This window comes from Vicugna pacos, chromosome 10 (genome assembly GCF_048564905.1).
Source record: "Vicugna pacos chromosome 10, VicPac4, whole genome shotgun sequence".
Classification (NCBI taxonomy): Eukaryota; Metazoa; Chordata; class Mammalia; order Artiodactyla; family Camelidae; genus Vicugna; species Vicugna pacos.
This window is the reverse complement of record NC_132996.1, coordinates 74,685,403-74,802,783: the sequence shown is the minus strand read 5'-3', so window position 1 is coordinate 74,802,783 and position 117,381 is coordinate 74,685,403. Positions and strand designations below refer to the sequence as shown.

The 117,381-nt window shown below is 59.9% G+C and overlaps 3 protein-coding genes across 9 annotated transcripts; 1 reads left to right on the top strand and 2 right to left on the bottom strand.

Moving 5' to 3' along the window:
• Positions 1–1,084: 1,084 nt before the first annotated feature.
• On the bottom strand, positions 1,085–21,063 carry CHID1 (chitinase domain containing 1). Of its 4 annotated transcripts, none has more exons than XM_072970615.1 (14): positions 20,930–21,023; positions 17,362–17,397; positions 16,752–16,905; positions 16,039–16,188; positions 15,656–15,788; positions 14,942–14,986; positions 14,182–14,288; positions 13,871–13,932; positions 12,522–12,614; positions 8,748–8,849; positions 8,013–8,168; positions 1,716–1,796; positions 1,452–1,494; positions 1,085–1,258 (listed from the first exon to the last, which is right to left on the bottom strand). In XM_072970615.1, exons 3-14 carry the CDS (start codon positions 16,860–16,862, stop codon positions 1,160–1,162), a joined length of 1,182 nt encoding a protein of 393 aa, XP_072826716.1. In that variant the 5' UTR covers positions 16,863–16,905; positions 17,362–17,397; positions 20,930–21,023; the 3' UTR covers positions 1,085–1,159. The 4 variants fall into 4 exon arrangements, with proteins under 4 accessions (XP_072826716.1, XP_072826712.1, XP_072826714.1 ...); XM_072970611.1 differs by having other exon boundaries at positions 20,910–20,950; XM_072970613.1 differs by lacking the exon at positions 17,362–17,397 and having other exon boundaries at positions 20,930–21,063.
• A 7,129-nt stretch (positions 21,064–28,192) lies between these two features.
• Positions 28,193–89,363, top strand: AP2A2 (adaptor related protein complex 2 subunit alpha 2). 4 transcript variants are annotated; one of them, XM_072970609.1, is made up of 22 exons: positions 28,193–28,409; positions 54,878–54,946; positions 61,802–61,944; positions 63,282–63,475; positions 65,783–65,912; positions 68,870–68,971; positions 72,118–72,226; positions 73,346–73,493; positions 74,480–74,648; positions 75,859–75,996; positions 78,182–78,364; positions 78,887–78,984; positions 79,402–79,633; positions 79,724–79,897; positions 81,140–81,300; positions 83,780–83,862; positions 85,431–85,520; positions 86,255–86,378; positions 87,360–87,476; positions 87,569–87,638; positions 87,757–87,891; positions 88,683–89,363. In XM_072970609.1, the coding sequence occupies exons 1-22, from the start codon at positions 28,343–28,345 to the stop codon at positions 88,758–88,760; spliced, it is 2,814 nt and encodes a 937-aa protein (XP_072826710.1). In that variant the 5' UTR covers positions 28,193–28,342; the 3' UTR covers positions 88,761–89,363. The 4 variants fall into 4 exon arrangements, 3 of the variants coding, with proteins under 3 accessions (XP_072826710.1, XP_072826709.1, XP_072826711.1); XM_072970608.1 differs by having other exon boundaries at positions 73,343–73,493; XM_072970610.1 differs by lacking the exon at positions 28,193–28,409 and adding an exon at positions 32,701–32,719 and having other exon boundaries at positions 73,343–73,493.
• A 1,496-nt stretch (positions 89,364–90,859) lies between these two features.
• Positions 90,860–95,606, bottom strand: LOC102525616 (uncharacterized). The gene is made up of 5 exons (XM_072970743.1): positions 94,383–95,606; positions 93,992–94,134; positions 93,533–93,918; positions 91,372–91,474; positions 90,860–91,037 (listed from the first exon to the last, which is right to left on the bottom strand). The coding sequence occupies exons 1-5, from the start codon at positions 95,604–95,606 to the stop codon at positions 90,860–90,862; spliced, it is 2,034 nt and encodes a 677-aa protein (XP_072826844.1).
• Positions 95,607–117,381: the final 21,775 nt, after the last annotated feature.

Below are 117,381 nucleotides of genomic sequence, written 5' to 3'. Positions count from 1 at the left end.
CTGAGAGCCCCACTTCACCCCTCCTTCCATTCAAGCCCAACCCCACCTCACACGCCAGATCTGGGGGGCCAGGCCTGTCTCCCAGAACCAACAGGCCACCCTACCAACCCCAGCAGCAGGCCTAGGTGGGGACAGCCCTGGGGGGCCGCTGTGTGGGTCGGGAGAGGGCCCCATCGGACGTACCAGCCCGTGTACTCATCTGAAGCCCACACCGGCAGAAGCTTGGTGCCCAGGTGGGCTGCCTTCCCAGACAGACTGGTTTCTGCTGTGGAGCTGCGAGGTCAGACTTCCCGTCCACACCACGCGAGCAGCTCCTCGGGGCAACTCCTGAGGGCCCGGCCAGTCCTCGACCCCAGGGACAGCTGTGTGTCCCCTAAAGCCCTCCCCAAATTACGCCCCGTAGCAGTAGTGACTGTGGCCCCACGTGCTTCAGCTGTGCCCGAGCTCACGCCCGGCATCTGAGCAGCGAGCCCACAGGCGCAGTCAGCACGACCACAGGGGTTCATCTGCTGGGAACCAGTGGGCTCACTGAGGTTCCTCACTGGGGAGGGGTGAGGGCAGGCTCAGCTGCCCTTTGGCTCCAGGCAATCCCAGATTTTTTCCCAGGGTGTCCCCCTGGGAGCATGGCTGCACCTGTGGGCAGCGGGCCTGCAGCAAGCTGTCACTCCACAGCGACCACACAGCTCATGGGCACCAATGGGCTCCCAGAGGGCCCGGGTCCCCTGGGGCAGAGCCGGCCCCCACGCACTCTACTTGTGGGGCCTGTCAGGCTCCTCTGCAGGCAGGCCAAGCCAGAGCCTGCAATGGGAGGCGGGCCCCTCTGCACTGCCCTGAGGAGATGCCCAAAGTCGGAGAGATGTGAACAGAGGCCTGGAGTCCTGGTGTGGGGGACCCTGGGATTGTCCTGGAGTCTCCAAACTCACAGCAAACCGCAGGCCAGTGGGACCCCCGGCCACCCTATGTGGTGGGGGCTCTGCTTCCTGCCCTCACCTGGCCGGGACTGCCCGCTCCACGTCACTGAAGGGGAGGCTGGGTCCCAGGACCTCTGTCCCCACCCGACGCCCACAGCATACAGAGCATGGAGAATGGAGAAGAGTCTGTATTTTGCACACCAGTCCTTCTGTCTCTTGGGAAAGCGCAGGTCGGCTCCAGACTGGGCCTACAGCAGGTCGTAGAAGTAGTCCAGGCCCTGGCCCAGCTCCCAGATGGACACCCCAACACCCAGCTCCCTGGCCAGCTCCAGCCGCACCTGCAAGGACTGAGGCAGAGGAAGCTCAGTCCCACCCCTTGTCCCTAGGCTGCCCCGGCCCCACCCGGCCCCGAAATGTGCCCAGGTCCGAGCCCACGCTGACCCCTGCTGCCCACCCCAGCCTGGCTGAGGCCAAGGCTGTCAGGGGAGGGGTGGTGCCGGCTGCCCGCACCCCCAACGTGAAGGCCGGGCCCACACCCACCTTTAGTGTAGGGTAGAAGACGACGTGCCTCCCACCACGGCTTCTGCAAGAGAGCAGGACCCTTTGTCTGGCCGGCCTGATTCCCACCTGCCTCCCCTTCTCCCAGGCCCTCCTCCCCATCCAGCCAAGGTCGCAGGTCTGGCTAGAAAAGGCCCTCCCTGGTGCTACTCCTCAGGCCAGGCTGGCCCTGGGGGCAGAGGGGCTTGCGGCCTGGGACTCCCGGCTGGCCCACGCCTCACCCGGGCCCTCCTCCGGGACACTCACTTCTTGTACTCGAAGAAGTGCTCAGCGGCCTGGCTGTCCCACACGATCCGGGGCCTGTGCTCCTTCAGCAGCTGGATGTACCTGGGGGGGGGGGCGTGTGGGTGCTGGAGCCCTTCCTGCCCGCCCCAACACCCAGACAGGGAGGAGGTGGCCTCTCCCGTCGCCAGCGGGGTGAGGCCGCCCAAGGGCAGCGGCACGTGGGGTGCTGGACGTCGATGGCCTATGGAGTGCCAGCAGCCGGTGGGAGGGCCACGTGTGCGGCCTGGACACGAGGAAATGCCAAGGAGCAGGGCCACGTGGGTCCTCGCTGGGGTAGGGGGAAGACAAAGACCCTGACAGATGGCCCCTGAGACACAAGCAGAGGCCGAGGCTGCGTTTCCAGGCTCACTGCCGTCCTGTGACTTGGCTGCACTAGAGCACCACGTGTGACGTGAGTCTCACCGCAGCACCTCCGCCCCACGCGGGCAGAGCGCGGGTGCCCGTGCTGCGGGCGCGGTGCCTGCTGGAGGGAGGGGGCTGCTTGCTGCTGCAGGAGAAGCAGCAACTTCTGAAACTGGTGGGGGGGTTGGGGGCAGGTGCAGGCCTCGAGGGTGAACGAGGCCTGGGGGCAGCTTCCTGAGGCCCCTTGGCACCCCGCACCCTAGCCCGTCTGGGGACAGCTGTCCAGGGCAGTGGTTTCCGGGCCCTTCCAGAGGCCAGGCTGCCCTGGGCCGGCCTTCCCTACTGGGGACACAGCTGCCCCAAGCCTGCAGTAGGCCTGGTCTTACTGCCAGGAGCCAAGGGTTCAAGAACACCCTGCCCTCAAACACACAGAGGGCTGGCTGGCTCCCAAGGTGCCCCACCGCCAGACAGCCAAGGTCCCTAGCGACGAGCTTCACTGAGCTCACCCAGGACCCCGAGCCCTGCTTTGCTGATGGGTGGTTGAGATTCCTGCCTCCACCAGGCTGTGCTGGGTGGAGGGGGGACACACAGCCCACTGGGCAGCTCCACTGGGCGAGTGGGTGGCTGGGCGGCTGTCCTGAGAGCCCACCCAGGCTCCTCTCAGAGCCCCTGCAGTTTGCAGCCAGGCCCAGGCACCAGGCCCAGCACAGGCCTCCCCTGGGCTTCAGTTTCTGTGGCGAGGGCTCTGACTCCCACCTTGCTGGGCCAGGGTGTGGCCCGCCCTCCCTGTGGCCGGCAGAGGGGGGACAGACGGGCCAGCCCTGCCAGGGGCATGGGAGGAAGTGGGTTTGGGAGGAGCAGCTGCAGCAGGCCGGGGGCCTTCCAGGAGGGGACATTCTCCTCTGCTGCTGCCCGCAGGGTCTCTGCGGCCTGCACTGGGGAGACCCAGGCGCCCCACCCGCTGCCCGTGGCCCCAGCATCCCCTAAACACCCTACTGCCTCGAACCTGCAGCCCAAGAGGCCTGGGAGACGTCAGCCGTCCTCAGCAGGGCCGGCTGGGCAGAGGCCGCGGAGGGTTCTGGAGGGAGCCCCAGAGAGCCCACAAGGCCCAGACCGGCCAGACCCTGGCCTGTGATGAGGGCCTGAGGGTGAGGGGGCAGCCCCTTCAACCACGGTACGGGACAGCCGCACCTTTGATGAAAAAGGACACCGGCTGGGCCACACCGTAGCTGGAGGAGAGGGGAGACACTGACCCCGGGACAGAGCGTGGGGATGGGGACCAGAAGTCAGTGAGGGGCCGACGGAAAGCGTGGGGGTGCAGCCAATGACCAGGTGGGCTCACCTGCACCCCAGTCCAAAACCCCTGACCTCCCACTGGCCAGCGGAGCAGACTGGCCAGGCCTGACACTGTGTGGGACCCACGCAGCCAGTGGCCTCTCCTTCCTGTTTTTGCTGCAACCCGAGCCCCCTCACACCAAGCCCCAATCCAAGGCCCCTCCGGCAGGCGGTGGGCCCTGCCTGCAGCACCCCTGCAGCCTGTGTCCAGGGCTCCGTGTCCCCTTGGTGCTGGCCTTCCCAGATTGGGCCCGCAAAGGGCATGTGGAGGGGGCAGGGCCTTAGGCCCACACGGGGAGTCCAGTGGGCACCTCTGGGTGACGTGAGGAGGTGGCCCTCTTGGTGACCCTGGCTCACAAGTCCCCACCTGCTGGCAGCGGGACTCATCCTGAGCTGCACCTCAAGGAAAGCCTCCAACACAGGAGCAAGCAGACACCGCAGCAGAGGGTGTGCCAGGAAACCGTGCAGGGGCAGAGGACACCTGGAAGCCAACCCGGCACATGGGGACCCTGGGCCTGAGAAACCGGGGCAGGATGCTGGGAGAAGGCCCAGGGAAGGCTCAGGGATCAGACAGCAGAGCCCATACCCAGTAGAAGGAATGGAAGGCCACAGAGGAGGCCCAGAGGCATAGGAGCAGTCAGGCCGCAGTCCTGGGGCCAGTGCCTGCTTCAGCCGCTTCAAGGCAGAGAGACCACGGTGCAGGACGGCGGTGCTGGTAGAGCTTCCCCATGCCCGTGTGCCCTTGACCCCTGGAGTCCTGGCCCACCAAGAGGCTTCCGGGGGGTGGGGATGGTCTGCCAGGTACCGCCCACCCTTGGGGACCCATCTGGCTGAGTTCTGCTGGGCCTGGCTCTCACCGAGATCCCCAGGGAGGCCCCCTGGACTGGGGCAGGAGAGGCCAGGCGAGGTGGGGAGTGTGGACCCCAAAGGTGCAGGAGAGCAAGTGCCCACCTGGATTGAGGGCCCTCTTGGGGCTGGGCAGAGCATCCTGGCAGCCTCTCCGAAGAGGGGGCTTTGCAGCCACAGAACCCATGGATCAGCACCCAGACTTGCTCCACAGGGAACATGAGCCTGCAGGCTGCGGCGCCCCGGCCCCTCCTGGGGTGTTTCACAGTTGCCCAGACTCCTCAAAGTCAGAGAGCGACCAGGCCATGCACGCAGGAGCCTGGCTGTGGTCATGATGGGGTCTGCACGTCACCCAGGGTGGGTGAGCAGAGGCCGGTGGGAAGGGGGGACCTAGAACGTGTACAAACGACCTCTGAAGACCGACCCCACCGAGGCAGGCACAGACGGCCGGCCTCCTGCCCCCGCCTTCAGGCCCTGGCTCTGTGTGCTGGGGAGCAGACGGCGTGGTGGCTGAGGGGCTGGGACACCTGCCACAGAAGGCCCAGGTCTCCGCGCTGGAGAAGCTGAGAGAGAGGGCAGGTAAGCCTGGGCCAGGCTGGGCGGAGCCTCTGTCAGTGGCGAGCCCAAGCGGCCATGCAGTCATCGGCCCAGTCCCCTGCCCAGGGGACAGAGGCCATGCAGGGGGCTCCGTCCAGAAGTGGGGGAGCTGGACCTGGGTGACTGCGCCCACACCCTGTAGAGGCAGCCTGCCCCTCCCCTGGCAAACAGGTACCATCTGCAGGCAGCCTTGCTAAAGTCTTCCATTCGGTCCACCAGATCAAAAGAACCTGGCCCTGAGAGGGGAGGTTCTGCTGCCCAGCCATGCGAGAAGGCCCCTAACCATGACGCCCAGGGTCCCTGAGCCCCAACACCCTGAGCACGTGTGTCAACTCCCCTGTGCGCCAGGGGGATGGTCTAGAAGTCAGGCTGCAGGCAAAGGAGGTCAAATGCAACCCAAAGGGGCCAGCCGTGGGCCCTGCCTGCGGGGTTGCTCCAGTCCCCTGCCTGAGGCACACGCAAGGGGCTGGTAGCAGGCGACAGATGGCAGACCAGGGCCCTGGAAGGAAGCGGCAGGGGTGGGGGCACTCGGGACAATGAAGCCTCAGAGTGAGCTCACGCTGGCGCCCTCCACCCCACTCTGTGTCCCCTCTGTGTGACAGATAACTGTCGATCAATGAGGCCTCTTCTCTGCCTGCAGCCCTTGCCCAGGGACAGTCCTGGGGGGATGTGACCCCTCCCTGGGCTCACGTCCCCACTTGCAGGGGACCGTTATCTCTGATCCCCCATGAGAGTGGGGTGGGGGCACCTCGGCCATGTGCGCCCCTGCAGGTGTGTCGGCGCTTCTACTGTCACACACCCGGGGAGGCACAGCGGGGGAGTCTGTGCTCTGCCTGCCCTCTCTTTAGCAGAGACCCTAAATGTGAATCAGGTCTTGTGGGGACCATGGGGGTGACCACACTGAGGGCCACGTGTGTGCCCCACACCTCCTCTGGTGCTCAAGCTTGACCCTCCTAGTAGGAGCAGCAGCCCTGCCTGCAGAGCCAGGACTTGGATGCCAGCCCCTGAGGCACCCCACCCCACACTGCGGGCACCCAGATGCCCCTGCGCCCTGGAGGACGACCTCCTCCTGCCCACTGAGGTTAGGGAGCTGAGGAGTCCTGGGGGAGATCAAACCAGGCAGGAGGAGGGCCCTCAGAGGCACCTGCTCCTCCCCTGCACCTCTCTGCCCCCTCCTCAAAAGCCCCTGCGGAGCGGCGGGGCCTCTGACAGGACCACACAAGCTGGGTTAGGGGCTGCAACAACTCCACTTCATGAGCTACTGCTGGACCCACGTTTAGTGAGTGAATTACAGCTCTTCACTTCTCAGATACTGTTGGAGATGAATTCTGTCCCCTGATACCATACATTGGGGTCGTAACCCCAGGAACCTCAAAATGTGACTCTATTTGAAGCTGAGCCTTTAAAGAAGTGATTAGTGTAAAATGACTGAGGTGCCCTGGGGTGGGTCCTAATCCCACAGGACTGGTGTCCTTACAAGAAGAGATCAGGACACAGACACACGCAGGCGGACGACCACGTGAGGACGCGGGAGAAGACGGCCGTCTCCACGCCGAGCAGAGAGGCCCCGGGTGGAGCCGGCCCTGCCCACCCCTGGACCTGGGACTCCGGCCTCTGGGACTGGGGACAACACGCTTCTGCGGCTCGAGCCCGGCTACGGCCCTGGTGGGGCAGCCTGAGCTGAACAGGTGGTACCCAGGCCAACCCTCCTGCTCTCTCCGCAGGGCTCCCAGGCCTGCTTAGACCCAGACCCAGACCCAGACCAGCTGGTGCACAGGGGGCACGACTGGCCCTGAGGTCCCACCTCTGAGGCCCTGTCCAGCAGTGGTCACAGCTCCCTGGGGGCATCCCACCTTGTTTTGGAGGCCCTGCCCTTAGAGCCCTTAGAGCAGGAGGGAGCCAGAGGAAACAGGGGAGCCCCCTCTGCACTCAATGGTGAGTGGGTCTGGGAACAGCTCCCCAGAACCCATGAGTCCAGCCAAGGGCCATCCTCTGTGCCTGCCCCAGGGCAGACCTGAGGGGGTCACGGGACCATTGGTGGGCAGCAGACATTCAGCCAGGGTGGACGCCCAACCCCCTGCCTGGGCAGATGCGCTGTGCCCCTGCGGTGAGCAGGCCTGCAGGCTCAGCTCACGGCTCCCGGACCGTCCCTAGCGACAGGACCAGGGACTTGAGAGAAACGGCTGACTCTGTTTCCAGGGGAAGGGACGGCACCAAGAACAAGAGTGGAGGCTCAGGATCACTGAAGTGCCCAGCGCCTGGCCAGGCGAAACGCACAGCGCCTGGAGTCCCGCCCAGAGCAGAGGCCCGCGGAGAGCCGGCTGGACAGGACCGCGGTGGGAGAGACCGCGCCGACCGCCCCCAGCATGATCTGGACGGAGCAGCAGGCGGGGTGCCAGGCAGCCACCCTCAACCTGCGCAGGGGACGTGCAGTGGCGAAGCCCCAGGACAAACTGCCGGACGAGAGAACTAGGCCGCGGCAGAAGCAGCACAGACAGACAAACGGAGGACTCGACGCGCAGAGAAACAGCCTGTGAGCCACAAGACAGCAGCAGAACCAAACAAAGGGAAACACAGGGACGAAGGCCAAAAAGACAAGACGAGTGCCAGTGGGGGGCGGAGTCGCCCGAGGGCCCGGAAGGGGAGGGAGAAAGGGAAGGACGGGAGAGTACCTAAAGAGAGCGGCTGCAGCCTCCCCAGAGGCGGTGAGAAGCGTAAAGCCAGACCTAAGCGGCTCAGCGAGAACCAGGCGCCGAAACGAACTACGCGAACGCACCCGGGACCAGCACAGCAGGAGGGACGCGGCCGGCGAGGGTCTCGTGGCCGGAGCGCAGCGGACGGGGGGCGAAGCAGCACCTTTAAGGTTCTGGGAATGGTGGGCAACCGAGACCCCACACCAAAACGTCCTCCAAAAACCGAAACCACGCAGCGCGGAGGGGAATGCACACAGCCCGGCACAGAGCCCCCAGCAGCGCCCGCACAGGCACTCTACAGGCTGAAGGGAAGGATGTTGCCAGGCAGCTCCCGCTTCTGCTGGGAAGCAGGCCCGCATGCCCGGCCCCCGACAGAGGGGAAGGCGGCGCTGGGATGGGCTACCAGGGTCCGCGTGCGGGTCAGTCCTGCACAGTGGGTGCTTACCTCGTCCCGATGACGGGCTCGCGGGCGTCCCTGGAGGCCGAGTGGTCCATGCCATAGAGGTTGAGCCCCAGGAGGATCTTGCTCCGCCACCTGGACTTGGGGTCCAGGACCTGGACACAGGCTCGCACCCAGGACAGTGGCGCATTGGGGCCGGGCCTGTGGGGCCAGGGAGGAGTGGGTTTCAGCGGCAGGCAGAGGCTTAGTTCGTCCCCAGTGGGTGCCCCAGTCCGGGGCTGGGGTCAGTGCACACAGTGGGAAGAACAGTGTGATTCCCCCAGTGCCTTCTGGCCAGACTTGGGACCTAATCTGTGCCTGCATCTGCTCACCCAGACCCCCTGCAGAGACCAGAGCGGCCCCAGTGAAGGCCGAGGTGGACTGAGACACTGTCCCCGCCCCAGGATCCCCTGGGGCAGCCACCCTGCCCACAGGAGTCCTTCTCCTCAGCAACAGGGCAGGCCTAGCACCACAGCCACCATGTGGTGGCCAGGGTCGGGGAGGCGTGGACAGACACCCCAGGATGGCATTCCCATGGGGGTCGCTGCTGCCCTATGACCCGTGACCCGAGTGAGCAGGCTGCCCATTGCAGGGCCGACTGTGGGCTCCGGGGAAAAGACCCGGCCCTTCGTGCTCCTGGAGCCACATCCCCTAGGCAGGCCGGCGGGATGTGTTCCAAGTGCCCAGCGTCCAGGCAGAGGGCCAGGCTGGGGCCCCGGGCCCTGCGGCGCCCACACTCACTGCTGCGCTGCGGGGTAGTCGTAGGTCATCAGACTGAAGCCGTCCAGCACGGGGGCCAGCTGCTCAAACTCCTTCTGCGTGAACAGGCCCAGCTGGTCGGTCCTGCGGTGAGGCGGCAAGGTCAGCGCGGCCATCCCGCCTGCCCTGCCAGCTGTCGCCTGGGCTCAGCCCAGCGCACGCCCTGCTCTGGGAGACACCTCCAGGCACATTCCCGGGAAAGTCACTTGGCACTCAGTGATAGCAGATGGCCCCTGGCTGGGTCAGGGACACTCCAGAGCCAGGGCGGGGCTGTGAGGGCCAGCAGAGACACAGCCCCCCCCCACATCAGAGCACGTGGTCAGTCCAGCTCCGGGCAGCCTACCCCTGCGGTGGGCTCCCCTCATCTCAGCCCCGAGAACGGTGTTGCAGGCAGAGTGCCCTTCATTCCAGGGCCTCAGGCCTGAGGCCGGCAGGAGCCCAGGCGGCCCGTCTGCTGGACACACCTGGTCTGCTAGCCCACCGGCTCGGCCATGTCCCGAGCCAGGGAGGGGCTCTCTGCTTCCCCCACAACATGAACAGAGACAGGACCCCTCCTCTCAGCTGACGCCCCCATCCCTGGGCAGGAGTGGCCCACTGCACGGACCCCAGACATGGTCACTGATTCCACGGGGTCTTGGCCACCCTGCGATACCCCATCTCAAGCCTGCCCAACTCTAGCCGAACAAAGCTGCCCAGGGGAGTCGCCTTCGCTGGGACCAGCCAGGAGGCCAGGCCCAGACCCCTGGGGACATCAGGCACCTGTGGGACCTGAGGACAAGCAGCACCAACAGTGACCCCACAAGCGGGACAAGGCAGGACTCAGCAATGGGTGCCGGCCACTGCCGGAGCTCGGGAACGCACCTGGGGAGCAGTGACTGACACAATGCCTGTGGCCACACCCCAGACGGGCCCCCTAAAGTCAGCTAGAGACACCAGACCCTGGCCACCACAAAACGGCAGATGCCATCAGCTCCAGGAAGACGTTTCCACGTTTCGCAAGCCCACCCAACCCCAGGTGGACATTCGCTCAGGAACCCATGAACGTCCAGACCCCACTGTTTCTGGGTTTGATGGCTCACAAGGGAAGACAGGGCTGCGAGCTGAACAGTGCAGAGGGACCCCAGCAGAGGGGTGTGCTCCCAAGTCTTATGCTCTGGTCACTGCAGCAGCCGAGGCCTTCCAGGAGGGATATGGGGCCTGGCACTGTCCCCAGTCAGCTGGGAGGAGGAGCCCACCCCCAGGGTCCTGGAAGTGCTGGGACCAGGTGTGAAAGGGAGGGCTCAGGCAGGCAGAAGGGAGGGGGAAGTGAACCGGGGTGGGGGGGGGACCAGGAGGCCTGCTACCCTGAGGGCCTCACTCACCCCATAAACAGAAACCCTTCTGCTCAAACCCACGCAGCACGGCCAACGGCCTTGCTGTCACTGGCTGATCAGCCTTCAGAACAGATGCTCGAAACAAAGGCCACAGGGGTCAGGCAGACGGAGTTTCCCAGGGCTCTGCCATCCGGGAGGGGCGCGCCACACGCATGTCACAACTCCTGAGACCCCTCCTCTGCTGGTTTCTGCGCAGCCTCGTCGGAGGCAGACTGCGCTCTGTAACAGCTGCCTGCAGGGCCGGTCCTGGGAGGGAAGCCGGTCCTCCTGCGTCTGAGGTCAGCCCCCAGAGCCCTTTCCTCAGGCGAAGGGGGTCCACATGTTCTGCCCCTGACAGCAGGCCAAGCAGATGACCAGGACCAAACCGTGCCCGCAGGAGCAGGGCTCAAGGTCAGGACAGCACCTGTGCCAGCAGCCCCCGCGGGCGGGCCCCAGACACCGGGTGGCAAAGGCGCCCCTGCCCCGGGCCACACAGACTCCCTCTCGGAGCTGCTGTTCCCACGGGCGGTGGCACAGCCTTCGTGAGATGACTGATGTTGCAGAAAAAGCCAGAAAAACCATTAAGAGTTTATCGTCTTCTCCGTGGGGGCCGCCAGCAAGTATGAGAAGAGAAGGGGGATCAAAGCCAACGATGATGAGACAAACTCCTGGGGCCACCAGAGCCTCTGCTGTAAGCGGGGTCTGCTCGCCAGCTTCAGGGCGCCATCCAGATCCGTGCCCATGAAACCCACCCCCGGCTGCCAGGCTGGGCCCCCCCACCCGTGCTCGGCAGTGCCCAGGACCCCTGCCCTCAGCCTCCGCCACGCTGGCCATGGTCCCTTCCCTCCCGTCATCTGCTTGGATCCACGCGGAGAGAGTCTCTTGCCCTGGTCGTTGCGGGGTGAGGGCCTAGCTCACGCCGCCCGCTCCCTCCCAGGGGCCAGGAGCTCAGGGCGGACCTCTTGGCCGAGAGAGCACCAGCTGGACAGCTGCCCCCTCCTGCCCTCCTCCCCACCGGGCCCAGAGACCAGGCCTGCAGGGGTGTCCGCCCCCACTCCCGCCCTCCCAGTCAGGCCCAGAGACCAAGTCTGCAGGGCCGTCCGCCCACCCACTCCCCAACCTCTGAGGCCGCCCCCGTACCTGTCCCAAGCTGTGAAGCTCTGTGGGACTGATGACTGCACGCAGCAGGGAGGGGCTACAGTGGTCCCGGCTCCAGCTGCATGACCAGGCATCCCCCTTCACCCCTACACAACCCTGAGGAGCTCGCCACCACCATAGCCCCCCTGCATTCATCCCACAGATGGCCTTTGACCTCAAAGGGCAACTGGGGTTCCACTGGCCACAGCTGACCCCAAAGCAGACCAGAAACCAGGAGGCCCTGGAAATGGGAGCCGCACCTGCGGCCAAGCCCACAGGCTGCTTGAGTGTCTTGTCTCCCCTGGCCCTTCCAGAAGGCCAGCTCCTTCCTTACCACCCCTGGAAGCCACAGGCCCCCATCCTGGGAGCCCCCGCTGTTGCCGGTCCTGCACATGTGTGTACTGTACATGAGCACGTGTGTGGCTGAGGGCCCAGGAGGGTGGGGGAGGAGCACAGGACAGGAGGCTGCCACCCAGGGCCCAAGCCCCCGTGTGCTGGGCCTGGAAGACCACAGCCCCGAGTGACGCGCTCAGCCTCGGCCTCTGGTGACATGTGGGGGGCTCTGCGGGGCAAGTGAGCGCCAAGCACAGAAGAGCAGCTGGCCAGGAAGCGAAGCCAGCATACCTGCCGCAGCAGCGTGGCCCACGGGCTCTTTCGTGTGAGGCCACTGGCCTGTAAGCGTCCAGCCACCAGACACTGTTCAACCTGATCCCATTAACTGGCCCTGCTCGAGTGAGCCGATGGCCATGGGGTGACAAGACAGTGTCTCCCCCCAGAGCAGGGGGCTGCGGGTGCAGGCAGCACCCTAGGGCCTCTGTGTGCCCCCCGCCTGCCAGTGCCCCACCCTGGGCCCCCCGTCTGCCCTCAGTCCTCACGCCGTGGTCCAGCCTCCTATGCCCAACACAGGGTGGACAGGGGAGTCAGAATGCGCGGCTCCAACAACCGGTGCCAGGTGCCCCACCCCCACCCCAGGGGGTCTGGAGGAGCCGCCTCACATGGCTGGGGAAGGCGAGCAGCCAGGCCAAGTGGTGGGAGCCATGACCACACAGCTCTGACCCCCCAAGGCCTCAAGCGTCCTGGTGGAGGGACTCAGCCTTGACCTGCTGAGCCGTGAGGACCTGCCAAGTCCACTCAGGTGTCCCGAGTGCACCGGCTCGGGTCCCAAGACCCTCCCTGGGCCAACACGTGCAGTGGCCCCGGGGGAATCTGGACGGGGCTGGGTGGTGACCAGGAAGAGCCTCTCTGCCCGAGCCTGCAGGGCACTCACCCGGGGCTGACGGCAGGCGGGATGACCAGGATGGCCAGAAGCCTGGCCTGGTGCAGCGCCTCGGCCACATGGGTCAGCATGTGAATGAGGCCCCTGCAAAGAACGAAGAAAAGGTCAGGAGTGGCTTGGCCGAGACGCACTTGGGCAGGCGCCCCTTCACAGCCCTTCCTGCCCGGGAGGCGCAGGCTCTGGGTTGGCCCCACTCGAGCACCAGGGCAGCCCTGGACCTTGGGGGCCGCCCTCTACCCTAGCCAGCCTGCCCCGGCCCCGCCCCTCCTCACACTCAGGGTCCCTCTAAGAGCAGCAGGGGTCCGTGCAGCGCCCCATCACCTCTGGACCCTCCCAGAGCAGAGCCAGGCAGGGATGAGGAGGGATCCCTGTGGACCAAGTGCACTGGCCTGCCGGGGGCTGAGTCAGCCAGGCGGTGTGACACTGGAGGTGCCTCGGTATGAGGGGGGCATGGGGGCTGCTCCACCAAGGTGGCCTTGTGCTGACGGGACCCTAACCTCACCCCCAGGACGACTGCCTCACCTGTCCAGCCCCCCAGCTCAGATGCCAGGACACGGAGCTCTGCCTGCTTGACCCCAGGCAGGGGCGTGAGGAGGGAGCCCTGGCACATCGTGTGCCCAGACATAGGGGAGGAGCGTCCCTGTGGGCAGTGGGCCACCAGTGAGGGGACAGGGAGGGAGACGGCATCAGACTCCTCTGGCCCCTTGGCCTGTGGGAGGTGGCGGCAGGCCCAGTAGGAGCCCCTGTCAGGACACCACTGGCAGTACGTGGGCTGTGGAGGGGCTGGTGCTGATGAGCCTCAGCCCTGCAGGTCCCAGGCTGGCTCTGAGCTGTGTGTGTCCACTCTAGCCTGGCCCCTCCATCACTGCTGGGAGGCCCTGGGCCCAGTGGCTGACCCTCAGGAGCCACCTCCCTCTGGAGAAGAGGCGGCCAGTCCCACCCCCTCATGCGCAGGTGGGTCAGAGCGGCTGAGGGGCCGAACGTACGTGCAGCACCTCCCAGGTGGGCTGACGCAGAGCCCGTGGGCCTGGGCACGAGTCTTGTCCCAGAGGACTCCGCTGCTGTCTGCCGTGGCCCTGCAAGGCCACCTCTTCTCAAAGTCCCCAGGAAGGCTCCGTCATGCCACCCACCCAGCTAGACACCCCCCACAGCTGCTCCAGGGGTTCACGGAGCCACTCGCTGACTTTCTTGGAGTTCTCTCCCCACCCATGGGTGCAGACGTGGGAATAAGGCCCTCCTCTCAAACGGGCCACCGAACCCTCCTCTAGCCTCTTCCTGCCACCTGGGAGCCAGGAAGGGCGGAGGGCAGCCCGCCCGTCAGCCACCCAGAGCCCACTCACATGTGCTTCTGGCTCAGCAGCTGGCTCCAGACCTCCACCACGAAGCCGTCGAAGTGCTGGCTCTGAAAGGAGAGGGCACAGGTAAGAAGAGTCCCGGCAGCGCAGAGGGGCTGGGCTCCCACACACCCCATCCGCTAGCATGTCCCAGGGGGCACTCTCCTCCCTGCAGCCCAGCACCAGCGAGCTAGGGTGGGCACCCTCCCAGGAGGGTGGCAGACGGCTCACCCAGGGAAGGCCCTGCCCTAGAGACTCCCGTGGTCACAAAGGAGCCTGGAGCAGCCTGTGCCGGACCTGCCAGCGCCGGGCGTCACCTTGGCCACCTGCACGATGCTCCTGCCAAGCTCTTCTATCTCATCCTCGCTGTCCAGGGTGTCCCGGAAGTCCTCGGGAGTCCAGTCCTCAAACAGCAGCCGAGGCACTGGGAACAGAGCGGCCCAGAGGTAACCCTCCTGGGCTCGGCCCTGCCCACAGCGTGGCCCTGCGCCTCCAGGGCACAGTGACCACAGCTGAGCACCCAGTGTGGTCCTCCCAGTGCCACGTGGCCTGGCAAGGGAGAGCACTGGGGGGCGCTGGGAGAGGACAGACACTGACCCTTTGTTTCCTGCACATGCCAGGCCTCCGAGTGCCCAGACCCTGCTCCTCCAGCTCCCCCTCAACGCTCCCTGCGGGCCCCCTCCCAGCTCCTCCTGCTCAACGGTTACATGCTCCCCAGAGCCCCTCTCCCCTCTCCGCAGTCACACATTCAACAGCCCTGTGCGACGGGCCCCTCTCTCACCAGCCATTGGCTCCAGGAAGGGGCTGGGCAGGGTGAACGTCAGCCCCAGTAAGTGCTCGTGGGTGAGTGAGGAGATGGGAGGGCAAAGGCCACGGGGAGAGGCCCCCAGGGCTCCAGCTGGCCTGAGGGCCATGGATGCTGGCTCGGGCTGGCCACGTTTCTGAGCGGTTGGAAGTGACCCCCGTGAGAGGCAGCACAGCCTGGGTCACAGGCCCATGGGGAGGCCCAGGCCCCCTAGCCCGTAGTGCACGGCCTAGAGGCCGAGGACCCCGACCACCCGGGCCCACCGGACTCACCGATGTGTAAGCCCCTGCTCTGCTTCCTGACGGCCCGCAGCCACCCTGCGGGACGTGGAGAGGACAGTCAACATGGGGACACAGCCCCTCGCCTGTGTGATGACCCAGCCTGCTCCCGAGGAGAAAATGCGGCCCCTCCGCCTCTGCTACGGGAGCACAGCAGGGGGGCGGCAGGAGAGAACATGCGCCCCCCTCCCCACAGAGCAGCTGGGACCAGTGGACCAGCGGCCGCCCCAGGTGCCATGACTCCGCAGGGCCTGAGACTGTTCTGAGCTGAGGGCGTCGGAGGCCGGGCCCTGCGACGCCCAGCCGTGTCCTCTGACACATGGCCCATCAGCATCAGAACCCACTCCAGATCCGGGAACTCGACAACCAACTAACACACTCTCTCTCTGAACCCCCAAGGGGGCACATCTGTGTCAACTCGGGTGCATGCCCCCAAACATGGCTGTCAGGACACCCAGGCCTCACCTTCTCCTGGACACTCTGTCCCAGAACCTCCCCCCAGACGCCTCTGCCCTGGACACCCAGCCCTGACACCACCTCCTTGGACACCGTGTACAAACCACCAAGGGAAACGGGTGCGGGTCAAAGTGGGCAGTGACCACACTCACACACACTCAGACACGCTCACACACCTTCCCCCCCACCCCACGTCCACTCACACCCCCCTGGGCCCTCGGGACGAGTGCGAGCAAGCAGCAGGGTGAGAACCTTGGTCCACGCCGTCAAGGCCCGTGACCTCGAACATTTCGCGGCCGCGCCTCCGCAGCTGCAGCCACACAGGGGAGATCTGGGTGAATTTGCCCCCGAAGATCTTGGCGACATCGTAGCCATGGCTGTTCCACTGGCAGAGGGCAGAGAGTGGTCAGCCCGTCTGCAGCTGGGGCCAGAGGGCCTGAGAGCCGCCCCTGGGCTGGGGCACCATGGGGTCGCCCTGCCATGTAGACCGAGACCCTGGGGCAATTCTGGCTACTCCTCTGGGCAGCATCGCTCCCACTGCACCCCTCCCCCGGATGGCCTGGGGAGGTGAGGACACAGACCCAGTGGCCACCTTGCCCTTGGTACCACCCTGCCCACCTCAGGGCCCAGCTTACTGGAGTGACGTAGCCCAGGACCTCCCCAGCAAAGTGCCTCCTCCGGGCTTTGGCCGAACAGTAGCTGCGATGCTCAAGAACCACGTCCTCAGCTCTGAGGTCGGTCACCACCAGCCCCCGCTCCTGGACCGGCTTATCTGAAAACTGAGTCTAAAGCACGAGGAACAGGGAGAAAACTGTCGGCATCCAGCCCCAGGCAGAGGCCCAGGGACGGCAGCCGGCCCCTCAGTCAGCAGGGACTGTGTCCTGGGATCAACACGGAGCTGCTGACTGCGAGCCCACAGGGAGAGGCCCACATGTGAGGAGCTGACAGTCCCCGAAGACCCACTCTGCCTCCCTGGGGCCGTCCCCGGAAAACAGCACAAAGACACAGCCTAGCCTGGCGTGGCTCCTGTCCGATTTGCTCGACTGCCTCGAACACTACAGCTCAATGAAGCAGGAAAGGGCGCAGGTGGGGAGAGACACAGAAGGCAGGGTAGGAGCGGAAATGTGGACACAGCCATAGGAGACAGCCCGGTGGGGCAGGCGCACCCTTAGGCCCCAGCCCCAGGAGCTGCTGCCCCTAAGGCCCCTGCAGAGCCCCGGGCGGCACAGAGCTGGCTGCCCACAGTGGCCAAGCGCCCAGCTCTCAGCTCCCAGGCCACATCACAGGCCCTGGTGGGCAAGAAGGCACAATGGGGCAGCCCTTCGGCCAGCCCCCGGACCATCCCTACCTTCTCCAGCAGTGTCTTCGAGGCAGCCTTTTTGGCATCTGACTTTGACAGGGTGGTGTGCACAGAGCCACAGGCCAGGGCCAGCCAGAGTGTGCTGAGCAGCGCCCACATGCTGGGGGTGTCAGAGCAGGCTCCAATGTCGGAGTCCTGGGGGCTGCAGAGAGAGCAGAGGATATGAAGTTCACCAGCAGACGGGGTGTCCCCTCTGCCTTCTGGAGCACGTGTCCTAATGGAGCCTGGGTCCTCCCAGACACCCAGAAAGAGCCCGCTGTGCGGCAGGCCAGAGGGCCCTCCCCCACTGCCTCAGGGCCACCCGAACTTTGGCCCCCAATTAGCAAAACATAGGCTCCCCACCTCCTCAAACCCAAGAAATGTGGCTACCAGCTACCAGCTTCAGTGCAAAATAACAGAGCCACGGAAAGGACTTGAAGAGAACATGGTTACCGGTGCGTTTAAATGTGGGGGTGGGGGCGGGTTTTTCACCTGTGTCGGCCACAGTGTAGCTTACAAAGCAAAGCGTTAGAAGAGTTTACTACTTAAAACTGAGAGACTTTCCCTTAGGAAGCAAGACGTTGATTGGAACAAATAAACAAAACAGGAAAACACTTACAACGTACTTGACAGTAAGGTTCTATCTGCCTTGTACCTGTAACACGCAAAGGACTCTTAAAAACTGATTACAAAAGACACTCCAGTAAGAAACACCCCACTGCAGAAATAAGGAAGAGTCGTGAAGAGGTGTAGGACAGAAACCCCGTGACTCGCCCATGCCTCATCACAGACACCCCGAGCCCCAGAGAGAGCACCTGGCTTCCAGCGATCACAGGAACGGACACTGACGGGAGACGGTGTGTCCGCCCAGCACTGGCGAGGACGCTGCCTCGAGGACCCAGGGCAGCAATAACTCTCACAGCTGTCCCTGGGAATTCAAGCTGATGACACTTTTGCCAGTGACAACCTGATAGTGAATATTACACTCTCCGATGCGTGTTTCCACTTGTTTGCAAATTCCACTATGGGGGCTGTCACGCCTATTAGACCCCGCACGAGGCCCCCACAGAGAGAGGGACGGATGGACAGACGGACGGGGGAAGTAAACAAGCAGGCCCTCTGGACCGCTGGCTGCTCTGTCTTCCCTTTGGCTTTGTCTGCTTCCTGGCATTCCCGTGCGGGACGTTCTTTGGCTGGCAGGGCATTTCACGGTCCGGGGCCCCACCTCTCCCCCGTGATCCTGCCTCCTTGTCTTTCTCTCTTGGGGCAGCTGAGCAAAGAGTCGGCTCAGGCGGGCCGTGGTCCCTGATGAGGCTTGAAGACACGCAGATAAGGCTTGGACTTTTATTTTCAGTTTATAAGACAAGCCTGTCGGTCAATGATCTCATTGTCCCAGCAGCATGCTCCCCCTCAGCCCAGCCAAGGGGTCGCTGGTCCAGAGGAGACCCTGGACCCCTACGCTACTAGGAGTTGGAGGCTGACCCAGCCCCCTGCCCAGGGGCGGGCACCCTGGGGACCCTCCTGGGCACCTGTCCCTCCACCACAACCACTTCCTGGCCAGAAGCTTGTTTTCTCAGCCTGCCTCTCTGCGCAGAGCAGCACATGCCCCTGCTTGGAGCTGTCGCCCCCACCCTCCCCACCCCTGTGAGATGGGCGCTCCTGGTGCAGACTGCCCCGGGCAGCAAGTTTCCACACTGGGGCACCTGATACACCCACTGCATACCTGCGTGGGGCCTTGGGAGAATGGGGCCCTGGGGCTCCCTCCCCAAAAACAAGGAGGCACAATGGCAGGACCAGATACCTCCGAAGGGGTGTGGGGGATACGAGGACGCAGGCCAAGTGTGCCCTCCCTGCCAGCCCCTCTCCCTGGTAACACTGCCCAGCATCAGATTCACCCAGAACAGCAGCCTCTGCCACCCCAGGCCAACCCTGGCATCTCACCACCACAGCTGTGGGACCTGAGCTCCTTGGCCACAGCCCAGGGCTCGGAAGGGCCCTGTGGGAGAGGGACACTGGACACGGCAGGGATGGGCGGCCCAGAATCACCCAGCACTCCCTCGGCCAGTCTGAGACTGTGGCTACTAAGCTGTGAGGACCAACCCCAAGCAGCCTGGCCACCACAAGGCCGGAAAAACACCTAGGCAAACATGCTTCTGGAGTGAGGGCTCACATGAGTGGCTGCAGAGCTGACACGCCGGGCACCAGAGGGACACCTGCCCCTGCCAGGGGTGGGGCCTACTCTGCCAGGACCCCATCTTCAACCCCGGCCCCCTCGGGCCTCTCTGTGGTTGCTGGCTCCGCTCCGGCTCCAGGGTGGAGGTCTGGGTCACTGAGGATGGAAAGGGATGAGAAATCAAGCAGGAGCTGGCCCTCTTGAAGCCGTCCAGCAGGGATTTGGGGGTGCTCCCAGAGAGCCCTCTGCCTGACCCCTGACCTGTGATTTCACAGCACAGGAAAGAACAAAGAGGAAAGGGTGGTGATGGGACTGCTCTGGAGGAAGGGAGGCAGGCCTCCCGCTGGCTCCCCTGCCCTGTGGAAGGGCAACGGGAGAAGCGGACCAAGTGCGAGGCCTGGGCTGGCACTGCCCTGAGTGCCCAAAAACAGTGGGCCAGCCCTAGGGCGCAGCTCGGCAGCATCAGGGGGAGTGCTGGGCTGCTCCTGGAACGGCCATGGAACTTTCTAGACCTACTGTCTGCACCTCAGTGGCAGGGACATGTCAGCTGTGCTGTGCGGGTGCTTAGGCCATGACAAGGCCCCACCCGGGTGGCTCCCAGGACCCCCCACTGTGCATTTTGGTGAGGTGTCTGCTGGCCCCTCCAACCTGAGGCCTGAGGGCAAACTCTCCATCAAGCTCTTCAAAGAGCCGACTTCTGGGCTCACACACTGTTTCTGCCCAAAACGTGTTCCTTCCCTGCACACTAGTAACTCTTTGGGCAGAGCGGCCTCTGCAGTGTGGTGTGCAGTGGCTGGTTCACACTCATGGTCACACGGGGGGGTCATCACAAACACAGACCAGAGGGCCCTTGGAGGTGGGGTCTCAGACCTGCTGCCTGACTCGCTAGTGACCAAAAGCCCCGCTTCCCCAGGGCTCCAAGGTTTTGGGAGGATGCTTCAGCAGTGTCGGCTGAAGCACGGCAAAACGCCTTTCATCAAGACCCACGGTAAGAAAAAGTTTGTGGTAACCAGGTATGCACACGCATGTTGTGGGTGTGCACGTGTGTCATATGTATGCATAGACTGAGAGGAGATGATCAGAGCTAACCCTGCTGAGACGTACTCTGACATTTTCTACTTCATCTTTAATAAGCTGGTTTTTATCCATCGTATCTGTTTCACTCCTCAGTGACATGCAATTTAAGAGACGCTGCTGGACACGCCTGGGTGTGCGTCACCCACACCTGGTGGGACCCCTGAGCCAAGTGCCTCATGAACAGAATGCTCCCGTTCCCACAGCACGTGCTATTCTCACCTGTGAGCACAAATTTTGGAGCCCACTGTGCTCCCGCCGGGAGAGGCGAGGTGGGAAGAGAAGAGAGTGAAAGAGGTGGGACGACCACAGCCTGGCTGACTTTATCAGCCCCGTGCTGCGTTAACCGCGGGTCTGTTCAGACCCCGGGAGCAGGCACTGCGTCGTTCCCTCCACAAATGAGGCCGAGGAAGCCGCCCCGAGGCAGCCCTGGTGGGCGGTGAGCGGCCGCCGGGCGACCCCAGCTCCACAGGCGGCGGAAGCGAGATGGGATGGAGGTCGGGGTCGGCCGCCCAACCGCGGTCCCCCGACTGCTGCGGGCTCATGCCTAGGAGCCCCTCCCCAGTGTGGAAGATCTGCAGCCTTCAGCGTCTGGGACTGAGGCGAAGAGGGAGTCAGCCTAGCGCGCCCCAAAGCGCATCGGGGTCACCCGCCCCCGCGCTGGCCCGCCCTGCCCGCAGCCACGCTCGCTGCCGCCCACACAGGCTCGCGCCTCCCGCTCCTCCCGCTGCCCACGCCTCGTCCTCTCGTGCGCACCCGCTGTCACACCGCCTCCCGTCCACGCCCGCCGCCCCTCCTGCCCGCACACGCAACCCCGCGCGCCCACTCCGCGGAGGGGAACTGAGGCCCTGGGAGGCGGGGAAGCAGGCGCCGGAACTCGGGGCGCGAACGCCACCCCGGCGGGCCGCCGCGGGGCTCACCTGCATGTCGCAGGGCTCACCTGCATGTCCCGGAGGGCCACCGGACCCCCCTCGCGCGTGGCCGGAAGACGCTCGCTAACGCCGCCGGAAGTCCCGCCCCAGGATGCCCGCGCGCCGCCGCCGCGCACAGCACGCTGGGGGGGGGTCCCGGCTACGGGCCGAGGGGCGGGGCCTGGAGGACAGAACCCGGGGGAGGATCGATCTCGGGGCGGAGCGAGGCCGAGGGGCGAGACCGGGCCGGGGGCGGAGCGCTGGGCGGGGCGGGGCTGACGCTGGGGGCGGGGCGAATCCGAGGGGCTGGGCCAGGGGCGGAGCCGACCCAGAGGAGGAGCCCGGCGGGGACTCGGCGGGGTCCAGACTCGGGCACCCGAACTGAGAGCCCGCGCGCGCCGACCCCGGCCTTCCGTGGGCCCTGGCCTCTGATGGGAACCAAACGCCCTCTCTCGAGAGCTGGCGCGGAGGTCTGGGTTCCAAGGGACGCGCAGTCCCCTCTCCTCCCCAGCGCACGCTCTGTGGAAGGCCCGGCTCCGGGTGCGATGTCTGCGCTGCGACCACCTGGGTGACCACCAGGGCGCGCCGCGGGCTCCAAGGCCTTTGCCCAGCCGGGCAGGGGGCCGAGGGGACCTCGCAGGACCGACCTCCCGCACTTCCACGTTCTCTCTTGGACCCAGGAATCGCCTCTCCAGGCTTTCCTCCTACCGCCTAGGGGCTGCCCCCCAGCCTAGCGCTCCTCCGTCATCCCCCAGGTCTCCCTGGATGAGCCTTTGTCAGTCCTTGGCTTTGGTCACTATCCAGGGGCCAGTGGTACCCAGCACGGTGTCTGGAGCAAGGAATCGTGCTCCAGGCCCTCTGAATGGCCCTTGGACATCAAAAATCCCACGTATCTTAGACTCAGCGCGCCCTCTGTCCTCACCTCCAGGAACGCTGGCACATTTCACCTGCAGATCTCACAGCTGGAACCTTCCAGAGGCCAATAGTACCACCCCCACCCCACCACCATCTCAGCCCCCAGCAAGAGGAGTCAGTGAGCCTCTGGGATGGACTGGATGCAAAGTGGCCAGTAGTTTAAATCACAAGGCATTTTACACCTCATACAAGCTGACAGATCCCTAGCGTTCCCAGCAGTTTCCTGCAGAAAACCGCACAGCCCGTCCCCACCCCAGCCCTACTCAGCCAGCCCCAGGACCCACTGCACAGCTGTTTCCCCATTTCTGCTGCTCATGAGGCTCCTCCCTGAGCTGAACTTTGTTCTCTTTCTTCCTACTCATGTTTCCTTCTTTCTCTTCCCCATATTTCCTGCCAGCTAACCCCCACCCCCAAGTCTTCCCAGGGCCTGGGGTTTGGTGTGTGTCCTGAGGCATGGCACATACCAATGCAACAGCTCTGCATTCCCCGCACTCAGCTCAGCCCTGAGGCCAGACATTTGGGGTAGTAGCGCCAGGTCAGGCAGAGCTCTGGAGAGGGCCTGAAGGCTACGCTGGATGCAGCCCTAGGAACACCAAGGAGACCCCAGCAAGGCCAAAGTTCTCTTGGTAAAGCATTTAGTCACCTTAGGATCCCACTGAGTGCAGAGGTCTTTGGAGCTAAAGAATTGTGAAATCACTGTGTTCAGTCTGAGCCAGCACTGCATCCTCCAAGAGCAGGCAGGAAGGAGGGGCAGGGAGCCCCACACCAGCTCCCCCTGCAGAGATCCCACTGTGCAGGGTTTGGGGGTTCTGTGGGGTTGTGAGCACAAGCTGTCAGCCTCCCAGCTGGCATAGCTGGTGCCAAGGGGCCCCAGAACCCAGATTGAAAACTGACTGCTTTGAATGATAGCTATCAGCCAGCCATAGGGAGATTTAGAATAAGGCATAGAAAGGGTTAAGAGAATCAGAACCACGCCGTTAGCACTTACATATTAAGTGAAACCTGAACACATTTGCTATTTCAGGTTTCTGGAACATTTCAGACAACTTGGGGCTCACCATTTTGAATATTTAATCTACTGAGTATATGAGCACTTGGAGCACCAGAGGTTTTGCTGCCAATTCAGACAAGCTAAAGCACATAAGAAGGGAATAAAATATATTTAACTCATAAATTCAGTTCAAAATCTTAAAAATGCTTAATTACCAGAAAAGTAAATAAAGTATATATTTAAAAAAAAAGCTTAATTAACTGAGTTTGTAGGTGGAACCAAATATTATGCAGAGGGCCCTTAAAAATGACTATAAAATTGAGGGGTGGGTATAGCTCAGTGGTAGAACATATGCTTAGCATGCATTAAGCCCTGGGTTCAATCCCCAGTACCTCCATTAAAAAAAAATGACTATAAAATCTGCCAGGCTTATAAATGGAATAATAGAGTTTATAAAATTGAAGAACTTAGCACATTAAAAAAATTAGATTTTGAATTTATAACTTCAATAAATTGAATCCTAATTGTTTAAATTTAATGTAAATCTGAGTGTAAACCCCTTGTTCAGGCTCTAAACCCACCCCTCAGCCCCGCTCCAGGCCCTCTTCCTGGAGAAGCCGCCTGCCCTGCCAGGTCCAGGCTTTGAACTGTGAGCCTAGGTCAAGCCCACCCTTGCCCCTTTCTCCTCCTGGCCCCCCACCTGTCTGCAGTGGGCACTAGAGGACGCACAAGGGCAGATCCAGGCCCTGTGGAGCAAGAGGGCCTTCAGAGACATGCCCTCCTGCTGTTCCTGAACCCTTTCCCCCATGTCCTGTGGACACCCACAGGGCTGGAGTGCCCTACTTCAGGGGCCCCCGTCTGAGGCTGCCTCTCCAGGACAGCTTTGAGGGCCTCCCTGAGTTACTATAGGGAGTCCATTATGTGGCTGACACCCCAAGAGCACTTCCATCTGGTTGCTGGAGGTGCCTGGTGGTTGTGGGGCTTCTGGAGGCCAGGCTTGTACCTTCCCTGGGGTAGGGTGGGGGTGGGGCCCCTGTCCTTGCAGTCAGCCGTGAGCCTCTTTGCATTTGCCGAGTCAGCACAAGGTAAGGCCTTTCCTGGCAGAGGCCACCCGTGACTTGTCCTATTTTAATGGGGAGGCCTTGGCTGGGGGTCACCCCAAGGCCAGGGCCCAAACACTATCACCAATCACGTCTTGTCACTCCTGGGCTTGCAAACGTTCAGGAAGAGGAATGTAGATCAGGATTTCCTGCTGCCTAGCCCTCCGCCTGGTTGTGGATGGGGACATCCTCCCAGTGTGCTGGGAGGAGCAAAGTCCAGAGCAAGAAGGGAGAGGGAGCAGGCATGTCACGTGCAGCAGAAGCTTTGAGACATGGCTCCAGAGCCAGCGCAGCAGATCTGTCTGTGTTCCACACATGTGGGGGTCCCATGAGCCCGTCTGGCCTGGGCCAGGCTGACTGCTGTGACCGGGGCGTCACATGCTTTTTGGCACATCACTGTCCAGGCAGTGGCAGGGCAGTCGCTGAGCGCCAAGGTGGGCTTTGGTGACGGGCAGGTGGCCCTGCACAGGGTGTTGCGTTCTGTGGTATCAGTCATGGGTTTTGTGTTTCTCACTATCCCACAGCCAACTTTAAAATACTCTGTAACCAAGGAGGGGTGGGGTGTGTGTCACTGAAGCCAAATGAAACGGCATTTCTTGGTGGCTGCGGTGGGGCGAGTTGAGTGGCGGACTCCAGAAGGTTATCCATGTCTCAACGTCCAGCACCTGTGAACTTATTTGGAAACAGAGTCTCTGCAGATGTGATTAAGGATCTCAGGAGGAGGTCATCCTGGATTTAGGGTGAGACCTCAACCCAGTTTCTGGGATCCTTGCAAGAGGAGAGAGGAAGGTTTGAGACACAGACACAGGGGAGGAGGCCACAGGATGAGGGAGGCAGAGATAGGGGTCACACGGCCCCCAGCCAAGGCTGCTGGCAGCTACCAGAAACCAGAAGAGGCGGGGAATGGAGTCAGCTAAAAACCTCCAGGGCGAACCACCCCTGCACACACCTTGACCTTGGACTTCTGGCCTCTACAATCGTGGAGAATCCATTTCTGCTCTTCCTAAAGCATCAGTTTGTGGTTATCTGTCATAGCAGCCCCACGAGACAACCACAGCGGTGCCCGAGGCCTGAGATGGCATGCTCACTTCTGTTTTCCTTCCTAAAGCTGCTCTTCTCAGGCCAGTCTTCCATCAGCTCATCCTGGCTGGGCCTTTAGAGCAAGGAGCTGCAGTGGGTGAGTGTCGGCCTGAGTTGGACGCCCTTGCCACAAAATATGCCAAAACAGGAAGCCGTTTGGGGATGGACGGCTGGCTGGCTATCGGTGTGGCTGGTCTGGCCTTTAAAGTCAAGGGGTGTATTTTCAACAGGTACCTTAGGGAGACTGGAGGCCATGGGTCCCTACTCTGGGGGTGAACAGGGTGACTGATCTGGCAGCATCCTGGCGGGGCAGGATTTTCATGGCCACCTCCTTCACCCCTCCCCTGGTTGCATTGCCCCTGCAACCGTTTACTGATGATTGACAGTGCTTGTGTGGTCCCTTCAAGCCCAAGGGGAATAGCTGTGAAACGGTCTCGATGACAAGCCACAGGGCAGGATGAGGGGGACATCCTGATACGGCCCAGGGCCTCAGGCCCCCAGAACCCCAGGAGCCCCAGTGACACAGCACCCTCGGGCATGGGAACAGGTATTCATGAGCGTCTGGGTTTGGCTGGGTGTAGCAGGGCCCCCACCACGGGCATAAACACGGCGGCTGGAGGGCTAGCGTGGTGGAGGGGGTGGCTCTCACCCCTACAGCCCCAAGCAGAGCTCCAGCTACAAAACCGTGTTCCCAGTCGGCATGAGGAAAAGACTGCGGCGCAGGGACTCAAAGTCATGTGCCCAAATGTGCTCACATCACTGTCTGTTCTGGGTTGAACTATGTACCCTGAAAGTTCACATGTTGAAGTCCTCAGCCCCAGTGCCTCAGAATGGGACCCTCATATGGGTCCTTGAGGTGTAATTAACTAAGATGACTTCACACTGGGGTGAGGCGGGCCTCCAATCCAAGACAGCTAGTGCCTTTGTAAAAGGGGGGCATTTGAACTGGGAGCGAGACATGCAGAGAGGGAATACGGCGTGAAGAGACACGGGGTGAAGACGGCCATCTATAAGCTGAGGACAGAGGTCTGGGCTAGATCCTGTCACAGTCTCAGAAGGACCAGTGCTGCTGACACCTTGATCAAAGACTTTCAGAACTGGAATAAACCTCTGAATTCCTTTCCCTACATTATATACAGGAGTTTATGGCCTCTCAACCCTGTTTTAACACGGGCCACCGAGTCCAGCCTCCAGGTGGTCAGCTGGCCAGGCAGACTCAGCTGAGCCAGATCACTGGGTGCCCCACAGGCCAGGTCTGCTAGCCATGCCTGCTCTCTGAATCCATCCCATACACACTCTGCAGAGTTCTGCCGACACAGACTCAGCCTCCTGCAGTTCTCCTGGTAGCGAAGCCTTCCGCATCTGGCTGTGACTTTTGCCTTGGGACCTGCTTCTCCCAGGTCTCAGGATGGGGCCTGGCCGGGGGGCTTTGAGGGGAACTGACTTCTCTCTTACAAAGTAACTCTTTCAGGGGATGTCATTACAGGGTCTTCCAGTGTGGGGACAACTTTGTCCAATGAGGGGAAAGGGGCCATGGAGAGCAGTGGGGGCGCTTGGAAAGTAGAATTGGGGTCCCCTCGGCTGCCCCATCCCCCGGCTCCCCTTCTTTGGGCCGCACCAGTGCTCCAGCTGTCCCTGAACGCAGCTGGGGAGGCCACAGACTCACCTTCTGTGTCTCTTTTGAAACAATCCGTATCCAGCTGTGTACGGTTTTGGACTCAGTTTTAGGGCAGTGAGAGTGAGAGCTGGTCACAGGCGGGTCCTGCTGCCCTAACGTCCACGAGCAGCTCGGGGCTTGAGCTCATCGCTGATCTTCTACAGGTGGTCAAGCTTCCTTGGATCCCCCCACCCACCACAGACTTCTCCAGTTCCTTGTGCTCTGTACACTTCCCATGCCAGGGGATGGGTTCAGTCCCCAGAGCCTGGCCAAGCACGTTATTCCTGCAGAGTACAGGTAGCCACTGGGGGCCAAGGACTGCTCGGCTGAACACGCTTGGCTGCTTGGTTCCTCTAGCTATGCTTGGACCAGGCTGTTAACCCCGATTTTCTGGAAGGGTTGTTGTCTGCAACTCCAGAGATTAGGGAAGGGAACTGGGTCACTCACGAAGTGGAAAGGCCCAGGTAGGAGCCAAGACACCGCCTGTTAGCACTGCAGGCCCGCGGCACCGTGGCTGTGCCATCAACCCTGGGCTCCCTTCAGAATGCAAGGGTGGGGGCCCTGCCCTCCCACTGGCCACGGAAGGAAGAGAGGCTGGGAACAGTGCTGTGACCACCGATGGCCAGAACGGGACACATGTCCAGTTCACGCAACCCAAGAAAGCCCTGCACATGGCAAAGTGGCCGGTCGCTTGCTGAGGAATGATTGTGTTCAGGGAGGGCTGTATCGACTCAGGCCAGAAGCCTGGTGACTAAGTGATCCGAAGGGCCTGTGAAGGCACCGCAGAAGGCCAGGGTCTTTCGCACAGCCACCTGTGTGTCTCATCAGGCTCTGGGACTGCCCCCAACACACACCTGCGGGAATCTGAGGACGCTTGGGAAGCCCAGAGTCAGCACTGAGAGGAGGTGGGATGCCTGCGCATCTCCAAGTCCCTCCTCCGAGAAGCCCCTCCTAATCTCACCCAGCCGGGTCTGGGCCAGTTCCAGGTACAGGGCCAGGTAACCTCAGATGAGGAAGGGTCCTCTTTAGAGCCATCCCTCTTCATAAAGGAGAGCCCAGTAGGGCCACCAGCTCTCCAAACTCCCCGGTGGTCTGTGCCCACCAAGGCCCCAGGCTGCAGAATCGGGTGGTGGCAACGGTGGTCATTGAGGAGTCGATTCAAGATTGGGCCCTGGTCAGCTGGTGCTGTCGGGGTGGGGGTGCGCAGTTTTCGGGCCTCAGTCTCCTCCTTCCTGAAGGAAGGAACTGGCTCTGGACAGCCTTGGCGATGCGCAGCAGGCCCTCGGAGCTCCGGGTAGAGACTGGTCCCCCAAGGCCGGCAGCAAGCTGCCTCAGGGCCCGGGCTGGGCAGGGCGGTGGGGGTCTCCGGTGCCGGCAAGGGTGGTGAGGGGTCTCGGGTGGTAGGTGGGGTCAGCCTGGGGCGCCGTCACGCGCTGGAGGACCAGGGGACGCAAACCCGCAGCTTTTGCGCGCCCGCCGCCGCCGTGCTCGTCCCCGCGCCCCGCGAGCGAGCGGAGCGTGCGCGTGCGTGCTGCTGCGAGCGTGCGTGCGTGCGCGCACGCGGAGGCGGCGGCCCCGAAGCGGCGCTGGAGCCTGAGGCGGCTGGGCTGAGGCGGCTCCTCCCCGCTCCCGCTGCCCGCTGCCCGCTGCCCACTCCTCCCCTGGGCCCGCCAGCCCAGGCCGCTCCCCGGGCCCGAAGATGCCGGCCGTGTCGAAGGGGGACGGGATGCGGGGCCTGGCGGTCTTCATCTCAGACATCCGCAACTGTGAGTGGCCGGGCGCGGACCCGGCCTGCGCGGGGCGGGGGCGGGGTGAGGGGGCGCAGGCCGGCGTGGGGGCTGGCAGGCGGGCGGGGGCCTTTGGGAGCTGGGTTCCCGGGCGCGGACCTGGCGGGCGGGGGCCCGGCGGCGCGGGGCTGGGGTCCCGGGCGCGGACCTGGCGGGCGGGGGCCCGGCGGCGCGGGGCTGGGGTCCCCGGCGCTGACCTGGCGGGCAGGGGCCCCCGGCGCTGACCTGGCGGGCAGGGGCCCGGCGGCGCGGGACTGGGGTCCCGGGCGCGGACCTGGCGGGCAGGGGTCCGGGAGCGCGGGGCTGGGGTCCCGGGCGCGAATCTGACGCGCTGGGGTGCTGGAGCGCGGGGCTGGAGTCCCGGACGCGGACTTAGCGGGCAGGGGTGTTCGGGATTGGGGTCCCGGGCACGGACCTGGCGGGTGGGCGAGAGGCCACTGGGGAGCCAGCTGAGGTCCTGGCAGTGTGGACAGGGGTCCGGGGTGTGGGGTGTGCGAGGCGCATCCTCCACCTGCGTGGGGGCTGTGGCATCGCTGAGGGGTGTCTGGCGAAGACGCCCCTCCCCAACATGATGTCATCTTGAGCAGTCTGCCCGTCTTTCTAGTAATGGTGCATTTAACCCAGCATTTTCCAAAATAGCGTGGATTTTCACTGGGAGTGGAAATAGCAGCACCCGTGTCTTGCTGTGAAAGCAGCTCTGACCCAGGTTCTGGCGGGTTATTAGGCCCTGGTTAAAATGACTCCTTCCTCAGGGAATCTGGACAGGCAGTGGGGTGTGGGTGGGATGGCTGTGGGGGAGCTGCTCTACCTGCTGTCTGATCAGGGACAGCGTTCTTAGGGACACATGTCCTCTCAGAGTGGAAAAATCCACACCAAAAGGTGAAACGGGCTGGGAGGCCAGTGGGTGCATGGGTCCACCAGTAGATTTGGCTTTGGTGTGCAGAAACTCCCGTTGGTTGTCAAGGAACGTTCTCTTTATTTAGTTACAAAAAATAAACACAAAGCTGGTTTGTTGGTCGATTTCATTTTTTGTTATCCACCAGGTATTTGACTGGGGGTTTGCTGCGTGTTTTGGAAGGATGATTGTAACTTCACCTCCTGGTAAATGCTACTTGTGCTGAACCCTCCCGTGACCTCCTCAGCTCCTCACACGGCTGTGGAGGACACAGACTGTGGAAGGGAGCTTGGGTCCCTTCCCTTCCTCAGCAAGAAATTGGTGTGGAAGCACTGCCTGAGGTCTGTGCTTCTGCAAGTAGGGCAGTAGCCTCGTTTTTCTCTTCCTTTGCTGTGTAATGTAATTTCCAAGACAGTAACCTTCATGATTATAACGCATCTTGTAGAGATGAGTGTGTGTGTGTGCTGCCAATTCAGGGCACCCCTGGGCTGAGGCTTAGCAGCCTTACACTAGCTGTGACGTCTGTCCTTCCGTTTTGGTAGCTCACTGAGATTGAAATCCATTTTCTCTGACGACTGGTCACCTGCGTGCTGGACGCGTGTTCTGTGCTGGGTCTGCCACATAGCTAGGCCCTGGCTTGTTGACTGACTGTGCAGACAGGCTTTCTCCACCCCTGCACTGTGACATTAGGCGCCAGTCACATGTTGTGTGGAGCTGTCCTGTGCTTCTTAGCTTCCCTGGCCTCCCTCTGGCTTCTGAATGCTTCAGCTGTGACAACCAAAAATGTTTCCAGCCGCTGCCCTGCAGGGCAAAGTTACCTCCCCCTCCCCCTTTGAGAGCTACTGGTGTAGATCAGTGAATGAGACAATTTCTTCCCTGAAGGAAGATTTGCCTAATCCTTGGGGCGGGGGGGGGCATTGCAGGGGGGACGGGGAGAGGGCACGTCAATATTTAGCATGGCCCCTTCTCAGAAACAGCTTTCCCACCTTGCCGTCCTGTGAGCCCCTTCCTTCAGAGCTGGGTCGGCAGTTTGTGCGCCGGGAGCTGTCCGCGGTGGGGGCCACGCCTGCCGTGTCACCCCTCCCCTGCTAGAGACCTCACCTGGAGAGGCTGCTGGGGCCGCCTGCTACAGGGCCTTGGTGTGTGCGGGGCGGCGGGCGCCACCGTCACATTCTTACCCTGCTGTGGGCTGGTGGCTGGATGTGAGCTTGGAAGGCAAACCCAGGTCAGAGCTGGTCTGAGCTTGACCCCTGGCGGCAGGGAGGGGCCCTTGCTTCCCCAACCCCTGCCCGCCTCTGATTTTGTGTGCTGGCTGTGCTCCTGTTGTGATGGTGGTCAATGTAGCTGGACTGTGTGGGGAGAGGGCACCAAGCTGGCCGCAGGGGCTCGGACCCTCTGCCTCTCACCGGCCCCGTGACCGACTGGAAACCACGGCCCCAAGCCTCAGTCTTGTCACCTGACAGAGGGGTGGGCTTTGAGCTGACGTGTCACTGGAGTCTGGTCGGCCCCATGCCTTTCTGCGCTGCAGTCCCTGCAGCCCCCTCCGTGCCTGAGCTCTGCTGCTCTCTGCCCTTCCCGTCAGGGTCTTGACTGGGGACCTGACCCCTCAGCGCTGGCACTGGCACCGAGTGTGTGCCCGGGTTCCAGAGGGCCTTGTGCTCCTGCTCCGTGTGCCACAGGGGCCCGTGTGCCACAGGGGCCCGTGCGGCTGCTGGGGCCCGGGTACTGAAGCAGTGCAGAGCCTCGGAAGATTAGCTTGATCCTTTTTGCTTGATCTCAGCCTGGGGGCCCCGAATTTGGCTGATATGAGTTCAGTGTGTGGGACTTCATTAACTGTTTCTTGTGCTCTTTTTCAATTTTATTTAGTCCCAGTTTTAAAATAATTCTTCATTTTGAAATAAATTTAGATTTATAGGAATTTGCGAAGAAATGGATTGGAGATCCCAGCGTTCCTTACCTGCCTCCTCAAAGGTGGGCAAGCAGGACATTCCAATGCTAGGAAACTGACACTGGTGCAGTATGCCAGGCGTGGTCACCTTTCTCCAGTTTTATGTACACTGGTGTCTGGTGTGTGTGTGTAGGTTTGTGTACTCGGGTCACATACAGCATCACGTAACCCCCATCCTGAGTCAGGATACAGAATTATTCCACCATCACAAGGCCTTCTTGTGCTGCACTTTATTGCCCTCCCCTCCTCCCCCCACCATGTGCCTCAGCCACTAATCTGTCCTCCATCTCTGCATAACCTCTTGACGATGTTGTGTGAATGAAATTGTGCGGTATGTGACCTGCTGAGATTGGCTTTTTTTACTCAGCACACTTGCTGGAGGTCCATCTAGGCTCTTGCATTGACTGACATTAAAATATTCAAGCAGTTGAGTCAAAGAAAATGAAAGAACTGCTGAAATTGGGGAAATAATAATCACTGGCTATTTATTCAGTTGTTTGGCACTCTTGTTTGCTTTTACACACGTGGTAATATCAGTGGAGGGGCTTGACGCTCTGCCATTGACACGTCAATACTAGACTGTTGTTGAGAACGTCAGACTCAGAGTTGACTGCAGAACCGTCAGGCTGCACTGAAGGGGAGAAGTGATAGGTCTTTATTCTTGTGGGACCGGTCACGCTGCCAGTGGGCAGGAAGTTGCCATTTATTCCTCTGTGCACGTGGCAGCGGGGGCTGCACAGATGGGTTAAGACACTTCCATCGTGCTTGGAGGCATTTTATTTAATCCCTCAGGCACTCACTCAAATGAAGGGAATCAAGTGGAGAGATGTAATTAGCCATTTGGCAAAAAACGAATTTCCCATGTTCTTGGAGAAAGCACGCAATTTTGCTGCAGGCACAATGATAAACGAGCAGGGTCCCCCTCAGTGCTCTGCTGCTTGTGGTCGTCACCCAACTTGGTCCCCTCCGCTTCTGTTAACTGTTGAAATTCGGCACGCCTTTGTGTTAGGTTTTAGAATGACTAAAGTTTAAAACATTTTACTTGTTTGTCAGATTCCATTTGTTATGAGTCATAAATTGGACACGGAGAAACTGAACATAAAATTTTAAATTCAGCTTGAACTTCAGTGTGAAAATGAAACACAAAGTTGGCACTTGATTTTCCTGCGCAGTAATAAAGGTTGGAATCCGAGTTTGTCAGTCTGCTTTTAACTTTAAAAGTTTTTTAAACAACTTGAGGTTCATCTTAGTCTTGACTGTCCATTTAAAAAATGCTGGCCTTTTGAAAAGTAAGTGCTGTTCTTGCATATTTTCTCTTGCACTCTTACGCGTAGTTTGTATTCCTTAGAAACTGATTAGGAAGTGTGTGCTGAGGCTGAGGCGAGGGACAGACCACCAAGCTGGAGGAGGAAGGAAGTCTTTGGCCTGGCTGAATTTTCTGCCGAGGTTGGTGGTTGCTGCTTCTGGGAAATAGCTGTGTGTTCTTCCCTGTGTCTTCCTCTGGCTGCTCTCGGGGGTCACTCTGTTTCTTCTACGAGATGTTGAAGTGCCCTGGTGATAAGCGTGTTCTCAGGCCAGGTACTTAGTGTTGCTTCTCTTTCCTCTCACAGTGATTGTCACTGCTGTTTCTGGCATCAGCATGTGTCAGGATTCTGTCGCTGTGGAATTATTGAAAACGCTGTCTTTGTGGGATTAAATGGCATTTCTTGGCTTTACAAAGATCAGAGAGAGTCCGGCATGAGCGTAGGACTCAGGAGGCGATAGGAAAAGGCACTTGTGTTGCTGGATGGAGAGTGGGCTCTGCATTCCTCCAGTGTCACCTGCAGGTTCTTGGGTGTGAGGCCGTCCTGCCTTAGCTCAAATCTCCAAACTTATAAGGCTCCGTAATTGAAAGTCTTTTTGCAGGTCTGTGGTCAACTTGTTTGGCACTGCGCTGCAAGGAAGCTGTGTGTGGTCCCCTGCCTGAGAGTGTGGGCTTCAGGAGGCTGTGGCGGGGCCCGGGGTCCACGGCCGTGTGCTGTGCTTCCTCCCATAGGCCGAGCAGTTCTGAGTTCTTGGACCAGTTGGGCCTGAGGTTTTGGATAAGGGATGGCATCTGGGCCTCTTGTGCGAAATACTGTGTGGGATTCAGAGAAATGTAGCCCGCGGTCCTGACCCCGATCTGCTGGTGGACACACGGGGAGATGAGTTCTGCCAGTGCCCTGGTCTTCACTGAGCACCTCCTGTGTCGGAACTCCTGCACGCAGAGCGTGGGGAATAGGAGGACGGCAGGGTGGGTGAGGTGGGTCCTTGCCCTGAGGGAGCCCCCCAGTTTGGGGGGCAGAGGGAACATTAGAGGGACACAGGTGCTTGGGAGTCTTGAGAGGTAGTTCTGAGCCTGCTGCTGGAACACTTCATGTTTGCTCCGGCCTTGTCGAGCACTCTGTTTCCTTTAGTGTGTCTGGTCCCCACTCCCCACCCTTGTCCAGGGTGATGAAATGAACGTAAGACGCAGAGGAATGGCACCTCCCATCCTGCCCCCACTCTGGTCAGCACAGGTTCTGGCCTGATGTTTGATGTGGACACCACGTTGTGAGTCAAAGTTGATGGCTTTTGTCAGGTTCTGGTGCAGTGGGGCGTAAGTTAAATAACTTTGCCCCGAGTCTAACAAAATAAATTAAATGATACCAGAAAACAGAAATGAACAATTTTCACCAGGTCACATGATGTCTTAAGATGTCAGATTACAAAACTATGTTTACAGGTTTTGGCATTTGCCTTCTTCAGAATCTTCCCAACTTTGGTGTGAAAGTTGACACAGCTGAAATGTCATGAAAAGCAGTGTGTGTCGTTTTATTGGGAGAAGAGTTTCAGAGCGGACAGTCTGGTGGGCATTCCCTTGGATAGGTGGGCGTCGAGCTGTGTGGTAAGATTAGCTCTTGTCCTCTGCTGCAGAGAGGGTTGTACGGGTGTGGCCAAGATACATAGAGTAAATGGCACGTGAGGAAGGAGTGGCCGGGTTTTAAAGTGATGCTCTGAAGATGGGTCCGGGAAGGGGTTCAGGAGTGGGGGGACGCCGGGAAGGGAGGCAAATTCCCACCTCTCTGGAAGTGTTGCCCTTCAGACACAGTCTCTGCTGCTTACCTTTGCTCATGCTTCTCCCTTCAGCACTGATGGCAGAGAGAAGCAAGGCTCGGCTCACAGTCCCCTGACAAGGAGGGCGTGGGAGGCTGTTGAGGGAGCTGCCAGCTGGGAGGTGGGGTGGGCCCGCGGGTTCGAGGAGGGCATGAGGTGCCTGCATCTGCCCTGTGCCCCAGAGAGAGACGATGGTCTTTGTGGGGAGGCCAAGACCCCCTTCCCTGGCTAGGCTCTGGCCCCACGTAACTCCCTTGGGAGACAGGGAGTTGAGTGGCTGACTCTGCTGGATGTGTTCTTTTAGGACAAAAACTTCTGGCCAGTGGTTTCGGTCAGATCCTGATTTTGTTCCCTTTTCTTTCTTGGTTTTGCAACTTGTGGCCCTGTAGAGCCCAGAGTCTTCCTTTTTGCCCGAAATTTAAACCCAGTGAGAGGTGATTGGTTTTGTCTTCATCCTCTCCTTCAGGATAATTCCTGTGCACGGTTCTTTCTACATGCTCCAGGATTTGGCGTCTGTCTACAGGATTGCTCAAAAGTGGGGAGACCAACGAGGGAGGGCATAGCTCAGTGGTAGAGCGTGTAGGTTCAATTCCAGGTACCTCCATCAAAAAAATAAATTAATTAAATAAATAAATTAACAAAGAAACCTAATTGCCTCCCCTTTTAAAAAAGAAGTGGGGAGACCAGACTCCAAATTGAGTTGCTTGGTTTTTGTGTTTCATGGCAAGGTGTTTTTTTTTTTTTGACCTTTGAAATCCCTTCTGATGGCAACGGAAGGGTGCCATGAGGGTTAGTCGTTTCGTATCCTTAGTGCACCCTGAGCTCCTTCGGGCGGGGTGCTGTGTTGGGAGCCGTGTTTCGCCTTTTCTGTGGCCAGCCTCCCTTCCCCGGTGAGGTTGAGAGGGCAGTTGCGTGCTTCAGTTGCAGCTTAAGTAGCACTGATAGAGGGCGCTATGTGGATGTTGAATAGTCTTCTAAACAGCCGGCAGATAAAATAGAGCAAGAAAATGAGTATCTGGTGATACTTCTGGGTTGCATTTGTTGCTGTTGAAAATTACAGTTCGGTAGCTTTCTTTTTGGTCCAGTTTGGAACCTTCTTTTGAAACTCACCACGCCTGTGAGAACCAGAGTCCCGTGTGGTTTAGCGCGTGCAGAGTTGCGCCAGGGCATGTGGTGGAAGCTTCTGTCTACCCGTGAGTTGTCGTCAGCAAGTCCTCCTTCCCCAGAACAGATTCCTCACGATCTCAGTGACTTCTTATAATTAGCTTGTGGCTTGTGTTCACTTAATTCTTTGCTTCAAACTCTCCCTGCAGTATTACTTAACCACGGTTTGAGTGGTCCCCGCTTAGAGTAGCACACCCAGCTTTCCCAGGCCCCCCACGCCCCGAGGCTGTGGAGGAAGTGGAGGGCGGGAGGTGACTGGCCGAGGGCCCGCTCAGCGGCTCAGTCCCGGAGGCTTGGTCTTTGTGGGATTGTGCCCCCTGCGGCTGCAGCCCTCCAGCTGTCCTTTGGGAGAGCTGGTCCCTGGGGGCAGGAGGTGCTCCCCTGCTGGTGCTTATGCTTGTCTGGCATGCGCTCTCTCATGTAGTGTTTGCTGTAGATCTAATGTAAATCTGTTCTTCAAGTTTTTAAGCCGAGAAAACATAGTTTTTCATGTTTTATACAACCCCAAGAGTGAAGGGTACTTTGAAGATGTGCATTTCAAAATTTATTTCTTTATTTTTCTGGATTCTGTTTTTTGACGTAATTGTACAGTTCATTCATTCATTTGAGAAATCTGATGGGTGCCCGTTGTGTGCCGCACATTGTTCTATGCATTGGGGATTCAGTGCTTAACCAAATGGACAAAATTCCTATACTTTCAGAAACTTAAATTCTTGTGAGACTAGGCAGACAAAATACGTGACAGAAACACATATCTGTGTGTCTCCGTCCACTCATCCACCCCCTCTTCTATATGTCATGGAGAAAAACAAAGCAGGGGGCAGCAGAGAGGGTCTCCAGTCTGTAGAAGGTGGTCATGTTCGGTAACCTGGGGGAGGTGTATTTTAAGGAACTATAGAGAGAGTGAAGGTGAGCCCTGGGGACTTTGGAGAAAGGGTTCTTCAGGTAGAGGAGTGGAGGCCCTCAGGTGAGTGTGTTACCTGCCCGAGCAGGTAGGGGCTGTCTAATCAGAGTGTGGGGTGCGGGGCTGGCGGGCAGATGGTCAAGGCCTTGTAGGAATTCTTGGAGGTTTTCAGCACAGGAGTGATCTGATCTGAATTATTTTTGCCTTTAACACGATCATGTGGTTTCTGTACTGAGAATGAGGGGTCGTGGCAAGGGTTGAGGAAGGAGACAAGGTGCTGGGAGTGTCTTGGCCACTGCACAGGGTGGAGACGGTGTGGAGTGGGCACCTGGATCCTTTTGGCTCCAGACGAGCATTGGGCTCTCTGGGCTCGCGTGGTTTCCAGGGGGATGGCTGCTGCTGCGAGTGCCGCGGTCTGTCTGTGCGGCCTGTGCCTTTTCTCCTCTGGCTACTTTTAGTACCCTTCCTTTCGCTGGCTGAGGTCAGCCTTGTTTAGGAAGTGCCCTGTAAGTTTCTCCATGTTTCTTGTGCTTGGGATTTGAGTTTCTGAGATCAGTGGGTTTAAAGTTTTCATCAAATTGGAGAAATTTGGCCACTATTTCTTCAAATATTTTTTCTGCCCCCTTCACTGATGCTCTGCGCATTCTTTCAGTCTTTTCCCTCTGTTTCATTTTGAATAGTTTCTGTGCTGTGTCATCTGGTGCACTGATTTTCAAGGTGCGACCTGCTGTTAATTTCCCTCGCTTGTTTCTCATCTCGGACATTGTATTTCTCATGTCTTGAACCTCAGCTTGGGTCTTAACGTTGTTTGTGTCTCTTAACCTGCTTGTGGCAGTCTGTACCTTCACAAGCTGTGGTGTGGGATATCGTTAGAATGGCTGTTTTTTTAAGAAGAGTGTTCATTTTGTTATTTTTTGGGGGAGAGGTAATTAGGTTTACTTGTTTATTTATTTTTAGAGGAGGTACTGGGGACTGAACCCAGGACCTTGTGCGTGCTGAGCACACGCTGTACCACTGAGCTCTGCTCGTGCCCCCCCCCCCCCCCCCCCCGTGATGGCTGTTTTAATGTCCTTATCTCCTGATTCTACCGTCTGTGTCATTTCTGGGTCGGTTTCTGTTGATTGATTTCCCCTACTCATTGTGGGTTGCATTTTCCTTTTCCTTTCCATGCCTGGTAGTTTTTTATTGGATGCCAGACATGGTGAATTTCACCTTGTTGGTCCTGTGTATTTGTGTGTTTCTTTAACTGCTCTCAAGCTGTGTTCTGGGATGAAGCTAAGCTACTTGGAGATCGCTTTATTCTTACAAGGAGGGACCAGTGCTAGTCTGGGGTGAGTCCTGCCCCACTCTCGAGGGTTGGAGCCCCTCCATGGAACGCTGCCCGGCGGCCTGAGGTTTGGGGAGTCTCTGTGCTCTGGCTTGCTGGCCCTGTGCCAGCTTCCACCACTTTCCCTCTGCTCCTTCCTGGTGGCTCTTGCCGTGGCCTCAGGAGCTTCCTGTGGTAGTCAGAGAACCAGGCGCTCGCAGCCCCTGGGCTTGACTCTCGGCCGCAGGCTGCTCTCCCGCGCTCTGCCCTGCATGTTCCAGCCTCCTCCCCACTTCAGGGACACCTCTGGGTCTTCTGGGTCTCCTCCCCAGGCAGCGAGCTCCTCTGCTTGTCTCCCGTCTCTCAGTGTCACTGTTCCAGTCTGTTCCACGGGGTCTGAAAACTGTTGTTCCATATATTTTGCCCAGGTTTTTAGTTGCCTAAGCTGGGAGGGTAAATCCTGTTCCTGTTTGTGGCCAGTAGGTTCGGGGAGAGATGTTGAGTATGCAGTTCGGTAGCCAAGGCTGGAGCTCCGAGACTAGGTCTGGGCTCGGAGTAGGAGTGCGGCTGCGTTGTTTCTAGGTGGTGTTTGAGGCCGTGAGCCTGGGAGGCTCGCCCAGGGGAGCGTGGCTCTCACAAGCGCTTTGCCTTCACTCACATGTCTGGTCTTCATGATAGCACTTATGGTGGGTACTGTGCGTCTCCCTGTTGTACCGATGAGGAAACTGAGGCACAGGAGCCCAAGGCCACTGCCTCTGAGGTGGTAGAGCTGATTCGGACCCAGGCTGCCTGGCTCCAAGCCTTTTCTCCGAACCGCAGAGTGGGGCCAGCTCTCCAGGAGCGCGACTGGAGTGCCAGATGTGGCAGCCCTTAGCAGTCAGGGAGCTGGGGCCAGTGAGGGGATCAGGGATCAAGGGTCACAGGAGCGGACTGAGCCGGGGTGAGCGGGGTGGGGTGACGTTTGAGAGAGAAGAGTTGGGAAATGGGCATCTCAGCTGCTCTGCGGGGCTTTGCGGTGACGGGGGCAGAGGAGGTGGCAGCGCCCAGGTCTATGTGGCAGATTGAAGCTGGAGGCTCAAAGGTGGTGAGGACTCTCTCATGGGAGAGAGAGGGAGGGAGGGAGAGTGGGTCTTAAGTCCTGCTGGCAGGACAGGGCATTGGGGAGCAGTTTGCTTACCTGACTGGCGGCTGGAAGGGTGGGGCCGGTGGGATGCCTGCAGAGGAGCATGGGGAGTGTGTCTGTGGAGAGGTGGCTCTGGTGGGGGCTGGGTCATCTGAGGGGCCAAGGTCAGGGCCGGTGGGCTGGGGGGGTCATTCATCACCAAAGATGGTGATCCTAGTATGACAGGGGAGGGGGTGGTGTTACAGTAAGTAATTGGACAGGTCTTTTTGCTATTTTTTTTTTGCTATTTTCTTGTCCTTAATTAAATGTTTAAAACATTTAAAAATAAGGTCAAGAATGTAGTTTAAGAAATTAATTATAAAATACTTAACCTTCACCCCGCCTCCCCCATTCCTAAACCTCAGAGTCAGTTATTTTCACTTTACAGTCAGTTCTTCTCATGTTTACTTTAAAACATGTGGTTTTTAAAAATTGCATGTTTATACCATTCATGGGTGTTTTTCTTCCCATTTAGGCATTATTTGCTGACTTCTTACTGTGGATGCTGAGGATTTAACTTACCCGAGCTTTCCTTTGCCCCTTCTCTGATATGTTACAATGTTATATCTAATTAATGTATAACATTTAATTTCTATCTGAAAATATTCTTAGCTGAGAATAATGCTTCAGCTCGTAAGTTGCCTTTGGCTTTGCGGACCTTTTACTGCACCTGGGGCTCTCCAGCCCTGAGCTTTCGGACGTGACGGTGGGGTCCCCCTAATGTGGTTGGACACAGCAGGTGGCCTCTTCGCCCCTCCTTCCCTGTTGGGAAAGCCCCTCCTGAATGAACAGGTCCTGGTCTTCTGGACAGCTTGTTGCTCACGCTGCCCTCTCGGGACCTCCCTTCATGTGGTCCTGAGGGTCTCGTCTTTGCCCCGACACCTGTTCCTTGGAGTCGCATGTCTGTCCTCTGGGCTTGTGCTTGTTTGCATTCGGTTTGGTGGTGCACCTGAGAAAGAGTGCATAGGAGGTAAAACTGTGTGTAGGTTTTGCAGTTTTGATTTTAAGAAAGTATTTTTTACCTTCATACTTAATTGAGAATTTGGCTGGGGTAGAATTCTAGACTGGAAATAACTTTTCTCGTCAGTTTTGAAGGCGTGGCTCTACTCTTAGTTCCTAGTGGTCTGAAATTTAATCTGCTGTGCCCAGGGTGGTGTTTGGTGGCCCTATCCAGTCTGGAAATTCCTGCCCTTGGTGTTTAGGAAAATGTTCTTGTTTTGTTTCTTCAACGATTTCTCTTTCCTTCTTCCTTTTTCTAATAATAGTTGAAATGTGGACTTCTTGGCTTACGTTTTCTTACCTTTTTGTCTCTCATCTTCCATTTCTTTGTCTTTGTGGTATTGCCTGTTTTGAGGCTCGCAGCTTTGTCCTCTAGCCCTTTTGAATTTTTCTTGCTGCTGTCAGCTGTAGAGGTTGAGTGCGTTCTTATTGTCTGAGCCCTCCTTTCTTGGTGACGTCTGGCTCTTAAAGCTGTGCTTTCTCTTCCTCATGTAAGAATATTCATTGTTCGGGAGTTCCCTGCTCTCCATTGCGGCTTTGCTGTGAATTTCTGCAGGTTTGTTTTGGTCCCTGGCTCCTGCTGTGATGCTGCTCTAGGTGCCTGATGGTCAGTGTCCATCCTCTGGGGCGTGGGCTTTGGCCAGTGTGGGGAGGGCTTGCGGGGGGCGGCCTCACTGACTGGTGGTGGTGGGGTCTCCGCTCCGCGGAGGGAGCCTGAAGACGTCTCCGGGCTCCTCTCCTGCTTGGTGGGGAGGCGAGTGTGGGGAGCCTGGCTGCTGTGGTTCTGGGTGTGGATGTCCCCGTCTGGGAAGCCGGTCACTCAGTAGAGCCTCCCCCCACACGCAGTGGTGTCCCCAGGCCAAGAGCTTCTTTGTTCCTGCCTTTCCGCTTGAAAACCTGTTGTTTCCTGCTGGGATCAGGGGTGTCGGCGGGCTGGCTGCAGGGTCTGGAGGCGGGACCTCCTTACGGAGACTTCCAACCCATCCCCTGCACCCACCTCTGGAGGCACCTGGCACCTTCGCTTCCTGAGCCTTTCAGGCTCTCTGATGGAGCAGGTTGGCTCTTTCCTGGTCCTCCTCCCGCAGGCCGCTGGGCTCTGGCCTGCTCTGCTAGGCTGAGGCAGGCAGCCACGTGGCCTTTTCCACGCCCAGGATTGTTGTGCTGACCACTCTTGTCGTACAGTTTTCTCCTTGTAAATAAGTTTTGGACTAATTCTCTCTCTCTCTCTCTCACACGCACATGGACACATGCACACGGACACAGTACATACATGTGCACACACATGCAGACACATGTGCACACACAACATGCAGCACACAGGACACATACTTACACGTGCACACACATACACAACACGCGCAGGCATGTGCACGCACACATACACACATGTGGGCGCAGGCACATGTACACACACATGTGCACACATATGACCACTCTTGTACAGTTTTCTCCTTGTAAATAAGTTTTGGACTAATTTTCTCTTTCACACACACACGGACACATATACACATGCACACACACAGTGTGCACACATGCAGACACATGTGCGCACACGACAGTAGTTACACGTGCACATGCATGCACAACACACATGCAGACATGTGTACACACACGCATGTGTGCAATACATACAGTGCACACACCACACGCACACAGACACACATGCACATACACACATACACATGCACACACATGTGTGCACACACCGACATGTATACACACATGCACACACACGTGCACACATGCACACACACGTGCACACATGACCTTTATGGCCACATTTATGCTCTGGGTGCATCACTCCTTGAGGGGAGGCCATGAGGAAGCATAATTTGGCTTTTTTGCTTTACTCTCCAATTCCTAAATGAAGTAGTAATACCTGTTTATTTGTCTGATTTGGGTGGGTGGTTCTCACTACATAGCTTGTTTGACGTGTGTTTCTAAGTGGAATTTTAAAGAGGATGTGTGACTCCGAGGCACTCATTCTGCATCTTCTGAAGCAGCCAGCAGGGTGGACCCCGTTCTCCATGAACAGGACACTGTGGTGTGTGTTTTCCCACACCTGCTTCTTAAGGGGTAGTTTCAGGGTTCCAGAATCCAGAAGTCAAAGCGAGGAGACTGGTGTCTGCTAGGATTTTGCTTCATAGATGTGATCAGTGTTACTGAGGCAGTTTCTTGCCAGTAGTGGAATGTAGTAAATGGAAGTTTGTCTTTGTGGTTTAAGTCTGTGGAGTCTATTATTGGTAATGATGAGTCAGTCTAGGGGAGTTTGGATACCTAAATATTCCAGAGCATTACTTTAAACCCTGAACCCAGCGTTCAAACATGGAGGTGGCTTTTGGAAGCTGTCGGGGGAAGGCCTCTGGGAAGAAGCCACAGGCCTGCTGGGTCCTGAGGCCCCGAGGGAGCTGGAATTGGGGTGGCGGAGAGTGGTTCTGCTCGAGGGCCCGAGCCCCGTGTGGCCAGTGCGCAGTGAGGGACGGGGAGGAGCAGACGCAGGCCGATCACTGGGCCTTGAAGGCCTGGCGGGAAGCCTGAGCTTTTCCTAAGGCGTCACACAGGAAGCTGCTGAGGAGAGTCCAGACGGTGACGGGTGGAGCCGCGTACAGCCACCCGGCTCCTGTGTGGCAGGCAGGTGGGAGGAGGCCAGCGTGGACGGGGAGGGTGACAGACAGGAGACGCTGGTGACAGTGGCCATGGTGAGAATGGAGTAGCCTTTTGGAGGAAAGGTGGGCAGGACTCCCTGCTAGAGGGAGGGCCTCAAAGGAGAGTGTTCTGGGGGAGATGGACACGCCAGTGGGTGTTGAGGGTGGGAGGCAGGAGGCCTGGGGCCTGGTGGGGAGCATTGTGAGGGCTGTGGCTGTTCCCCGCGCCCGCTGAACGCTGAGGGTGGCGGGGATGGTCTCCATCTTCAGAGCGGCTCAGGGTGCACCGGTGACTACCAGGAGAGGGCGGGCAGGCATGGTGACGGGAGCGCTGGGGTCAGGGCTTGTGGGACGGACAGGGTGTGGAGGTGATCCATGAAAGGGGGGACCCTCGCAGCACACTGCTGAGAGGCATGAGTGGCAGTGGGACATGCTCAAGGGGTTGTGGGTGGTTCCTAGCGCGAGTATTGCCTGGTGGGTGGGGGATGGGGCAGGAGAACAAGACGGGAGGGGCTGGCCAAAGCCAGACCACGGGGGCCCCCTCTGTGGGGTGTGGACTGCTGGCGTGTCTTAAGCAGGGGAGACACTGTACAACTTATTTTTTGTTAGTAGAATAGCAATTCTGAATACAAAGGATGGACTTTAGACTAGGTCTGCAGGTAGGAAAGCCAGTTGGGGAAAGATTGATTGCTCTGGTCTGGAGAAGGCAGCGGGAGTGAAAAGGTAGGGGTGGAGACAGAGAGGTCGAAAGTGACGGGAGGGTGAGTGGTAAAGTGCTCTTCCCTCAGAGTGGCTTTGCCTCCACAGAAGAACTGCTAGTTAGTAAGAATGGTGGAGTGAGGACCTCTGTGAACCCACCTCCCTTGAAAGCAGTGAAAACACTGGTAAAAAGGGTCGAAACCAGCTTTGCTGGAACTCTAGAAATAAACCAAAGGTTGACGTGATGTCAGGAAGATTTATTCAGGAAAGACTCCTGCCCCTCTGACTTGACCTGTCACTCTCCTCCCCTGTGATCTGTGGTAGCACTGAAACCATGGTAGCTGTGCAAGCCAGCAGCCCAGCTGCCCTTGGAAGGGCCACGCCAGCCTTGAGGCCCCTCAGAGGCCCTCTTCTCAGAGTGCTCCTGCCCTTCGCTGGCTGGTAGCTCCTCGCCATTGGCGCCCTCTCACTCGAAGAGCCCTACTCCTAGCGTCTTTGTGGGAAATGATCAGTAGCGGTTAATGCCACAGTCTGGGCTAAACACTAAGGAAGATACGAAGAACGACATGCTCTTAGGGGCTCTGAAAAGCTCTGACGGATCCCCGTGGTTCCGGAAGTCTGCAGGTGTGCAGGACTGTGCCTGTGCCTCGGGAAGACGTGGGAGGGCCCCAGTCTCACCTCTGTCTCGTCTCATGTCCCGGCACAGATAGGAAGTGAAGGCAGAGGCAGAGCTGTGGCTGCCTGCGTGCTGAAGCTGCGCCCTCGCACACGCACGGCTCCTGGGCCTTGTCTGGGACACTTACCAGTTCAGCACTTCTGAGGGAATCCTTGACTGACCATCAGCCGACCACTAAGCTAACTGGGCAGAGACTTACAGTCGCTCTAAACTGTAGGGAATTGCAGGCTTTACGGAGCTAGCTCAGGAAGATCACTAAACAGTAACAGTATAAGCGGCAGCACCCCTGGGAAGGAGGACGTTCTGGACTCCAAGGCTGCTGCGGCGTTGTCTGAAATACCCGGTTTCAGTAAGAAGTTATGAGATGCACAGAGGAACAGGGAAATGTGGTCTATACACAGGAAAAAAGCAGTCGTTAGAACCATTAGAAACTACCCTTGGAAGGTCCAGATGTTGGGCTTCATAATATGAGACAAGGATTTTGAATTGGTTATTGCAGACATGTTCCAGGAACTGAAAGAAGCTGTGCTAAAGGATTGACGTGTGAGGATGATCGCTCACCAAGTGGGGGCTGTCAACAAAGAGGGAGAAGTTATGTAAAATCCCCACCAAATAGAAATCCTTGAGTTGAAAATACAGTAACTGAAGTGAAGAATTCACCAGAAGGGCTTGCTCAACAGCGGATTTGAGTTGACAGGAGAAAGAACCAGTGAATTTGAGAACAGACGCTGTTAACATAATTGAAGTAAGATCTATGTTAAGGTAAGTACAGATCCAGTCTGAGGAACAGAAAGTGAAAACAATAACGAAGGAAAACGAGCAGAGCCCCGGAGACCTGTGGGACCCCGTCAGGCACGCTGACATGTCCGCAGCTGGGGCCCCGTAAAGGAAGAAGTAGGAGAGAAGAGCAGGAGGAATACTCGAAGACATAAGCTCTCCAAATTTGGTGACAAACAGTGATCCACGCTTTCAAGATGACCTCCAAATAGGGTAAACTCAAAGAGATCAGCACTTGGACACATCGTAGTCAGACTGTTGAAAGACAAAGACAAAGGAATAAGCGTGAAAGCGAGAAGAAAATGACGCATCGTCTTGTAGAGACTGTCAGGATTAACAGCTGTCTTCTCATCCAAACCACGGAGGCCGGAAGGCAGTGGGCTGACCTGTGCAGAGTGTTGAAGGAAAAAGACTCAGCCACACTGTTCCAGAAGCAATAAACCGTGATGGGTACGGGTTAAAAAAAAGAGTCTGTCAGCCAAGAATTCTGTGTCCAGGAAAACCATTCTTCAAAAATGGAGAAATTGAGATATTGCTAAATAAACAAGAACGAGGGAGTTTGTTGCTAGCAGACCTGCCGTCCAGTGAATACTAAAGTGGTCAGTCTAGAATGAAGGGCACTAGGTAGTGGACTTTGTGAAGAAACAGAGCAATGGTGAAGACAGCTATGTGGGAAGATCTAAAAGACAGTGTATTTCTGTAACTTCTGGTCTCCTGTCTGATTTAAAAGACAACTGCATAAAAGAAGAGTTTTACCTAATTTTAGTACACTTTAAATAAAACTGCTGGTGGGCTTTTAATGTGTAAAGATGTAGTTTGTATGACAACAGCACAGAGGAGGAGGGAGGGAGCAGAGCTATATTGGAGCAAATATTCTCTGTGCTATTAGAAGTTATTAGTTTGTACGAACTAAACTAGGTTGTTTTAAGTTAAGTGTTAATTATAATCCCCAGGCAACTACCAAGACCGTAACTAAAAAAAAATGTAGTAAAGGAAACAAGGGAATTGAAAGGGTGCACTGAGGAGTACTTGTCAACGCAGAAGAGGACGGTGGTGGAAGAGGAGGGGAGGAGACAAGACACAGCAGAGCAGAAGGGCGATGCAGCTCCTGCCTGAGCAGCGCCTGAAACACAAGTGGATTAAACCCTTGAGTTAAAGAGAACATGACCTAGCTACATACTTTCTTCAAAAGACACTAGAGATTAGAAGGTACAAACAAGATACTCGTGAAAGAAAGAAAAATGAGCTGCTTTTTTGCAAATAGTAACCAGATGAGAGCTGGAGCGGCTATGCTAACACAGACAAACCAGTCTCTAAGACAGAGACGCTTAGTGGAGACACAGAGGCGCAGTTTGCAGAGGTAAAGGGTCAGCCCCTCAAGAAGACACACCGGTTCTAAGCGCGTTTACACCCAGTAACAGAGCCCCAAACACATGAAGCAGAACACACGAAGGGTGGAGGAATGGACGCTTGGACGGTGTCAGTGGGGGCCTGAGTGCACTGCCTTAGCAACAGACTCACGGAGACCGAGGACCAGCAGCGAACGGAAGACTGGAGAGGCGCTGGGAGCCAGCCGGCCCAGCAGACCCCCAGCGGGAGCAGCGTGTACACACTTCTCTCAAGTGCTCACGGCACAGTCTTCAGAATGGACCGGATGCTGGACCGCAGGAGAAGCCTCAATACATGTAAAAGTTTAAAACCAACCACAATGAAATGAAATTAGAAATCAGTAGCAGGAGGAAGGCAGGGAAATCCACAAGTGATGTGGAAATCAAACTTCCTAACTAACCAGGAGGCCAAAGAAGAAAACACAAGGGAGGTGAATAATACTTCGAGATAAATGAAAATAAAAACACAACATGCCAAGACTTACAGCTGCAGTGAAAGCAGTGCATGGGGGACACTTACAGCTGTAAATATCTACATTGAAAAAGAAGCTCTCGAATTCCACCTTAAGAAACCAGGTAAAGAATAGACAAAACCCAAAGCAAGCAGAAAGAAGAAGATAACAGAGTTTAGATCAAAGAGTTATTCTTTGAGAAGCTCAGTAAAACTGACAAACCTTAAGTCAGACTGACCGAGAAATAAAGAAGACTCAGGTTACTAAAATCAGGGAAGACAGGACATTCCTCCCAACTTTGCAGAAGCAAAAAGCAGTACGATGGAAAACCATGAGTAACTTGTATGCCAGCAATTAGGTAACTCAGATAAGGGGAGCAATTCCTAGGAAGACGAAATAACTGAAACTGACTCAGGAAGAAATGAAAAATTTGAACAGACTTATAACAAGTGATGAAATTGAGTCAGTAATTTAAACCTATTCTGCAGGAGCAACGCCTGGCCCAGGCGGTGTCACTTGTGAATTCTACTGACACTTAGTTCTAGTACTTCACACATTCTTTGAAAAAACTGAAGAGGAGGGAACACTTCCCAACTCCTTCTCTGAGGCCAGTATTACCCCAATGACAGAGCTAGACACGGACAGCACAGGGAAGAAGACTACAGGCCAGTGTGTGTCGTGACTGTAGAAGCCAGAACCCTCAGTCACGTGCCAGCCAGCCGAAGCCGCGACGTACAAAAGCGATTATACAGCAGGTCCAGGCGCGATGCGTCGCAGGAATTCAAGGCCCGCCTCACACGTGGAAGTCAGTCAGTGTAACACACCGTACTACTACGATGAAGAACCAAACACACGTGGCCGTAACAGTAGGTGCAGAAAAGACATTTCACAAAACCCAACGCGCTTTCGTGATGAAAAACACTGAACAAGTGAGAACCAGGAGGGAGCTTCTTTGACTTGATGAAGGGTGTCTGTGAGGAATCCACAGCTGTGGTCTTACTTAGTGATGAAAGACTGTCTCCCCCTGAGGTCGGAAGTGTGGCGAGGATGCGTGCTCTTCTCCTCCTGCTTGATGTAACTGGGGGCTCTGTGCTGGGGGGTTACGTAAAAGGAAGAGGAACAAAAGGCATCCAGGCTGGAAGGAAATAGGCAGGATGGTCTCTGTGTATAGCTGACGTCATCCTGTGTGTAGAAGACACTGACGAGCCCCCTGGAAAACTCCTAGAATTACAAACGAGTCAGCGAGGTTGCAGGAGGTAGGTGCAGCATGGGAGAGTCAGTTGTAGTTCTGTGTACTCTCAGTGAGGGGACATTCCGTTTACAGTGGCTTCAGAAGGAGTGAAATACTTAGGAATGAGTTTCAACAAAGTAAATGCAGGGCTTGTGCACTTAACCACGAGACATGGTTGAAAGGGGTAGAGGAGCCTATGCTCACGGGTTAGAAGGTGTAATATCGCGGGGTACCGAAACCCCCATTACCACTCCTGCCCTGGCAGTGGGGTGCCGATTGGTGCAGCCACTGTGGAGGACAGTACGGGGGTTCCTTAAAAACCTGAAAGTGGACTTGCCATGGGATCCAGCAATCCCACTCCTGGCATATATCCGGAGAAAAATAAAGTTCAAAAAGACACATGCTCCCCAGTGTTCACAGCAGCACTGTTTACGACAGCCAAGACATGGAAGCAGCCCAAGTGTCCATCGACAGATGACTGGATAAAGAAGGCGCAGTACGTGTATTCAGTGGGACACTCCTCAGCCACACAGAAAGAAGAAGGTAGTGCCATTTGCAGCGATGCGGATGGACCTGAAGACCGTCATTCTAAGCGAAGTGGGCTGGGAAGAGAAAGAAGAATACCATGCGACATCATCCACGTGAGAAATCTGAAAGATAACAGCAGTAATAAGGGCACACGTGAGCTGCTTGTTGTTTGTAACTAAGAGGACTGCTTTCCTGAGTGTGTGAGCGCAGCCGACTGTCCTGTATGACTGGGTCACTGCATTCTGTTGATCCTTGTTTTGTGGTTGGCTTTGTTCCTTTGATAATTATGTAGGTTTAAAAAGCTAAAGCTATAACCTGTTCTTAGAAACAACAATCAGTACATACACGTAAACTAAGAAAAGGGAGCAGTTCGCTGTATTATTTATGTATCTACGTGCAACAGAATGTGTATGTGCAGTCGGACTGTAATAATTCTACCCAATAAAACTGAAAAAGGAGGAGAAAAGAGTTACGCCATGGAACTGTACCCTAAACCTGTAACTGGGAATCTAACCGTATACTGCTGATTTGTGAACTCTTGGGAAAAGCTTTTATTTTTTACGTTAAAAGATAATCCCCAGCTGACCTGTAGGGTTAGTGCCGTCCTTATCAAACATCCGGGGTGCCTGTTTTGCTGAGATAACCTGGTCCTGAAGTTCACGAGGAGTGCGGAGGGCGCGGAGTAGTCAGCACCATCCTGAAGATCGGAGTTGGAGGGTTCGCCTCCCTGCTCCAAAGCTTAATGGAGCGATCAAGACGCTGTCCTGGTGTCAGAGTGTAGATCGATGGAATAATGCTGAGAGGGTAGAGATAAGCCTTCACCTTTTTGGGCAGTTGGTTTTTGACATGAGTGCCGAAGTAGTTCAGTGCGGGAAAAAGTCTTCTAAAGAGACGGTGCTGGGATAGCTGGACACCCGTGTGCGGGAGAATGAGATTGGACCCCTGCCTCACAGCATCCACAAAAGGTAGCTCAGAATGGATCCTGAGCCTACATGCAAAAGCTGAACTATAGATCTCTTACAAGACAACATAAGAGTAAATCTTTGTGATCTTGGGAGATGGTGTCTTAGATACGACAGCAGAAGTACAAGTGATTTGAAAAAGGTAAATTGGATTTCATCAAAGTTAAGAATGCTTATGCTGCAAAATGCTGTCAAGAAAGTGAAAAGACAATCCAAGAATGAGAGAAAATATTTGAAAAGCAAGTATCTGTTAAAGGGCTTGTATGCAGAATGCATTAGAAAACTCCACAGTAAGAAGGCAGGCGGCCCAATTAAAAGTGTGTGAAGCGTCTGAACATACTTTCTCCCAAGTAAGTTTGCAGCAGCCCAGTAAGCACGGTGAGCGCCGTTAGGCAACTGCAGACCCAAACCACAGAGAGACACCACTTCACACACACTGGGAGGGCCGGAGTGGACGCCGCGGACAGTCGCGAGTGTCGGCAGCGTTGTGGGGCGGTTGGAGCCCTCGTTCTTGAGCTGATGTAGAATGGCGCTGCCTTTTGGGAAGACATCCTGTCAGTTCCTCAAAATGTTAAACGCAGAATTGTCATACGTCCCAGCGGTTCTACTCCCAGGTGTCTATGCAAGAGAAATGGAAATGTGTGTGTTTACACGACAACTTGTCCAAGAATGTTCATAGCAACATTATTTGTGATAGTCATCAAGTGATGGACAGATGAGTGGCGTGTCCATGTAACGCAGGGTTCCTCAGCAGGAAAGGGACGAGGCACTGATTCATGCTACCTTGGAAGCGCCATATTGGGAAACAGCCATGCTCTCTTTTGTGATTGGTGAGAGAAGCAATCACAAAGCACCGTACAGAGATGCTGTTTGTGTGGAATGTTTGGAGGAGTACTGAGAGACAGAAAGTAGATTACTGGGCGCCAGGGGCTGAGGAGGGCAGTGTTGCTGAGTGACTGCTGGTGGGTGTGGTGTTTCTGACTGGGGAGATGAAAGTTTTCCAAAATGAGGTGGTGCTGCTGGGTACACAGCTGTGAGTACACTGAAAACCACTGACTTGTGCACTTTAGTGAATTGTGTACTATGTGAATTCTGTCTCACTGAAGCTGCTGGAAAAAGATGCATCTGCTAACATTTGTCAGACGTGGTTTTATCTTCTGTGGCATGGCACCATTTAATCTTCGGTGACCTCCTATTCCGTCTCTCGTTGAGGATCCCTGTCCTGAGGCCCATCCTTCCCGTGCAGAAATACGGAGAAAACGCAGAGCGGTGTCCTGGCGCTCACTGTGGCCTCCTGCGGGCAGACTGCTGTGTGTGTTTGCTGGCTGTCACGCTGGCACCTTGCGGCACTCCCGGCCGCTGGAGGAGAGACAGGCAGAGGGGTTGAGGGGGTGGTGGGTCCCGCAGCCAGCATGACATGGGTGTGGCCTCCAGGCCAGGCTGGGCCTCGGGGTTTGCTCCATTTACCGCTGTGCTGACCGCCTTCAGTTTGAGTTGAGCAGTGGTATCTTTCCTCAAAAATAGGCTTTTGTTTGGTCAGTTTTGGACTTTTGGATTACTCAGTGAAATCACTTTGTATACGGACTAAAATTCTTTATTTCGACCAAGTTTTGTTGTAAGGTTCAGGCTTACTACCTTAGGATCCTGGTGGTTTGGTGTGCTGGTTGTGATCGGCTGTGGTAGGCTCCCGTCCTCTGTTCTGAACTGGGCTGTTCCCAGATGCTGATACGGCTTGTTGATTAGTTCGGCCTTCAAACCAGAAGCAATCATTAACCAGCATGTTACTCTGGAAAAATGACCAGGGGTGGTAATTCTGAAAATCCAAGAGCTTTTTTCAGAGCCTGTCTCTGTAGACTGTGTTCTTTGTGACTTCCTGACTGCGAACGGGAGCTTGTTTTGGGCAGTGTTCGGGAGCCAGTGTCGGTTGCTCGCTGGCTGCCAGAAGTGCCTGTGACGGCCCTGGTGTTTTCCACGGCCGATGGACCTGCCGCATTTCAGATAGAGACAACGCAGGGTGGCAAAACCGGGGTCTCTTCCCCGCAGGACAGATCAGACCGCAGCCACGTCCCAGCTACTCTCGCTGACGCTTTACCCATTTTAACAAGTGGCTTTCTGAAGTCAGGGTAGGGCGATAACCGCCCCGCCCCACTCCCAAAGCTAATCCTTGGTCTAAGAAGACTGTGTTTCTGGCTGGATCTGCTCCCAGCGGTGAGGGGCGGCTGGGCTTGATGGCGAGGCTCCCGCCCGGAGGGAGGTGCGGCTCGCTGAGAAGCCCCGCCGGGCCCGGCGCACACGTTTCTCCCGAGTTCTCGCCGGGCGGAGGACGAGGTCTTGGCCGTGCTCAGTGGAGGGCGCCTCCTCCCTGGGCCCTGGGCAGCAGTGTCGGTCTGTGTGTGGGTGTCAGTCCCCCAAGTCGGGCTCGACACCTGGCCCAGGCGTGTCTGAGTCCAGAGCAGCTGCTGCTCGGACAGAAGGCCTCGTGGGCGTTGCTGGGCTGACATGTGGCTCGGCCTCGCTCAGCCAGGTGGGAGCACCGTCCAGGTAAGGGCAGTGTTTGTGCACTCATGTCCTTGGTCCCCGAGGTGGCGTCTCCACCGTGTGACAGTCCAGTCAGTGAACAGGTGGTCCGGCCCACACCTGAGCGGGGGTCTGAGGCCTGAGGAAGTCTGGCTCTCTTCCTCGTGTAAGCTGCTCGATCTTTTCCTCTAGGTGTTCACAGGACTTTTCTTCTTCTGAGTCCGGTAATTGCATCACAGTATGTTTTGGTGTGTGTTATTTGGGGTTGATACTCCCAGTGTGGCTTCTTATGTGGCTCTAAGTCTTTCATTTCCTTTGCTTACTTTCAGGAAAGCTTGCCCAGTGATGCACTGGCCGCCCCGCTGCTCAGCGGCCGCCTTCCTGGGGCCCTACTGCCCGCGTGTGCGTCTTTGTCCACTCCCAGCATTGGCTGCTTTTTCCTCAGTTCCTTATCCTTCTCCTCCTTTCTTTTTTATTTAAATAATTTTATTGATCTTCATCTTCTGTTTCTCTAAGGACCTCTGTCATGCTTATATTCTTCTGTTCCTTCTGTTCCTTGCTCTTCATTTGCGAAGTGATTTTCCGTTTCTCATCTGCCTGATTTCTGTCACCTCAGAGCCGAGTTTTCTGTGGACGTTTAGGCGTCTTCTGCACTTTTCCTGCTGTTTCTGGCTTGTTCCCAGCTTGAGGGCCCCAGTGCCGCTCCGGCCTGCGGGGCCGCCTGCCTCAGGAGCTGCCTCTGCCTGTGGGGTCCTTCTGCTCCCCGGCCTCCTCTTCCTGGTTGTCTCTTGCCCCAGCTCTTATTTTTACGTGGAGTTTGTTCTCTGGGCCGTCGGAGGAGCAGGCTCTAGGGTGGCTTTTCTGTCGCATGGACTCCCTCCTGCAGCATCTGGGCCTGGTGCTGCCTCCGAGTGCCCCGGCGCTGGCTGCTGGCCTCTGTGGCCCTCCCTGTCACTCAGTGGGAGGCCCGGGCCTGGCGCGCCAGACCCGGTCCTCACGCTCAGCCCTGCGAGGTCCCCTGGGGCTGTTTGGGGCTCCCCCTCCTCTTTGACCCTCCCTCGCCCAGCTGTCCTGCTGCGAGGGCCTGTGGCTTGTGGTGGTTTCCCTGCTGAGGGGACTGCGCGCAGAGATGTGAAGTAATTTCTCCTCGGTTGCAGAGTGCGTCGAAGGCCGTTCTTCACCACTGGTTTCTGCTCCTCCCCTGGCTACCCCTAACTCCAGATTATGTGCTTTTGCTTTTGTTTTGTGATTTACTGGTCTGGGGTAATAGCTGTAGATTCCCCCTGGGAAAGCTGACTTAACATTAACCGTGACTCCCTCTGCCCACTGCCTCCTATCTTTGTCCCACTTCTCTCGGTTGACCCCTCTTGACTCTGCACAACACAGGTGCCTGCCTCTCGGGGTCTGTCTTCCCTAGGGCTGGGGTAGGTGGAGCAGAAGGAAGCTCTGACACACGGATTCCTGCCACCTGGTGAGGCACACAGGCCTGCGGGACTCCCGTGCACTCAGGCCGGGCCACGTGGCCGCTGCCCATGGTCTCTGTTTCTCTGTGAGTGCTGCAGAAGGTGCCCAGGTCTTGTTCTCCTGGCCCTTTCAGCCGAGTCGGAAAAGACTAATTAAGGAAAAGTTTGCCCTCGACCTGCCGCCCTGGGCATCAGGCCTGCTGCTCTACACGCTGCCCCCTCGTTTCCTGGGAGCCTTCGGCTACCCAGCCTCGCACAGAGGAGGAAGCGGGGCACAGCTATGAGCTTCCTGTGCCATCAGGGCTGGGAAGGAGGTTCGGGGTGTCCTCCCAGCCCACATCCTCGCTCCCCAGAGCTGAGGTGTTGTGTTGTCAAAGCTCTCCAGCCCCCACTCTCACCTCCGTTGGAATGGCAGTTCCCCAAGTAGGAGGTGTTGCCTCGGCCCAAGTCCTGGCACCTCGAACGGCGCCTGGACAGCGCGCATGCCTCTTGCCCCCGTCCCGGCCAGGGCTTTTGGGCAGTAGTGGCTCCGGCGGCCCCGTGTTACTTCGGCGGATGCTTATTAGCATGGCGGTAGCAGAAGATGAAGGATGTTGTGGAGCACCCTGGGGAGAGGCAGGCGGCCCTGCTGGGGAAGGCAGGTACGTTCCAGAAGAGGCCGCGCTGGAGGCCGAGCCGGGGGGTGGTGTGTCTGGAGGAGAGTGCAGTGCGCCCCGCGTGTGGGCATCTGCGAGCACCCGGGCCTGGCGGTGCTCTGCGGGGGCGGCTGCGGGGGTGCCTTTCCTCCCCTGGAGGTGGTCACTGAGCCCAGGACTTGCCCGGAGAGGGTCTTTAGCAGTAAACTTTGTCCTGCTTTCAGAAAGTGACGTACACGGAGACGTACACGGGTGTGGACAACCAGCTCCCCTTGGCCCGTGTGATGGACAGTGTCTTGTATCCCCCAGCACTCGTTGAGGCGTGTCCTCTCGAAAAGCTGCCCGTGCTTTGAAGGCCTGTTTCTGCAGCTTGTCCAGGGGAGTGGAGCTGGCATGCCCCGCTCTGCTCCGTGACTGATGTGCTGCACACCCGCAGGTGCTCGTGGCAGGAGGGCCGACTGAGCGTGGGCTGCAGGTTCTGGTGGAAGTCTGACTCCATATGCGTGATACACCTTCCGTCTCTCTTTGGTAGAACGGAGCACTCCCAGACATCACTGAGCACTGTACAGGTGGACTTCCCCGACTTTGTCAGCTGGTGAATTTCATAAAGAAAGCACACTAGAAGCCTGCAGTAGTTAAAAATGAGAAACGTTGTCTGTGGCAGTACAAGTCAGCTTCAGGAGTGAGTTGTTAGCTGGTGGTGATTTATCGCGAGAACGCTCCGCAGCACTGTCTGTGTTTAATGGCCCTGGGCTGCGGCGGAGGCGCAGTGGGCCGCTCCGCTCTCTCCCGGGGCCTTTGTGGGTGCTCCCGTCCTGACCGGCGGCCGCCTCCTGGCCCGCCTCGCGGGCCCAGATTGCTTCTCTCCTGGGGCTCCAGGGGGCCGAGACTCTGCCCATGACGCTGATGTCGGTCTGACTGGGGAGTGAGTGTTCGTTTTGAAATCAGTTAAAGCAGGATGCATTTGTGTTCTCTTTTTTAGGCAAAAGTAAAGAAGCGGAAATAAAGAGAATAAACAAAGAGCTGGCAAACATTAGATCAAAATTTAAAGGTAAGTGTGTTTAACCTTTGTCATGAAATGTACTGTTGTAAGCTTTATACGGTAAGGACCTAATCTTTTAATGTTCTCCATTTATTTTTTTCATTTCAAACCAAAGTTAAGGTCTCAGTGCAGTTACTGTCATGGCTCTGTTGGAACTAAATCGCTTAAAGTCAAGCTGGCAGTTATTCTTGAGTCGTTTGGCGGTTTGTAGAGTTGATCAGATAGCGTGCCCCCCCGCCAAACCCGGACCGGCCTTGCCCGGAGCTGGAAGGACACTAATCTGGAGTAGCCACTTCCAGCTGCAGACTGTCCACAAAGTGGAGGAGCGTGTGAGCCCGCAGCTCCGACACGTTAGGGCAAAGCACGTGTCTCGGGTAGAGGCTGCTGGTGGTGTGCAGTGCCGTGCGGTATCTAAGCCCTTCCTGCGCGGAGGTGGGTCAGCGAGTAACACACCGCGCTACCTGGTCTGCTCAGGGAGCCGCCTCTCTGTGAGCCAGTCTGCGGGGTGCATGCCTTCCCTGAGCGTCCTCACCCTGAACAATTGCCAAGTGTAGACTGTCCGCCTTGGGACACATTTATGAAAGACTGGTTAATCCTGGAGAGAGCCAGGCCTGTGCAGCCTTGCCGCGGGCAATGGCAGGTAGGCGCAGCAGTCCTCCAGAGGGTGAGGCCACCATCAGAGGCTGCAAGCGGTCCCCCCAGCCGACTTCCCCAGCACGTCGTCCAGCACCTGGTCCTCGATGGCCAGGCACACCGAGTGCCAAGACGGCACGAACAAGCACCTGTAGAGCCAGCGGACACGGAGTCACAGAGGCCCTGATACCAGGTGCAGCTTATAGTGAAGAAATGGGCTCACGATTTTAAAGAAGTGAAAGGCAAACTTGAAAATTCCAGTGGGGAGCTTGGGCAGTGTAGGAGGCGACCTAGCCGACTTTGAAATAAGACCAGGTGGAAGCTCTGGGGCTGAAGGGGGGCTTGGGTGGAGGTGACAGCGGACACTGGAGAGAGGCTGGTGCTCTGAGCGACGGCTGAGGAGACAGCCTTGCCTGAACGTGGCCCAGGTCTGGACTGAAAGGGAGAACAGAGGGATGGGTGAGAGGCCTGGGGAGTGGTAGAAAGGTCTGAAAGGCTTAACTGAACTTCCTGGAGGAAAGGAGAGTTGATGTGACAGAGAACTTTGAAGAATTCATGAGATTCACCAAACCTCACAGTCAACACACAGTAAACTAAATAAATAAAATGAAATCTATGCTGAGACACACGTCTATGGAAGAGCGGAGACCGCAGAGGTGGCCGGAGGGGGCTGTCTTCATGGGAGCTGCCTGGGTGCTGATTCTCCCGGGCTGGGGGCTGGGGCAGGGCCCAGCGCCACCGCACGTGCTAAAAGAGTAACAGCCAACTGACGGGTCTACACCAGCAGTGAAAGTCTTCTAAGAAAGAAGCCAAAAAAGACCTTTTTCAGACAAAAATGGAGGGTTTCCCACCAGAAGTCCAGTGCAGGAGATTCTAAAGGATGTTCTTCAGGCCAGAAACAGATGACGTCAGAGGCAGACAGAGGGCAGATGTGATGGGTGTGCAGGTCAGTCACAGAGAAGTGAGAGCCTGACAGCAAGCAGGTGGGAGAGATGTGGACGGGGCCAGGGACACCAGGGACACCAGGGACACCGGGGAGCAGAGCCCACGGAAACTGTGCTGTCAAGAGGGCTGGGCCGCCGGCCTCACATGGCGCTCTGTCCTAAGGGAGGATGCGGGCCTCGGGGTGGCCAGCGTCCACGTGCGAGGCCTGGCCTCCGCTTGCTTGTCCCCTGGCCTGTGGGAGGCTTCCCTCCCCGCATCCCCCGAGAAGACACTGGAGAGAGATGTGGGCCTCACGGTGGAGCAGTGTCTGGCTGTGAGGCCCAGCCTCTGCTCGCTCGTCCCCTGGCCTGCGGGGGCTCCGTGCTCCCCAAAGACGCTGGAGAGAGAGGCACACGGAGGGGCCCGGAGCCGCTGCGCAGGGGAGGGGCAGCAAGCCCGGCGGGCCTGTGGGCTGCGAGCGGGAAGCAGGGCCGGCTGTGTGCCCGGGTGCTCGGGTCGGGGGAGACGAGCCGGCACACCTCAGTGTTGGCACCTCTGGAAACCAGGGTTGTGCCGTGCTGTCCTGCCCAGAGGCTTCCTTCTCGCTGATGGGCGTCACCAGTTAGCGGGTGGCACAGGCTAACTGCTTGTTCACTGCTGAGCCCTCACTGAGTCCCAGGTGCTCGGGCACAGAGGTGGGTGAGGAAAGTTCCCGTAAAGCACTGACGTAGATACAGAAAGACTAGAAAACGCACCCTCTGTTGCTGCGGGAGCGCAGGGCTTGCGCTGGGGGCTCCTCGTGCTGCTCCCTCCAGGCGCCTGTGCCCTGGCTTTCCCATTTCCAGGTTTCGCCCACGTTCTTTGATCTTTCGTTCTCCTTTTTCCCCTGGGATATGTGGACAGAGCGACTTTGAAAAAATTGGCTCTGTAACTTACAGTGAAATTCCCTTATTATATGCAAATGCATGTATTCATGCCCTCAGACAAAACAGGGGATGCCTCCAAGACCCCAGAGTGCCCCTCTGCACTCACCCTCCTCCCTGGGAGCCACTGACCTGCTTTCTATCGCTTTTCTGCTGTTTCTAGAAATGTTGTAGGAAGGTCATCTGCCCTGTGAGGCCTCGAGTGCTGCCCTCTGACTCAGCAGTGTGGGCATTTGGGTTGTTTCCGGTGCTGCCTGCTGGGGCCGGGCGCTGGGAACACCGTGCGGGAGTTCTGGGGGACATCTGGGAGTGGCACGGCCAGGTCCCTGGAGAGTGTGTGTGACCTTCTGGAGCCTGCCGCGTGTCTCCCAGGGCGCCTGCCCCCTTCTCCTCCCCTGGCCCCTCCACGTTCTCGCCAGCACTTGGTGTGGCTCTTAATCTTAGTTTTTCTAGTGAGCATGTGCTGGTGCCTTGCTGTGGCTTTAATTTGCATTTCCCATTTTTTAACAGTTGAGTCTGGTTAAGTGCCCTGGAGAATAAAGACCGCGCCCAGGTGTGTAGGGGTTCTGGGGAGGAAAGTCTGAAGACTGAGCTCTAGAAAACAGCCAGCCGTGGAGGGGGAGGCACGGAGCCAGCGGTGGCCCCTCGTCCATCCTCAGCATCTTGTTCTTTTTCCCTCTTTGAACCTAAGGAGATACTTGTTGAGCCCGATCCCTGTGAGAAAGGGTCCCAGGTAAAAGTCAAGCGGAAGGATTTGGTCACTGGGGCTCGGTCGCATTGCCCTAGAGACGGAAAGTGAATCTCGCGACGCCGGGGGACCTGTAGGTTCTTCCTGGCATTTTGCTTGTCAGATGAGGACATTCTCAGTGAGGCAGGGCCCGACTCGGGTTATCAGGTACAGAGCCTGTGGGGGCAGGAGGTGTGGGAGCCTCTCTTCAGCCTGGGACTCCTGCCCTCGAGGCATGGGCAGCAGATCCCTGTCTGCTTGTGGCCCAGGGCCATGCACAAGCCCACAGACTGGCTGGGCTGATTGCATTTCCCCTGCCACCAAAAAGTTCTTAACCTGGGTCTGTTTTGGCCACAGCGGCTGGTGAAGGAGGCAGGATGGGCTGAGTTATGAGTGTCTGAGTGGGCAGTCGTTAGGTTCATGGGTGCCGGACTGGGACACAGGCAGGAAGGGCAGGTGCTGGGGGCACCCCTGGGGGAACAGGCAGCTGGGGAGGGTGCCTATCCTTCCGGCCCGCCACCTGAGCTCGAGGGAGCGGGTTGTCCATGTGTCCAGATGCAGTGGCGACTCACCTGCCTTCCAGTCTTGTGTCTTATCTGTTTGACATTTTGTTGTAAAAATGCCGGATTTCAGTGATTCTAAGATGTTTTTCCACATTTTTCACATTATGAAATCGGCATGCGTCTCAAGAGCTAGAGAAATACAGCCCTCAGTGGCCTCTGCTGTGGGCTCATCTCGCAGGTACCGCTGGCCCACTGCTGGCCCCGCGGAGGGCTGGGCTGGGGGAGGCTGAGAGACCCCGGCCCGTGTCAAGCCCCTTTGTGGTTTGTGGCCGACTTTCCTGTCTGTCCTCTCCTGTGATCTTCACAGCAGCCAGAGGTATGGGTGTCGCTGTCATCACCCCCTTACAGCTCAGAAAACACTGGATTTAGTGGTTTGACATTGCTGGATCAGTACCCACTTCTAGCCCAGTGCCAAAGCTCACATCTGAGGCTGTCCCAGCCTGGTCCTTTCCGGAGAGGGGAACCACACGCGGCTCAGAGGATGTTCCTGTGAGGGACTACTGGGCTCTGACATGAAGGCTTGCAAGTCACAAGGCTTGGGGAGCACTGCCTGCAGGGTGGGGGAGTCACCTCCTGGGAGCAGGGGTAGCTCGGGGCTGCAGGGGGAACTGGGGCACTGGTGCGGCAGGAGCCCGGCCGGCCCCTGGGTCCTGTGGAGAGGGCAGGAGTCGGGGAGGTTTTGGCCAGGGTGGGGCCTAGAGACAGCGTTGGGGCCCAAACCCCTCCCATCTCCACATCACATCCAGAGCCTTCTGTGCCCCAGAGCTGCCGGAAGGCTTTTGGTGACTGGGCCTGGGGACCTTCTGTGTCCTGACGGCACGTCTTGAATTTGCTGCTGGGAGACTGTCATGGGGGCCTGAGGCGTGAAGAGCCGGCCCAGCGGTGCCCTTTGGAGGGTGCTTGGGGTGCCGGCTCCTCTTGCACGCCCAAGGGGTTTCTATTGTGTTCTGCTGGGCCTTGCTCCTGCGGGGCTGTGATAGGGGCCCGGAGGGGCCCCTGGGGTGAGTGCAGGTGGAGCGGTGAGCACTCGTGGGTGGAGACAGGTGGCTGGGCTGTGGGACTCGCTGTTCGCAGGACCTCTTCCTGAGTCTAGAGTGCGGGCCTGCTGCCGCCGAGAAGCCAGGTCTGGGCGGCTCGGGGCTGGAAAGTGGCTTGAGAAAGCCCTGGGGTCACCTGAGCCCTGAGCAGATGAGGTGTGCCCACAGTGAGCATCCCGGGCCCAGTCGGAGCCCCATGTGTCCTGTCCAGGCTGGCACCGGCCTCTCACTCAGGCTGGGGGCTGCTCTGGCTGCACAGTTCCCTGGGACCTTGTTAGGACGGATCGAAAGAAGGGAAAGGCTTCTCTGGGCTCACTCTTGAGCAGGTGAGGCGCTTCTGAGCCCAGGTGGGTCAGGCTTGGGTGGGCACCGGCCGAGGGGTGCTGTGTATCTGCCGCCTCTGCCGGCTTGGTCCCCTTTGAGAGCAGGCTGGACCGCGTGTCCTTGGGGACTGCTGCTTTTTCCTGCTTGCACTGACCTGTCCTCTTTGCAGGCATAAGTCCACCTGCCCCTCACTGAGGATGAGTCCCTCTGGGTGCTCGGCTCCAGGCGGGATTGCCTGTCACCTCCTCTCTGGGCTGGGCCCCAGGTCAGTCCTCAGAGGTACTTGGGGAGGCCCCCAGACTGCCCCATAGCGCCGGCTTTTGCCTCATGTCACAGCACCGCCAGGGCCGACACTCTTGGCTGCGCTTGCCTGAGCCATGGCCCTGAGTTTCATGTGCGCTCAGCCTTTAAACGTGTGCCTCTGTAAGTCCCCCAGCATTGGGGAGGGCCATGGAGGGACCCCGTGTCCACGTCCTGCAGGAGCAGAAGCCGGCTAGGGTGCATCATGGAGAGAGCCCCTGCTGTGTCCGCGGCCTGTTCCCCGGGTTCTCGCTGTAGCAGGGCCCGCCCACTGTCCAGGAGGTGGCAGAGCCAGGCTGCTTCCTGAAGGCCAGGAGGGTGGGAGATGGGGGATCGCTGCTGCTTGCTGTGGATTGCGTGCCCTGAGCCTGCAGATGCTCCCCCACGGTAGATGGGGTGGGTCCTGCCAGAATGCAGCCAGGAGTTGGTGGAGCCGGACTCCTGGGGTGCAGCGGGCGGATGAGCGAGTGGGGGTGGTGGGTGGAAACCTGGCCTGGTCTGAGTTTATACGGTTTGGTTAGTAAATCAAATGTCAGTGTGCTGCTGAAAAAATGGGAGGGTTTCTCAGAGTTCCCTGAGGTGAGGTGCGGCCCACCGTCACCACAGGAAGTCTGGAGGTCCTATTTCTAGACAGCCTCTTGAGATCGGCCAGTGCTTGTCCACGGAGCACGAGTGTCCTGGCCCGCACCAGCGAGGAGCATGGCTGTCACAGTCCTCCCGGTTCCCTGCATCCCACTTGGCCCACCTGTGTCCCACATGGGCCCTCAGTGGTGTGGCAGCCGTGTCGCTGGAAGACGCAACTCAGGAGATGGCAGGCTCTCTGGCTGTCACCTCTGCTGTTTACGAAGGAATGCTTTACACTTCTTGGGTGAAACAAGAATGTCTGTTATTTAAAACGGCAGCGCCTAGGGGTCTTTCTTAAAGTGACGTTCTACGTTCCGCAGCGACGTGCCGTGAGCGTGCCTTGCTGCGCCCTCTGTGGGGTCCTTAGTCATGCTGTGATCTGGACTAAGACAGAAGCCCCCCTGGTCTTTCTGTGTATGATTCTAGGGTGGGTGATTGGTCCTAGAAGTGGGTGAAACGTAAGGTGATTTAGAGTGCATGCCTCTGCCTCAATTAATAAATGTATTTAGAGGATTAAGTTGATGATTGAGACCAGGCTGGCCCTGGCGCTGCTGTGGCCGGTTGGAGTGAGGCCCTGGGGCCCGGCCGGACCGTGTCCGGGCCATCCCCCCAACCCCGGGGCTGTCCTGAGATGGCAGAACTCTTGCTTCCAGATAGGTGCCCCTGGCTTCTGTTTTTTAAGGGAAGCTGAATGTTTGCACTCTGACGTGCATGACCTGGTTTAGGAATGCCTTTCCTGTTGGACGCTGTGTCGGCAGGGCGCCTGGCCGGGGGTCTTCTTCCTGCTCTCCCTCCCCCCTCTCCCCCAGGTGACAAGGCTCTGGATGGCTACAGCAAGAAGAAGTACGTGTGCAAGTTGCTCTTCATCTTCCTCCTGGGCCACGACATCGACTTCGGGCACATGGAGGCTGTGAACCTGCTCAGCTCCAACAGATACACGGAGAAGCAGATCGTGAGTGTCCCGGCTGTGGGCGGGCTCCAGGCGGGGAGGGGCCCAGGGCCTCCCTTCCCTTGCTGAGCTGCCCGCTGCTCTCCAGGTAGCAGTCCTGCTGTGGCAGGGTCTCTTTTCCCGGGTGAGGGTCTCCTGTCAGGTGGCCATTTAATTTCTCGCTGTTTTTACACTGTCCGTGCAGTCTGGGAATTTCCTGTGCGTTTTGGCAGGTGTGGGTATGATGGACGCTTTGTGCAGCTGTTCCCCACGCAGTCTGAGAGGGAGGGAGGGAGGGAAGCGCTCCCCTCCTCTCCTCTCGGCGCCTCGCTGACGCGCTGTCCCGTCTGTTTACCTGGTGGCCCCTCGTGCAACTTTCCGTTTCTGAAATGGGCCCCACCTCCTGTGGTTGAAGAGCCAAGGGCAGGTGGGTGTCCTTGTCTCGCCCCAGCTCGCATCTTCACAGGAAGTGCTGGTACCTGGGCCCCTGGAGCCCTCACAGGCTTTGTCATTTTAGCCCTGCATCCTCCTGGCGTCACCTTATTTCTGTGTTTTCTCGAGGGTTTTCCTCTTATTTGTCCAAAAATTTAAGTTACAGAAAGTGAAAAAGATACTCTAGCTGCCCCAAGAATTTTGTTAAGTAACGCAACAGGAATTTATTGAGTGCCTGGGTGGACCCAGCAGTGTGCTGGGGGTCCCTGGGGACACAGTGATTGAAGCAGGTGCGGGCCCTGCTCTTTTCTGCTGGGGAGATGGATCAGACAGCCCCTGAACAGAGAACTAGAGCTGTGGGGCCGGTGCTCGGTGAAGGGGGCGTGCAGAAACCTGCGGACCCTGAGGGGTGGCTCCCAGGGAGGGCCCCAGCTGAGATGGGGGTCAAGGGGTTAACAGGGAAGGAGGGGAGCTCCTGGGGGCTTTCTCCAGAGACTCGGGCTGGGTGGGAGTTTAAGCTGTGTCCCTGCGTTGGGAGGGTGCGGAGGGGCTGGCATTTGGCCTGAGGGAAAGGGGCAGCTGGAGCCTGGAGATGCATTCGAGGTGGGGGGAGACAGCAGCTGGCTGGGCTTCTGGAAGTCGCCGCAGTGTCTCAGGAAGAGCTGAGGCAGTCCCGGTTCGGGACGGAGGTGAGTGGAGGCTGCCGTGGACCGTGAGTGGGGTGGGGACGCCGTCTCAGCACGCAGGGCTGTCTGCAGAGCTGCCGCGCGGTCTGAGGCTGAGAACGTGCTCCTGCGGCAGAGCTGGCTTCTCCCTCCGCGGAGCTCGCGGCGGCCCGCGCGAACGGGCCGTGCGTCGGCCCCCCGAAGGCGGAGCTCTGGGGCCGGGTGCTGACGGGCTCTCTGTTCTCTCATCCTGGCGGTGTGCAGGGCTACCTGTTCATCTCGGTGCTGGTGAACTCCAACTCGGAGCTGATCCGCCTCATCAACAACGCCGTGAAGAACGACCTGGCCAGCCGCAACCCCAGCTTCATGGGCCTGGCACTGCACTGCATCGCCAATGTGGGCAGCCGCGAGATGGCCGAGGCCTTTGCAGCTGACGTGCCCAGGATCCTCGTGGCCGGGTTGGTACCTGCCGAGCCCCGAGCACACGGTCCCTCTCACGGTCCCTCTCATGCCGAGTGTGTGGGATGAGCCCACCCTGCCTGGTGAGGTGCTGGGGTGTAGGCGCGGGGTGGAGCAGACATGGGTTGAGACCTGGTGCCTCCAGTCGGGCACTCCGTCCTGGCACCGCGGAGCATCCTGGCAGGCAGGGGCTCGCCCTGGGGCACGGCGCCTCTTCTGCCCTTTCCGAAGCGCTCCTGGAGGAGTGTCGCAGGGCCACAGAGGGCGCGTGGGGGGCCGGGCTGGGGGAGAGGCCACAGAGCAGCCTGATGGAGATGAGCGTCGTGGAGTGTGAGCTCAGGCAATGGCTGAGCACAGGAAGAGGGGGCCCTGCCACACACCGGGGTCAGAAGTTGCAGAGGACACCGCGGGGCTCTTGAGAGTCAGAGACTTGATACCTTCAGTGTGCACATGAGGGGCAGGTGGGAGGGGAGATTGGAAGTCATCAGGAGGAGGCTGGAGGGGATTTAGGCTGAGGGCCCCCCATGCCCCCACCCCCGCTGCCCTGCTCGCGCTGTGACCGTGGCCATGCGTTGCCGGTCCCCTCTCAGGAGCAAGCTCTCTGGGTTCTGACGTTTTGTCTCCTGTGGCTGTCGGTTTACCTCCAGCATTTTGAACACACCTGGTGCACAGGAAGTGCTCGGTAAACAAATGTCCATGGGGTGGGTGGAGTGGAGGAGAGACAGGTAACCTCTGAAAGCTTTCAGATGACTCGAGGGCACTTCTCTGAAATAAAGGGTAGGTGCACCTCTGGTTGCGTGGACATGGGGGTGCGCCCTGAGACGCAGCCTTGAGGGGCCAACACGGAGGGTGATGAGGACCCTGCCGCAGGGAGACAGGTGAGGGGTGTGTGCAGGCAGAAGGCCCAGGGCCTGTGTGGTCACACCGCGTGGGTGTCCTGTCAGCATCAGGGCCACAGGCAGCCAGCTGTGCGTCACCAGACAGCTCAGGACCCGCGAGCCCTCCTTGAAAAAGATTACCAAACTCCTGAACTCCAGCGACCAAATAGACGACTCCAGATAAAGTGCTTGGGAGGGAGATGCCTCGACCTGGCGTGAAGTCACCGCAGGAGCCGGGATGGCAGGGGAGCGGGCAGAGGGTTATCTTCTGGCCTGGACTGAGTGGGCCCTCGGGGGAGAAGCTGCTCTGGGGCTGGGCTCGGGTCCTTGGTAAGAGAGGATTGAAACAAAGGGGCAGTGGTTTGCCTGCCTCCCCGCGGGTGTTGGCTGTCCTCGTCCTTGTCCCCGCCCTTGTCCCCGCGAGTTCTCACCGAGGGTACCGTCCGAGTGGTATGGGGCGCCCGGCTGGTGGGCCCGCCACACAGTCGACTTCCAGCCCCAGCCACGTGGGGGCAGCAGCCCTGCTCCCCAGAGTGTTCGTGTCTGAGAGGCAGCTGTCACTAAAGTAATTTTTCTTTGGAATAGAATGGGGGCAGTTTGGGGGTGTCTCTGTCGGTTTGGACTCATTGAGGAATAAAAAAGCTAAAAGGGGGGATAAACGGTGAAAACAGCCCCGAACCTCCTCTCCTCTCTGGTCAGCGCTGCGGGGCTGCGTACGCCTCCCAGAAGTGTTCCCCGGCTGCCTGGCTGGGGGAGGTGGGGGACAGAAGTATGGGAATGCTCTCTGAACTCAGTCCTCAGCCCAAATCCAGAGCGAGAGCCCTCTGGACGCCCTTGCCCGGCCTCTCCCCGCCGACCCCGCCCCGCAGCAGTGGGCGCCGCCTCTGCTCCTGCGGCACAGGGCGGGGCCCCCGCACCTGCCAGAGGCTACAGGTGGCCGTGGAGAGGTCCTGGTGGCCACAGAGTTGTGGCCGTCGAAGCTCTGTGCACTTCCGGTCTTGCTCGTGTGTTGCTGAGCGAGCTGTGGGGAAGGTTCTGTGAGTCAGTTGGGGGAAGGGTAGGTGACTGCGGTCAGCCTGCCGGCTCGGCGTAGTCAGCAGCCAGAGATACCTGGACTGCTGCTTCGGGGAGGGGAGGGTTACCAGTGGCGGGACCCTTCCTGTGAACTGTGCTGGGGGTGGAGTCCGTGGCATGGCCCCGTGGGCAGACGGCCATCCGTCACCGCCCTGGTGTGGTCCACACGGAGTCCCAACGGGGTTGACCGCGTGCGGAGCTGAGAGGCCTGTTCTGCGCATCGTGTCGGGCCCCATGTGCCTCTGGTGCCGCTGACTCTGGGGTGCTCTCCATGCTGTTCTGGGCTGTTCTTGCTCGTTGGGGCCACACACGGTGCTGGCTGAGCCCTGCAGGGACCTGCTGCCTGTCTTTCAGAGACACCATGGACAGTGTGAAGCAGAGCGCCGCCCTGTGCCTGCTGCGCTTATACAGGACGTCTCCCGACCTCGTCCCCATGGGCGACTGGACGTCCCGCGTGGTGCACCTCCTCAACGACCAGCACCTGGTGAGTGAGCACCCCTGCAGGGCCTACACGGCACGGCCGCTGCGCCCAGGAGCACCTGCGCTTCCTGAGGATGGCGTGGCCCAGGCTTGGCCTCTGCTCACCCTGTCCCGCGGGGCACCTCCTGCTGGCCGAGTGCAGAGACGGGCAAGACAGAGACCTTCTGGAAACACCTGTCCAGGAAGGGCCTGCCCCCCAGGCATGCCTGCCTGCCTCATGTAGCATGATGGGCGTGTTCTGTGGTCCCCCCGAAGCTCAGGCGTGCAGTCGTCTTAATGCGCATGGCCCGTCCACCAGCCTGGCCCGAGTGTCCTCCCGGGTGGTAGATGAGGCCAGGGGATGAAGGGCAGTTCTGTGGCTGGTTGTCCGAGTCAGATCTTCGTCTACATGGACACGGGAGGCGGGGCAAGTAGAGGCTGATGTTGGACAGGGTAGCCTTGTCCTGCCCAAATCCTGTGCTGCTAATGAGAGAATCCAGAGCCAGCACGGAGTTTGCTGCTGAGCACATGAGCACGCGTACATTAGATGGGTGCTACATTTTTCCCCAGAAGAGAAGTCTGCCCTGAAAATTAAAGTAAAAGTAAGTGATCGACACACGTAGAGTCAGAGGAGAGGGCGGGTGGTGGTTGCATGCCTGCCCTCCGAGCCATTCCCCTAACCCCTGGAGCTCCCTGCTCCCTGGGAACGTTGGTGTCTGCACAGGGCAGAGTCAGAGTGAGTGGGGCGTCTGGGGGCCCTGTGGCAGGAGAAGGGGAGGCACCGGGCAGGAGGAGCTGGGCGTGCGCTCTCCCTGGGGGCCACGCTCGCCGGGCTGCGCTCGGTCTCTCGGGTGCAGCTCCTACCTGCGTAGTTGAGAGGTGAGCTGGAGGCCGAGGGGCTTTTCCCAGTTTTTTGAAGGAAAACGGAGGCTCTGGGAGATTGGGTAACTTTGCACAGGTCCAGGCTTGACCCTGGGGCTGTGATGAAGGGTCCGCGCTGAGGACGTGCCCCTGTACAGAACCCAGGGGTGGTGGGAACGGGGGGTGGGAGGTGGGGCTCAGGAGGGGCCCCTGGGTCCCCTTGGCACACGCTCCCTGCAGACGTCGTTAGTTCAAGTTTGTGGCAGGTGTTACCCTCACTCCCACCTTGTCGGGCGCCCTTCCTGCAGCCACGCGCAGGCAGATGCCGAGCCGCCAGCCAGTGGACGTCCACACTGAGCGCAGTGGGGGTGGCAGGGCAGCAGCGTCCCAGCCGGCCAGGAAGGCTCCCCTCCTTGGACACTGTATGAGTCTGCGCCCGGCTGTTCAGTTTGCTTCTGTTACCTTCACGTCCACGTTGTTGCCTGGTGCACCGATTGGTGCCTTTCTGGCTGTGGGCCGTGGGAGCCCAGCTTGTGTGGACAAGGTGGCAGGGCATCACGGCCAGCCGGGGGGAGGCCATGCTCACCAGGGGCTCTGCTGTTGTCCTTGGGCTTGTGTCGCCCCTCTCTGCTCTCTTGGCCACTGTCCTCATGTGTCCATGGCTTCTGTGTCATACATCTCCTGGCTTTAGAACTGAAGGCCCGAGATTTGGCTTCTTTGGTCTTGAAGTCAGGAATCCTCTGGAAGAGTCAGTTGCCCACCCAGAGCGAGCCCCCGCGTGCACTTCTGAGAGCAGTGGAGGAGGCTGGGGAATCGCGGGGAGGCGGTGGGGGCTGTGACGTGCGGATCCTTGTGTGGCCAGGGTTGTCACCCCGATGGAGCAGGAGTGAAGGAGGGAGAGGAGGCTGCCCAGGCTTGGGGTGCTGGGGGCTGTCGCTAGCTATGCCCATGGGTCAGAGCCACGGGTTCTACTCACACTTCGCTTCCTACAGAGACCCCCGCGGGCGGGTGGGCAGGCGGGGAGAGCGAGGAGCCGCGCTCAGTGCTGGCGAGCCCCGACCGACTTCTGTCGGGGTGTTGCCCGCTTCGCCCCGCAGACTTCCTGTGCCTGCCTGGTGGGCCAGGCCGTGCCCCAGACCCATGGGAGCTGCGGTGGGCCAGGCTGCCATGCGGGACTTGTAGTTGTCATGCTGCCTGTTAAAGCGCTCTGTCTGTGGGAGAAATCTTTTGGCACATGTTGCCCACTGGGAAGTGGACAGTAAGGCCAGTTAGACCGTTTCCTTCCCAGAGCTTTCGTGCTTGCACCAGAAAGCTGAGGGTTAGCACCGCGAGGCCCCCTGGTCAGGTCGCTGTGGAGCTGGACCCTCGCCTCCGCCTCTCGCTGGCTGTGGAAACTCAGGGGAGTCGGGGGTGGAGGTGGGACTGGGGGGAGGTTTGTTTGCATCTTCACTGTCAATGGATGTCATTTGTTTTGTCTTTTTTCATATCGGGGAGAGACTTCCTTTACTTAACCAGCGTTTCAGTTACTGGGAGTAAATACCAGTGTCCCGGGGTGACAGCAGGGCTCCCTGGGCCACGTGCCGGGTCCCGTGTGCTGAGGCTGGCGGCATGCCAGCCCCCGGGAAGGGATGGGTCTGCTCTGGGCCCGAGGTGCTTCTGAATCAGGCAGAGGCACGGCTTGGGCCACTTTTCAGAATGGGCTTTTCAGTTGCTGTTTTGCAACAATCTCACTTTTGGGTTGTAAAGATTCAAGTGAATCTGAACATAACGTGTCCCTCTGCGGCCCACACAGGGTGATTTAAACCAGGGGCAGCGCACGCAGAGGCAGGCGATGGAGCGGGTGGGGACGGGCCCGGCGCCGCTGCCCTCTGCTGGCCTTTACGGGGCTGGCTGGGGTCTGGGCTAAAGTTTTGCTGGATTTCCCAGCTTTCAGGGAGAAGCTGGCAAAAGAAAGCTCCCTGTGTGTGCTGTCCCGGTTTCTAAAAACATGGAGGGCGGATCGGAGTGGGCTGGAGGGGCCCTGGGTTGCCAGTTCGTTGCTCTTAGTTTGAAGTTTCATTTGGAAAATGAGTTTAAACTGAAAGGCTGGCTTCAGCGCGTGTCGCCGTGTGTTCCTTGCAGGGCGTGGTGACTGCTGCCACCAGTCTCATCACCACCTTAGCACAGAAGAACCCAGAAGAGTTTAAAACCTCTGTCTCTCTGGCCGTCTCCAGGTTAAGCAGAGTAAGTCTGTTCATGGGAAACGGAACTCGGGGTGGGGGGTGTTTGGTCTTAGTTATTTTATGTAATTAATATATTTACTATTTTGAGTGCAGGATATTTGGCCCAGTTTGTAAATTCAAGAGTGAAAATGTGTTGGTTAGTAACTGATCGGCCTTTCTTTTGACCTTTTTGTCAGTTAGAGATGTCCTGTGCATGCAGAACTGTGCACGCAGCTGGGCAGTCCAGCTCCCAGGCGCCTCCCACCCATCCTTGCTGCTGGGGCCACGTGGCCGCTTCCCCCTGCCCCTCGCCCGGGCACACACCCTGGTGCCGCCCTTGAGTGCTGGCTGGGCCCTCACCACCGTAGTTCCTTGGGATCGACTTGCTTTGTTCAGCATGGTGAAGTCGTCGGCTTTGCGGCTGGTGCTTGGTGTTTGATACTGTGTGGAATCAGTGTGTGCCCCACTGTGGGCCCCTGCTGTGAACGTCTGGGTGTCCCCCGGCAGGGGCGTTGCAGGGTCCCGGGGCCGCAGGCCCCCGAGGAGCCGGTGGCCGCGCTGGCTGGGGTGCCCAGCACCGCTCTCCGTGTTTTGGCCTGGTAGGCCTGGCCTCTGGGTGCTCAGACCTCTCTCCCTGCTCTCTGGGTCCGTGCTGTCCTGTGGCTGCAGAGGCAGGGCAGCGCTGTGTGTTTGTTGGCTTTTTGAATACTTCCTTTTGGGAAGTGCCTGTTAACTCTTTTACCCGTTTTTCTTTGGCATCGTCTCTTTTCTTGTTTTATAGAAGTTCTTTATGTGTTTTGGATCGGAGCACTTTGTCGGTTAGGGTGAGCCAAACAAGATGGCCAACATTACCCACGTTTGCTGTTCAGAAATGCCAGCGTGGATGGTTCGGCCTCCTCTGTGCCCTTCCACCCTGTAACTCGCCATCTCACTCCCTCGTGGTATCTCCGTGATCAGAAATTCCACATTTTAATGTAGTCAGACTTCCTGACCCTTCCCTCGATGGCCCGTGGTCCTCACGTTTACGAAGCCCCATCCTCAGGGCTCAGGGTTAGGCTGACTGTCCTCCTGGGACTGGCTTCTCTGTGGTGATGCTTTTCCTTGAACGAGACCCAGTTGTCCCTGTTCCTCTGCCAGGAAGCCCCTCCTCGCAGACTGGTCAGAACCAGTGGCTGCGCCTCATCCCTGGATTTCTCTGTTCATCTTCGCACCAGTGACGCGCTGTCTTAGTTACTGGAGCTTAAGGGTGAGCCTGCGTGTCTAGCGGAGCTGCTGCGCTTCCCTCCCCAAATGCTATTGGGGGCTGCCTTTAATCTGTAGGTCAGTTTGGGGAAAATTAAAATCTTCATAGGATTGAGATTTTGAATCTATGACCGTGGTATTACCCTTTACTTAGTCTTTAATTTCTCTCAAAAATGTTGTATAACGTTTTGAGTAAAAGCTTTTAATTTTTGTTAATTTGCCTTTATACGTTTTATTTTAAAAATGCTATTCTCAGCGATACCTTGAAAATGTTACTATAAAGCTCTGCGCGCTGGTTTGTTGCGGCTGGTTTTTGTGCGTTGCCCTTAAAGTTGGCAGCCTTCCAAGCCCGCGTCTCGATGGCAGTGATGTGCGTGCAGGTCGCTGTGGCCTCCCTGTGCCCCATCGCGCCGTCGGCCGACAGTGGCAGCTTTTCTGCTTTCTCAGTCCGTGTTGTTCATGTTTCTGCTTTGTTTCTGCAGTTTGGCCCTCCTGCAGTGCTGAGTCTGAGAGGTGATTGCTGTCTCGTTCCTGGTCTCAGAGGATGTGTCATGTTCGCGTTAGGTGCGGCGCCTGCTCTCTGTTCTCTTTATCTCATTGAGGAAATTTCCTTCCGTACCTTCGCCACCGTCATCACGAATCAACTGGTGCAGCCGTTGAATTCGGGGTTTTCTTTGTGGGATGATTTCTACTTACGGATTCTATTTGTTTAGCAAGTGATGGGACTTCATTTTTTCTCCTTCTTTCATCAGTTTTGCTGGGTTGCATTTTCTTGACGTTTGCTAGTGCATCTTGACGTTCAGGCACGCTGGCAGGCAGTCTCTGTGAGGGGCTTCAAGGCAAGGCCCCCTTCTCTGCCCGGCGTTGGGGGCCTGCCCTTCTCTCCTGTTCTTGGTCAGTCTCCTCGAGCGTGTGAGGATTTCTTTTGACTTTGCCGATCCTTTTTTTACCTTATTCCTTATGCTTTTATCTGTATTGTTTCTCTACTTTATTTTTTCTCTACTTTCTATAGGTTAATTTTGCTAATTTCCTCCTGAACCCTTGAGATGGATTCTTCAGTGCTTTTATTTTTACATTTGTTTCAAACGTGTGTATTTAAAACTATAAATTTCTAAGCGTGGCTTTAGCTGCATGAGACGTGTTTTAGAGGCAGCCTTTGTTGGCTGTCACACGCAGCGGTGTGGCCCGCCCACCCGTCGTCCCGCTGCTCCTGCGCGTCCCACCAGTGCTGTGAATAGCTTGGCGCACAGCTCGCTGCAGGAGGGGCCATGTCCCAAGTCAGGGCTGGTAACTTGCAGCTGAGGACGGGGGTCAAGATGAACCTTCCCGGAAGTGCACAGTTATGACCTCTTGTCACATCTGCGAGCTTTGTAGGGAGGAGCCTGACCTCCCTGATGCAGGATGGGGGAACGGGCCAGGTTGTGTGTTAGTGGATACGTGATGTCTTAGGGATGGTCATGTATTCGGAAGGTTGACGGAGTGTCTGTCCTGCCAAGACTGTGCTGGACAAGGAGGTGGAACTGTGAGTGAAGGATACATGTTCTCTGGCCTGGGTGGGCTCGTGGCAGGGGCCTGCGCTTGGGGCCTGGGGTTGAACAGTACCTCCTCCTTTCTGAGGGGACCAGATGTCTCCCTTCTGTGTTTAATTCACTTTCCGGCCCACAAAGGAAAGCTGGGGTTCCCAGTCCAGGCTCCCTAGGCCTCTGTACTGAGGGGGGCGGCTCTCATGGGTTGGGGGTCTGCCAGTTTGTGTCCCGCAAAGCAGGGAGGCCATCACACAGCAGCTGTACCCTTGCCCCTCTGAGACACAGACAAATGTGTCACATGTTCTTAGACGCTAGTGTGTGGCTTTCTGTTGGTCCCCATCGCGGGGGCCTCATGGCGACACCTGCCCCCGGCGTCTCATCGCCCTGTGCTGCTTTACAGATTGTGACGTCGGCGTCCACGGATCTTCAGGACTACACTTACTATTTCGTCCCGGCCCCCTGGCTGTCAGTCAAGCTCCTGCGGTTGCTGCAGTGCTACCCACCCCCAGGTAACAGCCGAGTTGCGGAGGTCTCCCCGGGAGGGGTACGCTCTGGTGTTTCAGGGCAAGGTTCAAGGTTTTTACTGGCACCGGTTCTTGTCCTGTGGATCGCTCTGTGATGATGCCATGCCCCTGGGCTCTCCCAGAGCGGCTGGTGGAGAACTCACAGTTCTGTTGCGATTTGGAATCACCTCTGCTTTTACATGCACATGGTGTCAGGTCTGTGCAGGTTTTTGAAAGTCTTTTAAAATAAGTCTTGAAACCTGTTAAAACCTTTATGTCCTAAGTTGTTCATAACCCGTGTAGCCTTAGTGTACACATCAAGGCTACTGTTTTGTTCACGTCTTGTTCTAAAATGTTAGGTTTGACCAGAATGGTGAGTGTCTACAGCTAGGATTTCTGGTTGAAGAATGCACGTGACAATTGCTGTTAGGTACTTCCAGCTTGCCCTCTACTGCGATTGCGTTGTTGTTGTAACCTTTACGTTTTAATCTCAGTTTGTTTTTGTACAGGATATTTCCCTGTTAAATTCAAGTAACTTCTTGTACTGAACCTCTTTTCTGCTGAAGCATGAGCTGTGCGCGCTCCTGTGCTCGCAGCCCCGCCCCCTCCCCAGCAGGTCGTGTCCCCCTCCCCCCGCCCCCACGCGGGCCGCCCTTCCTGAGCAGCCGGGGTTGGGTGGACACCTTAGATGCGTTGCATCCGTTGTTTCTGGAGTTCTGGTATTTTTATTGCTCTCTCACTCTTTTGGTCTTCTGTTTTCTTCTGGTTTGACCAGAAATGTAAAATTTCCTTATCTTTTTATTGCTTTTTACCCTGTTTTCTCCGTTTCTGTTGGTAATAGCAGGTAGAGGAAAAACCTTTTGCTCCCTCTTCCCTCAGACTTCCATATCGCCTGTTCTGTCCGTGTATCTGAGATTCTTTCTTGACTTGTATAAGCTGTATTTCAGAAAAGTTCTGTGTATGTTACTTTTGTTGAAATGTACGCGTAGCTATCAGTTCCTCTGATTTCAAGCAGTACAGGACTTGACTGGGGTCACTTAACTGCCGGCGTCGGCGGTGCAGTGCGGCCGGGAGGAGGGCAGGCTGAGGGGGACCTGGCCGACAGCTGTCTGTCTTGCCCAGAAGACCCTGCAGTGCGAGGCCGCCTTACCGAGTGCCTGGAGACCATTCTGAACAAGGCCCAGGAGCCGCCCAAGTCCAAGAAGGTGCAGCACTCCAACGCCAAGAACGCCGTGCTCTTCGAGGCTATCAGCCTCATCATCCACCATGACAGGTGGGTGGTCGTCGCCGAGCTCCTTCCGTGGCCCTTCCCCGGGCAGGTGTGAGGCCGAGGTCTCAGGACGCGTGGGCTTCCTTCCCTCCCACATGTACTCTGACCTTGGCTGCTCCACCTGTGTGCTCTGCCCGCTGTGGCCTCAACTCCCCCAGAGGGCCCTCCTGTTTCTCCTGCGCATCCCGCCCCGCTTCTCCTGGAGCCACCCAGGAAGGATGGTTGTGCGTGTCCTGCGGGCCTGGCGGTGCAGGACGCCCTCGGCATTGGCCCGAGGTCCTGGTGGGGAAGTGTGTCGGGGCGGTACAGGGAGGTGGGGGTGTCTTCCCCGCCCAGCTCTGGGCTCCCCTCCGCACTCCTGTCAAACAGTTTCCTGGGAGTTAGGCCCTGACAGCTGCTGGGAACTATTACCCGGATTTTGTGTTAGAGGCACCTTCTTGTCTTTACTGACTTGTGTTCAAAGAGCAGCTGCATCGCGAGGACGGAGGAAGAGCAGGGAGAGGTTTAGCCCACGTTTCATGGTGGCTGGTGCTTAAATACGTGGTCACCTCCTTTATGTCCACGTCCACACGTCTGTCCTCAAGTGTCTTCTCGTCAGGGCGTTGGTTCGGCCTCTGACCCAGCGGGCCCTCTGGCTGAGGTCCTGCTCCAGCCGCGACTTGACGAAGCTTCGTGTGGAGGCTCAGGGTCTGGGTGTGAGGAGACAGCTCTGCTGTCAGCCCTTTTGAGGCTGTGGGTTCCGTGGGGAAGCTCCAGTGGGCGCGAGGTGTCGACTGTCATGTGGAAGCGACCAGAGGGACCGTAAGACTGATGTTGGGGTCTGAGTGTTAGACCTCGCGCCCCCGAAGGCCCTGCGCTTGCCGCTCAGCAGCGTGGTGACCGTGAACTTGGCATGACACTGCCACTTGCCGCGTTGACTCGCTCGCAGCACTGTCTGTGTGGCGCCGGCCAGGAAGCCCCCGCCCACCCCACCTCTCCTGTGCGTGCAGTGAGCCGAACCTGCTCGTCCGCGCGTGTAACCAGCTAGGCCAGTTCCTGCAGCACCGGGAGACCAACCTACGCTACCTGGCCCTGGAGAGCATGTGCACGCTGGCCAGCTCCGAGTTCTCCCACGAGGCAGTCAAGACACACATCGAGACCGTCATCAATGCCCTGAAGGCAAGTGCACTGTTCTGGGGTCCTCCTCACCTCAGGGGCACCGCCGTAGTGGGTGCTGGCGCCCAGTCACCTTTGTCGCTCGTGGTGGGTGCAGCAGCTGGGCGGGAGCGACACGTGAGGTCTCGTGGTCACTTGAGGCTGCACAGCTCAGGCCCTGAGTGGGTCTGGCCTACTGCTCCAGGTCCCCCACTCTCCTGCCACGTCGGCCGCGCCGTGTCCAGGCACTTCCGCGTTCTCTGCCTGTGAGATGGCATCACAACACGGGGCGGCTGTGCTGCCTCACACGAGCAGAATCACAATAAAAATGTGAATCAGTAGAAACTGTTCTTTTTGGTTAGAAGGATGAAATGTTTTGTTCTTGTCTCCAAAAAGACTCACTCTTTGCAAAAGAATATTCATTTTTTTCAAGGAATTAAAATTCCAGAGTTGGAAGAGCCACGTTGAGGCCGTCTCTCTTAGGAGCCGTCGTTCCTCACGGTCAGACGCAGGCGTCCACTCTGTTCCTGCTTGTTGGGGAACTGAAGGCAGGCAGGGAGGCTGTGAAACCCGCTGCCCTGGTCCTGGGCTTAGAGATGAGAACAGGTCTGCCCTGTTCCTTGTGTCTGCGTGTATCGAACAGACGTTTTTTGCTGTGTGTTTTGGACAAGAGGCTGTATGAGGGTTTGGAATTTGGCTTTCTGGCATTTCCAGGTCCTTGTGGCCTGGTTTTGGCATCTGTTCCAGTCGCTGCCCGGGTCAGAAAGACTTGCCCCTTCTGTACAGGTGGCTTGGCCTTCAGCGGCGCCCCTGTGCTGTCCTCTGTGGGGAGCAGCTGTGGTCTTGTTTTGACCCAGAAGCTGATGAGCAGGCCTGGGGTGGGGCTGAGAGCCCGCACTGTGACAGGCTCCCAGGCGACGTGGAAGATGCCGGTCTGTGACCACGCAGTGGAGAGACCTCTGACCCACCCCAGGGTCAGCACGTGATCCTGGCCAGTCCAGAGCTGTCCAGGCCGAGTGCAGGAGTTGGGGGCAGTGAGTTGGCACGTGAGGGGCTCTGTGGGGCCCCCTGGATCCAGATGGTGAGTAGGAGGGCTCAGTGTGAGTGTGGGGACCGAGGGGGCGCCTGGCCAGCTGAGTCAGAAGCGTAGGAGAGCCTGGCATGCGGGGCTCTCGGTGGACAGCCTCCGCCCCTGGCCCAGGCTGTGCTCATGCAGCTGCTTCTGTGCCCCCAGACGGAGCGGGACGTGAGTGTGCGGCAGCGGGCTGTGGACCTCCTCTACGCCATGTGTGACCGCAGCAACGCCCAGCAGATCGTGGCCGAGATGCTGAGCTACTTGGAGACGGCCGACTACTCTATTCGAGAAGAGATTGTGAGTTCGCGTCACGGGCCGTGGATGCTTGTGAATGTCAGCTCCCGTGTGTCCCTGGTTGGTGGTGGTTCTGTGGACTCTGCTGAGAGTCTGCTTGGTGCTGGAGGAGACAGTCCTTTGCCTTGGCCTACTTGTCTGCATTTTGAGGGGAGTCTTCCGGTCTTTCAGGATGACTTTGAGCAGGCCCTGCGGTCAGCCCGTCTGGCCGTGTCCACCTGTCAGTAAGCTCTGGCAGCTCAGGGTCCAGGGGAGTCTCCAGGCGCCTGTGGCTGGGCGAGTGGGAATTCAGGTGCCTTGGGCAGGTCTTTGTACTTGTTTGCTTGGCACGTTTTTGTGTTACCCCGACACACCTGGAGGGGAGGGGCCTGGCCTCCAGCGGCACTTGGCCCCTGCAGAGTGGCGCAAGCTCCTGGCAGGCCCACGCTCTGTGGCGCTGACCGTGTGCGAGACCGCTGGGGGTGCAGACCCGGGGCACGGGTCCCTGGAAGCTGCATCAGCAGGAAGAGCAGGCCTGGTGGTTACTCCAGGGCATGTCGGGCTCGGAGTGAACCTGTGTGCCAAGGCCCTGCAGCCTCTCCGTCCTTTGAAGAGTTTTTTGTCCTTCTCGGGGGCAGAGCACAGTGGAGGCCTCCTTGGAACCTTTGTAGAGTGAGTGTCCAGCATCAGAGCTGCGAGTGACTTGCAAGGCTGCTTGTGGGCCAGCATTTGGTTTGAAAACGACAGCCCTGTGGCTGAACGTGGTCAGATGCTCAGGGTTATAGAGGGTCAGTCACTGAATGGTGTGGCCACTGTGGCCAGACCGGGGGCTGGGTGCTGCCCTTTAGTGGGGGTGTGGGCTGCCCGGCGTGGTCAGCTTGGCTTCTCAGAGGTTGCAGCCTTTAAGCCGAGCCATGGGGCAGCTGGGCCAGAGGGCGTCCTGTGTGGGGTAGGGCTGGGCAGTGGGGCCGGCTCTGGGCGCTGTGGTCCTGGGACTTCACTTCTCATCTCTGTGTGGTGCCTTGAGCAGAGACAGGCACGTTCTTCAGTGGAACTGTGTTGGCTTTTAAGGTCCTGAGTGTTGGTCAGCCCCGCATCAGCGGCTCTCACTCCCTTTCACGTGGTGAGTGAGGATCCTCCATCAGTTTCACTCACACGAGGAAGAAAACCAACACTCCTCTCAGTCCCTGGGTACTTGCTCTGTCCGTCCATCTGTCCAGCCAGGCACGTGCTAGCTGCTGGGCAGCCACACTGGATGTGCTGCACTTCCCGCCCATGAGGAGCCTTTCTGTGCCCACCAGGCCTACCTGTGATAGGTAGGGATGGGTGGAGGCAGGGCCTGGGGTCCCAGGGCTCCCGGGGGCATCTGTGCCACCGGACAAAGGGGGCACTACTGCAGGAGGCGGTGGCGGTCTTGCCAGGAGAGTCCAGGGCACGGAGGCCCCTGGGGGCAGGTGGTTCAGCACAGAGGAGTGGGGCGTGTGGGGCAGGGGCGGAGGCAGCCGACCGCGGGCCTCTGTGGTGTAGGGGAGCCCTGAGTGTGTGACTTCGAGGCGAGCTCTGGGCTTGAAGGGCTTTAAGCTGAGAGCAGTGGCAAGGCAGATGCTTTGGAATGATGCTCTGGGACCATGATGGAGAGTCGATTTGGAGGCCAAAGGGTGGGTAGGGCGGATGGACGGCGGGATGGCCCCAGCTCGGGCTCGGGCGCGGCCAGGAGGTGAGGTGGCGGGTGGGGGTGGGGGACGCGGTCTGGCTTTGGTGCGGTGCAGCTCAGAGCACCTCAGAGCGAGAAGAGGCTGCTCTCTGGGGAGGCTTGGGGCTGCTTCTGACAGCCCAGAGCAGGCACCCTGGGCAGTGGGTGGGCTCTCCTGGGAAGAGAAGGAAGGCTGGTGGGAGCAGGTGACCCAGCGAGCACGGCCGCTCTGTCAGCAGGCTGCCTTGGCCGTAGTGGGGGCTCGGCGTACTGCCTGCAGTCGTGGCCAGCCCCCTGTGTCTTCCTCCACCCTGTCTTGTGTCTGTTCCTGGAGGATGGTTTGGCTTTCCTCAGTTTAGCCTGTGGACCCTAAACTTTCTGGGCTCTCTGAGACCCTGGGGGGCGGCTCTGGCACGCATGTTTACGTCCTTCTGAAGCCCTGTGTGGACGCTGGCGGCGCTGGGCCTGGCGTTGCGGGGCTTCTGGGCACCTGCCCTGAGCGGCCGTCCTCTGCAGGTGCTGAAGGTCGCCATCCTGGCAGAGAAGTACGCTGTGGACTACACGTGGTACGTGGACACCATCCTGAACCTGATCCGCATTGCCGGCGACTATGTGAGCGAGGAGGTGTGGTACCGCGTCATCCAGATTGTCATCAACCGGGACGACGTGCAGGGCTACGCTGCCAAGACGGTGTTTGAGGTGCGCGGAGGGCCGGCCTCCCTCCCGCCTCCTGCCAGCCTTCTTGGAGGTCCTGGCTCCGTGTCCCTCCTGCCTCTGCTTGTGTCTCGGTTCCCTCGCACCTTCGTTTCCACACCACTGGCCACGTGAGCGAGCTGCCGAGGGCCGGGGCCTCTGTGCGCCTGAGAGCGTGGCCCTGGTGGGCTGGTGGTCTTGGTTGGCGAGGGAAGTGTGCCTCTGGAAGGTGCTGATGTGCACCTGCCCCGGCCTGGGGCCTGAACGCCGGTTTTCAGGAGCAGCTGTCGTTCCAGGCACGGGGTCAGCCAGGGCCTCCCCTGGGCTCCCCTGCTACTGAGGCCTCTACTGAAGTGGCCTGGAGGGAGGATGGGCAGGAACTGCAGCCCAGAGAGGCTTGGGAAGGCCTGGGGCCTGCGCCTGTGCCCCTGGCCCGGCCACTCGGCCTGCTGCTCTCTGGAGGTGGAGCGCCTTCACTGCCCCTGCGTGGGCTCTGTGCGCCCAGCTCACTGCGTGTGCTTTCCCCAGGCCCTCCAGGCCCCGGCGTGCCACGAGAACCTGGTCAAGGTGGGCGGCTACATCCTGGGGGAGTTCGGAAACTTGATAGCGGGAGACCCGAGATCCAGGTAAGTCGCCCGGGGGCCGGGAGCGTCGCATCCTGGCGCTGGGCCCGCCCTCCGGTTCCCACCTGATGGCCTAGTGAGGCTGGCTGACATCCCGAGCCCGTGGAGACAGCCCAGAGTGAGACCACGTGTGCTCGGATCGATTGTACGAGTGATGAGGGTTCTAGCTGAGAATGAGATGCGGCCGTTCAGAGAGAGTGCTCCCCTGGGGATTGGAGGTGCCTGGTGCCAGACAGCCTTCTCCCTCACAGGAGAGGTTCTGGTTTCGTGTGTGGCTGGCTCCCCCCATCAGCCCTTGCTTGCTCTCCCCGTCCTGCTGAGGTGCTGGGGGCCAGCTCAGGCCAGGCGGAAGCTGGGCGTGGGGCTGCTTGGAGATGGGAGGTGACGCTGTGCCCCGCCCATCCACCCCCCCGCACTCAGCCCTCTGATCCAGTTCGACCTGCTGCATTCCAAGTTCCACCTGTGTGGCGCCCCAACCCGGGCGCTCCTCCTGTCCACTTACATCAAGTTCGTGAACCTCTTTCCGGAGGTGAAGACCACCATCCAGGACGTGCTACGCAGCGACAGCCAGCTGAGGAACGCGGACGTGGAGCTGCAGCAGCGGGCCGTGGAGTACCTGCGGCTCAGCACAGTGGCCAGCACCGACATCCTGGTAGGCCGGCTCTCTGTCCCCGCGGCACGCTGCCCATCCGGAGGGCCATGGGGCTTCGTGCCCGGCCGACCCAGACGTCTTTCCCACCAGGCCACTGTCCTGGAGGAGATGCCCCCGTTCCCGGAGCGTGAGTCCTCCATCCTGGCCAAACTCAAGAAGAAGAAGGGCCCGAGCACCGTGACGGACCTGGAGGAGGCCAAGAGAGAGAGGGGCAGCGACATCAACGGGGGCCCCGAGCCCGCCCCGGCCGGAACCAGTGCCGCGGTGGGTCCCTCCCTGAGGGCGGTGCCCTGTGCGTGCCCGGGGCCTGGGGTCCAGAGCAGTTCCTGCATCTCATCTTGGCTTTGGTTTTAGAAAACGTGGTCTCTCGTCCCTTTTGCACAACTGCCTCGTGAGGCTGCCCACTGCTCCTCGGTGAGGAGTGGCCCGCCTCCTGCTGTCCTTAGTTTTCAGTGGCAGGTGGGTTAGAGCGAGTGGCCCGTTCATGTGAGGCGCAGTGAGAACACCCCCACCAGAGCAGACGCGCCCTTTGACGTCTGTTGGGGGAGGCACCCTCTTGAGAGGCGTCTTGCCCTCTGGTGGGGAGCCCGGGGAGCGGGCCCCTCTTTGCAGGACATGTACTTTGTGCTGCCTCCTTTTGCTTGAGGTGGAGTTCACACGTAAGATGATCCACCTGCACATGAGATCTTTTAGAGAGTCAGTGTGGCACTCCAGACATGCGAGAGACCAGCAGCTACTCGTGCTGATGCGGTGGTTTCCGCGTCAGGCCCCACGTAGCCTCGCGGGGAGGCGGTTGGCAGCGGGAGGCGGGGCCGGCCGTGACCGGCCGCGTGTCCACGCGCTGGAGAGAGAAACTGCTTTGGCCCCTGCAGCTCTCGGGGCAGCTGCGTTCCTGGGGAGATGAGTGTGTGTTAAACCTGAGCAAGCTGATCAGTGCAGGGACTGCAGACGGCACGGGGTGGAGTCTTGGGTGATTGTACATGGATGTGTGCCTTCCCGAGGAGCGGGGCGGAGGGGCGAGTTCTGCAGGCAGAGCAGCTCCGGGCTGGGTCTGGCGATCAGAACCCTGCATGCTTCTGGCACTCCTGTGCCCTGCCGGCTCACGCGTGAGCGTCAGCCTTGTGTGCAGCTGGGGGCGTCGGTGGCGTGAGTGTGCGGGGCTGCGCTGTGTCTCCCGTGAGTTCCAGAGCGACGAGGGGGAGGTGCTGCTTTGCTCTGTCTTGCTGGGATCAGAAAGCACTTGCTTATTGTTGAAGACTCCGGTCTGTTGGCCTCTTACCTGCTTTTTCCTGTAACGTAGTGGAACTTGAAAACGATGAGGGAACGTGCCTCAGCAAACCGCTATCTTGGTCTTCTCACCTCTCCAGGCTTTCCGGGCGGTCGACACTAACGCGCACATGGTCTTGCTTCTTAAAGCAGGCGCCTCCTGGGGTCTGGGTGGTGGGGCTGCGGGCACTGGTCTTGTGCCCAGACAGTTCCACAGTGAACCTCTCCTCTGTTTTCCAGTCCACGCCCTCTCCGTCAGCAGACCTCCTGGGTCTGGGGGCTGCACCCCCCGTCCCCGCAGGCCCCCCACCCTCCTCCGGCGGGCTACTCGTGGACGTGTTCTCAGACTCACCCTCCGCGGTCGCGCCGCTGGCTCCCGGCTCCGAGGACAACTTTGCCAGGTAGTCTGTCTCCTACGTCCTGAGGACAAGGACTCTCTGCCCTGCCCCCCGCCCCGCCCCGAGGTCCTTCCCTCCCCAGCCCCTCCACCTCCTTGGGGTGCAGTTTCCCTGGAGGAAGGGAGTGCACGCACTCCGAGGGGAGACCATCAGGTGGAAAGGTGGCCTGGGCCCCGTGCTGTGGCGCCTGCCGTTGGTCGCAGCGTGTGCTCTCGGCCCCTTTTCTCTTTGCCCTTTGGCACTCTGGTCCCACATCTCCCGCCCTTACTTACTCACCCTCGGACCTGCCTTCCAGGCCCCCAGCTTTATTTTCTTGAGAAACAGTCTTCAGGTGCAGTTGCTACTTCCCACCGTGGGGCCCTGCCTGAGGTGTGCCTCCTCTCCTTCCTCCTCTGCCCGCAGGCCTCACCACCTCTCCCCTTGGGCGCCGGCCGGCCGACCTCCCGCCCGCCGCCCACTTTACTGTTCCTCCAGCTTCAAGATGAAATCCCAAACTGCCCTTCCGAGCACGTTTGCTATCCGCCTTTCTGCCTGCCGGTCCTGTACCTTTCCCTGCTTGCTCCCCGCCATCATCTGTCTCTGCGGATCTTAATCTGAGTGGAGGGCAGGTGCAGGCAGAGGACAGAGGAATTCCTGTGGGTTTACACTGCCCCCCGGGGCTCTTTGTGTTTGCACCGTGCATTGATTCTTACTTCCTGCTGCTGGTGGAAATGCCTGGGAAAAGGCAGGTGTGGAGCGCTGCTGGGTGTCTGTCTCTGGCTGCAGACAGACTCTTTTTAAGAAAACGAGGAATAGTCGATTTACGGTATCATAGTAGTTTCAGGTGCACAACGTCGTGATTCACAACTTTTATCGATTGTACTCTGTTTAAAGTTGCTGCAAAGCAGTGGCTGTACCTCCCTGTGCTGTGCGGTGCGTCCTTGCTGCTCACCTACTTCACACGAACAGCTTGTGTCTCCTTGTCCCCTGCCCCGTCTTGCCTCCCCGCCCCTCTCCCCACTGGTGACCGCTGGTTTGTTCTCTGCATCTACGGGCCTGTTTCTGTTTCATTATACCACTCGTTAGCTCTGTGTTTCAGATTTCACATGTGGGTGATGCCATACAGCACTTTTTTCTGTCTGGCTTATTTCTTGAGCATGCTGCCTTCCAGTTCGTCCGCGTCATTGTAGATGGCAACGTGTCATTCTTTCTTATGGCTGAGCAGCCGTCCGTTGCATGTGTGCTCATGTGCGTGTCTTCTTCACTTGCTCGTCCCTTGGCGGACGCCTGGGCTGCCCCCAGGTCCTGGCTGCTGTCAGTAGCGCTGCTGCGAACGCTGGGGTCGTGTGTCTTTTCGAATTAGTGTTTTCCTTCTCTCTGGGTCTGTGCCCGGGAGTGGGACTGGGTCTTCCGGTGGTTTGTAGTTTCTTGAGGAACCGCCGTACTGCCCTCGGGGGCTGCCCTGGTTGGCGCCCCCCCCCCCCCCGCAGTGCGCAGGGCCCGTGCCCTCCCGCCCTCACCGGCGCTTGGTGCTCACGGCCGTTCTGGCAGGTGTGAGGCGGTGTCTCGTCGTGCTTCTGACCTGCGTCCCCCTGACGGTGGGTAGTGTTGAGTGTCTTTTCACAGGCCTGCCAGCCGTCTGCGTTTCCTCTTTGGAAGAGTATCTATTCGGTTCTTCTACCCGTTTTTTAAATCAGCTTCTTTGAATACTGAGTTGTATGAGCTGTTTATATATTTTGGATATTAACCCTATTGGTCCTCGCATTTGCAAGTATTTTCTCCCAGTCAGTAGGTTGTTTTTTTGTTTTGTTGAAGATTTCCTTTGCTGTGCCAGAACTTTTGAGATTAATTAGGTCCTGTTTATTTTTTTTCGTATTTGCTTCCTTTGCCTTAGGAGCAGATGCAAAAAAACACTGCTGTGATATGTCAAAGAGTGTTCTGCCTGTGTTCTCTTCTAGGAGCTTTATGGTTTTCGGTCTTTAATCCATTTTGAGTTTACTTTTGCATATGGTGTAAGAAGACGTTCTGATTGCATTTCTGTACTTGTGGCTGTAGGTGGTTTTCCCAGCACCAGGGGAAGGGGCGGGGGTGGGGCGCCGAGTGCTGTGAGTGTGCTGGCCTGCAGACGCCCAGGGAGGGGGTGCTGTTGGTCGCCCGCAGGCTGGAGGCCTGTGCTGGGTGTCAGCGGGCCAGCCTGCGGTCTGGCCTGGACGTGTGCGCCTCGGCCCGTGTCCTAAGCAGTGGCACGCTGGCAGGGGTCGGCCGGCACCTTCATGAGGAGCAGACGGGTAGCCCGTCCCTGGCCACCTCGTGGGTGTGTGGCATCATGGCTCTTGGCTCTTCTGTCCCTGGTGGCACAGGCGCTCGTCAGGATGCTCCTCCCTCCCTCATGTCCCACAGAGGTTCTTCTGGTCTTAGTGTTCTTCAAACCCTTTTTCAAACAAATCTTCGTATTTTCCATGGGTGGCTTTGAGTGACTTACACATTGTCCCTTGTCCCCCAGGTTTGTCTGTAAAAATAATGGTGTGTTGTTTGAAAACCAACTGCTTCAAATTGGACTGAAGTCTGAATTTCGGCAGAATTTAGGTATGTGTTTTACTTACTTAACGAGAACTTCTCTTAGAAATTTGGGGGAGAGAATATTTCTAAATTATGTACCTCGTAAGGATCTAGTTTCCAGACTATATAGAGGACTCCAAGTCAACAACAGAAAGACTGCCCACTTAAAAAGTGGTCGAAGTCTTGGATAGACATGTTGTTTCTGAGGAAGACATTCAGATGTCCCAAAGCACACAAAAAGGTGCCCGACACCACCGCTAGTCTGGGAAATGCAAGCAAACCACGTCGAAGTGCCCCTCACACCCATCGGCATGGCTGCTTTGAAAAACAAAACAAGTGCTGGCAGAGGCGGAGAGAAATTGGAACCATACGCACTCTTGGAGGGAATGTAAAATGGCGCAGCTGCTGCAGATGGCAGCCTGGGGGCTTCTTAAACAATTGAAGATAGAATTACCGTATGTATGATCTAGCAGCTCCATGTCTCGGTGTTTACCCCCCAGAATTGAAAAGAAAGCAGGGACTCGGGCAAATCCTCTCGCCCACGTCCACGCGGGGCTCCTCACAGCAGCCAAGAGGTGGAGGGGGCCCGAGTGTCCACACAGCACAGTGAGTGGACACACAGCGTGGTCCATCCACACGATGGGCCACTACTCAGCCGTAAGAAGGAAGGGCATTCCGGCCCAGCTGCAGCACGATGGGCCTTGGGGACGTGGTGCTCAGTGGAATGAAACAGACACTGAAGGACAGGTCCTGTGCGACCCCGCTCACATGGGGTCCCTGGGGGAGTCAGATCCACAGAAAAGGGGCGGGGGAGGGGAGCGAGTGTTTAGCAGGGACAGAGCGTCAGTTTGGGAGGCAGGACAAGTTCTGGAGGTGATGGTGTGCTGGTCACATGAGAATGTGAATGTGGTTAGTGCCGCGACCTGTGCACCTAGAAATGGTTAAGATGGTAAATTACAGGTTGCATATAGTTCTCATATTTTTTTCAAAAAGGCTTTTTTGTTTACTACTCCCCCCCCCCAAAAAAAACTAATGCCCACTGACTGCTGTGACTGGTGCCCAAGGAGCACCTGTGGGCTGACACCCACCTCCTTCGTGGCACCGTGAAGGAGCCTCGGGTGGACTTGCTCTCCTCTGTCTGCGGAGCAGCTGGAAATGTGCAGACGGGGGGCAGTGCGTCTGCCCCAGGGCCCTCTGGTGTTGGGAGGGCCGGCGGGTCCTGCTCCAGGGACTCCCTGCAGGTGGACTGCGGCGCTCAGTCTCTGACCTGGTGAGGACTGTGCGCGGCCGTGTTGGTGGCACCCAGGCCTGGTGGGGGTCCCCTAGATTGTGGGGGTGGCGCCCAGCTGCTCTTCCTCGTCGGGAGACTTGAGGTTCACGTTCCACTCTGAGTAGTTTGGGTATGAAGACATTGGCAGCTAGCGCAGAGTTGGTGTCGTGCTGTGGCCCAGGGCTCCGGGAGCGGCGTTTGTGGGGGAGCCTGGCCACCCTGCCTGGGTCCCTGGGCCCAGCGTGGCCGCCAGCTCAGCAGGTGGCCCTCGTCTCCAGGTGCGCGTCCGGGAGGCTAGGGCGTGACGTGTTTTGTGCCCTCCTAGGTCGTATGTTCATATTTTATGGTAACAAGACTTCCACGCAGTTCCTGCATTTCACTCCTACACTCATCTGTTCGGATGACCTCCAGGCCAATATCCTTGGTTCCACTGCGCCCGGGCCCTGGCAGACAGTAATTGGGACTTCGAGGCGGGTTTTGAGGGCGTCTCCAGGGGCTGTCACCGCAGGTTGTCTTCCCGCCCTTGGGTTGTTAGTCGCTGCAACGCTTGTGGGGCGCACGCGGCCTCGGCTCCTGCTTCGATGGCTGGTTCATCGCTTTCTTACTCACCTGTTCTGGTCTCCAAATCCCTCCGAGCTCTGAGCTCTGGTCTCTGCTCTCCTGCTCTGGGAGTCTCCCAGGGAGCGGCCATGGGCGGGAGACCGAGGGGGGCTTCTCCACCATCAGCTTCGCTGTCTGGGGTCTCTTGCCATGGGTGGGCTGCCCTGGGAGAGGGAGGGAGGGGGAGGCCCGGCTTGACCACAGCCCTCCTTACTACAGGCCAGAGCCATTTTTATTGTAAGATAAACATGTTTTAAACATAGACTATTAACACTAAATGTTTCAAAACAGTCGTCAAAGAGGGGAGGGTGTAGCTCAGTGGTAGAGCATGTGCCTAGCATGCGCAAGGTCCTGGGTTCAGTCCTCAGTACTTTCATTTAAAGTAATTCATTAATTAGTTAGAAAAAACTGTCATTAAAAATACACACATGAAAGATTTCATCCGAGATCAGGAAGTGCACTCCGACTCCTACAGACCCCTTCTAGAGCCTTTCTGACCTGGGACTGGCTCGGCCCCGCCTGCTTTCTCGGCTTCCTTGACGCACACACGCCTAAGCCTACAGACCAAGCCTGTGGACCCCACCGTGGATGGGGGTGCGCAGGTGCAGCAGGCCGTCAACATCGAGTGCGTGTCCGACTTCGCGGAGGCGCCTGTGCTCAACATCCAGTTCAGGTGGGAGCCCCGGGCTGCATCACCACAGGTCTTGCTGGGCCCCAGGGCATCGGGGCTGGGCCCCTCGTCCTCACAGACCTCAGGGTGGTGTGAGGACTGAGGGGCGACCTAGGCGGAGGCTGGCCCTCGCTGTGCACATTGCAGCAGTGGCTCCAGAGGGGAAGGGAAAGGTGCCCAGGGTTCTGAGATGCTGGGCGGATGGGGCCATCTGTCCAAGGTCCGGTGCTTTCAGGCTGAGACACGGAGGGGCCCACCCCATGGGCTTGGGGCCAGCCAGGTCCCCTGTGCTGCTGCCTGGCCCACGGCTCCGAAAGTCAGCTGCAGGGCGGCATCCCTCCAGATTGTCGCCTGGTGTGTGCGACGCTGCGTGGCTGCACTCCGAGCACGCACACCGTCTTGATGATTTTTCTGTAACACGTTTGTGTTGCTCCCTGGCTGCTTCCTGTCATTTCTCAGTGAGTGCAGGAGCGCGCACGTGACCAGCCTCCCCTGTTAGGTATTTGTAAGTTTGTTTTGGAAAGCATGTTTTCAAACATTAAAAACACAGAGAACTGAAAGTACTGTACTTTGTAAAATTTAGGGAAATAGACGTGCACAAATTTTGTTTCGTTCTGTAGGCACACTTTTTTCTGTGGCCTTTTCTGTGGTCTTTTTCAAAAAGAAAAAAGCCCACAAAGTTTAAACCAGTTTGGACTTGTAGGATGTGGGTTGCTAGGGAAGAGTGATGAGGGGGTGGCTGTCCCCGGGTTAGTGTGTCAGGTCTCCCGACCGGTGCGTGGCAGTCCTCGGCTGTGGATGGCGCCGTGCCCAAGCCGGGCCGGTCCCCAGGGCGCAGGACCACCCTCCCCAGCGCCCCGCCCCTCCCCCCGCCCTCAGCCCTCTGTTCCCGGGGGCTGCGCACGAGGGAGTGGCTCCCGGTTGAGGTGCAGGTTTTCCAGCCGCCCGTGCACCCCTTTCACCGTGTCTCTGTGTTGCTCACAGGTATGGGGGAACCTTTCAGAATGTGTCTGTTAAGCTGCCTATCACACTCAACAAATTTTTCCAGCCCACAGAAATGGCTTCTCAGGATTTCTTTCAGCGTTGGAAGCAGCTGAGCAGGTGAGGGGCTGACCCAAACCCTGTGCGGTGCTGATGGGGGCCCTTCAGGCAGGGCCAGAAGCCGGGCTTACGCTGGCCTTTGTTTCTCACAGTCCACAGCAGGAAGTGCAGAGCATCTTCAGAGCAAAGCACCCAATGGATACAGAAATCACGAAAGCCAAGGTCAGTACCTCGCTGGGGTCATTCCCAGAGTCGGGAGGTGGCCAGGGCCCTCCAGAGACCCTCGGCCCCTGCCTGGGTGCTGGCACCAGGCGCTCCAACTCCAATTTCTTTCCCACAGATTATTGGCTTTGGTTCTGCACTCCTGGAGGAAGTCGATCCTAATCCTGCAAATTTTGTGGGAGCCGGTATCATTCATACCAAAACCACGCAGATTGGATGCTTGCTGCGCTTGGAGCCGAACCTGCAAGCCCAGGTCAGGCCCCGGGGGAGCGGCCCAGTCACTTCAGTTTGTTTGTTTCTGTTGTGGTGTAAGTTACACACAGTGAGATGGATGCGCAGGTAGATCCCCAGTGTGGTAATTTGATGAGTTTCAACAGACACGTATGCCTGTGAACCACCACCTGTTGGTACGTGTAAAATTGCCGCTGTCCCAGAAAGTTCCCTGGCACCCCACTGGGGCAACATCCCCAAGAGGCAGCGCTGTGTGGCCCGGCATGGGTTCCGCCTGGCCCTGAGCTGGCAGTCACCAGTTGCTGCTGTGTCCAGGGTCGGTCCTCGTGGGCTGTGTGGCACTCCTTTGTGGGGAGTTGCCCCGTTGGCTTGCCCAGCCCTCCTGTCGATGGACCTCAGGCCGCCCCAGTTTTGGGACACCTTGAATGGGGCTGCTACGAACACTGGCACATGTCTTGGTGTGGACGTGTGGTTTCATCTCACTTGGGCAGTACCCAGGATGGGACGCGGGCTCGTGGGGAGCATGAGCCGTCAGCTCCCCAGCGCCGGCTGGGGCAGTTGGACGCCCACCTGTCCATGTACACTCTGGCGCTGGCGATGGTCAGACTTTCTCACTTTAGCTGCTGAAAGCATGTCTCATGTTTGAGTCTCTGTCACGCAGTGGAACACCTCCAGGGAAGGGCTGAGCAGAGGCCTGGAGTGGCCGCCGGGCAGGCCGTGGCCCGAGGTGCTCTGCTGCTGGAGCGAGGGCCCTGCCGAGGGCCGCACCCGCGGGCAGGTGGGCGGGGGCTGACTGTTGTTGTCTCCTTCCAGATGTACCGGCTCACGCTGCGGACCAGTAAGGAGAGCGTGTCTCAGAGGCTGTGCGAACTGCTCTCAGAGCAGTTCTGACCCACGGGGCAGCTGCCGTGTCTGCACCTGCCTTCTTCCTGCCCTTGTCCCCGTGGCCGTGCTGCGCGCCAGCGCCTGTCTGACATTGCCGCCGGGGGCTCCCGCCTGCTGCCCGGCTTTGTCCCTCCTGGGGTGGGTTGTGAGGGAGAAGAGGCCCAGCTGGACTCGCCGGCCTGCCGGTCAGGAGGAGGGGCGCGGGTCCTGGGATCAACTTTCCTAGAAATCAGGACAGTTCTGTGCGGAAATCTACAAATTAAAGGGAAATTAGAAGTTTGAATGAAAATGGACATTTTTTGGGAAATTTTTAAATGAGCGTTCCTCTCTGGCACTCTGAGAGGAGCAGTGTGCATCTGTGGTGCGGATGGGTCTAAACTAGGACATGTGGCCATTTTGGGGGTGGCTGCTGGGTGCCTGAGACTGTGAGGATGCCCTGGGCTGGAGCAGTGCGTCCAGGCGCCAACATGAGCGCAGCATCTGGGGCGGGGCCCTGACTCTGGAAGTCAGACTCAGCGGTGCTGTGTGTCCTGGCCGCCTTTAGTTCTGTGTTCTTTTCCCAGCGTGGCCTTTTTGAAGGAGACATTAAAGCCGCCTGATTGTCTGAGACCTCGCTTGCGCAGTGTGTGGGGGCAGGGTTCCCGGTGGCCCGGAGAGTGTGTACCTAACTTCACGCATCTGGAGGTTTCAAGCAAGTGCGCTGTCACCCTAGGGGCGACACTGGTTCGTGATTGGAGGGTTCAGTGTGGGTGGGCAGAGGAGATTCCGGGAGCTGAGCTTGTCTCTCCCCTGTGCAGGGGACCTCACGGGCTGGTGCAGGTTTCTCTGGGGTCATGCATGCAGGCCAGGGTGCTGTGGGCCTTGGCCTGTGCAGTCGGAGGAGGGAGGCCTTTGTGTGGTCAGGAGGTGGAGGGCCATTTGGGGATGAGCTGATGCCCCAACTCAGGGTCCCCTGACACTCTGTGTGGCCGTGGAGTCTGAGGCTGTGTGGGTGGCGGCCGTGTCATCCTGCTTTTGTTCAGGCTGCTGGACGACGTGGTGCTTGGGCTCCAGCATGTGGGTCGCCAGCGGGGTGGTGGTTTCGAGTCAGCTGACGCCTGCCCTCCGTCCGCCATTCTAGGTGGGCGTCTGCCCGTCAATTGCGTTCCTTTCCGAAGGGAAAACAAGCGCTAGGTCGGTGGCCAGAGTGCGTGTGGTCTTCGGAGGGAGAAGCACTCAGCATGTGGCTCGTGGCTCGTCCTGCGGGCCATGTGGGGCCTTGAGCTCTGACGACGTGGCCACGGCGCCCCGGTCTCGGGGTGGAGACGTAAGAGTGTCGGGGTGGCATGCCTTTCACCCTGCGCCTGGGTGCAGGGCGTGGCTCACTTACCCCGGGGGACCTGGCCTCAGCTCCCCCGGCTCCACCCTACCAGTTGAGGACGTGCCTTCTGGAGGCCTTGGGCCTAAGGGACACGTGGGCCCAGGGGTTCCTTCCTGGGGAGCGAGCCCACTGAGCTCTTTTGGGGTGACCCCAGCCACAGACGGGGTGCATGTCCCACAGGATGCAGGGCTTCACAAGGGAGTAGCCCTGAGCTGGGGAGGGTGCAGGACCCACAGTGGCGTCCCTTCCTGGCCCAGACCCGTGCTGGTCCAGCCCTTTGGGGTGGGCGTGGGTCTGGGGCTTCAGAACACCCGGGGGCATGGGAGACAGCAGCGCAGAGCCCACGGGCGAGCCTTTGCGTGTTGATCAGTGCCAGTTTATTTGTTAATCTGTTCACGGTGGGCCCATCATTCACGGCGGCTGAGACACCCCTCCCCTGACTGCACAGCCCTTCTCCTCGCTGTGACCTCTGCCTCTTCCCTGCTCGCCCCTGCTTGGGGCCTCCCTTTCCTCAGGAACCCCCTGTGAAGCAGCCTTCCTCTCCACTCCCACCCTGGGGTCAGGTCCCAGCAGGACCGGAAAGCTGCCTTCAAAGGCTGGGAGGCTGGGTGGACAATCGGTGGGCGCGGCCGGCAGGTTTGGTGGGAGCTACGGGAACCCGGCCTGCAGCCCCTTTCTCCTCAGGGCCCAGGCAAGCCCCAAGTGGGGCCTTGTGCCCTGGGGGAGGGTTTCGGGAGCTGCCCCTCTAATCTCCACAGCGCCGGGGGCTGCACACGCAGCTGCTGAACACCTGCAGGGGGAGCACCAGCCGCTGTCCCTGTGCCCTGGGGTCTGTGCAGGGCAGCTCGAGCTGCTTCTCGTGGGAGCTGAGGGGGTGGCAGCAGCTACAGCGGGTGTCCACTTGCATGGTGTCGGTGTTGAAGCTGCAAAGGAGCCGCGGCGGAGAGTGTAGGTCAAGGCCTCTGCCTCGAGAGCGCTCCTGCCCTCCCCAGCCGCCCAGAGAGCTAGGTCCCGGTGGTTGGTTAGGGGAGCTCCCGTTGCTGACTTCCCCAGTCTGCCAGTCAGCCCTGAGTCCCCGGTGCCTCCAGGCAGGTTTGCAGGTGGGGACAGGCCAGGGCCACCTGACAGAGCAGCACGTGGCCTGTGGCTGGGAGCTCTGGGGCAGAGCTTCCCCGACTCCTACTCGGAGCCACCTCTGCTGGGCAGGGCAGATTCCAAGCCCAGGACTGGACAGACTTCCCGGGTCCCACAGCTCACCTAGCCGAGGAGGCGCAGACACCCTCACAGCGGGTCACTGTCACGTTGGCTGTGCACCCCTGGTAAGTGATCTCCTCCTGAACCTCCCTCACGCTGCAGTTCCCTGGGAGCCAAGAGGCAGGTGGTCAGGGCAGCCCCAGGGCCTGGCTGAGGGGCAGGTGTAGCCTCTGGGCCTCAGGTTTTCAGTCCCTTTTTGTGTGGGATGGTGGGTAGTCCGGACTCCGCTGAGGGGAGGTGGCCAGCTGCCTGGCCACTTAGCTGACCTAGGTGGGATGGCGGGGGCACACACCAGCACTTTCCTGCCCGCAGTGGCCTTCTACCTGGACCCCTGCCCCACACTCAGGCCCCCGCCCCAGACCGTCTCCTCTGTCTGAGCCCCGCTGAGCTCAGGCCTCACAGCTGTGCTTGGGAGCAAAGCCTGGTAGTTCCTCATGGTGTGTTTTCTTCCTGAAAGTTGGCTGCACTGGACTCCACTGGGGCCAAGTCAGGGCTGTTCACAGAGGGTGAGGCAGATGGCCAGCCCTGGCCCTGGTTTAGCTTCCCTTGCCACCTCCCCTCCCGGCCTGCTACCAACCTGTGGGCGTAGGTGTCTCTGGCCTGCTGGGCCCCGTACCTGCGGGAGGGATGAGGGGAGGATGTCAGTGTCCCCAGAGGGGGCAGATGGTAGCACAAGAGCTTCCTGCCAGGGTCTGTACTCCCGGTGGGGGTGGGATGTGGCCCGGCTCTGAGCTCTGTCCTGCATCGATCCTGGTGGACAGACTGTAGCGATGAGCTGTCTCAGGGGCCCTGGCGGCTGGCCAAGCAGTGTGGCCGTTAGGAACTGCCACCGTGGACCTCGAGTGCAAAGCTGCGAGGAGTTCCTGTGCGGACTGAATTGTCTGTCCTGCTGTCCCATCGCCCCGACACAAGGCCCCCCATGGCCTGGAGCCCTGCTTACCTGCTTTTCTGCTGAAGGCAGAGATGGGAGGCCTGGCAGGGGCGGGGCTCTGGGTGCTTCCCTGCAGGTGGTGTTGCCTCCAGCTCTCCTCTCCTGCTCTCCCCTCCTGCTCCCTCATCCCACTTCCTGGGTCCCTCCTCGTGGGCCGCCCGCACCCAGCCCTGGTCCCATGAGAGAATGTGTTTCTTTTCAACACTGTCCTACGGTGGTAGATCGTCCTACTGGGGGATGGGTGCCATGGAGGGGACACCCGGAAGACAGGGGAGGGGTGTCCCTCGAGAACCAAGTATGCCCAGCAGGCCTGGGGGCAGGAAGGCAGAGGGGAGGAGGAGGAGGCGGTAGCACGGAGGCCTGGGCAGGTGCTGGAGCGTGGAGCCCTGGCCACTGGTCCCAGTGGGACCCCCGGCATCATCCGGAGTGAGGCATGCCCCTCCTTTCAGCAACCTGAGGGAGGGTTGCGGTGGCAGAAGCATAGGGTCCCTCTGAGCTCTGGGGAGGGTAGTCCTGGGAGGCTGCTGCTGAGCTCCCCTCAGAGGGAGGCCAGCGCCGCAGCGGGGGCTGTCGGGGAGCACACACGAGCCAGGTACGGGACAGACGTACAGGCCCAGAGGCGGGAGGGGGGGCCACCTGTGGAAAGCCAGGCACCCATTTTGGCCAGTCTGGAGAAACGCCCAGAGCAGAGGGGAGAAAGGAGCTAGAACCTGGTCCAGAAAGCCTGAGGGGGCCCCAGGGCTGTGGGGGCTGCACACAGGATGGCCGGGGGTGGGTGGAGGAGGTGTGGTTGTGCTGTTGCTGGGCCCTGTCTGTCCCACGCACCCCGGGACACAGCTGAGGCCCTGGACCTCAGCGACCTAGAGTGACCCCAAGAGCACATTGGGACCACTTAGAAGCCAGGGTGGGCACCCCCTGCTGCGAGTGACCCCAAGTTGGCTCAGTGCTCTGCGCTGCATGGCCATCCCCAGGCAGGGGAAGTGAAGGCTTTAGGGGGAGGAAGGGTCCGTGCCTGCTGGAGAGGCTGGGCCAGCCTCTGTCGGCAGCTGGTGGAGTGCGATGGGGGACAGCAGGTGGAGCAGAGGCTATAGCCATTTCTCACCAGAAAGCTTGAGGGGACAGGAAGAGGCAGGAACTGCACTGGAGTGACCTAACTGTCAGCCAGAGCGGAGAGAAAGGCTGAGAGGAAGCACACACTCGGGGTCACGAGGTGGCGGCAGACACACGACTTACCAAGGGAGCTGGGTAGGGACGTGATGAGAGAGGAGGCAGGGTGGCTCTCAGTGGGAAAGGATGTGGCAGTGGGGAAGGAGGAGCTTCCAGGCCCAGTGATGGAGCTGGTCAGGAATAGGGTGGTCAGCAGCCCAGTAGTGCTGGGTGGTCTGGTGGTGAGGTGGGTGGCTGGGGAACTTGGTACAGCTGTCACCCCCAGCGTGGAAGACACGAGGCCATGTGTAGGGGCATCAGTGGTAAGAGAGGTGAATTGTGATGTAGTGGACTGAGAGGACGCAGTCGGGGAGGCAGGGGTGCTGGCCGTGGTCTGAGTTGTGGACAGAAAGACTATGGTGGTGGAATTGGGGACAAGGGACAGGGTGGGTGAGGCTGAGGGAAGGGTCGTGCTGCGCAGGGGAGAAGTGGGAGTGAAGGGAGAGGACGGGACACGAGTGGAGGGGTTAGGGGAAACGGAGACACCGGACTGAGAGGCTGTGCTTGATGTGCTCTGGGGTCCAGGGGAAGAGGCACTGTGGGGACTGGAAGTACTGGTGGGGAAGCCCGCGGAAGATGGAGGCGAAGATGATATGAAGGAAGGAGAGGTGTGTGACGAAACGTGAGGACTGAAAGAGGAAGGAGTGTACGGGAAGAGGTGAGGGGAGGTGTTGGATGAGGAAGATGAGGAACGTGGAGAATTAAACACAGTTGCAGCTTTAGACCAAGAGGTAGGGCTTGACTTTGGGGAAGTTGGAGAAGACAAGGCAGGGTTGAAGCTAGAGCTGAAGGGAGAGGAAGAATAATGACTTAGTGGTGTGGTGGAATTAACTCGGTGAGTACTTGGTGTCCCTGGGGACGTGGCAGAGGTTGACACATGGATGGGATGGGTCAGTGGCAGTGACGGAGTCGGGAAGATGGTGGTGGTCCGGAAGGATGTTTCCGTGGGTGGAGGTGTGGTGTGGGAGGAGGTGGGCACAGGGACCGTGGGGGTGGAGTGTGTGGTGAGCGAGGTGTGTGAGCTGGTGGGCGTGGGTGAGGCCGTGGTGGTGACGCTGTGCATCACGGTGGTCGCAGTGCCTCTGCTGGTGGTGGAGGGGGCGATGGTGGTGTGTGGTGTGGGTGTGTTTGGAGGATGGAGAGTGGAAGGCGAGTGTGATACAGGGGAAGTGGAGGTTTTGGCTGTGCTGAGTGAGCTGGGGCCGTGGGTGGTCCCAGTCGTGATGGTGGTGAGTGGCGGGGCCGTGTGTGTGGGTGCTGTGCCCGAGGTCTGGAGGCGTGTAGATGTCAGTGTGGTGCCTGTTGGCGGTGTGGTGGAGGACGAATAGTAGGTGTATGTGGTTCTGGGAGCTTGGTGAGAGGTTGGAGTCCCCGGGGAGGTGGCAGAGGTTGACACATGGATGGGATGGGTCAGTGGCAGTGACGGAGTCGGGAAGATGGTGGTGGTCCGGAAGGATGTTTCCGTGGGTGGAGGTGTGGTGTGGGAGGAGGTGGGCACAGGGACCGTGGGGGTGGAGTGTGTGGTGAGCGAGGTGTGTGAGCTGGTGGGCGTGGGTGAGGCCGTGGTGGTGACGCTGTGCATCACGGTGGTCGCAGTGCCTCTGCTGGTGGTGGAGGGGGCGATGGTGGTGTGTGGTGTGGGTGTGTTTGGAGGATGGAGAGTGGAAGGCGAGTGTGATACAGGGGAAGTGGAGGTTTTGGCTGTGCTGAGTGAGCTGGGGCCGTGGGTGGTCCCAGTCGTGATGGTGGTGAGTGGCGGGGCCGTGTGTGTGGGTGCTGTGCCCGAGGTCTGGAGGCGTGTAGATGTCAGTGTGGTGCCTGTTGGCGGTGTGGTGGAGGACGAATAGTAGGTGTATGTGGTTCTGGGAGCTTGGTGAGAGGTTGGAGTCCCCGGGGAGGTGGCAGAGGTTGACACATGGATGGGATGGGTCAGTGGCAGTGACGGAGTCGGGAAGATGGTGGTGGTCCGGAAGGATGTTTCCGTGGGTGGAGGTGTGGTGTGGGAGGAGGTGGGCACAGGGACCGTGGGGGTGGAGTGTGTGGTGAGCGAGGTGTGTGAGCTGGTGGGCGTGGGTGAGGCCGTGGTGGTGACGCTGTGCATCACGGTGGTCGCAGTGCCTCTGCTGGTGGTGGAGGGGGCGATGGTGGTGTGTGGTGTGGGTGTGTTTGGAGGATGGAGAGTGGAAGGCGAGTGTGGTACAGGGGAAGTGGAGGTTTTGGCTGTGCTGAGTGAGCTGGGGCCGTGGGTGGTCCCAGTCGTGATGGTGGTGAGTGGCGGGGCCGTGTGTGTGGGTGCTGTGCCCGAGGTCTGGAGGCGTGTAGATGTCAGTGTGGTGCCTGTTGGCGGTGTGGTGGAGGACGAATAGTAGGTGTATGTGGTTCTGGGAGCTTGGTGAGAGGTTGGAGTCCCCGGGGAGGTGGCAGAGGTTGACACATGGATGGGATGGGTCAGTGGCAGTGACGGAGTCGGGAAGATGGTGGTGGTCCGGAAGGATGTTTCCGTGGGTGGAGGTGTGGTGTGGGAGGAGGTGGGCACAGGGACCGTGGGGGTGGAGTGTGTGGTGAGCGAGGTGTGTGAGCTGGTGGGCGTGGGTGAGGCCGTGGTGGTGACGCTGTGCATCACGGTGGTCGCAGTGCCTCTGCTGGTGGTGGAGGGGGCGATGGTGGTGTGTGGTGTGGGTGTGTTTGGAGGATGGAGAGTGGAAGGCGAGTGTGATACAGGGGAAGTGGAGGTTTTGGCTGTGCTGAGTGAGCTGGGGCCGTGGGTGGTCCCAGTCGTGATGGTGGTGAGTGGCGGGGCCGTGTGTGTGGGTGCTGTGCCCGAGGTCTGGAGGCGTGTAGATGTCAGTGTGGTGCCTGTTGGCGGTGTGGTGGAGGACGAATAGTAGGTGTATGTGGTTCTGGGAGCTTGGTGAGAGGTTGGAGTCCCCGGGGAGGTGGCAGAGGTTGACACATGGATGGGATGGGTCAGTGGCAGTGATGGAGTCGGGAAGATGGTGGTGGTCCGGAAGGATGTTTCCGTGGGTGGAGGTGTGGTGTGGGAGGAGGTGGGCACAGGGACCGTGGGGGTGGAGTGTGTGGTGAGCGAGGTGTGTGAGCTGGTGGGCGTGGGTGAGGCCGTGGTGGTGACGCTGTGCATCACGGTGGTCGCAGTGCCTCTGCTGGTGGTGGAGGGGGCGATGGTGGTGTGTGGTGTGGGTGTGTTTGGAGGATGGAGAGTGGAAGGCGAGTGTGATACAGGGGAAGTGGAGGTTTTGGCTGTGCTGAGTGAGCTGGGGCCGTGGGTGGTCCCAGTCGTGATGGTGGTGAGTGGCGGGGCCGTGTGTGTGGGTGCTGTGCCCGAGGTCTGGAGGCGTGTAGATGTCAGTGTGGTGCCTGTTGGCGGTGTGGTGGAGGACGAATAGTAGGTGTATGTGGTTCTGGGAGCTTGGTGAGAGGTTGGAGTCCCCGGGGAGGTGGCAGAGGTTGACACATGGATGGGATGGGTCAGTGGCAGTGACGGAGTCGGGAAGATGGTGGTGGTCCGGAAGGATGTTTCCGTGGGTGGAGGTGTGGTGTGGGAGGAGGTGGGCACAGGGACCGTGGGGGTGGAGTGTGTGGTGAGCGAGGTGTGTGAGCTGGTGGGCGTGGGTGAGGCCGTGGTGGTGACGCTGTGCATCACGGTGGTCGCAGTGCCTCTGCTGGTGGTGGAGGGGGCGATGGTGGTGTGTGGTGTGGGTGTGTTTGGAGGATGGAGAGTGGAAGGCGAGTGTGATACAGGGGAAGTGGAGGTTTTGGCTGTGCTGAGTGAGCTGGGGCCGTGGGTGGTCCCAGTCGTGATGGTGGTGAGTGGCGGGGCCGTGTGTGTGGGTGCTGTGCCCGAGGTCTGGAGGCGTGTAGATGTCAGTGTGGTGCCTGTTGGCGGTGTGGTGGAGGACGAATAGTAGGTGTATGTGGTTCTGGGAGCTTGGTGAGAGGTTGGAGTCCCCGGGGAGGTGGCAGAGGTTGACACATGGATGGGATGGGTCAGTGGCAGTGACGGAGTCGGGAAGATGGTGGTGGTCCGGAAGGATGTTTCCGTGGGTGGAGGTGTGGTGTGGGAGGAGGTGGGCACAGGGACCGTGGGGGTGGAGTGTGTGGTGAGCGAGGTGTGTGAGCTGGTGGGCGTGGGTGAGGCCGTGGTGGTGACGCTGTGCATCACGGTGGTCGCAGTGCCTCTGCTGGTGGTGGAGGGGGCGATGGTGGTGTGTGGTGTGGGTGTGTTTGGAGGATGGAGAGTGGAAGGCGAGTGTGATACAGGGGAAGTGGAGGTTTTGGCTGTGCTGAGTGAGCTGGGGCCGTGGGTGGTCCCAGTCGTGATGGTGGTGAGTGGCGGGGCCGTGTGTGTGGGTGCTGTGCCCGAGGTCTGGAGGCGTGTAGATGTCAGTGTGGTGCCTGTTGGCGGTGTGGTGGAGGACGAATAGTAGGTGTATGTGGTTCTGGGAGCTTGGTGAGAGGTTGGAGTCCCCGGGGAGGTGGCAGAGGTTGACACATGGATGGGATGGGTCAGTGGCAGTGACGGAGTCGGGAAGATGGTGGTGGTCCGGAAGGATGTTTCCGTGGGTGGAGGTGTGGTGTGGGAGGAGGTGGGCACAGGGACCGTGGGGGTGGAGTGTGTGGTGAGCGAGGTGTGTGAGCTGGTGGGCGTGGGTGAGGCCGTGGTGGTGACGCTGTGCATCACGGTGGTCGCAGTGCCTCTGCTGGTGGTGGAGGGGGCGATGGTGGTGTGTGGTGTGGGTGTGTTTGGAGGATGGAGAGTGGAAGGCGAGTGTGATACAGGGGAAGTGGAGGTTTTGGCTGTGCTGAGTGAGCTGGGGCCGTGGGTGGTCCCAGTCGTGATGGTGGTGAGTGGCGGGGCCGTGTGTGTGGGTGCTGTGCCCGAGGTCTGGAGGCGTGTAGATGTCAGTGTGGTGCCTGTTGGCGGTGTGGTGGAGGACGAATAGTAGGTGTATGTGGTTCTGGGAGCTTGGTGAGAGGTTGGAGTCCCCGGGGAGGTGGCAGAGGTTGACACATGGATGGGATGGGTCAGTGGCAGTGATGGAGTCGGGAAGATGGTGGTGGTCCGGAAGGATGTTTCCGTGGGTGGAGGTGTGGTGTGGGAGGAGGTGGGCACAGGGACCGTGGGGGTGGAGTGTGTGGTGAGCGAGGTGTGTGAGCTGGTGGGCGTGGGTGAGGCCGTGGTGGTGACGCTGTGCATCACGGTGGTCGCAGTGCCTCTGCTGGTGGTGGAGGGGGCGATGGTGGTGTGTGGTGTGGGTGTGTTTGGAGGATGGAGAGTGGAAGGCGAGTGTGATACAGGGGAAGTGGAGGTTTTGGCTGTGCTGAGTGAGCTGGGGCCGTGGGTGGTCCCAGTCGTGATGGTGGTGAGTGGCGGGGCCGTGTGTGTGGGTGCTGTGCCCGAGGTCTGGAGGCGTGTAGATGTCAGTGTGGTGCCTGTTGGCGGTGTGGTGGAGGACGAATAGTAGGTGTATGTGGTTCTGGGAGCTTGGTGAGAGGTTGGAGTCCCCGGGGAGGTGGCAGAGGTTGACACATGGATGGGATGGGTCAGTGGCAGTGACGGAGTCGGGAAGATGGTGGTGGTCCGGAAGGATGTTTCCGTGGGTGGAGGTGTGGTGTGGGAGGAGGTGGGCACAGGGACCGTGGGGGTGGAGTGTGTGGTGAGCGAGGTGTGTGAGCTGGTGGGCGTGGGTGAGGCCGTGGTGGTGACGCTGTGCATCACGGTGGTCGCAGTGCCTCTGCTGGTGGTGGAGGGGGCGATGGTGGTGTGTGGTGTGGGTGTGTTTGGAGGATGGAGAGTGGAAGGCGAGTGTGGTACAGGGGAAGTGGAGGTTTTGGCTGTGCTGAGTGAGCTGGGGCCGTGGGTGGTCCCAGTCGTGATGGTGGTGAGTGGCGGGGCCGTGTGTGTGGGTGCTGTGCCCGAGGTCTGGAGGCGTGTAGATGTCAGTGTGGTGCCTGTTGGCGGTGTGGTGGAGGACGAATAGTAGGTGTATGTGGTTCTGGGAGCTTGGTGAGAGGTTGGAGTCCCCGGGGAGGTGGCAGAGGTTGACACATGGATGGGATGGGTCAGTGGCAGTGACGGAGTCGGGAAGATGGTGGTGGTCCGGAAGGATGTTTCCGTGGGTGGAGGTGTGGTGTGGGAGGAGGTGGGCACAGGGACCGTGGGGGTGGAGTGTGTGGTGAGCGAGGTGTGTGAGCTGGTGGGCGTGGGTGAGGCCGTGGTGGTGACGCTGTGCATCACGGTGGTCGCAGTGCCACTGCTGGTGGTGGAGGGGGCGATGGTGGTGTGTGGTGTGGGTGTGTTTGGAGGATGGAGAGTGGAAGGCGAGTGTGATACAGGGGAAGTGGAGGTTTTGGCTGTGCTGAGTGAGCTGGGGCCGTGGGTGGTCCCAGTCGTGATGGTGGTGAGTGGCGGGGCCGTGTGTGTGGGTGCTGTGCCCGAGGTCTGGAGGCGTGTAGATGTCAGTGTGGTGCCTGTTGGCGGTGTGGTGGAGGACGAATAGTAGGTGTATGTGGTTCTGGGAGCTTGGTGAGAGGTTGGAGTCCCCGGGGAGGTGGCAGAGGTTGACACATGGATGGGATGGGTCAGTGGCAGTGACGGAGTCGGGAAGATGGTGGTGGTCCGGAAGGATGTTTCCGTGGGTGGAGGTGTGGTGTGGGAGGAGGTGGGCACAGGGACCGTGGGGGTGGAGTGTGTGGTGAGCGAGGTGTGTGAGCTGGTGGGCGTGGGTGAGGCCGTGGTGGTGACGCTGTGCATCACGGTGGTCGCAGTGCCTCTGCTGGTGGTGGAGGGGGCGATGGTGGTGTGTGGTGTGGGTGTGTTTGGAGGATGGAGAGTGGAAGGCGAGTGTGATACAGGGGAAGTGGAGGTTTTGGCTGTGCTGAGTGAGCTGGGGCCGTGGGTGGTCCCAGTCGTGATGGTGGTGAGTGGCGGGGCCGTGTGTGTGGGTGCTGTGCCCGAGGTCTGGAGGCGTGTAGATGTCAGTGTGGTGCCTGTTGGCGGTGTGGTGGAGGACGAATAGTAGGTGTATGTGGTTCTGGGAGCTTGGTGAGAGGTTGGAGTCCCCGGGGAGGTGGCAGAGGTTGACACATGGATGGGATGGGTCAGTGGCAGTGACGGAGTCGGGAAGATGGTGGTGGTCCGGAAGGATGTTTCCGTGGGTGGAGGTGTGGTGTGGGAGGAGGTGGGCACAGGGACCGTGGGGGTGGAGTGTGTGGTGAGCGAGGTGTGTGAGCTGGTGGGCGTGGGTGAGGCCGTGGTGGTGACGCTGTGCATCACGGTGGTCGCAGTGCCTCTGCTGGTGGTGGAGGGGGCGATGGTGGTGTGTGGTGTGGGTGTGTTTGGAGGATGGAGAGTGGAAGGCGAGTGTGATACAGGGGAAGTGGAGGTTTTGGCTGTGCTGAGTGAGCTGGGGCCGTGGGTGGTCCCAGTCGTGATGGTGGTGAGTGGCGGGGCCGTGTGTGTGGGTGCTGTGCCCGAGGTCTGGAGGCGTGTAGATGTCAGTGTGGTGCCTGTTGGCGGTGTGGTGGAGGACGAATAGTAGGTGTATGTGGTTCTGGGAGCTTGGTGAGAGGTTGGAGTCCCCGGGGAGGTGGCAGAGGTTGACACATGGATGGGATGGGTCAGTGGCAGTGACGGAGTCGGGAAGATGGTGGTGGTCCGGAAGGATGTTTCCGTGGGTGGAGGTGTGGTGTGGGAGGAGGTGGGCACAGGGACCGTGGGGGTGGAGTGTGTGGTGAGCGAGGTGTGTGAGCTGGTGGGCGTGGGTGAGGCCGTGGTGGTGACGCTGTGCATCACGGTGGTCGCAGTGCCTCTGCTGGTGGTGGAGGGGGCGATGGTGGTGTGTGGTGTGGGTGTGTTTGGAGGATGGAGAGTGGAAGGCGAGTGTGATACAGGGGAAGTGGAGGTTTTGGCTGTGCTGAGTGAGCTGGGGCTGTGGGTGGTCCTAGTCGTGATGGTGGTGAGTGGCGGGGCCGTGTGTGTGGGTGCTGTGCCCGAGGTCTGGAGGCGTGTAGATGTCAGTGTGGTGCCTGTTGGCGGTGTGGTGGAGGACGAATAGTAGGTGTATGTGGTTCTGGGAGCTTGGTGAGAGGTTGGAGTCCCCGGGGAGGTGGCAGAGGTTGACACATGGATGGGATGGGTCAGTGGCAGTGATGGAGTCGGGAAGATGGTGGTGGTCCGGAAGGATGTTTCCGTGGGTGGAGGTGTGGTGTGGGAGGAGGTGGGCACAGGGACCGTGGGGGTGGAGTGTGTGGTGAGCGAGGTGTGTGAGCTGGTGGGCGTGGGTGAGGCCGTGGTGGTGACGCTGTGCATCACGGTGGTCGCAGTGCCTCTGCTGGTGGTGGAGGGGGCGATGGTGGTGTGTGGTGTGGGTGTGTTTGGAGGATGGAGAGTGGAAGGCGAGTGTGATACAGGGGAAGTGGAGGTTTTGGCTGTGCTGAGTGAGCTGGGGCCGTGGGTGGTCCCAGTCGTGATGGTGGTGAGTGGCGGGGCCGTGTGTGTGGGTGCTGTGCCCGAGGTCTGGAGGCGTGTAGATGTCAGTGTGGTGCCTGTTGGCGGTGTGGTGGAGGACGAATAGTAGGTGTATGTGGTTCTGGGAGCTTGGTGAGAGGTTGGAGTCCCCGGGGAGGTGGCAGAGGTTGACACATGGATGGGATGGGTCAGTGGCAGTGACGGAGTCGGGAAGATGGTGGTGGTCCGGAAGGATGTTTCCGTGGGTGGAGGTGTGGTGTGTGAGCTGGTGGGCGTGGGTGAGGCCGTGGTGGTGATGCTGTGCATCACGGTGGTCGCAGTGCCTCTGCTGGTGGTGGATGGGGCGATGGTGGTGTGTGGTGTGGGTGTGTTTGGAGGATGGAGAGTGGAAGGCGAGTGTGATACAGGGGAAGTGGAGGTTTTGGCTGTGCTGAGTGAGCTGGGGCCGTGGGTGGTCCCAGTCGTGATGGTGGTGAGTGGCGGGGCCGTGTGTGTGGGTGCTGTGCCCGAGGTCTGGAGGCGTGTAGATGTCAGTGTGGTGCCTGTTGGCGGTGTGGTGGAGGACGAATAGTAGGTGTATGTGGTTCTGGGAGCTTGGTGAGAGGTTGGAGTCCCCGGGGAGGTGGCAGAGGTTGACACATGGATGGGATGGGTCAGTGGCAGTGACGGAGTCGGGAAGATGGTGGTGGTCCGGAAGGATGTTTCCGTGGGTGGAGGTGTGATGTGGGAGGAGGTGGGCACAGGGACCGTGGGGGTGGAGTGTGTGGTGAGCGAGGTGTGTGAGCTGGTGGGCGTGGGTGAGGCCGTGGTGGTGATGCTGTGCATCACGGTGGTCGCAGTGCCTCTGCTGGTGGTGGAGGGGGCGATGGTGGTGTGTGGTGTGGGTGTGTTTGGAGGATGGAGAGTGGAAGGCGAGTGTGATACAGGGGAAGTGGAGGTTTTGGCTGTGCTGAGTGAGCTGGGGCCGTGGGTGGTCCCAGTCGTGATGGTGGTGAGTGGCGGGGCCGTGTGTGTGGGTGCTGTGCCCGAGGTCTGGAGGCGTGTAGATGTCAGTGTGGTGCCTGTTGGCGGTGTGGTGGAGGACGAATAGTAGGTGTATGTGGTTCTGGGAGCTTGGTGAGAGGTTGGAGTCCCCGGGGAGGTGGCAGAGGTTGACACATGGATGGGATGGGTCAGTGGCAGTGACGGAGTCGGGAAGATGGTGGTGGTCCGGAAGGATGTTTCCGTGGGTGAAGGTGTGGTGTGGGAGGAGGTGGGCACAGGGACCGTGGGGGTGGAGTGTGTGGTGAGCGAGGTGTGTGCGCTGGTGGGCGTGGGTGAGGCCGTGGTGGTGACGCTGTGCATCACGGTGGTCGCAGTGCCTCTGCTGGTGGTGGAGGGGGCGATGGTGGTGTGTGGTGTGGGTGTGTTTGGAGGATGGAGAGTGGAAGGCGAGTGTGATACAGGGGAAGTGGAGGTTTTGGCTGTGCTGAGTGAGCTGGGGCCGTGGGTGGTCCCAGTCGTGATGGTGGTGAGTGGCGGGGCCGTGTGTGTGGGTGCTGTGCCCGAGGTCTGGAGGCGTGTAGATGTCAGTGTGGTGCCTGTTGGCGGTGTGGTGGAGGACGAATAGTAGGTGTATGTGGTTCTGGGAGCTTGGTGAGAGGTTGGAGTCCCCGGGGAGGTGGCAGAGGTTGACACATGGATGGGATGGGTCAGTGGCAGTGACGGAGTCGGGAAGATGGTGGTGGTCCGGAAGGATGTTTCCGTGGGTGGAGGTGTGGTGTGTGAGCTGGTGGGCGTGGGTGAGGCCGTGGTGGTGACGCTGTGCATCACGGTGGTCGCAGTGCCTCTGCTGGTGGTGGAGGGGGCGATGGTGGTGTGTGGTGTGGGTGTGTTTGGAGGATGGAGAGTGGAAGGCGAGTGTGATACAGGGGAAGTGGAGGTTTTGGCTGTGCTGAGTGAGCTGGGGCCGTGGGTGGTCCCAGTCGTGATGGTGGTGAGTGGCGGGGCCGTGTGTGTGGGTGCTGTGCCCGAGGTCTGGAGGCGTGTAGATGTCAGTGTGGTGCCTGTTGGCGGTGTGGTGGAGGACGAATAGTAGGTGTATGTGGTTCTGGGAGCTTGGTGAGAGGTTGGAGTCCCCGGGGAGGTGGCAGAGGTTGACACATGGATGGGATGGGTCAGTGGCAGTGATGGAGTCGGGAAGATGGTGGTGGTCCGGAAGGATGTTTCCGTGGGTGGAGGTGTGGTGTGGGAGGAGGTGGGCACAGGGACCGTGGGGGTGGAGTGTGTGGTGAGCGAGGTGTGTGCGCTGGTGGGCGTGGGTGAGGCCGTGGTGGTGACGCTGTGCATCACGGTGGTCGCAGTGCCTCTGCTGGTGGTGGAGGGGGCGATGGTGGTGTGTGGTGTGGGTGTGTTTGGAGGATGGAGAGTGGAAGGCGAGTGTGATACAGGGGAAGTGGAGGTTTTGGCTGTGCTGAGTGAGCTGGGGCCGTGGGTGGTCCCAGTCGTGATGGTGGTGAGTGGCGGGGCCGTGTGTGTGGGTGCTGTGCCCGAGGTCTGGAGGCGTGTAGATGTCAGTGTGGTGCCTGTTGGCGGTGTGGTGGAGGACGAATAGTAGGTGTATGTGGTTCTGGGAGCTTGGTGAGAGGTTGGAGTCCCCGGGGAGGTGGCAGAGGTTGACACATGGATGGGATGGGTCAGTGGCAGTGACGGAGTCGGGAAGATGGTGGTGGTCCGGAAGGATGTTTCGGTGGGTGGACGTGTGGTGTGTGAGCTGGTGGTCACAGGGACCGTGGGGGTCAAGTGGGTGGTGTGCGACGTGTGTCGTCCAGTGGGTGTGACATTGTGTGTGGGCGTGGCCGTGCGTGTTGGCGCCTGCGATGGCGGCTGCTTGTTGGGGCTCGTAAGTGTGTCCGCCCTGGGTGTCGTCGATGTGGTTATCAGGTTGGTGTGCGGTGGTGTTTGGCCTGTCGTGCTGTCTTCTGGTTTCGGGCGTTCTGTGTGTCGTGTGTCCCAGGTGTTGGCTGTTTCGCTGGTCCATCCGTGGGTCGAGGACCCTGTAGAAACAGTGTTCGTGAGATCCGTGTCTCGCTGCGGTGCGCTCTGCCCTGTGGGCCATCCTCACCTTTGTTGTGTCCTTCTCACTTTTCGCTTTTGGCTGTACTTGGAGGGTCTGGGACTTTCCTGATGACTCGCATTTCCCGTGGCCCCCCTAGTCATTCTGTCTCATTCCTTGTTGCATGTCACATGGTAGTGGTGATTTTCGGGGCCCCTTCCTGCAGTCCTGGGTGGCTGTTGTCCCCTCAGCCTGATTCTCAGGGCATCCTTCCCTAATGGTACCCCGGCCACTGACCTGGGGACACGGCTTCCGTTCTTGCCTTGGGTCTGGGGGACCAGAGTTTTGTGGCCCAGGCTGAGCACTGGGGCCTGCACTTGGGTAACGTGTTGTTGGCAGCCCTCGCCCCGCCTCCGGGGCCCGTGGGCCGCCCGGGCTGTAGTGGTGCTGGAGGTGTGTGCGAGGGGCATGCTTGTGGAGAAGAGCTGTCCCCCTCTGTTGGGCCGAGCCCAGCCTGTGTGTTTGCCATGCATCCCCAGACAGCTTAGGCTGGGTGTTGGGGCTGCTCTGCCACGGCCCCCTGCAGGGACCCAGAGTGGGCACGTGCTTACTCGAGGGCGGCCCTGTGGAGGTCCCTGACGTCGCTGGGGCTGGCAGTGGTGTTGTGCGCACTGTGGACTGTGCTGTGGACTGTGTGGCTGCACTGATGGAGGAGGCTGTGGGCTGCGTTGTGGCCTGGGTCACTGTGGGTCCTGTGGCTGTTGTCCTTGCAGTTGCTGTTGGTGCTGGCGCCGATGTGGCCCGTGTGGTGATAGCAGAGGTGGTTCTGGGTGACACTGCAGGGAACAGTATCCGGAACATCCCCTGTGACCCCGTCCTTGCTCTTGCAGGGCCCCTCTCCCACAGTGCAGCTCTACCTTGGGGCCTTACCTCCCTCAGAGAGTGTTGGCTCTTTCCGGGTGGTGGGGGCTGTCCTTGTGTGTATGGAGGAGAGGGCTGTGGCTCTGGCTGTGGCCACTGGTGTGGATGGGAGGCTGGAGGTCTGGATGGGGGCCTCAGGTGTGTCTGGGGAGCTTGACGAGGGTCTAGTGGAGTTGAGACCGATGGTGCTGGGCATGGTCGTGGTGGGCCTGGTGGCCGTGGCAGGAAGGCCTGAGTCGGGTAGTTGTGCTGTTAGTGTGGGGTGAGGGGCTGGCCCAGCACAGCCTTTGGGAGGAACCCCTCTCTAGCCTGTTGGGCCCCAGGCCACATGGGCTGGGCAGGAGGCAGTGAGCTAGTGGCCCTGAGAGGGCAGCTTGAGTCCCAGCAGGGCAGGCTGGCGTCTCTGTGCACTGCCGTGCTCAGTGGCTCTGCAGCAGGGCCACCGTGGGTCCTGCTGTGCCCCCCGTGTCTGGCTTTCTGGTCAGCAGTGGCCGTTCCCGCAGGCACTGCAGCCCCAGGGACAGCCCAGGTACGCTCCTTGCCCTGCCCCACACCCGCTGGCCCGGCTGCTGCTCCCACTGGGCTGACGGCCACAGGCTGGGCTGGCTGGGGCTGTCCAGCAGAACAGGGAAGAGCCCTGGGGGGAGAGCCTGCTTCACCTTGGCACCTAGTATGTATGCAATCACCTGTTGTGGGCAGCGGCGTGGTAGGCGGCGGCACTGCAAGAGGAGGGGTGGTCAGGAGCGGTGCCCTTCCCCCTGCCCTGCTCCCTGCCCCCACCTGCCTGGGCCCTTCAGGGCCTTCAGGTGTGTCCCCAGAAGCGGAGAACCAGAGAGATGGAGCTACTGCAGAAGTGCCTGGACCCCTAATCCCTGCTCCCCTCCTCCCCATTGCCCTAGCTCTGCATTGATGGGCCTGCCGGGGAGTGGAGGGGCCAGCCAGGGCTGTAGCCTGAAGGTAGCTGCAGGTGGTGTCCATCGCCCACCAGGCCACCTGTTGCTGAATTCCAAGGAGACCCCTGCTCTGCACGCATACACCCCAGCAGGCTGGCAGGGCCCGGGTCTGCCCTGAAGCTGGAGACTGGGGGAGTGGATGTTTGGGAAGAGGGGAAGGGGAGGGGGCTCAGTCCTTTCCCCTGTCTCTGGCAGTCCTAGTCTCTGGGAGTCTCAGCACCCAGGGCAGAGCCCTGGGGGGTGGAGGTGCTGGCGGGCTGGGAGCTCTGTGCCAGAGCTGGGCGGCCCTGGGGGGCTGTCAGGCAGTCCCGAGCTTACTGCACGGCACACATGTTCCTTCATCTTGGTCGAAGTACTCGTCCTGAGAGCAGTTGTAGCAGCCTGGGGGTGGGGGTGCAGAGCGCGGCGGGACCTCAGTGCCTGCAGCCGGAAGCCCCATTCCCCAGGCCTGGTCCCTCCCCTCTCCGTCCTTCCGATGCAGCTCCCGCCCGCTGGGGTCCTGATGACTCCAGGCTGTTCCCTCTTCCTATCTCCTCTGCACCAGTACCTTCGATGTTGGTGCCCGGGAAGCCCTGCGGCCACGTGGGGCAGAGGCACGGCTGGTAGTGCCACGTACAGTTAGCCTCGTGGACGTACTGGTACTCGCCGCCCACCTGCACGTGGGTGTTGTAGAAGTCGCAGTAGACAGCTGGGAGGAAGGGCACCATCAGCTGGCAGGGCCAGCCAGGGAGCCCGCACGTGGGCCCGGAAGGCTCAGGGTCCCCCTGGGGAGTCTCTCTGGGGGGCACAGCCCGCCGCCCGCCTGGCCCCTGGGCGGCCTGTGGGCAGGAGTGGGACACTCACGGCAGAAGTCTGGGGACCTCCAGTCCACGCACACGCCCTTGTCCACGCAGGCCTTGGCGTAGGCGGCCACGGCGTCGCACAGGCACTCGCAGTCTCCGCCGGTGTCACACCCACACGTGTCACGCACGCAGGCCTCGTAGTAGGGCAGGCGGTACACCTGGGGGAGCCGGCCCTCAGAGTCGGCCGCCCACACGCGGGGCGCTCGTGGCCCGGGTGGGGTCTGTGCTTGGTCCTTAGGACCGCTCTCCTGACCGCTGGGTCTGGAGCCACGCTGCCGCGAGGCGAGGCCCACACCAGGCCGGGTGTGCAGGGCTCACCTGGCTGTGGCAGGCGGCGAAGGTCTGGCTATTGATGATGGCGCACTTGCGCTCGGCCCAGGAGCGGCGGAAGGTGTTGAGGCTGCAGGGGTCCACGGCCCGCGTGGCGTCCCCGCACAGCGGGCTCTCCTTCCAGGAGTTCACAAACTCTAGCTCGCTGGATGCCACATACTTGCTTCGGGTCTCGAAGTCGTCCTTCATGTTCCCGTTGTAGTTGCCGCACAGGCCACATAGGGCGTCCTGCGGGGGCGGCTGTCAGTGGGCGGCACAGCCCTCAATCCCGGCCGCGGGGAGGGGGCGGCAGATACCTGGGAGGCACGTGCGATCTTGATGAAGAGGGTCATGTGCTTGTTCCAGATGAGGGTCAGGTTGTAGGCAGTGCCGACGGTGGCATCCAGCACCAGGTACAAGGAGCCGGCCTTCACCTGGAAGCGCACGCCGGGGTCCTCCCCGCTGACCGTGTAGTTCCTGTCTGCCAGCACGATGGACAGGCCCTGTGGGGCGCGGCCGTCACCAGCTGCCCGTCCAGGTCCTGGGCGGCCACTGAATGCCGCCGGGCTCTGCCTTGCCGTCTGAGTGCTCCACGGCTCAGCTCGCTCTGGGCTGGGGGCCTCCCGCTAGAGCCTGCCTTTGGCGGGTTTCAGAACGCCCTGGAAACTGTCCCGAGGGCTGGGAGGGGGCTTGTGGCAGAATCCCTCCTCTCTGCGTGGCTGTCCGTCTCCGGGGGACACTGCTGCCCCTGTGGGGACTAGAAGGCCTAGGCAGAGGGTGGCAAAGGCCCAGAGCGGCCAGGCCCTGGACCCCCAGGAAGTTGGGGAGACCCCACACACTCACCCCCAGGAGGACCGTGACAGCCCGCGAGCAGGTGACGCCTGACTTCCCACACACGACGTTCTCTGTCAGGATCTTGAAGGTGGGCTGTGAGTCGTTGGCACCACAGCCATCCTGTGGGAACAGGGCATAGAAGAGGATGCGGACCCTCTGCCCCACGCCCAGGCCGGCACTCACTGTGGCCCTGCGCCCCATGCCCCACGCCCAGGCTGGCACTCACTGTGGCCAGGATGTATTCGCAGTTGCCATCGAACACGAAACGCTGCCCATCGAAGGTGACTACGTGGCCCTCCCCGTAGAGGGTGCAGGTGGACGGGCAGTGGGTGCTCTGCTGGCACGCCCATGTCCCCCCGGAGCAGGTGCTGTGGGACAGGTGGGCCGTGTCAGGGCTCTGGGGGGACCCCGGCACACGCACCCCTGCGGGGCCCTGCCCACGGTGGGTTAGCAGGGGCCCCTGCCCACCCCCGCCCCCAAGACTTGAGAACAGTGGGGCCACCAGGGTGTGCGGGGGGGGTGGCGGCTCACCAGCTCCTACAGCCGGTATGGAGCTCTGCGCCGCGGGGGTAGGAGGCGCCTGCAAACTCGCACGGGCAGTCCTCGGGGGGCACACACTGCCCGCTGGCGTTCTCGTAGAGCCCCTTGGCACAGACACAGCCGGCCTCACACTTGGTGGGCACCTGCAGGGAGGAGGGTGGGTGGCCCTGCTGGCTGCCGCCCCAGCTGGGCCTTTCTGAGACGCCCCCAGCATTCTTGCCAGACCTGCTCCCTGCAGCCAGCCTGCTCTGGGCCTCTCTTAGCAGAGCTGCCCCTCCCTGAGGGACTGGTCCAGTGCCTCTGCGTTGTGGCTGGGCTACTCTGTCCCCTCCCCAAGCTGGCCGGGGCCCCCGGCCCACAGTCCTCAGGGAGCCCCACAGATGAGCAACATGGTGGCCAGGCTGCCAGTCACACTCATCACAGGATGGTGGAGATGGGGCACGGCCCCCTTTCCTGCGGGGTGTGTGGAAATCCTCTGTGGGTCATGGAGAGGCTCTGGGGGTGTCCACCGTGGGACTGTCCCACCCAAGTCTCCCCATGGCGTCCGCAGGCGGTGGGGGTTGCCTTCCGGGGAAGGCTCGTCCCCTCCCTCTGCCCAGCCTTACACAGGGGGTGCCAGTGGCCAACATCTGACAGGTGGGGGCGCAGGCAGCCCCAAATTTGTCCTCGGAGGACTGGCTGCAGGACTGGAATGTCTTGGGGGCCGAGCAGGTTGCTGCAGAGACACAGGGCCCGGGGTGAGGTAGGGGCCGAAGAGCCGGTGCCCGCAGTCCAGCTCCTCGAGCCTCGGCCCCGGCTACGCACCCAAGAGCATCTGAGGCTGGGCCCGGCAGCTCAGGCGCCCGTTGGAGCAGTGGCTGTGGGAGAGAGGCCGTGTGAGTGTGCCGCCCTGGGCTGGGCTGCAGGCGGGTGGCCGCCCGACCCCCTTGCTCACCAGATGACGCCATTGACCGTGGTGGCCTGGTCGGCCAGGATGAACTTGGAGTTGTCCAGGAGGCAGGGGCACTGGGACTTGCGCACACACTCAGTCTTGTGGTTCAGGTAGGTGCCCTCGGGGCAGTTGCAGCCGTCCACCGGCACGGCGCTAGGGTGGCACTCGACCTCGCGGTCGGACAGCGAGAGGCACGTGCGGTCACAGGCCCGGCTGTCGTAGCTGAAAGTCTGATTGCCCGTGCAGGGGGTGGCTGCAGGGGACCCGGAGTCAGGCCCGCGAGGAGGTGGTCCCCGGCCACCCGCCCGCCCACCTGCCCAGCCGGCACGCCCCCTGCCCGCACGCACTGCAGTTGTCCACGCTGCTCCTCCAGCCCTGGAGCAGGACGCCCCGCGAGGCGCAGGCGAGGGCGTAGTCACCCAGGGCGGCGCAGATGTGTGGGAAGGTCTCCTCGTAGTTGCAGGCCTGGTACACGCACCTCTGCGGGCAGACAGTGGCTGTGGGCGCCCACCCTCCTGCCCGGCCAAGACCCCTGCGGGTGCAGCCCTGTGACGCCCCTGCTGCCCACGGGCCTACCCACCTTGTGGAAGGGCTTGGGGTCCACAGTGGCGTGGCACTTCTCGAATACTGAGCCCTCCTTCACCAGCACTGCACAGTGGGTCTCCGCACATACCTCTGGGGTACAGGCCGGCGTGAGTCAGCTGCCTGCCCGGGGCTCCTGCCCACCCCTTCCCCCCAGCCCCCCAGCGACACTCACTGTTGAGCTGGCTCATGGAGCAGGGGTCAGTCTCACGCTCAAGTGCGGCCGGGCAGTTCCCTGCTCGCCAGGAGTCCACGAAGACCGAGGCAGTGCCCTCAGCGATGCCCATGCTGGTCGTGAAGTCGTCTGTCGTGTCCCCGTTGAAGTTTCCGCAGAGCCCTGGGCCAGCCAGACGTGAGGGTGGGCTGGTCTGTGCCCCTGTCCTGCCCCACACTCTCCAAAGGCCCTTACTCCTGAACCCCGCCCAGTGCAAGGGGCCAGCACTGCGACACCCGTGGGAGGGCCAGATAGAACTGGCCTGGGGCCCAGAGCGCTGGCTGTGCTGGGTCAGCATGAGGCTCTGCTGGGCCCTTCTCTTCCGAAATCCGGGGTGGGGACAGAGCAGCTGGGCTGACGCGGGGCAGACGGAGGAGGGGCTCACCTCTGGTCTGGCCTCTGAAGTGGGGCCCAACAGTGACATACAGCTGGAACACGGGCCAGAGCTGGATCACCAGTTCCAGCCCGAAGGTGGTGACCATCTGGACGTGGGTGGAGGACTGCCTGAAGACTGTGATATTGCCTGAGGGGACAGGGGGCTCAGCAGGGGGCCTGCTTTGGGACCCGCTCAGTGAGGCCCCAGGGCCAGGTGGGTGCTGAGGACTTACGAGTCTTGTACGGCAGCCACTTGGTGTCCCCGTGGTTGGTGACCACCTCGTCCTGAGAAATGACGATCTTGTCCTGGAGGGAGGGAGACCTGAGTCAGGGGGGCCGTGAGTGGGGGAGGCCAGGCAGGGTGAAGCAGCAGCTGGGACCCATCTGCCTGGGGTCTGGGGTGGGCGCCCAGCTGCAGGGCGAGGTGGCCTCACCTGGTTGGACAGGTAGATGATGGCGACCAGGGAGGTCTCCGAGTGCGAGTACCCAGACTTGTCGTACACGGCCATGAGTGAGCCCCCGTCGGGCAGCTGGGGGCTCTGGGAGGAGGGGCAGCTCAGCACAGAGGGCCCAGGGTGCTCGTGGCAGGCCCCCTGCCCCGCGGCGGGCCCCCAGGTGGAGGCTGCGTCCTACCTGGAGGAGGATGTAGGTGCAGGTGCCGTGGAAGCGGTAGGGCCTGGCATCGAACGTGGTGACAAAGGAGCCTCCCTCCAGGGCGCAGCGCCTGGGACAGGACTGCTCCGCACACTCCCAGTGGCCCCCAGAGCACCGGCTGCGGGCAGGGAGGCGTGACCCAGCTGGCCCCCAGGGCTGAGGCCGCCCCGCCTCCGGCTCTCCTGTCCTGTCCTGCCTGCATGCCCCCCTAGGTGTCCTGCACTCACCAGGTCTGGCAGGCGGCTGTTGTGACCTCCCCGGGGGCGTAGACCACCCCACTGAGCACGCAGGGGCACTGGGAGACGGGCAGGCAGGTGTGGTTTGCAGAGATGTCATCCAGAACCGTACCTGCAGGAGAGAGGCTTCCTGGGGCTTCCCTCCTGCTGGGCAGCCTTCCCCAGCCTGTGCTGCGGACCGCCCCAGGAGAGCCTCCACCTTCAGCCCCACTGGCCTGGCAGCCTCCCGCCCTCCTGGTGCTGAGTGCTGCACCTGGTGGGCGGCAGGCCCTGTCCAGCTCAGACCCTGCCTCTGCCCACCCCCTTGCTCCCCACAGAACAGCCCCTGGGCAGTTGGGAGCAGTGGCGGCCAAGCCCTCCCCGGCGCAAGTCCCAGCAATGTCTGGGGAGAGTAGGTCCTGGCTCCAGGCCTCTGGGTGGTGCAGGGGCTGCCCTGTCTCTGGGCTCATTCTGAGGGTCCTGGGAGAGTGGCTGCCCTCACCTTCTGGGCAGAAGCAGCCAAAGGTGCAGAAGCTGGAGCAGCTGTGCTGGGGGTTGGAGCAGGTCCGAATGCAGGTCTCGCCGCACTCCCGGTACACCTGGGTGGCCGGGCACTGGCCCACGGCTGCAGGCCCGTGGCCGCCCCGGTGAGAGGGGCTGGGGCGGCCCAGGGCCCCACCACCCAGCCCTCCCTGGCCCAGGATGTGGCCAGCCCCCCTCCCCGCAGGGCTTCTCTGTCTCCTGGATGGAGTGGACAAAGGAGGATTTGGAACACAGTGTCTGGGACCCTGCCCCGCGCCATCCGCAGGACTCACAGCAGAGGTCAGGGCCGCGCCAGCTGTGGACGGGCTGGCCAGCCATGCTGCACTGCCGCGAGTACTCAGACAGCGTGGCGCAGGCGCAGTCCTGCCGGCCCGGCTGGGCGCACACGGCCATGTCCTCCTGGCAGCCCAGCAGGAATGGCTCCCGGGACACGTTGCACTCGGGGGACACCAGGGTCAGCAGCTGGATGCAGGTCTGGGCCTGGGCACAGGGCCACTCAGGGTCATGAAGGTCGAGGCCGTGTCCCACACCACACGTGTGACTTGGAAGGCTGGGGGTGTCGTTGGCCTCGGCGACCCTGTCAGACCCTGTGGGCTGGCCCTGCCCCTGCTGAAGGGCCCCTCTGACCCCGGGGAGCCTGAGTCCTCACATACGTGCTCTGCCTGCAGGGCCTGGGGGCGGGGGACGGCCTCATGGGCACAGATCTCGTTGGGGTCATCCAGCTTCTGGAGAGCGGCGTACTTGTGGGGCTCCAGGAGTTTGCCTGGGGGCGGAATGGGGTGGGTCAGCACTGTGGGCGCAGGGCCACAGGGTGGTCTGGGCCCCACCCCACCTACCGTCCTCGCTCAGAAACTCATCGGTCTCTTCGCCATCGAAGTTCCCACACAGTCCACACATCCTGCCCATGTACCTCTTCTCCACCAGGACCTGGAGGGGCCGGGTGCTGCTGTCAGGGGGCGGGAAGGGCACAGGGCCCCCCGGGCCCCAGGACCCCTGGCCCAGCCGCTGAGGCTGCTCTCGCCTGCTCCAGGGCCCGGAGACCCCTCACAGGCAGGTTGGGGTCCAGGGACTGCCCGCCCCCACTCCCGGCACCTCTCGTGCTCTCTAGGTTGTCCTCTTTTTCAAGTGAGGACACAGCTGCCACAAAGCCCACGCCCTGTCCCAGAGGGCCACTCCCCACCCCTGCCGCGTCCTCACCATGAGGTGGGCGCCCGGTCCCCACATGACCACCAGCTCCAGCTCCAGCTGCTTGGCCACCAGCTGCACGCTCTGGCCGAAGGGTGTGATCTGGAGGCCGTTGCTGGTGTAGGGCAGGCTGACGACCCTGTGGGGCATGAGCAGTCAGCGGCCGCTCCCTCGGGCCCCCGCCGCCCGGCCCGGCCCCACGGCCTACCCCACGTCCTTGACGGAGATGACTGCCTTCTGCACGGTGACCACGGAGACCCCCAGCTCCACGATGATCCGGGAGATGTTCCCGCTGGGCCCTCGCCGCAGCTGGACACTGAAGACGGATGAGGCGTCCTCACAGACGGCCGCGAAGACATAGTTGCAGGTCCCCAAAAAGTCGTACACGTGGCCGTCGAAGGTGGAGAAGTGGCCGGCCCCCCAGGTGGAGCACCGGCCCCCGTCTGCGGCTGTGGAGAGGGGGCGGGGTCTCAGAGCCCTCCTGGGGTTGGGGGGAGGAAGGCCTACCCCCATCCAGCTCTGGGCTGGGGTCTGCCTCCCACACCAAGCCTTATGGGAGTGCAGGCCTCTGTCTTGGTTGGGGTCTGTAGGGTGTGAAGCTGCAGGTCAGCCCCCATCGTGCAGGACCCCCGCCCCTCTTGGCAGCATGGGTGTGCCTCCCCCGGGTGAGGGGTCGGCTCAGCTCCTTCTGTAGCTGAAGCCCCTCGCGGAAGCCCCAGACCACAACCACCCTGTGACGGGGTGTGGCCTGGTACTCGGGGCAGCTCCCGAGGACAGGAGGATGCCCGTGCCCTTTACCTGACTGCCAAGAGTCCTTCAGCCTCCGGAGGCCTGGGGTCACCAAGGGTCTGTCACCCAGACCTGCGTGGACAGGGCCTGCGGTCAGTGTGGGACGGCCCCCCTCTGCCGAGGCCGCAGCGGTCAGCTTGGCCGGGCTGAGCCGGGCCTGGGGCTGTGGGGGCGCTGTGCTTCCCACGCTCTGCCTTCCCTCTGGTCCTTCCCTCGGTCACCTGCTGGCCTGGGGACACAGTGGGAACAAAGCCCTACCCCCAGAGCCCCCCCAGGGAGGCCGAGTGCACAGGGGCAGTGAGAGAAGCCTGAGGGTGAGGAGGCCGGGAAGTGTCTAGGGGGCGGGAGTCAGCGTGTGGGCCTCGGGGCAGGCTGGGCGGGCAGGAGTCCTCCGGCTCCCCGGCTCCTGCTGGTGCCCGCCGGGCTCCGGGGGCTCTGGGCTGTCACTCGCTGTCTCTCAAGATGCTCCAGGCCCTTGGGGTTCGACAAGGAAAACCAGTGCTGGACAGACAGGCGGGCATCTGATAAACAGGCTCACGGTCCTGCTCGCTCCCCGTGGGCTCACGTGGGCCTGGGCCGGCTGGGCAGCTGGGCTCCCCTGTGGGCCTCATGGGTGGCAGGTGGAGAGCCCCAGCCTAGCGGGGCTAGGTGGACTGCGAGTGTGGGGGGCCCGGGCGTCTGTGGTGTGAGTTGGCTGAGGTTGTGTGTGGCTGGCCGCCTGGTCTCCCCCTGGGGTCGGGGAGGCCGAGAGAGGCCGGAGGCTCCCCAGAGGGCTTCTCCCTCCCCCGTGGCCCAGATTACCGTTCTGTCACTCCCTTCCTCCCCGTCAGCCTCCCAGACAGTCCTGGGACTGTGCTGGCCATTGCCAGAGGATTGCCGGGACACTGGTCATGGTGACTGTGGGGGAGCACCGGCCCCGCCTCCCGCGCCTGCCCTGCTGCAGCCCTTCCTCGGCCCCCGTGCTGGCGGGCTGCAGGTTCATTGGCTAAGTGCAGGCCCTGGGGTCCTGGTCCTCCTGCCCACCCCCAACCCTGCCCCTTCGCCTCAGCTCTGTGGGTCCACAGTGCTGGTGGTGTTTCCCTGGGTGACACCAGGGAGCAGGGGCGCCTGCCAGGTGGCTGCAGGGTCCCCACGCTGGGCGGACGGTGACACCTGGCCCTGCCCTCCTCCTCTGCAGCACTGACTCGCAGATCCATGTCTGGGGCCCTTCTCTAGGCTCACCACTGCCCACCTCGATGCCCGGAGTCACTCCCCAGCCCCCACGCGGTGGCCCCGCTGCTGCTCCCCCTCGTCCAGCACCTGTGTCCTGTCCGGTCTCCTGTCCTCTGCTCTGCCTAGTCCCTACCCGGCCAGCATGGGTGTGCCTCCCCCGGGTGAGGGGTCGCTGTCTGAACAGTGGCCCCACCCCAGCAGCGTCACCGCTGCTCCTCCAGGGCCGTCTGTGCCTTCCATCCCTCTCAGAATAGGCACTGACCTCTAGCTGGACCCACAGGGCCCGCAGGGCGGGCTGGTCTGCCACTGCTGGCCTTTCTTGGTGCTGGACAGGCCTCGGTGGCTGGAGCACACACTGTTCCTTCTGCATGCTTGGCAGCCCCGCCTGCCCTGCCCCTTCTGTCAACCCTGGCCCGGCTCAGGGGCCTCTGTCCCAGAACCCCCAGCCCCCAAGACCCCAGTGTCTGATAGCCTCAGACTTTGAGGGCTTCTGCTCTTGCTTCCTCCAGCGGCAGCACTCGGTCAGCGCACAAAGAGCGTTTGCAGAACGGCGGAGAGAACCCATCCCACTACCCTCTGCAGCATTCACAGCCTGGACCGCAGGGCTCCCAAAAGCCACAGCCCCTTGCCACACCTGCAGGCCTGCCTGCATCCCACCCAAGCTGGCTCCCGGCATCTCCCTCTTCCACCTGGTTCTGGGTCTGGGTCTGGGTGTCCCCAGGGCCAGGGATGGGCCCAGGGAGGTGGGCTCTGGTGGACTGGGGTCCTGACTGCTCAGAGCCACCGCTGGTGGGAAAGCTGGTGCCTGGTAGGTGCTGAAGGTGCTTCGTGGGAGAGAAGGGGGACATGGGACCAGGGGGGACCCACTGGACTCACACCCCAGTGCCTGGGCCATGGCCAGGCGCAGGCCAGGCACTGCCCCCTGGCTCCTAGCCGAGGCTGGTGGGGCTCTGGGGCCGCCGAGGTGGGGGCCGTGAAGCAAGGACTAAGGAAGAAGGCAGGAGTGCGACCCGCAGGCTCGGAGACCTGGGCTCCCAGGCAGGTGGAGAAGATGCAGAGGGCCTGGGGCCGTGGCCGGCAGGAAGGTGCTTCCCCCAGGCCATCAGGGGACCCCTCAGGGCTGGCCCTTCTTAGGGTCAGAGCAGGTGAAAGCATTAGGTGGCTGGCTGAAGGGACCTGGGAAGGAAGTAGGGCCACCCCCTGCGCAGCGGCCCGGTGGGTGAGGCTGGGTGGGCTCTGGGTGGGGCGGCCGCCT

What these genes read in the sequence shown, in the direction of transcription:
- CHID1 (XM_072970611.1), bottom strand. Translation starts at nt 20,935, where the DNA reads ATGCAGGTGAGCCCTGCGACATGCAG. An exon ending in ACCTTACTGTCAAGTACGTT is followed by an intron (nt 16,906 to 17,361) that starts GTAAGTGTTTTC and finishes CTCTCTCTGCAG; the next exon opens with CCCCCAGGACTCCGACATTG. An exon ending in GCATCGTGCAGGTGGCCAAG is followed by an intron (nt 13,933 to 14,181) that starts GTGACGCCCGGC and finishes CTCTCCTTTCAG; the next exon opens with AGCCAGCACTTCGACGGCTT.
- LOC102525616 (XM_072970743.1), bottom strand. Translation starts at nt 95,606, where the DNA reads ATGCACAGCGTCACCACCACGGCCTCACCCACGCCCACCAGCTCACAC. An exon ending in CACTGACCCATCCCATCCAT is followed by an intron (nt 94,135 to 94,382) that starts GTGTCAACCTCT and finishes TTCCTCTTTCAG; the next exon opens with TCCTCACGTTTCGTCACACA. An exon ending in GTCTGCGCCTCCTCGGCTAG is followed by an intron (nt 91,038 to 91,371) that starts GTGAGCTGTGGG and finishes GCTCCTTTGCAG; the next exon opens with CTTCAACACCGACACCATGC.
- AP2A2 (XM_072970608.1), top strand. Translation starts at nt 28,343, where the DNA reads ATGCCGGCCGTGTCGAAGGGGGACGGGATGCGGGGCCTGGCGGTCTTC. An exon ending in CATCTCAGACATCCGCAACT is followed by an intron (nt 28,410 to 54,877) that starts GTGAGTGGCCGG and finishes TCTCTTTTTTAG; the next exon opens with GCAAAAGTAAAGAAGCGGAA. An exon ending in CCGTCTCCAGGTTAAGCAGA is followed by an intron (nt 68,972 to 72,117) that starts GTAAGTCTGTTC and finishes GCTGCTTTACAG; the next exon opens with ATTGTGACGTCGGCGTCCAC.